At 45.5% G+C, this 144,179-nt stretch overlaps 1 protein-coding gene across 1 annotated transcript; it reads right to left on the bottom strand.

The window, feature by feature from the left end:
• Positions 1-50,313: 50,313 nt before the first annotated feature.
• LOC115635732 (heparan sulfate glucosamine 3-O-sulfotransferase 3A1-like) lies at positions 50,314-136,736 on the bottom strand. The gene is made up of 2 exons (XM_030534877.1): positions 136,225-136,736; positions 50,314-56,364 (listed from the first exon to the last, which is right to left on the bottom strand). The coding sequence occupies exons 1-2, from the start codon at positions 136,734-136,736 to the stop codon at positions 55,746-55,748; spliced, it is 1,131 nt and encodes a 376-aa protein (XP_030390737.1). The 3' UTR covers positions 50,314-55,745.
• Between the last annotated feature and the right edge of the window lie 7,443 nt (positions 136,737-144,179).

The raw sequence follows: 144,179 nt of genomic DNA, 5'->3' as shown, positions 1-144,179 counted from the left end.
TGAATAGCAATGATGTGCTGAGAGACATTCCTGGGACTGAGCTATATAATGGAACATTAACTTAAGTACAATAGCCGAGTCCTGTGACAAAGGCGGCCGAATGGGCTGTTTGATAGTTTCACTCTGATGAAATTCAGTCCAACTGGAGGAGGCATTTCCATAGCTGCAAAACATACATTGCAGCCTGTGCAAAGTGTAGCCTGCTTGAGTCCAGCGTGCCTTGATCCATCTTTCCCATAAGAAATTGGGGTGAGGGAAGCTAGGCACAACCCTACACAGGACCCCAATTCTCCAGCTTATCAGCCCCCATAGCAGGCAGGCAGAGAGGAGGAAGAGCTGCCTGTTTCAGAAGATTTATCTCTGAGCTCCTGCCTTCCCTGCTATCTGAAGAGCAGCAGCCAAGGTCTCCTGCCCACCTCTGGCTGTGGTTGTCTTTGTGCTCAGCCCAGGTGGAGTGCGACTGGAGACCAGATCTGGTTTAGCAATGAAGGGGCGGCTGGGCAGAGCAGTCTTGCACCCAAAGCTGCTAAGGAAGGCGGGACAGCGACTATTGTTTCTCCCCCTCTTGTGGAGCAGATGGCTTGTTCCTTGTGCCTTCCAGGCTCTGTGTGGTAGTGTCACATAACCCTTAAACGCAGGGCCCCAGACGCAGCCTTTACAAGACACAGCTCCCCCCACCAGGCTGGCAGTGTTGTCATAGCAGTGGGAGCCCTAGCACCCAAAGCAGCCTGTGTTTTGGGGGGAAGCAGGCTATGTTTCTTGTCTTGGCACATCTTGCTGTGGGCACTGGGCCATTCATGCCCTCTGCAGTGGCTGATTCTTACATCTGTGGAGTTCAGTCTGCTAGTCTCTCATTACTTATGGCATGAGTTTCAAAAACAACACTGGCTAGCAAGGCCAAACTTCCCGTATTTTGTTGGTGCAAAGCTCTGTGCTTGACAACTCCACTAAGAAAATCCGCCAGCGCAGGATTGCTGTGCAAACCAGAATAAGTGGCTGTCTTGTTAAAACTGCTGATTAACCATTGCCTTTGTAAAACAGGTCAAAAACCAATGGCAGGGCCTGTCCCTCTGTCCCATGGAGAGGAGCTGCTTCTGGAAGGCAACTTGTGGATCCAAATTGTGCTGTCCTTTGTTTGGCTTTGACAACCAGCTCCTCCTAAGTTGGCTTGCAAGCAAACCTTTGCAAAGGGGATCTTGCACAGTAGAAAAGCAGCCCAAGGAAACCCTGACTTCTGAGGGTCAAAAGGGTTCTTAGGGAGGGATTATCACACTCCAAAACAGCTGATGCGAGGAGGATTCTTGTCCCAATTCAGGTGCCCACTACACTGTGGCAGCTTCGGAGCCTGCTACAAGTAGGTTCAAATGGTTCAGTGACTTACAACCCTGTGCAAATCCATTGACTTGAGCAGGGAACCTTCCAGGATGTTACAGGCTGGATTTGCCCTAATTCTAATGGATTGACATGACAGAATGAAGAACGTGGCTCTGTGTATAGAGGGTTGGAAACCACCCTAATCAATGAGTAAAATAGCACATTCAAATTCCTTTAGCAGTGTCCTTGTCTTTGCTCTGGCATGTACTCGTCCAGCCCCAAGAATGTAAAGATTTATTACATAAAAGGTTGGGGGAGAGGGGAAGGTAAAAGTGTGGTCTTTCCTGGGGAGGTAGTATAACCTCGTGTATAGAACAGTGAATGGGGGACCTGGGTTTTAATCCCAACTCTGCCATTGACCTTCTTGATGACCTTGGGCATTTCCCCACTCTGCCTCCCTTTCCACATCTGTAAAATGGGGATAATGATCCGCACCTCCCTTATAGAGCACTTTGAGATCATGATGGAAAGAGCTAGTCATTACATTGTAAGATTACCTCTATAAAGCATCACCCTTTTCTGGAAGCCAGTTTGACAGGAATTGACTTCTATACCCAAACAAAGGTAATTAGACTCCAGAGCCTGGGAATTAACTCTCTTTGCTTGATGATCCTAATGGGATAAGGTCCTCATGCTCAGCCTATGCTCTTAGATCTTTCCTGCCCATGCAACTCAGCTATTCTAGAGGCACAGTTGCCATTGAGGGCCTGAAGAACATCACAGCCACTTCTAGTTCCTGCATCACTGAAGCTGTGAGGTCCCAGCCACTGGTAGTGTTCAAAGCAGGGAACAGCCTGGTGAGCTGTGTCCCTTTACTTGAGTCCTTTTGTCATGAGGAGTCTTCCAGGAGTTTTTAATGGATGACGTTCCTCAAATTTGCACCAGATGGGTGTCCTTCACAGTGGCAGGTCTGCTGGGGAAATCACTGCAGCACTTTATCTAGCTGGGTTCCAGCTAGTCTTGAACCTTGCTGTTTTGGAGAGAAGCATCATGCTATGATTTGTCTTAGACCCATGTCCTTCTTGGCTAGGAGAGACTGATGGTGATTATCAGAGCTGCTCTTTGCAGAGTCCAAGCATGGTATCATCTCTCAAATGAGCAACTGTTGTATTGATGCTCATGAAGCAACTTTGGGTCATGACCTCTGCATCTTAGAGACTGTCTCTGTCTGCACCTGGTGATGGCAGAAGATTGTCAGAAGGGAATCCTCATCCCTTTACTTTTGTGTCTGATGGAGCCTGGCTATTAACTTTCAGGTCATGTGGCAAAATTTGTCTATTTACTTACATGTTTTCTGAGGGAGTCGGTTGAGTGGGGATGGGCCTCCATTTTAGCGAAGTATTGCTGTTAACATTGTGCTGGCTTTGGTTGGTGTAACTTGTCTATATATAGAATTGGAAAAAGTGCAGAGAAAGGCAACACAAATGATTAGGGGTATGAAGCAGTTCTGTATAAATCGAGATTAAAAAGACTAGGACTGGTCAGTTGAGACAAGAGGTGATAAAGGGGGAATATGCTACAGGACTATAAAATCATGAAGGATGAGGAAAAAGTGAATAAGGAAGTGTTGTTATTTACTCCTTCAAATAACACAAGAACCAGAGGTCACCCAATGAAATGAATAAGCAGCAGGTGTAAACCAAACATAAGGAAATACTTCTTCATTCAACACAGTGTTAACCTGTGGAACTTGTTGCCAGGGGATGTTGTGAAGGCCAAAGTATAACTGGGTTAAAAAAAAATAGATCATCAATTACTATTGTCCAGGCGGCCAGGGATTCAGCCACATGTTCTGGGTGTCCCTCACCACTGACTGCCAGAAGCTGGGGCTAGAGGACAGAGGATGGATCACTCAATAATTGTCCTGTTCTGTTCATTCCCTCTGAAGTGACTGATGCCAGATACTGTCAGAAGACAGAATACTGGGCTAGATGGTCTGACCCAGTAGGGTGATTCTTCTGTTCTAATGTGCCTGTAAGCCCTAGCTTCACAAACGCAAGCTCAAGCTCTGCGGTGGCCTGTTAAAGCATGCACAACTAAATGGGATATCAGCAAAGTGCACAGATTCTTCACTAAGAGTAAGAAGGGAGCCTAGAATAGCAGTATGCGAAGTGTGAAGTAGCAGCACTAATATGCAGTACTAATGGTTTAAAGCTATTGCTATAAATAACATGCTGATGGAAACCAGGCCTTCTGTGTATGCTCTACATTTCTACTCCAAAGTAAGCAATTTGTTTGCAGCGAAACACTTGGACACAGTAGAACTCTGATGGGCTACTTTCCCCCTCCAGGCACATGCAGAACCTCTGGATAGCTTTAAAAGAAGTTCTGGGTGTGGAACAGGAACTGGAAGTGCAGAGCTAGAGAAGGATTTCCTAGTGACCACTAACAGCAGATTGGTGGCTTTTATTCTTGCAGAGTGGGAGCTATGTATATGTCGCTGAGGACATGATTTGGCTGTAAATAAATAACCCTTTTATCCACAACTAATGCTTAGAACTCTGGCATCTTTAAACGGCTAGTCAAATGAGTATAGAGGAGGGCACAGATTGCTAATTTTATGACCATGATGCTAAATCTTGGTCTCAATCAAGCCATGGGAAATTGATTGACTTTGTTTCTCCTCTCACTTGTACTAGTGTAAATTGCACTGAAGCCGGTGGAGTTACAATGGCAATGAACTAGTGTGAGGAACAAAAGCCGGATCATTGGCTGCAGTGGGGAAAAAATAGAGGCAAAACCTGGCTCACAGTCTTCAACAGGTTAAAGTGAACAAAACAGGACAAAGTGAGACCCATTTGGAACAAATCTGGCCCCACATCTCATTCTGGCACTCGCTTTATTCATGATTCATTTCCAAGTATTGCACTATAGTCAGCTTTAGCTAATAAAGGCCTTGCATTGTACATTCTAATCTCATTAGGTGGAGGTATGTTTTGATAGCAGTAGTGGGAAGGCAAAGAGGGGAGTTAAATTTGTTTTGCAATTCCAGCTTGAGACATTAGTCAGACTTTAAAAAAAAAAAATCCCCATAGTTTGTTTCCTTCACCCCTTCAGAATAGTGGATGGTGTTGCTGGCACAGAATGGCTGTGCTTCTTCCCAGTAATAGCTGCATTTCAAGCTGAGTGATTGATCCCTAAATATACTGGGCCAAGTTCAGCCCCAAGTGATTTCCATTGGTCTTAGTGGCCTTATATCAGGGATGAATTTGGTTCAAATGCCAATGTGTAAAGCGATTTTGGGATCCTTGGATGAAAGATGTATAAATTTTGGTTAGCCAGGCCCAAATTCTGCCACTCTTCTTAAATCTGTAGTACCTTACTCAAGGCTAATTATATTGAACCTGATCATGTCCTCAGCATTAAGTAGAAACCCACCTTGAAGTCAGTGAGGGACTTGGTAGAACTGAGAACATGATGTAGCCCACTGCCTTCAGTGGGATTACTCAAGAATTTATCATAAAGCTGACAGCTTTCACTCACACTGATTAAAAATCCTGAATTAGAACATTATTAATAAGTGGCCAAACTGTGCTTCAGTGAACAGCACTTACTCTGCAAGCAGGCCTACTGAGTAAGTTGCTACTCACTGTGAGTAAGGGTAGCATAATCTGGTTCACTGTAATGCCCAGAGAAAACGAGGTGCACTAAGTAGGGTGAATTAACTGGTTAAGGCAGTATCATCATGACTTAGTTTCCATATATGGTTCATTATTTCCCTTCCATCTGATAATGTAATGTGAAGGACACCATCATGTGTTGCAGAGACGTTCCTTGCTCTAATCCAGTCACTTATCAGAGGCGATTTCCATCTTGGACTAATAATTCATGTTTTTTATTGCAGCCCTCGCTGCTCTGAAGAACCATTTATTTCCCTTTATCACAGTCCAATTATTTCAGTAAGGAAAATTTCTAATATGTCTTAGACACTGTGACAAAGGCCTTCACAGAGGCCAGAGCAACCCAAGTTCCAGCTGAGGGCAAGCTTCTCGATGTGGGAGATGAAAGTTTCACAGGAATCTGACCTAGTCAATGGAACTCTCTCCCACAAGGGTCAGAATGGCAATTGGCTCTGGTGTGTTCAGAACGAAATGCAAAGCGCCTTTCTTTGACTTAGCTTTCCCTTAGTATGCTCAACACAGACAACTGCATGTGCACATGCCTCGTTTCCCCTCCTCTCCTCCCATGCTGATGTGTGCAACACACGCACCCACCCTCTCATTCATGTAAACCAAATATCCCTCTATAACCTAAGCAAGCTATTTTTCCTGCAGGCTGGGAAAGAACAGAGACATGGGGAAAGAATGTTATTGTAACTTTTATTTTTAAATAGGCAGCGCGTTGTTGTCATAATATGGAGGAGAGATCATAATCATTTCAGTATTAAAAGAACCCACGGTAAATTCCCAGAAAGCAGGGGATACCTCCAGAGGTTTGGCCTGTATTCTCTCCTGATTAAAAAGAGAAGCAAAGGTTTGATCCAATGTCTGTTCAACTCAGTGGAAGACTCCCACTGACTTCAGTGGACTGTGGATTTGGCCCTTAATGCCCAAGGCTGTGAATGAGCCATTAATGAAGGCAGAGTGGCTGCCTATACAGGCTTTGTAAAGCACTTTGGAATGAGCATGGAAGGTGCTCTATAAAGCTAAATTCCATTCTGCTCTATCTTGCAGCCATTCTGCTTTGGAACAGCTGAAAGCAGCAATAAATTGTGCTAGGATTGTAATGGCTGGCAGTACCACTTTAAAAATTCACTTTTAAAGAAAGGTTCTGAAATACCGTTGGTTTATTAAGCATATCATATGTATAAATTGCCCATAAATGTATTGCATGCAGAAGATGTAATGAGTATTATAATAACCTTTTCCCACATTTCATTTTGAAGCCCCATTTACCTGAAATGAGCTGCTTCCAATAAATATTTTGCAACATATTTCCCCTTCACAATTGCGCTCACAACTTATGAAGCAAACAGGAATGTTTTAATTCTGACAAAATGGGATTCTTTCATATACCGGCCTTTATTCAGTGCATGGTCTTGTGGCTAAATGCCTGGCTGATTATCATGTCCCAGGGTGTTACTTTAACTGAAGTGATAAGAAATGTCATTAAAAAGTAATGTTCCTGTGCTTTGACAATCATATTAGTAAACGTTGGCGACTCCGTAGGTTATATGTCAGGCAGGCTGACACTAATGGGTTTATTTAACATATACAGTAGCACTTTGTCAAACCTTCTTGTTAATCTAAATTCGCAGATGACAAAAAGGAACGGTGTGTGGTGGTGGAGTGTGTGGTGGGGGGAGGAAGGGGGTTGGCATTTAAATATGGTTTGAATTGGGTTGTGAACTGACAATACCCAGGGAGTTCAGAGTGAGGGCTGTCATAGGGTCTGATGACTTTGGACAGTCACTTGCAACTGTGCAAAGTGCTCGTATTCTGAGTTGCGAGGTTTTACGCTCACTGGAATCTGGTGGTTGACCTCACAAGGTGCCAGGCAGTGAAGAACCGGGGACATCGCCCTAAGTCCGTGTCTCTTTGAGGGGAAGGAAGAGGGACGTATGTGGACTTAGTGTAAAGCCAGCGATACTTAGCCAGAGCTTCAATGGCTGTAAATTGGCAGGAATCCTCTTTTATTGATATTACAGTTGTGACTAGATTCCGCAGCCTGCCACACATGACAGACAGACAAAGCAAAAATGTGGTAGGAGGAAACAGAGGCACAGAGTGAGAGAATAAGAGAGACTGAGTGAAATCATACAGCAGGGCCTGGGCCTACAACCCAGGGTTCCTGAATCCCAGTCTGCTGGGCTGCTCCTTTGCTCAGGGTCAGTGACAGCAATGGGGCTATGCTGAGTTACATCAGATGAGGCTCTGGCCCTTAGAGCCCACTCCTCTCTCTCTCTCACCTATTTCTGACTATAGTAGAGCTCCTTCAGATTTGCAATGAGAGAAGAATCAGACCCTAGGTGCTGGAGTTCCTGGCACATGATCGTTGGGGCCAGTTCTCATGGTTGGAAGCACGGGGGAAGTTTGGGGTTTAATTCCCTCTATTTCCTGTTTTAATCTGTTATGAATGGTGGTAAGCCACAGATTCTGCTCTCTCTTCCTCCTGCAGCGGCTGCATGGAGGCAACTGACTTTGGCCCACAGAGTGTTATTTACCCAATAGATCCAAATGCTTCCCCTTGGGATATTAACTAAATATATATTTTGAGTTGTGTTCAAATGAGACCATCTGCTTAATAGACTAGAAACTGTTCCAGCATGTATCAGATCAAAATGCGTGGAGGCACATTTGAAGGCATGTCTGTAATGTCCTAGAATAATGGCTCTGAAAGGGCTGCTTTGAACTATCCTGAGGGGACTTTCACAGGAAGCATATTTTATTTATTAAAATTGAATTGCGCTCCCAAGCTTGCTCCCGGGACTGCATCCACGAGCAAGCTTGCAGTTTCACTGCAGCAGCCTGGCCCCAACAAACCATTGTGGGCCGAGCAGAACACGCAAGCTAGGCATGCAACAAATCCAGGGGTGTGCAGCTGTGCCCCCAACCAACCCTGCAATCGTCAGCAAGTGGGGACAGCAGAGTGCTCACAAATAACTCTACAATAACAAGGCCATGTTTGTAAAGACCCTGCAACCAAACAGGGGGCGTCTTGCAGCACTCAGCAACCCCACACTAACAAATGTGGGGTGGAGGGGAGGTGGTGCAACCCACTAGCCACTCAGACATAGCTCTGCAATAATAAACTTCTGGCTGCTGTGCTCACAAGCAACCCTCCCCAAGGAGTACAAGAGAAACCAGGCCTCAAAACCACATGGCTGTATTTGTATTTTTCTGAAAGGAGTTGGGGAACACCAGTCTCTGACTGTTAAAGCCCGCCGGGCTGATCAGCCTCTGCTCACGTCACTCTAATGGAGAGGACCCAGAGCAAAATCCTCCCCCTACAGCAGAAGGCCTTCAGAGCTTGTCACATTGAAATGTTAGCTGGAGTCATAGCCTGAGTGTTGCCTCTCACCGTGACTCCCCTGCAGCTACACCCAGATCTCTGGCTTGAGGTAAACTGTGCTTTAAGTTGGCCCATCGGGGTGCAGTTGAAGCTCAAACGCTGCTGATGCTGTAATGGAGTGGGGGACTCCATGGCTTTATGAGGCGAATACAGTTGCTCTGCATAGTTTCAGTGTTTGTTTTGTGGTGAGACTGCTCTCATGGGAGCTAGGCTAACACCGCAGTAAAGACAAGTGTTGTACACTGTGAGGTTGGGCTTTGTGATTGGGGAGCAGTTGAAACCAGACAGATAGAGGCTCTAAGGAACATCATCCCCCACGTAGGGTGGGGAGAATTTGCAGCTTCAAATAATCTTACTCCTCTCAATGTTATTTTAGGCCAGTTTCCTTACAATAGGCCAGGCTCAGCCTTGTGAGGGTAGGTTGGGATTTTGGCAGGATTGCCAGGTGTCTGGTTTTTGAACCAGTTGAAAAGGGACCGTGATGGCTCTGGCTGCCCGGGCTGTTAAAAATCCAGTTGGCCGTGCCCCCAGGGAAAATGACTGCCGTTCTATGGTTTAGGGCGGCTAGAAGGGATACTATTAGGACACAGGAACTTCGAGGAGCAGTGGAGGCCCCAAAAAGGTCCATGCAGAGTGTGGGTGGAAAGCAGTAGGTGGCTTAACAGACACACAGGAATGAGGGACAGAGAGCTGTAGGGACAGGAGGAAGAAACAGGGTGCAGAAGGACATGGGGGCCAGAAGAGGCTAAAGGAAAAGGGTGCTGTGAGGGGCTGGAGGGACACTGAGTGGGATGGAGAGGAAAGTGAGGGGGGGTTGGAGAAGGAGGTGATCGGATGGCAGCTCTCCCATGCTGGGCGCAGTGGAGAAGAAGGGGAGCCCTCTGAGCAGCCAAGGGGCAGGACACACATTGCATGTGTATTTATGGCTGGGTTTTGACCCTTAAAACTCACAGACTTTGGGGGCAGGCAGCTTCCCCCTACAGCTTCAAAAACTATGAAGGAAAATGGATTGTTTAAAAAAACTCGTACTTTTCAGTCAATCTCATGATTTGTAGGGGGCTGACTGAGAGGTTTTTGAACACATGGGCTGGCGATGCTGCATTTCCCCATGGAGGTGCAGGAGCCCAGCTTGTTTCAGGGGTAAGCAGGGCAAGCCCTGGCATGACCTGACAAAAGCTCCATGACTTTCCACTCTCAAAGCATGCTGGGTCTTGGCATTTTTCCCTCATGTTCGGGATGGCTCTTTCTCCTCTAAATTTCTCAGTGAACGTTAGTAAACACACTATAAATCCCTGACCCCCCATTGAAAAATAGCAAGGCCTTTCCCTGAAAAGGACAGCCACTCCAGTGGTACCAAAGCAGTGTGTTAATGCACAGCTTCGCTCTCTGTGTTTAAAAAGATAACGGCTAACGAGCTGGGTCTTTTCCTAGAGGAGCCTGCTCTCTTTGCTCAGGCCAGGGAGAGCAAAGCCAGGGATGGGGTTGCAATTTTTATTTTCAGAGCTGAGGCGTGCAAGTACAGGGGGACCAATTCTTGTCCAAATGACTAAGTCTCAAGCAGCCCAAAACCCTTCATCTTAGAAAACAGATGGTCTTTGGCAAAAAGGGTGCAATTCACTCTCGTGAAAGGCCCTTTTGTTCTGGAGCAGTGACTTGAAGGTACAGTGGTTTGTCTTTGTCAGGGCCTTAAGGTACTGTACATTCAGCCGCCTGTCTGGGAATGACACAGCCAGGATTTGCTAAATAAGGGGGTGATTTATATGCACCATCAAATGAATTCTGGCCAGCAGACAGAAGGACGTAGATGATCAGCTGATGTAAATAAGTGTCACTCTGTGGAAGTCAGCTTAGGACCTGTCCCAAAATGTTTTCACGTCCTTCCCTAGAAAGGGGGGCTCAATGTTATAATGGCCTAATTTTGGCAGGTTCTGACCCAGCTTGCAGCTTCACATCTTTATTTCTTTTTCTCGAAATTAAGTATCTGTTTTGTTTCCCCAGTTGGAATGCACGGACTAGACGCAAGGATTGGATCAAATGCTTACCAGGAAATACTCCAACTAGCCAGGGCCGCTGGGGGGGGGGGAAGTGGGGCAATTTCCCCCAGGCCTCGGGCCCCGCAGGGGCCTCGTGAGCCCTGGGCCAGCAGTGGTCTGTGTCTTTGGTGGTGGGAGGCCCTTCAGTGCTGCCGAAGACACGGAACGACTGAAGGGCCCCCTGCCGCCGAAATGCTGCCAAAGACCTGGACTGCCACCGGGTGAATACAAGCGCCACAGCTTGCCCGCTTTGCCCCAGGCCCCCTGAATCCTCTGGGCGGCCCTGCAACTAGCTAATCCAAGTCCCTTCTGATCTCTGTTCTGTTAGTGGAAATCTGCTTCTATGCTCATTATGGTTCTGATCTGAGCCAACATTTGATTCCCACGTTTAGGGTCAAATTCAATCCAGGATTGGTGAGTTCACAGAGATGTAGCCTCCCCTCTGTGTACGTTATCCTGGAACAATGGGACACCCTCTTTTGAAGTACAGTGCTCATTCTTGCTACCTCACTTCGGGCTAGACGGTCTCCTCCCCCAGAAAAGCTGCAGGGCATGTAGTTGGGGAGAGGAGGGACTTTTCAAGGCTCCTTCACAGAGCTTTCCTGGAGTTCTTGCCATCCCTGTGAGAGGTTGGGGGCACAGGTGTATTCTGGATCCTGCGGATCTCCTAGTTCCAGGGGATAGGGACTCTCACTGGGTGCAAGTTTGATGGCCACTATCTCAGTCAACAAATCAGGGATTGAACCAGGGACCTCCAAAGCTAAAACTATAAATTCCTACAGTTTGAGCTAAAGAGTATCTTGCTGGGCCTGCAGCAGGCCCTGTCCTCTGCAGATCGAGTACGGGGGGAGGGGAACCTGTAACGCCCACCGCCCACCTATGTGTTACCAGGGCCGGTGCAACCATTTAGGCGGACTAGGCAGTTGCCTGGGGCGCCAAAAAGCGGCCCCGCAATTTATTTTTAAATGGTTGAGCAGCCGCTGCTGCTGGGACAGAGAGGAAGTCTGAGCTGCCGGCAGCAGCCGGCAGCCCAGGGTGTCCCCTGGGTCAGGGCGCCTCCACGGCAGCCGGCAGCCCAGGGTGTCCCCTGGGTCAGGGCGCCGCCAGAGGGGGCAGCAGGCAGCTCTGGTGGAGCTGCCGCAGTGGTGCCTGCGGGCGGTCCGGTGGTCCGCGGCTCCAGTGGAGCTGCCGCAGTCGTGCCTGCGGACAGTCGTCTGCTCGCGCGGCTCCGGTGGACCACCCGCAGGCACCACTGCGGCAGCTCCACCAGAGCTGCGGGACCAGCGCGTGGGGCGGCAAAATTGCCGTCCGCCTAGGGCGCTCAAAACCCTAGCGCCGGTCCTGTGTGTTACAGAGACAGGAGCTGGCCTGTAGGGATGACTGCAAATCCGTGTCTCTCCCCTCTTTTCTAGGCATCACAGCTCCTGAAGCAATGCTGCCACTGAGAGTCCCTTGTGGCAGCTCAATAGCAGCCAAAAAGGGACCTAATACAGCTCTTAGCTTCGCTGCCTGAATTTGTGCCTAGAAATTCAGGAGCAGGGCAGGGGATGATGTCACACAGAGCAGCCCCTCTCCTGCTCTGCCCTTTCTCACCTACAATCCTCCTTACTCCTGAGCGCTGCAGTGGAGGAACAGCTGCAAAGAGCGAGGAAGGGGGCAAGTTGTGTCATGGAGGCTGCAATCTCCTTTCTCCCTATGGAGAGATCGACGTGCACAGAGCCTCTCCATGTGTAAATCCACCTAGGGCAATCAGGCACCTTCAGAAGGAAGATCTAGCCGAGACTGAAGAGATCCAGAGAACTGCTGTTCCTTCAGCGTCCCCCTTTAGAAGGCTCACTCCAGCCGTTTGGCCACGGTGCAGCCTTTCTCACTCTCCCTCTGACCCTCGATTAGTCAGCTTCCCTAGCCCTTAGACAGACTGACTCCACCGGAGCGTGATACAGATCCAGGGCCAGCTCCAGGCACCAGCTTATCAAGCAGGTGCTTGGGGCGGCAACTCCTGAGCGAGGCGGCACTTTCAGGGATTCGGCACAATTTGGCGGAGGGTCCCTCACTCCCGCTCGGAGCGAAGGTCCTCCCACTGAATTGCTGCAGATTGTGATAGCGGCTTTTTTTTTTTTTTTGGCTGCTTGGGGCTGCAAAACCCCTGGAGCCGGCTCTGTACAGATCTCACGCTCCCTCTCCAGCCTTGTTGTGAGCCCGAGTCCAAAAACGGAGCTGCATTTAATCTTTCTAAGCCTAAGCCCCACTAAGCCCCGATGCAGACTCGCTATGCTGCAGTTATATTTGCAGGGGAGTGTAGCTATGACAGTATGCATCAGAGTATGAATAGAAACTGCAGGACTGGATCCCACCTAGTCTGTCAATCTCATTCTTTCTACTTCACTGGCAGATAATTACAGCACAGAAAGAAAATATATTTGCTGCCTCTGAATGTACAACAGAAAACTTTAAAGGAAGACATAATGGGCGCTTTGTTAGGTGGGTATTAGAACATAGCTATCCAGTCACAGCTGGGAACAGCAGCAGCGTGGTGTTTGTTTTAAAACAGTTGATCAGGAAGACGGACCTTAATGGGATAACATGGGAGGAGCGGAGACAACTTTGTGGATTTTTCACTGTGATGGGGAATAAATGGTTTAGATAGGCCCAGCCCAGCCCATAGCAGCTAATTCAGTGTAGGTGGGGATTGCTTTATGCATTGAAGTTTGACAGTCTGTTGACCCATCCTTTCCAAGATCTGCTTAGACTCTAGCTCTTTTTTTCATACACAGAATGTGGGTGGCAATTTGGGTGCTAACAGAGTTGTTTTCTAGATGAATTAGGCCTGAAAAATTCACACCACAAGAGAGACAGTTAATACAACATTAGCCTCAGTGTAGGGACCACTAGGTCAATTCTGTTGACCTAGCTATCACTTCTTGGAGGGGTGGCTTAACTACACTGATTGAAAAAACTTCTTCCATCACTGTAGCAAATGTCTACACTATAGCAGCATGGCTGTGGCACTGGTACTGTAGACATGGCCTTAGTAACTGCTGTTCCTCTAGGTCAGTGGTTCTCAACCTGTGGATCACTGAGTGTCCTCAGACCATGTCTAAGGGTTGTTGTTACCATAGAATAGTGGTAAATGGGGGTCCACAGGCTGTGTCTCAGATTTCCAAAGGGGTCTGCACCACCATTTGAAATTTTTTAAGAGTCTGCAAATGAAAAAAGGTTCAGAACCACTGCTCTAGGTCACACCGTGGTAAAATTCTTGTCAGGGTGCCTCAAAATGAGATCTTGGCTTCTTTTGTCATCTGATATCAGACACCATTTCCCGCCCCCCCGCCCCAGTTATTTAATTCTTTTGGTGTGTGGAGACCGGAATGGGAGTGAGATTAGTGGACTTTCATCTCTAGGTCTCCAGATCAAGTTGGTAGTGGCTGGAAGCTGAGACAGTTATTTTGGCCTGTATGTGTAAGGTTCTGAGGCCCGTTGCTGTATCACTTGTTGGCCATTTCAGGAGAGAGGTCAGGAACAAAAAGGGCAGTGGAGATGGAATTCCTTTCTTATCCCACAATTGACTCTTTCAGAAGTACTTGTCATGAAGGCTCCCTGAAACTACTTGGTAATTAACTTGGATTTTAATCTTCAGCAGTTATTATAAAAGCAGTATGTACTAATCCTGTCAGCATGTTAGTCAGAACTGTACTGTAAGTTTTATGAAAAAAAATTGAAAATTTGTTTTTAAAATTTCTGATTAAATTAATGAAGTTAATTTGTTTAATTTAAACAATTCAATTAGCTAATTCGATTGATTAAATTTGTTCAATTAAATTAAAGCCCCAATTAACAATGGAAAATGGAATTTTTTTGTTTATTGAGTTTCTGACATTTCCCCCCATTTCTTTCCCTCGTTCCCCTTCTTTCAGTGGTAAAATGAAAAAAGCGGGAAAGGAGAGGGATGAGGGGTTAAAAAACAAACACAGAACTGTTTGGGGTTTTCAAAAACTTTTTTTTCTGATATTTTGATTTTGTTTTTTTTTCTGAACTTGTTTTTTTAAATCTAAAGAGTTTTTGAAAAATGGCCATTTTTCATACATATAAAAAGAGATGGTTGAAAGAAAACTTTCCAAACACCTCTAGTATTACTGCTCAGGACTTTAAAACCTTGGTACCTGGCTTTGTCTGAGCCTTTAGCACTCCAAAGCCATTCCAGCTCCCCCAGCCAATGTGTGTTTCTTGTCTAAAGAAAGCACAATATAATAAAACCTTTCGGGTAACTAGAAGAAAGACAGAGTGTCACTGTGAAACTTGAAGAGAAGGGAACTTCTACACTCTGCTCTGAGCCAGTGTTGGAGGATGAGAGCTTGCAGTGAGGTAACTCCCATAAACTCTCTAAAACAGTTAATAAATTAAAGGATGTGGGTAAAGAGAGATTCTATATTTATAATGTCTTTGGAGAGTGTTTGGAATAGCCCAGGGGGTGATGGTCAGAGATGATTTGATTGGCTTCCACTGGCGTCATGTTTTTAAACTATCTTTCACTCAATCACTTAAAATCTTACCAGCTCTCAAGTATGATGCTACTATTACAAAGGCAAATCATAAGTGATGTACTGTGTATCAAAGGCACAAGCTGTCTCCTTCTGTCACTGGCTCAGTTGCAAACAGAATGGGAAACATATGCAACGTATATAAAACATTTTTAAATTCAAATAGGGGAGTTACATTTGCAAAGGGTATGTAATTAATAATAATAATGTCAGTGGTTATGGAAATATTTACCTTTGCTTACACACAGACATCCTCATTGGACCATTCATGGTGTTCAAAGACCTTCTTTGGTAATGCCCTTCCTCCACTCCCTAAGATTTCAGGAGGCATTTCTAGTTTATGAAACTTCCATGACCTTTGGGTCTTCCGCTTGCAGATGATCTATGATCTTTTGACTAGAGCCAAGTGAATAATTCACAGTGAATAATGTCGTCGTCGTCTTTCTTGCCACTTCCATATTCAGGGTTGGTGACTTTTATAGCCTTCTTCCAAAACTCATGACTGTGCTCCTGGCTGTCCTGCATATGCCATAATGAAAAATGTACTCAACACAATCTGCCTTTAAAAAAATAATATATCCACAAATGGATTGTGAAATTCTGCACCAAATGTATTTGTCAATTCTCTTTGGTCTGTGGATTGTTTGAATGGAACTGTTACAACTGAATATACAACTTGCACTGCAACTTACGCAGCTGACATGCCACTAGAGCTGGTTGGAAAATATTTTTGTCATTGTAAGCAAAGTTTTCCATAGAAAGTTTTGACTTTTTGGCAAAAGATTAAAAACCAAAATATTTAAATTTGGAAATGGAGCCGCTGTTCCTCATGGGAGTTGTGGTTTGAATGCCCTGTGCCCCTATTGTATTCTATAGACTGGGCTGCCTGGCGGTGCTACGTCTCCCATGATGCAAAGCAGTCTTCCTTCTTAGCAAGAGAAGGCTATGCATCATGGCAGTCTGGTACACTGTGGCCTCAACAGGAAATGTAATCCAGCTGGGGAGCTGGAGAATGGGAACATGGGGCACCCAAACCACAACACTCACAAGGCGCAGTGGTAATTCAGAATCAAAATATTTTTGGCTTTTGGCAAAAACAGGTTAGAAATGTCAGTTTTGGGGTGTTCACATTTATGACAAAAAAAAGTTTTCCCACAGAAAGCGCACATTTTTTCATGACAAATCCTGTTTCATTGAAAACCCAGTTTTGCGCTGAAAAACAGTTTTGATTAAAATTTTTCAATCAGTCCTACATGTAACTTCTCCAGCCAACGGATGGATATAACTTCGTTAACTACCTGAGCCAAAGTGCCAATTTCAAACTGTATTTTTTTTGCTGAAGTGTTGGAAATTTGCAGGATGAATTTCATCCTGTGTAGGTTAGTCAAACAAGGCATCCAGTCAAGGAACAGAAACTATACTTCATGTGACTTGATGCATATAAGTAACCAGGATAGTGTAAATTGTGAATCTTACAATTGCTTATATCTTCTTTTTCTATCCTTAGTCCCATATATAGGGGCTTGGCTCTTCAAGTCCTTCAAAAGTATAAAAGACTAATTTCTTAGATTTCTTTGACAAAGTTTTACAATTGGCAAAGAGTCTGACTCCAATCCTCCTTTTTCAACTAGGCATGAGACCAGTTACAGTGTAGTTCTTACAATCACACACACACACACACCTTGAAAATGATTTTTTTGGCAAATATGCAGACACTTGCACATCATAGTTTATTTTTCACCAGTGTTCATGCTGGTAAATTTCAAAGGCGGGACTTTCAGAAGCGCTCAGAGTTGGCCCATCTCTGCTACCACTGAAATCAAAAGGAGTTTGACCCCTGATTTCAAAAGGAGCAGAATTAGGCCAACGCCGAGTGCTTCGCAAGAATCCAAAGGTTCACGGATGTATTGCAAACATGGCTGTATTGAAATTCATCTTCAAATATTCAGAGAAAATAATTTCTGCTCTTTGCTCATTTCAACTGCTGTCTAGCCCAGTAGATTTCTGTATTCCATTGGTTTTGTTTGGCTGCTTCTTCTGTGCAACAGCAGCTAACTCTTTCTTTCTGCTTAGCCTGAGCCCTTTCATTTCTGTCTGCTCCCCACCAAACCCAATCTGTCCCTTGAATTTAGGGAAATTTCCATGGCCTCTCAACCTGCATGGGAATTGTAATTTGGGCCTGCACTGTTCCCAAGTTATTGTTCCTAGGAGTGTTCCACAGGCTTCCATGACTCTACTTGTTCTGCCTGATGAGGCTGTACACATGGCAACGAGCTGATGTGTAGGCCCACAAGTTTGGCACAAAACCCGCCTCCTGACTGAGGCAAGGCTGGAATGCTGGCATAGATGTTTGTTCCATGAGCTCCTTCTCATAGGATCCCGCTAGCTCTGTGGTTTGTGCCTAGTGATCTCTTTGAGTGAGGTGGGAGAGAGAAAGGATAACTCGCTCCAGTCTTCCCCTAGTTGGTGCCACAGAGAAATGGATGATTCATTCATTTATAATTTCACAGAGAATAATATGGGCTCTGTGTGTTCTACCCATATGCCTGGGGTTCAGAAACTGAACCTACAGCCAAAGCCTTGGTCTGTAATTCCTTTAAAGAAAGAAGACATATAGTTGGTTTTGATTACACCATTATTTTAACTTTGATTAAACCATGGCTTGATTATTCATGTGTCTGGGTATTCGTATGGTGTACTAAGTGATTATTCCAATGGCATGGTATGTTCTGCCCAGTATGTACAGTACCAGTGACTTGCTTCTAGATCACTGTCCACTAGCTTCAGGCTAAAATAAATAGGATTTTGTGAAAGAAACAGAGAGCTTCCTACACCAATACTGTAATGGGAATGGAGCTTTCTTTTAAATTTCAGTGAAGGAGTTTAAGGATTTAAACCATCTGCTGCAGGGGTTGAAGCCAAGCGCAACAGCATTGGATTAGTATATGAGAACAAGAAATTGAAACTGACAAAACAAATGTGAAACTCGCCAGCCCAGTTTTCCTGTCTAGTAATAATAACCTGGTTTACATTTCTGTAATGTAAGATCCCAAAGTGATGTGAAATGCAGTCATCCCTGAGGTGGAGGGCAGAAGGTAGCTAAAATGATCAATTGGTGCCTAGAGCTCTTCCCAATAATATGATTAGCAGTAAGTTTGGCCAGGGACAATAGGGAAAGCCCCAGCTGTCAAGAAAAGCACCATAGGATCTTTAGTGTCTTGGCAGAGAAGACTGGGCATCAGATTGAGGGCTTCTCTGAAAAGTTTCTACACAGTAAAGTGACCTTGGTTTATCTCCATGTGAGTGTAAAATGCATTGTAGCAGCATGAATGGGGACATATTTCTTCTAATCATGTGAGTTTTTTATGTTGACAGTATCACCTTGTACCTGGAATAAATATGGAGATTTCAAATTGATTCAGATCAGCCTATTCTTACTGTGTACACAGACTGCTTCAGACACAGGTTCCTGGGGTAATTCTATCACAGAAACACCACAGAGATTTGCAATCTGCTTTGGATAATTGCATCAGATCAAAGAACTCTCTTTGCATATGTTCACAGACAGAACTCATTTGCTAGGCAAATTGTGTGGCTAGAGGCAGTAATAGGAGGAAGGAACAAACATCATGCCTGACTTGTGTGTAGCTCATGTTTGTCATGGACCTCAGTGGTTCCTGGCTTTATGCAAAGCTGGTATGGTGGGTGGCAGCCTGGCTCCTGATGGGCCACAGCTCTGGAGAGGATAGGACTAGGCAGCGAGCAAACAGATGCTGGGCTCACAGGGAGAAAGAGGAAGCAGTGCTTCTAGTCATGTTAAAAATAAAGTCCTCTGTGCTGCCCTCTACTCTGAAGCATAGAGAAAAGCAAAGGAAAGGAAAATGGACGGGAAACGCATCAGAAGGGGAAGCAAAGCCAAAATGTCATTGGAATCCATGGAACTTCCTCAACCATCCCTTGCCAGCTGGGGACTCCGACACCCTGGTGTGGAGGGAGTCCAGGGCAAAGGAAGCACCTTATGTAGCATGTTCCCCATAGATAACACATGAATGCCTTGGCCAAGCCAGCGGGCAATAATGCTGCTAATGTGACAGCTGCCATCTTGGCTGACACCCTAGCAAATGAACAAGGGACCTCCAGAGCTAAAAGCATGAGCTGCTACAGCTTGAGGTAAAGCTCTGTATATGGGGCTGTAACAGACTTGCATCCTTTGAACAGGCACAGACCTGTAACATGCTTGGATTTTCTCAAGGCTTCTCCATAATGACATTTTGAGGGAAGCTGGCTGAATAATGGCAAAAAAATATTCACAGATTATCCAGTGAAATGTTTAAACCAAACTGGTTAAATCATCATTGCGCCCTTCCTTGTGTTTGCTTCCTAGAAATGTTGTAGCTATTGAGTTTCCTCATTAGTGGAAACAGTGAATCATAAGTGAATACTGTAGTATATTTTCAGAAAGAACATTTGGAATTCATAATCCTGAGTGTTCACTAGAGCTGACCAAAAAATGGGAGAGTTTCTATGAAAATTTAAAATCTTTTACGCAAAATTTGAGTACTAAAATATTTTGGCCAAAACCTGAAATATTTAGATTTGGAAATGCTGTTGAAGTATCTCATGCAAGTTGTACTTTGAGTCCCTCATGTTCCCATTTTCCTCTATATGCCAGGTTCCATGGTGGGACTACATTTATCATGATGTGCTAGAGACGTCCCGCCCTTGTGGAGAAGTGGTGCATCATGGGAGTCCTTGGTCATGCTGCATCATGGGAGATGTAGTCTGGTGGGGGAGCACAGCTTATGGAGGAGAGCAGGGGCATGGGGCAACCAAACTACAGCTCCCAGGGGACACTATGGCAATATATTGAAATTGAATATTTTGGGTTTAGCCAAACACCAAAAGCTTTTTGGTTTTCAGAAGTTGTGGGGGTTTTTTCAATGAAAAATCTAAATTTTCTGCAGAAAACAGACATTTTTAAAAAAATAATTCTTCCTTCAAAAACAGTTTTGATGGAAAGTTTTCAACCAGTCCTAGTTAAATCTAATTCTCTGTTACAGGGAAAAAAACTTGCCATGTGACCTATTTATGTAGTTAATTGAGAGTATTTGAAATTCAGACTGTTTTGGTTGATCATATACAATCCACAGATTAAGAATTACTGGCAGAAATTATCTAGAGAGTTTCAAAAACTAAATCTGAGAAAATTGTAATCTGTTCACAGGGATTCTATAAACAGGGAAAGAGACCAAAGTAATCATGTAAGTCACTGGTTATGAATTTTTATTATATACTGTATATATTGTTTTACTGCAGTAGTGCATGGAGGCACCAACCAGAAATGGTGCCCCATTATGTTAGGCTCTGCACAGACATGTAGTGAGAGACAGTTCCTGCCCCAAAGAGTTTACAATCTGAACAGACAAGACAGAAAATGAGTGGGATAAAGCGGACATCTAGAAAATTGGGAACTGAGACATAGGATGATTAAATGATTCTCTCAAGGTCACACAGAGAGAGAGCTGGAAATCCTCAATCTTAGGTACGTATATGGCCTCCATCACTAGTATCTGAGCACCTCACAATTTTTATTGCCTTTACTCTCACAGTAACCCTAGAGAAGCATAGTAGTGCTCTTGTTTCCATTCCACAGGTAGGGAACTGAGGCACAGAGAGAATATAACACTCACCCACTGTTACACAGGAAGTCTATAGCAGAGCAAGGAATTGAATGCCAGTCTCTCACGCACCAGAGTGACCCATTAACCACACGACTATCCATTCTCCTCTGTGCCGGAGGGGGGAACTGAACCCATATCACCTGCATCTCAATCTAAGGTCTTCACCAAAAAATACCCATCTTCTTCCTGTCATGTTTCCCTATACCTGAGTTTCAGGGCAACCTGTTATTTCAGGGTAACTTGATCATAGAATCATAGAATATCAGGGTTGGAAGGGACCTCAGGAGGTCATCTAGTCCAGCCCCCTTCTCAAAGCAGGACTAATTCCCAACTAAATCATCCCAGCCAGGGCTTTGTCAAGCCTGACCTTAAAAACCTCTAAGGAAGGAGATTCCACCACCTCCCTGAGTAACCCATTCCAGTGCTTCACCACCCTCTTAGTGAAAAAGTCTTTCCTACTATCCAACCTAAACCTCCCCCACTGCAACTTGAGACCATTACTCCTTGTTCTGTCATCAGGTACCACTGAGGTACCTGATCAGGTTCTGTCATCAGGTACTAATGATGAAAGACATAAGCCTGGGCTACCCTTAAAAATTAGATCAACCTAACTATGTCATTCAAGGCTGTGAAAAATGTTGCATTCTGAGCGCTGTCCTGAGGTCAATCTGATCCGTAGTGTAGATGCATCTAGGCTGCCAGAAGAATTCTTTCATTGACCTAGCTACTCCTCTCAAATATGGTTTAACTATACTGATGGAATGCGCCCTTCTGCCAATGTAGGAACCGTCTATGCTACAGTGCTACAATGGACAACTTAGAACTGCAGCTGTGCTGTTCTAGCAACTGTAGTGCAGACTCAAAGGGAAAACACTGGTATAACAAAGCAGGCTTTGCCCCTTGATGCATTTACTTTACTCACTGACCAGTTCTCCTTGGGATCTCTTAAGAACCATTTCATAAATGTTTTTCCCCCATGCACTGGCTCAAAGCAAGGGACTGCTCATAAATCGTTGTCCCTCCTTTTGCATTATTTCAAACTCAGCCTTTTCCTCCCCCGGCCCATCATGGCTCCTTTTCCCTGCTTGCATTCAGCTGTTAGGAAACTTTTGACCCCAGATTTAGAACACGAGTGCAGACAGTAAGAGCCTTAATTCCTGGGGACTTTGATGCAGCTTTTTTCTCAAGTCCTTGTCAGTAGAGGAGGCACTCCTGAAGAGGAGGAAGTTAACTCGGCTACTGTACAAATGAACATAATATGAATGGTGCCCAGGGAGGCATTTGGTCCTCATTAACAGGAGCTCAGTAGCTGTTTTGACATTTTTCTTGTTTGTCATAAAAAATAAATACAGTTTAATAGATGATCTAACAGAGCAGGTTTTGGCAACAAAACAGGCCATGTCCCATTATAAGTTTGATATGTATAATTTAAAGCAAGATGGAATATAAAACCATTTCCAGCTCATACAGGAGAGAGTGACAGAGATTTAGATCTTGATTGTGCAGAAATGAAAAACAGCACATTCTTGGGGAGTGTATTAAATCATGCTGTATGTTTTATGGAGTTCAGGCAATAAGCAGCCTATTTCAGAATAATTAATCATGCCTTTTATTTTTTTTTTGCAATTGAAAAGTTTGCATTGTTTAAAAAAAGATGTTTTATGGGGAAAGAGCAGCTTAAGCACCTTAATAGATTGTATGGAGGCCAGGAAGGAATTTGAAGGGCACTTCCTATTCACTTGTAGGTCAAAATTACCATCAGTTAGTAAAGATTTAAGAAATGCCCCCAAATCCCAAGGGACATGCAGTGGCTGATGGGAAAAGCCTGGGCTTCAAACCCATGGCATGTACAGATTTGGAGCAAGGTTGGGAAGGTGAGTTAACGGGGCAGCTGAATTTGATAAGCATCTCCACTTTCACAAAACAGCATTGGGAACTAATTAGCTGGAGCCCAGTGGACTGGTCTGAACATTCATTAGAAGAATTACCACTAACCCAGCCACTTAGATTTCTTCATGGTAGCAGCCCAGTGGAATGCTCATGTTACATCCTGATTGGTCAGTATGCTGATTGCTCTTATTTGAATTCCATCTTTAGCTCTTATTGCAATTTAAAAATACAGCACAGAATTCTGCTCTTGGAGGGATCTACATGATACTACAACAGTAACTGGGGATGCATGTGTGTAATTGAAAACAGAGGGCCAGATCCAGTTTTTGCTGGTGTAAATCACAAAGCTCTATTGAAGACAGGAGAGCCACACTGATTTAATACCACCTGAGGATATGGCCCAGATCTGGCCCAAAGGAAATTTCCCAGATCCACAGCAAGTGTAAACCAATGTAGTTCCATTGACTTCAGTTAAGAAGGGCTGATTTACATCAGCTGAATGTCCAGTCCCGAATGTTAAATTCTAATGTTAGTTGACCAGTGGAGTAACTCAATGGAAGTTAGCTGAGTTACTCCAGAATTGAATGAGTCTAGGTGAGATAGGAAACTGATTCCTAGTGCTCAAAGTAAGCATGTAGCTGTCCACATTATATATAACAATAAGAAGTCATCCCGATTTTGAGGATGACATGGAAAATTCAAGTTCATAGCAAAGGATCTTTGCACAGCTCTATAGACCAATTTCGGAAGAGCAACATTTCCTGCACTGACCACAGACCCATTTGTCTGGTTGTGTTCCCTGTTATATACAGAGCTGGATGAATATTGCAAAAATATATTTATAGTCAGGCTGGTAGCATCACGTATTATTTAAGTTGACCAACTCTTCCCATTTCAATTGCTTATAACTTTGCCAAACTTCTAATTATTGGGCTGAAATTTTCCATGCCAGATGTCTGCCTGCCCATTTAAAACAAATCTGGTAAACTTTTCTTTGAAAAGCTCTAGCATCCCCAAACTTTTGAGTAGGGACCTGAAATTTGACAGGGGGAGGATGGCCTTTGTGTCAGGGATGTGCTTTTTGCTGTCCCTATGAAAATCTATCCAAATTTGGCCATACGTAGCTCTCACACACAGCCCACACATGTTCAGTAGAAACTTGCTAGCTTAGCAGCTAAAGACGCTAAGGGTTCCATCCTCACTGAGCATGCTCTGTCCTCTCACAGCTCCCACAAGTGACCAGACTGCGTATGCACCATACCCACAGAACAACTGAGCAAACTCCAGCCCTGGGCTATGGGGGCCAAGCCAGACTTTCGTGTAACATATTCCCAGTTGCTCTGAGCCAGGCATTGAAACAGAGACTGGCAGCCTGTCTCTCCTATGCTCTCAGTGATCCTCGCTGCTGGCACCAGGGCAGCATGGAGGAGGAAGGAGTCTGATTCAGATGCCGAGGGTGCACACAGTGGACCAAGAAAAGGGGCAGATTGGGAGAAGGAGACTGGGACTGGAGGTGGGGGTGGGTGAGAAGCTGTGAGTGTGTCAGACTGGGCAAAGAGACTGGGGCTGGGAAGAGGGGGTAGTTGGAGTTGGGAGCTGGGTAAGTGAAGGCTGGTATTGGGAGCCTTCAAGTGATGGGGGTGGCTGGCACTGATTGGGCAAGAAGCCAGGGAGATTGGAGACTGGAGCAAGGCACCGAGGAGGGATGGGGGAAACTAATATTGGATCAGGGTATCTGAGAGGAAAAGTAGGACTGGGAGCCAGAGAGGGAGGAAGAAACTGGTACTGGCTGGGAAAAGAGACTGGTACTGGGAGGAGAAGCCTGAGGAATGAAGACTGGGACAGGGTAGGCAAACAGACTGGAACTAGGACAAGGAGAGGTTGGAGAGGACAGAGCAGAAGGAGTCAAGCTTGAGGGGGAACAGATGGGCAGAAGAGTCTATGCTCACAACCGCACTCTCCCCGCCGTAGCCCGGAATGCAGACCAAGATTCATGTGTTTCACCGTTCCTCTGCTGTCAGCAAATATCTGTGAAACCCACTGGCTGACTGTGTCTTCTTCCCCTCTAGGGCTGGTCCACAGAGAGGATGAAAACCTACTAGTGCTATCAGTTACTCTGTTAGCTCAGCTCTCTGCCAGGGATCCAAATGTTTCAACCCTGCCGATGACCTATGTGGGCATCAATATGAAGTCACATAATGGATTTTCTGAGTTTTTTTCCAGTTTGCTTTTTTAAAAAAGACTAGGACATTACACAAAAAAAATTACATTACAAACATTATCAAGGCTGCAAGTTCAAGCACTCAAAAGCCGGGAAATGCCAGAATGAAGACTGCCCGTGCAACCTTAATTCATTCCCTCTGTGTGTATGTGTTATGATACAGCCTTCAATTTTGTGATCACTAGCTCCTTTCTTCCACACGACCCCTGCCTCATTCAGTGCACAGGATGGACTTGCTCAAGGGATGAATCAGGGTTGTATAGAAAAGGAGACTGTTGTCTGTAGGACTCCTGCCTCATTTGCTGCAGAAGTATGAAAGTGTGTAGTGATGAGGCAGGGGAATGCAGGAAGAGAAAGGATGGAGTCATGTTTGAGGCACCTGAATGCTGTCCTGGGGAACTGGATTCTATCCTTGCCTTTGCCACAGAGTTGGGATGCTGGGCAAGTCACTTAAATCAGAGATTTCATAGGTGGTCACTATTTGTGTGTTCCTCATTTTCTGGGACTTGAGACCCTACGATCCGATTTGCAGAAGTGCTGAAGTCAACGGGAGCTGTGCTTTGAACATCTCAAGTTCTCTATAATGCTAAATACTCTGAAACATCAGGTCCTACGTGTCCCAAATTGGGTACCCAAAATTAGCGGGTTCTCTTGACCTTAATGTCTCTGTCTCTCAATTCCCCATCTGTAAAATGGAGATAACAATACTGCCTCATCTCACAGGGATGTTGTGAAGACTGGTGAATGTTGGTGAAGCACTCAGCTGTACAGTGATGAGCTCCATAGAAGAACCCATGAGGAAATCAATAGTTCTGTCTTCAGAGCAGGGTCTGAATAATGGGCAATAAATAAGAAACGGAATGACACATTGAACAAATTAAGTGAGCATCATCTATTCTGTGGACTGAATGAGGCAGGGGTCCTATGGAAAAATTGTGTGAGCTGCAATGAAAGACCATGTCATAATGCATACACACAGGGGGCTCAAAGTAAGGTTGCCCAGGCAACCTGAATTCTGGCATTTCCTAATTTTTAAGGGCTTGACTTTGCAACGTTAATAATGTTCCTTTGACATCATTTTTTGTATGTAATACATAAGTATTCAATGATCACTTGATGATTATGTGTTCTGTTTATTCCCTCTGAAGCACCTGGCATTGGCAACTGTCGGAAGACAGGATACTGGGCTAGCTGGACCTTTGGTCTAACCCACTATGGCCATTCTTATGTTCTTATGAGGTTTTGAAGAAATGCTGGGACCAGAACCAGAAACTAAATCCGTCCATTGCATGGCAGTACAGATTGCTACTAGAGACCATCTCTTTTGTATTTACCTCTGAAACATACTTGGCCTTCTCGGTGACTCTATGGCCGTATTCAGGGCTCCTTAAATCAAGGTCCCCACCATATCATCAATTTCACAAGCTTCTATACTGCAAAATGGAGACATCTTGAATCTAGTATATTTCATGTAGTTCTTATTTAAACTTGACTCCCGCTGATTAGCACGTGTCCCCCATGACCTCATGCAATTGCCTAACTAGCACAGGGAATAGTTTGCTAATTTTTTTAATCAGAGAAAGCAACTGAATGTAATTGACAGCCACGATTTCACACAATAAGCTGCACCTATATTTAACCCCCTACTCCACAGCCATTGTCCTAGCTTGCTAGTCAAATGAATGCTCAGAGTGGACTGATGCTTCCAAAAATCCCTCAATAGCTTCCAAATGGCTCCCTCAATAGCTTCCTATGATTGGCAACTCGGCCACTTAGAAAGCCATGTCTTTCCCAAAGGCCTGAGCAATTAGCTGGGCTGCATGGGATACCTGGAAGGTTAACAAATTCAGGCTCTCTTGGATCAAGGGAGTGAATGAGTTCCAAAGTCAAGGACTCTACGTGGGAAATGGCCTGTCAGCAAGCCTGCCACGTTTATATGGAAGGTGCTCAATTTCAGGCATGTCTCCTGATGACAGCTGTGGCAGTCCGCACAGGAAGAGGGGCAGGTTCTCCTGGAGTCAGCTTCCAAACCGCTTAGGGCTTTCAAGCCAACATCTTGAACTGTACCTGTAAACACACTGGCAGGCAGTGCACTGCTCAGAGTACTGGTGTTGTGTGCTCCCCTGCAGAGGGGCCAGCACAAGGGTTCTGCTCTAGATAAGTCCTCAAAATAGGCCTTAATTAGGACCTCAGTAATGCATAGAGTGCATGCTGGTCCCTCTGTAGAGAGGTGAATTTCACCCAGTGTTTGTCACTATAGTTGCCATTTCCACATGGATATAACTGTGAGATACAGGTCAATATTATGAAATACTATGCTAATTAAAATCCATGTCAGGATGCAATACCTTTTGGGTTGTATTTCCCAATTCTGCTCTGCAGGCTGAGCTCCCTGATCAAGCTAGGTCTCGCCTGAGCGAGGATATTTGAATTGAAATAGCTTGGTTTTCTGTTTATGTATTTCAGCTTTGGTTGTTTGGTTTTGGGGTTTTTTATGATGAAAAATCCATATTTTCTATGGCAAGCACACACTTTCTTGTGAAAAGTTTTGTTCCTTCAAAATCCCAGTTTTCCATTGAAAACCGGTTTTGATGGGAAAATGTTCAGCCAGCCCTATCTTTAAACAGGCCCAATAGTACAGCAACACACATATTCTTCAGTGCCAGCTAGATAAGTCCAAAGGCAATTCACATTACCACAACCCGTACAAAGCTTAGTATGCTGGGCTTCAGATATACTCATGCTATGTGCTTGTGTTTTCAATGGGGCCTTTCTTACCTGGCCATACATGAAATTATGAGGTTAAATTTCTGCGCAGCAAGCTGAAAATACCTCACTAAACTTTCTTTGCATGTTAAAAGGGAAGTGATAGAATCATGCTATTTTATTATTTTTTTTTTGTCACAGGTATGTTAAAAGCAGTTCTTCTTCTCCAGAGTTATTTATACATAGAAATGTACTTTGGTTATCAGGTGACAGATATAGTATCAGATAAGAATGAGACTGTGGATTTTTTTTAGTTAAAACTCTCTCCCTGAGAAAGTTGCTCTCTAATGGGATTGTATGGGAATTCTCACACAGTATATGGCAAGGGCCCGATTCCTTCCTCAGAAGTATCCAGTGGCTACTGACATTCCTGGAAGCTGTGCAGCCATATGCAGGGGCAACCCTGAGACTTCATGTCATAGACCTGTAGTGTGAATGAGAGGTCAGGAGACAGAGGCTGGGGTTATTAGGAGAGCCTAGTTTATGGGGAGCAAGACTGGGACTCAGGAGACCCAGCTTCAGTTCCTGGTTCAGTCACAGACTCACTCTGTGACCCGAAGCAGCTGGCAACTGGTACCCAAAAGACACTTTGGCAGTAAGCAATAGAATCATAGAAACATAGATGATTAGAGTTGGAAGAGACCTCAGGAGGTCATCTAGTCCAACCCCCTGCTAAAAGAAGGACCAACCCCAACTAAATCATCCCAGCTGGGTTTTGTCAAGCCGGGCCTTAAAAACCTCTAAGTAAGGAGATTCCACCACCTCCCTAGGTAATCTGTTCCAATGCTTCACCACCCTCCTAGTGAAATAGTGTTTCCTAATATCCAACCTAGACCTTCCCCACTGCAACTTGAGACCATTGCTCCTTGTTCTGTCATCTAACACCACTGAGAACAGCTGAGCTCCATCCTTTTTGGAACCCCCCTTCAGGTAGTTGAAGGCTGCTATCAAATCCCCCCCCCCTCATTTTTCTCATCTGCAGACTAAATAAGCCCAGTTCCCTCAGCCTCTCATCATAAGTCTTGTGCCCCAGCCTCCTAATAATTTCCGTTGACCTCTGCTGGACTCTCCAATTTGTCCACATCCTTTCTGTAATGGGGGGATCAAAACTAGACACACTACTCCAGATGTGGCCTCACTTCCCTTGATCTGCTGGCAATGCTCCTACTAATGCATCCCAATATGCCGTTGGCCTTCTTGGCAACAAGGGCACATTGTTGACTCATATCCAGCTTCTCGTATGCTGTAATGCCCAGGTCTTTTTCTGAAGAACTGCCGCTTAGCCAGTCGGTCCCCAGCCTGTAGCAGTGCATGGGATTCTTCTGTCCTAAGTGCAGGACTCTGCAGTTGTCCTTGTTGAACCCTTTCTTTTGGCCCAATCCGCCAATTTGTCTAGGTCATTCTGGACCCTATCCCTACCCTCCAGCATATTTACTTCTCCGTCCAGCTTAGCATCATCCACAAACTTGCTGAGAGTGCAATCCATCTTATCATCCAGATCATTAATGAAGATGTTCAACAAACCAGCCCCAGGACCGACCCCTGGTGCACTCTGCTTGATACCGGTTGCCACCTAGACATGGAGCCATAATAGTTTAGATTGCAAAGAACCAAGGCAGGTCTGGGATGCAGAAATGCTGTAGGCGCTAGTATTACTGGCCTCCTGACTCAATTTACATCAGCAACACCCAGTATCCATTTCTTTCCCTCTTCAGTATCCTCCGCTGATGTAAATTGGTGTAGCTGCCTTGAGTGTCATGGCATTACACTGATTTACACCAACGGAGGATCAGGTCCTGCCTTCCTACTAGAATAACTTGTATTCTGCTTGGTGTCTAGTACAACACAAGATTAATCTTTTCTACTCTGTTTCCCATATGTGGCATCTGTGTCCTTCTGGAGCCTGTTAGGCAAAATTGGAACTTTTTGCAAAGCTACAGGGAAAAATCCTCAACTGATGTAAAACAGCATCATTCTTCTGGCTTCAATGGAGCTATGCCAAATTACACCAGCTGAGGATCTGGCCCAGAAACACCCCTGCAGACCTGACTCTATAGTCTGGCCTTCTGCTATTGATTTGTTTGTTCTGCTCCTTTCCCAAGGAGGTTGGGCTGACATGCTTTTGCCCTGTAAATAGTTAATCACCTTAGTGCTTGCTCATGCCTAGCTGACTTGGAAGTGTGCAATCACAGCTCATTATGTATGGAGGTAATTAAATCTGACAGGATGGGGATCTGGACTTCGCTCTACTGGCTGTCTCTTGCCAAATACCAATCAGATGCTGCATTTTTCCAAAGTCATCTCCTTCCGATGGGTCGGAGGGGGATTTGCCTTCATACAAAGATGGGGCATTTCCCCCCCCCCCCGTCTTGTATTTTATTAATGAACCAAAAGGCTATTTCTCCGAAATTGTCATGCTTCTGATGCTATTCCAGCTGGTGGATGGGGCAATCTTCGAGATGGGGAGTGTGCCTTCCAAGCATCCGCTAGGTCCGGTTGCTTTCCTTCCTCAGACTATAAGAGGAAAAACAGAGAGCAATTTTAAAGAGGTACATGCATGATGGATTTCTTTTACCCCATTCCCCTGCTGATTTGATTCAAGCCAACAGATGAGTGATCAATAAGATTGGATACACAAAAAGGGAAACTGAGCCCAACCTTGGGCCTTTGGTTTCTCTAGGGACATGTTTTGGGGATTAAAGGTTAACTTTGCTGCTCAGGGAAACTATCTAAAAAAACTTCCCCTGTCATGTGGCCCATGGCTATTTGACTTGTACCAGGGATAATTATGGCAGGCTAAAAAATGAGACCTTTCTCCTTTGATTCTTCCCTCTATCTTGGTCTGGTTTTTGCTTGAGTAATAAACGGTCACGATGCTCTGTGTATTAGCAGCGGAGTGCCTGCCACTGGTTTTAAAGATCTATCTGCATTATTATCACCATTGCTGCTATTGTCACTAGCTGGGTGAATGCAGCAGAAACTATTAGGGATGATCTTACACCACTGAAATCAATGGAAGCTTTGTCATTTGAGGGATGCAAGAGGAGGCACTTAGCGAACATTGGGTTGATAAGAATGAGACCTATAATTCCCTTTGGCTCTCTCTGTGACTCTTATCTTCTGCTCGGAGAAGAAGGGGGGTCTCTGTGCCCCCCCTTTTGCTGACCATATTTGTGCACCGGGGAGGAAAATTTTGTTCAGAAGAAAATTGGTGAAAAAGGTGCCGTGCTGTGAATATACACAAGGCCTCGTGCAAATTTGTATCCGCACAAGTATTCACCTCCAAAGTACTGGTCTGGTGGTTATGCACATAAGTAGAGTGCACTGTACGTAGCAGTCAGTATTAGTTACACACCAGCTTTATTACATGGCACCCAGGGAAAGGAATGGAGGCTTTCAGCAAAGTTCAGGCTGATGTATATTAAGTCAAATTTACATATTAAAATCTGGCTACGAGGGAATCTAATTTATTTAGACGTCACGGGCCAAATTCTGACTTCACTGACTTCACTAGAACTTTGAGTTTGAATTCCCTCCAGCGCACGAAGCCTCTGCAGCACGAGGGGCCATTCAAATCCTTCTCTGAAGTGGGACTCAAGTGATGCATAAACCTGGAGCTGCTCCCTCTGCACAGAGGTGAATTGCACCCCAAGCTTGGGCAGAATTTGGCCCCAAATCTTTTTATAAATGTGTGCAACATCCAGTGGTCCAGAGCCTCAGTGGACGTGATGTACTGGAGCTCCACTGAAGCTGAGAATCGGATTAATAATACTAAATTATTATTGTTTGTATTCCTGTAGGGCTAATCATAGCCCACGTCCCCATTGTGCTGGGCCCTGTACAGACATTGCGGGGAAGCCCCAAAGCCCTTACAGTCTAAGTAAATATAAATAAGTAGATGTCTCACATTAGCAATCATTTCAATTAAAACTTGAACTCATTGACAAATGCTATATATTTTCTACAAAAGAAAAGTCAATTGAAATGAAATTTCCTGTTTCATTTGAAAATGTTCGTAGATTTTTTTTGTTTTCCAATGAAACAAAGAAAAAAATCTGCTTTTTTGGGGGCAGGGGAAGAGAGTGGGAGGAGAAGGAGGGTTGCCAAAACCCCAGAAAATCCTGACCAAAAATAAAATTTTCAGTGACAATTTCCATTTTGGTCAAATACCCAATTCTTATAACAAAAAGGTTCTGAGAAAAGAATGTGGATGGGCTCTATTTCAGACAAGTAACTGCTGCTTTGCTTTCTCTTAAAGCGTGCTAGGTCTAGGGTGACTTCAGATTTCATAGCAGTGGGAGCTCCCTGCTGCCTTTGAAATGATGACTTTTTGTGTGAAATCCGCAGGGGTTATGCAAAGGTGAGCCCTGAATTAGAGACAGGCCAGCATCTTGTTAAGTAAAAAGAGGGAGCAAAGCAGGCCAGGAAGTCTCCTGGAATAATAGACTCTGCTGGTATAAATAACTGAATCAAAACCATGCCTGGTCTAAGTGGCCCGCCTGACAAGCAGCATATACAGATCTACTTGTGACATGCAAGAACCCAAATGGGCAGTGTATTGTGCCTCCAGGCAACAGAAAGGGGACAGGAAGGGGTGATCCTGAGCGTGGCTGTGGTAGCCAGCTCTGTTTTCCTCTGCTGTCTGGCCTCTCCTTTCATTCACTTAGCATCACCTCAATTCCTTCTCTGTGCCTCAGCGAACAGCGTGGGCTGGAGAGGGGCATACCTATGTCCCAAATGAATAAGCAAAGAAGCCAAGCCTATCTACTCAGGGTGGCCTAATGGAATCTGATGAGAAGTAATGCGATTAAATTGAGCAAAGGCAAATCCAGGCTGAATATCAGGAAAAGTGTCCTAATGGTGTGATCTAGTCAACTTTGGCGGGGTCTCCCAAAGGGGCGTGGCAGAAACCCCATTGGTTTGAGTCAGTTGAGACAAGATTGGATAAAGCACTGAAGCATACACTTTAGGGAACAATGCTGGGGAGGCAGGAATGTGGCCATGTATGGCCAAATAGGTCTGCTCTACTGCTGCCTTCTCTGATTCTAATGAACCATTAGATTAGAAACTATAGGCACTCTGTAGCAAGACTATCCCAAGTAAATGAAAGCTTTCAGCAAATGATAATCACTTCTAGAGAACAGGGTGGAATTCACTCCTGTGCAGTGGGCTAGCACCAGGCCTATGGACTACAAGGCCTATATATCAGTCCCACTAAGGGGTGCTGGTCCTTTGTCCAGAGGGGAATTGCACCTTCAGTGAAACACACAAGCATGTTGACATATGAGATGGAACCAGAGCCAGAAAATTTTAACCTAGATCAGATGTGGGTCCCAATTCTGTTTCCACCACAAAGCTCAGGCAATTTGGATCTGGGATTTTGGTCTGGCCAGATCCATCCTTACTTGGCAATTTCAGTGTAAGCCAGATGCATGGTTGGCATAGGCAGATTCAACTCTTTTGACTTCAGTGGTGAATTTGGCCCCTTGGGTTAAATGTGAGGAAGAAGTTGTATCACAATCTCCAGTGCTAAGTTCGGGTTCAGAAATTAAACAGCCACCGTTTAATAACCACAAATAAAATCAGCCCCACTCTTGGCTAATCTACTAAGAGACCAACTGATAACAAAATGTGTCTGAGGGGACCTAACAGGTTCCTCCCAAGGAGATAAGCTGCAATTAGGCACTCACTTTCCTGCCAGTAACTAACTCATATTGTAAAGTGCCTAAGATAGGCCACATGCAGAACTAAATTCTCTCCTGGCCTGTTAAAAAGGGGGTGCCATCATCTGCTCCCTCCTCCATGCTGTTGATGCAGGCTCATGGCAGGGGATGAATTTCCTCACACAGCTCTTTCATTTTTCTCTGTTTTAGTAACCCTCTCACTTGCCTTTAGTCATGTGGCAGGCCCTCCCGCAGGCTTTCCCTGCTGCCTTAAAGCACTGCTACAAGTAGGGTGACCAGACGGCCCGATAAAATCGGGACTGTCCTGATTTTGAGGAGTTTGTCCCATGTCCTGACCAGAGTACTGTCGGGACACCATTTGTCCCAATATTTTGTTTCCTGGTCTTCGGTGGCAATTCGGCAGAGAGTCCTTCAGTCGTGGATGGTCTTCGGCGGTATTTCGGCGGTGGGCGCTTCTGCCTTTGGCGGCAAGGCCTAAGTCGCAGCAGGTCCCTAAGCTGCATGAAGGAACAAGCTGGCAAAAAGTTGATTCCCCACCTGGTCCAGCTACTGGGTCAACTCACAAGTAGCCAGGTTTGCAGAGACTCTTGGAAAGCTCAAGGCCCCAAATAGTATCATGCTTCAGACCACCATGTGTCAGCCAGGAGCCGTAACACAAAGGGCTCCACGTATGGATCTTCACGGTTGCTTTCAAGAATGAACACATCTGTGTAGCATGGCCGAGCCTGACAAGTCAATCCCATGTACGATGGGTATTTCCAGTGGAGCTGGAGTCCTTAATTCCTGATGAGAAAGCCGAAGGTTGAATTGAGGTTGTAGCGTTCGGAACCTTTCAGGTTCTGGTTTCCTCACGTGGCTCTCTAAGAATCCTAATATGAGACTGTTGCTTCTCACTATACTTCTAGGCACTACACAGAAGATCCACTTTGCTTTTTGAAAGAGAAATGCCCCCTCACCAGAGTTCTGTAAACATCTAACAGTAAAGCAGCCACCTAGTACAGAACTGCAGTATGGATGACAGGCTAGATCCTCAATTGGTGTAAGCTGAAGTTCTGCCCATCAGTGGACTTTGGGGCCTGTGAAGCTCAGGGATTTGCCCTGCCCTCCCTGCCCTGGTCTCTCAATCCTTTTAAATATCTCATCTTTTTGTTATTAAGAAAAATAATAGTGTCCATTTCTAGCCCTTTCCAGTGGTAATGTAGACATCAAAATACTGCCTCATTCCTCAGCTAGATAGTCTGCCATGGCCAAGGTGGGAGTCTAAAACCACAGGTCCCACCAGAATCACCCCACAGGGTTTGCAGCTTGCAAAGCCCATGACTGTGGGTTCCCTGATTTTCTGGAGGGGTTGTGGGAGCCTGAATCAAGTTATGGGTCTGGGGTGGCAAGAAATCATCTCCCTAGCTCTCCCTCAGATCCTAAGGCCAGATCCTCAGCCAATGAAAACTGATGATCCTCCACTGCAATCTGCAGAACTCTGCCTAGTTATATCAGCTGAGGATCTGGCCCTGTGGCTTCAAATCTTCTGGCCTATAGGACAGAGCAATGCTCTTTGAGTGGCACTGTCACCAGATAACTCCACTAATAAGACAAGTGCCTTCATCTCTTTAAAAGCAAGAAATATATATCTATATATGTAATATATGCTTCTGTTGAGATGCAGAGAGAGAGGGGCTGGCTAGCAACACAACTGAGCTGAGTGTATATTCTATTCTGATATACTGTAATATAGAGTGTTGATAGTACAAACAGACACTTAAGCAACCCACTCACTTCCAAAGATAAAACACCCAGGCAGATCTTTTAAAACCAAGAGTCTCAAATGATGACAGCTACATTTCCAGCCCTTGTATACAGTGAAAAGAGGGGACTGTAAAACTGGGACCTGAGGGTTTACAGAGGACGAAGATGGTTTGTTTGTTTGTTGTTTCATTTTCCTCATTAGCAAGTTGTGTTTAGCTACAGACACACGGAGGCAAACAGCTGGCTAGCGCCTGAGTGGAGCCAGTGAAGTAATGACAATCCTTGGTGTATGCGCTCTGAGGAGTCCCTCTGTGCTTTCTGTGCTGCAGGCAGAATGGATGAATAAAAGGCTCCTCATTTATTTATGATGCAGATAGTAATTGTGCATTCAGCTTTAAGACTTGATTATTTATTTAAAGCTGCCCATCTCAGAGGCACTGACTTTTTGTGTACACAAGGCATCGGCCTGGTTTTATTATCCGTAAACGGCCATTTTGCTTCTCTGGTTGTTGCTGTTAATATTTTCAAAAGGAGGAGTGAGGAGGAAAAGCTTCACTGTTACGCTAGCGGGCATAGTGCCCCCAACCCCACTGCCTGTGCTCCCACCAATTGTAATATAGACACCACTGTCCATCCTGCACTACTTACAGCACCACCCCAGACTCCCATGGAGTAAGAGAATGCGAGGCTCTGACAGTAAGCAGCATTCATTGTCTGTACTGCGGTCATGCCTAGGAGCCCCAGCCATGGGCCAAGGCCCTGTCGTGTTAGGTGCTGTACAGACACAGGATGGACAGGCCCTTCCCCGATGAGCTCACAATCTAAATATAAGACAGAGGTGGATACAGAGAGGGACAAGGAAACAATGAGAGAAAATTGTGTACGATATAGTGATAACATGATTTTTTGCCCAGGGAGCCCACTAGTTCTATATCTGCCCTTCAAGGGTGGCTGGATGATGCTGTCAGCTGGACCTGCTGGATTTGCCTCGTTCTTAGCTGGAGGTGAACAGAAATCTTGCTGGTTGGTGGGTTGGATATGAAAAAGCTCTGTGATCTCTATGTGTCCTCATGAAGGTAGAAGGGACCATTGCTGAGGTCATCCTGTCTGACCTCCTGCATAACACAGGCCAGAGGACTTCTCCAAATTAATTCTTCCTTCAAGTCCAGTAGCTGTGGTTGAACTAGAAGAGAACATCCAATCTTGATTTAAAAATGTCTAGTGATGGAGAGTCTATCAGAGCCTTAGGCAGGTCGTTCCCATGGTTAATTACCCTCACTGTTAAAATTTTCTAGTTGGAATTTGTCTAGTTTCAACTGCTAGCCATTGGATCTTGTTAGACCTGTATCTGCTAGATTGAAGAGCCTTCTACTGTCAAATCTCTATTCCCCATATAGGCACTTATCACCCCCTAACTTTCTCTTTGATAAGCTAAATAGATTGAGCTTAAGGCATGCTGACTGATCCTTTAATCATTCTCATGGCTCTTCTTTGACCCTCTCCAATTTATTAACATCCTTCTAGAAGTGTGGACACCAGAACTGGACACAGTGTTACAGTAGTGGTCACACCAATGCCTATTCCTACTCTATATTCCCTGGGTTATACATCCAAGAATCTATTTAGCTTTGTCACTCTAGGACCTCATGTTTGGCTGATTGTCCACCATGAACCTCGATTCTTTTTCAGAGTCACTGCTTCACAGGATAGAGTCCCACATCCTATAAGTATAGCCTGCCTTCTTTGTTCCTAGATGTATGCCCTTACATTTTGCCATATTGAAACTCACATTGTTAGCTTGTGCCCAGCTTAGCAAACAATCCAGATTGCAGTGCACCAATTGGCAAATCTGTAAAGCATCATGTGGACAGTTTAAGAAGCACACAAACCAATTCTCTATTTGTGATCCAATGCTTGAGAAGGTAGTTAAGATGAGGACCAGAGACTGAGTACTGCTAAGAAGTAACAATGCCATGCCATGCTTCGTGTTAACACAGGCTGGAAAATACTTGCCTGAAATAATGGATTATTGAAATCCAAAATCCGTTTGACTAGTGGCAAAGGCTTATTATTATGTAGCTGTATTACAGGATTCCCCTAGATTCCCACTTTTGACAGATGTAATCAGCTGCAAATGAATCTCAGGACCTTCAGTATATTCTCCCTGACAGAAGGAAAAAAGGCTTTTTAATCTGGGAAAGCCAAGAAGGTGTCCTGGAGCCTCTGGGGAGAGGGGAGGTGTTTGGGATGTGAGTGAAGCTATAGGGAGCTCCAGTTCAAAATATTCAGCAGGCTTCATGGCACCAGCTGAAGACAAACAGCAGAGGAGTAAATAGTCTGCCTGCTGAGTGAGTTAACGTGGACCCCCAAGAAACCCAAAGGAGTATAGGAGAGTGGTGGGCCTTGGTAACCAACCGGCAGTGTCCAACCTTAAATGTAATGCAAACTAAAATAAAACAGAAAGGGGGCGTGGCAGGGGTGAGCCACTCACTATGGATAACAGAGAGCAGCACAAAGACTACCATTGTTTAACGCAAGCTGCTTTGATGCACAATCAGGAAACCCCCTTAGCAAAACAAAATGTGGCCTGTGTCAGCCCCTGGGGACATGGGGATACATTCTCCAGGCCCTTTGGTCAATGTGTTTAGACTCATGCCACACTGAATCTCATCTAGGGGGAAGAGCCATTTCGCCAGGCTATGAATAGTGGCTTTCATCGGCTGTCACTTCCCATTATGGCCGGCATGACATGGAAATGCACTCACAGTGGCCTTGCAGCTTGGGAGTTCGGCCGAGCCCTGGGAAGGGGAGTTTCCTCTGCATCCTGAATCCCAGAGATATTGATCCACATTCTTCTTTTGCTCTATTGAGCCTTTCAGATTTAAACCCATTTAGACTCCTCCTGAGTTGGTGGGGCCACTAAAAGAGGTGAGGGGCGACAACTCACCTCTTTAGCTGAAGGCCTGGGGGTGGGGGTGGTTGCAGAAGCAACCCAGGCTTCTGTGGGTTTTATGCCATTTGACATGGGCGGTTCCAGAGGGTCGAATCCCAGCAGGCTCGACACAGCTCTGCAACCTTCTAAGCTGAAAGTCAGGAATCTGAGTGCCAGGGGTTTTCAGAGACCTTCTGAATCAAGGTCCCGGCTGTTCTGCTTTAAGATGAGGTTTGTCCTAGTGTCTTGAGATGAATTTTCCTTCCTGTCACACCTGCGTATTGCTTTCTGTGCACCAGGTGTCCCCTGAGGGCCAATGCCACTCCACACGTGGCTGAGTTTCAGTGATTGGAGGTATGTCGCTTATAAAGAACGGCAGAATCTCTCAGGAGGACACAGGAGTTTCACAAAGGGAAGCGCTAGGTGCAGAGTATTTTGAAATACTCTCAATTGGGTGCCTAAATGGGAGCTAAAGGCCATTGAAATAGGGATAAATGTGCTTGTCTCCCATGCTAAACATTTGGAGGTCTCTGGGTGGAAATCGATGAGTATTGCTGCTATTCTTACAATACTGAATTAGTCCATTTTTTTTAAAGGGAAATTGGTTACTGCTGGCTTTTAAGTTCTTATCCGGAAACTAATGTGGCAGGCATCTGTGCTAGCAAGATGGGTGGTGGTGACGCACTGTCTGATGCTGATGCATACACCCTTCAGAGGATAGGGAGTGAAATAACTCCTTGGGCTTTATAGTGTCTCACCAGTGCAAAGCCACAAACCACCCCACCCATGTCTCGGCCCACATGACACAAACCCACACATCAGAAAGCCACCTGCGTGTGTGTCACTGAGGTAACCAGCAAAGCCACACACAAGAAACACACACACACACAGCAGTAGCAGCTCTTTGCACTGGGGAACTTTTAAAATGAATCGTGCCAAGCTCATCAAATACCATTTCAAATCTGTCGTTACTTTCATTTTCGCCAGACATTAATTTTAATGTGTCCTGTCTTATTTCTTGCTGGAGACGAGAGTTCTGCTGCTGGAAGGAACAGAGGCTGCGGCTATGCTTGTGAAATGAATTTTCCACTGGAGGGGGGGGCAATGGAAACAGATGGATTTTATGATAGCAAATTGGAAGGGAGATAAAAAGGTAGATGGGAGATTCTTGGATTATAATGCTTAGCATTTAAAAAAAAATTCTGGTATTGGGTTATTGGGGCTTATTTTTACTGAAAAGGAACATTGCTACATTTCAGGTACAAAAATGTGTGAGCGATGGAGTGGGTTATCAGCCAGCAGGGTCTGCAGGCTTCTGGAGCCCTGGCCAGGGCAGAGGGGCTAATTCCAGTGGGCAGGTCTCCAAGTAAAGGCAATGTGGGGGAGTTCTGATAATACTGTAGGGCAGCAGACTAGAGTGGAAATGGGAATGTAGGTGGGGCTCCTCTACTGCTGCAGACTGGGACTGAGCCAGAGAGGGGAGCACCTGGGGAGCAGGGTGTGGGTCCCTGTAATGGGGTGTGGAATGGTGCAACATATGTATCAGTCGGGGAAGACGGGACATCAAGGACTCCTGTAATGCTATGACCAGAAGGAGAGAAATATGAAGGGAGTGAGCCTTGCAGAACCAGCCTGGTCAACCTCCATTTGCCTGGTCCCATCTCTCTTTGTTTATTCTCCGTAACCTTCTGTTTCATTCTTTTCAGCTGGGTATTTTTGGCCAATACAGAAAGAAATTTTGCTTTCCCCCTTAGCCAAAGCGCTGGGGCCCAGCGTTGAGAAGGAGGGGAGGGGATTGCTGCAGCTCCTGCTCTGAATGAGCACCGACCATCCCTCTGTCTCAGGATGGAGCAGAGGAACATTCGAGGGGCACCTGGGATGCTTTCCTAGCCCTCTGTGATGGAGCAGAAAGGGCCTGATCCAAAGCCAAGTGACGCTGAAGGGAATCTTTTCATTGCATTCAACGGGCTTCCGATCAGGCTCCCTCTCCTTTCATTCCTTCTCTCACTTACCTGCTCACCTCCAGTGGATGTGCCTGAAAGGTTAAAGCTGAAAGGGGGTGGGACTGGAATATTCAAGCAAGATGGTGAGGGATCTAAGGGAGGGAAATTTGGGCTTCCTTGCTGATAATCAGTTATGTGCCAGAGATGGCCTATTAATTTGTTTAACCATCTGCAGTCCCCAACAGGCTCCCCAACCGGACAGCTTGTCAGAGGACAGGAATCAGCACTTGCGTCCTCCCCGTAATATGCTCTGGGCAGCTGTGCACACTCTCTCACCCGGTTGTCTAGATTATAGGCAGGCAGGAAATAATCATCATCATAAAAAGCAACACATCCTAGGGTGGCTTGTTTGCATCATTTCCCATCAGAGCATCCAGGGGGTTCTTGCTCAGGGATGGTCAGTGACTGTGCTCAATAGGTAGGCCAGTGGGGTGTCCAGTGAGCAGGACTGGTGCTCAGATGGAAGCCAGTGGGCATGCAATGTGAGGTGGAAGACAAGAGCATGTTCAGGGGCTGGTATATTGCAAAATTAAGTTGACCTAACTTAGGTTGGCATACAGCTGCCGCAGTAATTCCATCACTTATGCATATCTACGCTTGGCTCCTAGTGTCGATGGTTACATGTCCTCACCAGGAGCGCTTGCACCAACTGAACTGCCAGGGTGGGGCATTGTGGGATGGCTTCTAAAAGCCAGTAACAGTTGACGTAAGCCACGTAGTGTCTACACTGACACAACGTCACCCTAACTACATCAACATTGATTCTGCGCCTCTGATGGAGGTGGAATTATTAAATCAGTGTAGCAGAGGAGTTACATTGGGGAAGTGAAATTTTAGTGTAGACCCTTCCATAATTAGGTTGCCGTAAGCTGCCTTGCCTTCCCCTAACGCTGTAGTGTAGAACAGGCCTAAGATGCCGAGTTTCTAAAACCCCACTCTTAATTTATCTGGGCAGCAATTTCCCAGTTATAAGATGGGGATACTACTTACTACCTTCTTTGTCAATGTGGAGTGTAAGCATTTGGGGACTCTCTCTTATTATGCCTGTACAGCACCTAGTGCAATGGGGTTTCTATCTGTGTTGTGGCTGCTAGGTGCTACTGTAATATGACTAAATAATAATAAGCCTTTGCCACTAGTCAAATGGAACTTGGATTTCAATGACCCGTGATTTCAGGCAAGTATTTTCCAGCCTGTGCTGACATAAAGTGTGGCATGACATTGCTACTTCTTATCGTACTCAGTCTCCTGGTCTTCATCTCAACTACTTTCTCTAGCACTGGGTCACAAATAGTTGGGAATTAGCAAATAACAGAGCTGCTAAAATGTTAAAAAAAAAAAATCCAGACCCACGTGTATTTCCATGAATACCAATTCTGCAAATACTTTAATTGCAAAAATGTGAACAACTGCCGAGAACATGAGTGAATCCCTAAAGGCGGATGAATTCAAGCATGGACATTTATTCATCTGAAAGTTCACATTGGAGACTACATTATTTGCTACTTACTTTACTTCTTTTTAAAAGGTTTTGGGGACCAGAAGCAATACCATGTGACTTGGCTGCTCATTTGCTACTGATAACACATTGTTGGAATGAATAGTTCCCAAACAACACATGCACTGCAAATTGTTTGGCCAAACTTTTTGGCATATAGCAACAGATGGTGCATGCATTTTTAGGAGTCAGGATTAGTTCAGGAGCAATTTGCAAACAGAAAACAAAGCTAATGTCAGTGCTTGAAACAGGTTGGTCTCCATACCTTTGAAAAATATTGCGCAAGGTGAAATACCAAGTGCATATTCACTGCAGAAATGTAAAGACAGATGTTTTTTCAATGAGGGGGGGGGCCTCTGGAGCGCTCCTAGTGAACTCTAAGGAGCAGAGGAAATGAAGGGATTTGTTTTCCACTGTTGCCAGTTCCTAGGCATCTGTTTTGGTAACTACCATTGGAGCTGGTGCCAGAGATGAACATTGAGTGCACGCTGCCAATCAAAGAAGGAGACTGAAGAGGCGAGGTTCTGCTTGTGACAAACAATGGTGAAGCCAGTCCAGCCCACAGAAGAGTAGAGCAGAGCAGTAGCTTAGCACAGGAGCTCACTGTCTCCTTTTGGGTATGTCTACATTTGCAATCTGAGCTGTGATGGCAGCTGGGGTAGAAATACCTGTGCTGCCTTTACTTGCACCAGGGTGGCTAAAAATCCCAGGGTCTGTGAGGTGCCATGGCCTTCGGCACAAGCTAACAAGGCGAGTAGGTACCCAGAGGCCCTGATGTGCTCGCACTGCCCACACCGCTGCAGCTCTACTGCTGTTTTTAGCCCTACTAGCACAGATACGTCTACCTACGTTGCAATCACACCTCTGACTGGACTGTCACCATATTCTTTATTAGAGCTGGGCAAAGATGTGAGCCAAAAGCAGGACCAATCCCACGGAGCAACTTTGGGGGAGGTGTCATCATCTCTTTTGTAGTGTAACCCGCCCGAGATCAAATAAATACAATTAAAAATAGCAGTCTCAGTCCAGAGTTCTCATTATCAGCTTCCAGTGTCAACAGGTACTGAGAATGTGCTGTCCTAGAGGGGGTTAGGCTGCTGAAGTGTGAAACATCTGCTGTGGGTAGGTATTCACATGCTGCTTCTGGCCTTGTAGCTAAAACGGGACATTGCTTCAGTTAAATAACGATCGTTCCCTTGTTCAGGGGCTTGGAGGAGTGCAATCCATCTCTGACTGCTGTGAGCCTGCCCCGGGGCTTGCACTTGTGCCTTTCTGGCGGCATTGCCGCATTGTGTTCTTATCGCGTGAGTGCTCTGTGGCACTGCATACCAGCCAGGCTAACAAGCCCCACACACTCTTCCTCAAAGGGTGTGTGCGGTGGACGAAAGGTAGGCAGGGCCATAACCTAGGACCCTGGTCAGATAATAAACTGGGTTAGAGACACTTCACGTGGGCAGACCCATCACATTAATGCCATAGCAGCATAGGTAGCTCCTTTAAGTGGCTTTTGCTCCAGAGTGACGCCTCTGAACAGTTACAGGCTCTGCAGGAAATCTTGGACTAGCGCGATCCCACAGGATGTTATCAAGGAATTGCTCATCTGGCTTGTGGCTTTGTCCAGAGGGGCCTATTCTATTACCCCCTCGTGACACCCTCAATGCATGGATTCACTAGGAACCCAGGCCATGCAGTGTCTTTGCTTTCCCAGTGCCTGCCCAGGGTGGGACTTGTGTAAAGGCAAACTGGCTGAAGCTCAATCCAATCAAAGCAGAGTGGGGCTGGCAAACTCTAACAGAAATTGGGGAGCGGGGGGGGGGAGACATGATCCCTCGTGCCCTCCCACATGGCCTCTGGGGGATACTATCTGTCCCTGATGGGGCTCACGCAGCCTTTGTCACTGCAAGTTCAGGGTATTTTCTGGGTGCTCATTTGTTCCTGGAGCTGAGGCCAAAAGCCCCATGTGTAGGAACCTTCAAGACTAGACCCTGGACCATGGGGTTGGGGGCTTGGCCACCAATGCGTCTGCTTAGGCTAGGTTTCTGCTGGAGAATCGGGTGAAGCTAGGCACTGCATGAAGTACCACCCAACAGTGCCTGAGTGGCAGCTCCCTGTAGCCCATTGATTGGCTCATGTTGGCACGTAAACCAGGGAACTATCATAGGGAACTGTCTGAATAATGACACAGGTCACCTGTTTGCTTCCACTCCAGACCTTCCCATGCTGTGGCCCCTGGACTCCAGCTTCTGAGTCATCCCTGACTCTGCTACTTGTCTTCCACTTGCAACTTAGTGCCTGACCTTGAGTTTCTGATCCAGCTCAACGCAGACACTCCTCACCCCTTGTCTCCTGACTGCAGCTTGGTAACTGATCGGTGCACATAGGCACGCCCATAGCCTGGCCCTGACTCCAAGTTTTCATCTACATAGGGTGACCAGACAGCCCGTTTGGCCAGGACAGGCCGTTTTTTAAGCCCTGTCCCAGACGTCTCAACTTTTTTGGCAAAACTGAGCATTTGTTCTGTTTGCTCTTGATCATCAATTGATGAGCCAGCCCCAGCCCTGGGTGGGGTGGGGAGGGGAGGGCAGGCAGACAGGCACTAAGACTGTCAGCCGTGCGTGCACGGGGCACCAGTGTGTGTGTGTGTGTCCCTGCTGGCGGGGGGAAAGGGGGTGGCCTGTTTTCCCTTTGGGAAATATGGTCACCCTACATCTACAGCTTGTGAATGTCTGTGGACCGGGCTACTGTTACTTGTGCCTCTGTGACCTCCGGGTTGTTGACCACTATGGGCTCTGCATGGAAGCCATTCAGGGGCTGTAGCTAGGCCAGGCTGCAGTGCCCACCTACTTGGTAAGGTGCGCCACAGGGAGCATATTACACTTCTCCTGGCATGCCATGACCCCTTTTCTTGTGCTTTCAGGTAAAATTAAATGCATTGATTCTAAGCTGCAAAGCCCACGTGGTTTCAGTGCTGGCTCCTGGAGGGAGCGTCTAGCGTTGTCTCTCCATGGCAGCTAGTATGAGCTGGGCTGCTTGAGAGAACAGTGTCGGATTTCAGCTTCAGGAGGCCAGGGCATTCTCCATGGAGAACCCTCAGTGCTGAAGCCCAGTTCCCCATTGGACAACCAAAGTCAGTGTCTGGGTTACAGCTTTGTCAGACCTTTGCCTGCAGGAGCACTGCATAAACAGATGGAGGAGAGCCATCCACTACTGACATTGGATGACTAACTTGTGGGTTTTTTTTAATAATGTTCAGTGTTCAGAGACTACATAATTGGTGCTTTTATACCTTCAAAATCTGAAGCAGTGAGTGCTGGTCACCTTAGCCCGGAGGATGATGTCTGTGATAATGGCTTGAGGATGAAGAGGGGAAAAAGATAGGTCCTCCCAGGGAAACAAACCTAGCACTAATAATTACATCTGACATTTATAGCGTACCTTTCCTGCCAAAGGATCCCAAAGCAATTTACAAACTATGTATATGAATCACTTTATCAGCCTCAGAAATGCAGCCACCTCTGGGGAGGAAGACAGCAGCTATTTAACATTGCAGAGCAAGGCTGCACAACAGGTCAGGGCAGGAAGTGAAGAAGGATGCCTTAGTCAGTTGAAATTACAGTAGAGTTTATGGAGGTCAGATGTCCTTGTCTTTTTTCTTGCCACTTCCCCGTTCGGGGTCAACAATGTTTATAGCCTTCTTCCAGAACTGCTGATCGTACAGATGTAATTAGCTCAATTAAAATCTGGCCAGGAGACAAAGGAATTACAGACTTGCTCCTGCAGAAGTGCTGCGGGGTCTCCAAGACTCCCCAGTGATTAGGGTGTTGCTGTTCAGTCTCTTCCCAAAGTTGGTACCTCCATAGCACGATGGCACCAGTGTCATGCTGGGGCATCTAGTCATCGCTGACTATAAGGAGAAGAATGGCAATAAACCAGTGTTTTCATTTTAGCTCTCCATTGTTATTGCTAAACAAGCCTTGTCTTGCTTAGCATGTGAAATTGAGCAGAACAGCCCAGGTGATAGGATTACACCTACCAAAACTAATACTACATCTGCATATCCTATGTAGTAGTTCCTATACCAGGGGTAGGCAACCTGTGGCATGGGTGCCGAAGGCAGCATGCGAGCTGATTTTCAGTGGCACTCACACTGCCTGGGTCCTGGCCACCAGTCTGGGGGGCTCTGCATTTTAATTTAATTTTAAATGAAGCTTCTTAAACATTTTAAAAACTTTATTTACTTTACATACAACAATAATTTAGTTATATATGATAGACTTATAGAAAGAGATCGTCTAAAAATGTTAAAATGTATACCTGGCATGCGAAACCTTAAATTCGAGTGAATAAATGAAGACTCAGCACACCACTTCTGAAAGGTTGCCGACCCCTGTCCTATACTATGCATATTAAACATGACCTGTCTTTTTACAGTACCTAACACAATGGCGTCCTGATCCATCACTAGGACTTCTAGGCACTATGGCATTGCAAATAGCTCAGTAAACCCTCCCTATTAGGAGAAAAGCCAGAAGTCAGCTGTACATGTGCAGAATGGTTGATAATTAGATCAGTGACTTATTTTGCACATCCTATTTATGAGACTATATTTTCCCCATTGCCTTCAATTATACTACTAGAGGGGATGGTGAGCAATGAGCACTATGGGAAGTCTGTTGATTTTATTCCATAAGCCCTGAATGAGAGGAGATAATATTTCCCAGCCAGTACCTTTCAGTCATTTCCTTTAGCTGTTGCTTGCATTCCCTAAATCCTAGGCCTTGCTGAGAGAACAAAAGAAATTATCTGGAGAAAATACAGGAAACTGAGCCAGCTCCCCAACTCGTGTAAATCAACATTGTCCCTCTGAACTTACTGGCGCTATGCTGATTTACACCAGCTGGCACTCCGGCCTACTATGTGTCTGTCAAAGGGCTTCTAGATGTCAATTTCCCACCTGTAGACAAGGGCAAATATTGCAACTAATGTTTAAAAAAAAATAATTGTTTCTTCATGCACGTTTCCTTTGCAGGTTGTCTTTATGACAGGGGAGAGCCCCTCAGAAAGAAGTCATGTGGCAGTCCTATGACACACACTGTAATTCTCAGATAATTTATTTCCTTCTTTCAACAAGGCCTATGAGTTGGGGCCCACAACATCCAGGGGAAGCAGTTGAAAGGTTGTGGCTAGGGAATACTTACAAAGATCATTGTTATTCATAGACAGGCATCATTTAAAGAACACTGATGTCCAGTGTTACCAATGCAAGTGTACAAAAATCCTGAGTCAGGCCACTGAAAATCATGAGATTAGCTCGATAATCATGAGTAAAAAGTTAGGTTGACCCACCTATGGCACTCAGGGGTGTGAAAAAATCCACACTTGAGCAACATAGTTAAGTCAACGTCACTCCTGATGCAGACAGTACTATGTTGGCAGAAGAATTGGTCTGTTTGTTGACCTAGATACTGCCTCTCAGGCAGGTGGCTTGCCTATGCTGACCAGAGAACCCCTCTGGAGAACCCACAGACAGTGTCTATATTGAAGCACTACCATGGCACAGCTGAAGCACTATGGCATTTCAAGTATAGCAGCAAGTGGCTTGATATTTTTCAAATGTGCAGAGGACCCAGCAGCTCTTGCTGATTTCACAGGACTTTAGATCAGATCCTTGGAAATTTCAGTGCTCAGCACATCTGAAAATCAGGCTCAAAATAAGTAAGGAACTCCCAAGTCTTGGAACGATGTCCCTTGCACTAATGATGAGATGGCATCACCTCTCATTTGCAATGTCTCACACACATTAAAAGCTGCTATGAAGTCAAACCTGTCTGCATGTAAATATCTTGGCTAATAAAGCGAGGTAGGCTGATTATTACTTCGTGTCTAAGCCAAACTATTTCTTTATATTGTGCTTGCCATGAGGCATCAGAGACGTTTCAACACCACACACTGATTTCTTTATTTAAACTAAACTCCCCACTTACAATCTGGGTAGTCTTTTTTGGGTGGAGTGCAGAACCCACATTGTTCACTCCGGATAACAATAATTAAAAGAAAATAAAATCAAAGCAGCTCAGGAAATAAATGGAACATTTTTCTGTGAAAGCCAAAAGATTCTATTAAACTTCTGTGGTTTAATAAACTATTATGAAGTTTGGGAGCATATTTTTCCTTGGACTTAATCTGTTTATACATCTAAAAAAAGTAAATAGAATATCACTTTACCTGACCACACAGAGATCCTGATACATCATGGCTGTGCTGCAGCATATGTTTCTTGGTTAAAAGTTTCCACCTTGGATTTCACTTAATCGACCTAAAATGGTGTATGTTCAACTTCTTATGCTGTGTGTGAAATCCTGGCTCCCCTGAAGTGGACTTCAACAGTGCCAGCGTTCCACCCTGTGTGTCGTCAGTGGTGCTACTCTGATTGACACCCACTAGGCCCTGACCTTGGGCAGGTCTCTACACCTCTTTGTGCTGCAGTTCCCTCATTTCTAGGACTTCCCTAAATCACAGATGTCTGAGATGGACCAATTAATAGTTGTGAGGCATTCAGGGCCAGATTTTTTCAAGGTATTTAGCTGCCTAAGGAGGCAGGAGACCTATTGCCAGAGCTGGGTGAAATTTTTCATTTGAGTCAACTGAAACAATTTGCGAATTTGGGTTGGTTTTGGTGAATTGTTTTGGCTGTAAAAGAGCTATAGATATAGCAGAGAGGGCTAAACAGTTCATTACAGAACTTCCAAAACAAAGCGTTTTTCACTTTTTGGTTTGGAAAGACATTTTGTTTCAGAATTGCCCTCCATTTTATTTAAAAAAAAACAAAACACCCCTCAATCACAACAAAAGATTTTATTTAAGGACGACCAATGTGTTTTGGTCGCCTCAGCTCATCATTTCATTTTGCTGAAATTTTTTGTTTTGGGATGAGCTGAAACAATCCACACCTCCGCCACCTCCCGTGCAGCCCCCAAGTCTTTTGCTTTTGCCACCAAATTAATCATGGAGCTCTACCTAGTGGGATTGATTTGAGTGGGATTTAGGCATCCCAACACTTTTCAAAACCCCATTAGGTGCCTCTCTCAGTGCCTAAATGTCTTAAAAAAATCTGGCCAACAGATAATGAGTGCCACAGAAATGCCTAATTGGTAAACAGGAGGTACAACAAATTTATGCCAGCGTGAGAGAAGAATTCACCCCTTGTTTCAAACATCTGCACATACATGTGATCATTGCTCCTAAGAGAATTATTTTAAAGTGAAGAAAACACATACAAATGACTAATTTTCCATTTGAGTATCATATACCTTCCCCCGCTCCCCCTTTGCAGCTAAGCCATCACCAGAAAGACAGCACAGCCTCTCAATACCCGTAAACTTTATTAAATGTGTGCTTCTTCAGTCTTAAATTAAATTAATCTGGTCTATACAGAAACAGCACCAAAGGGAGGAAATGAGAAGATCAAAGGAAAACCAGAAAACATTATGTACAAACACGAGATTTTTTTTTCTCCTATGTTTAAAAATATATGGACAAGTCCCTTGCCCTGGATATCTAAATATATGCTAACTTATGCGGGGTGCAAAAAAGGAGGCTGAATATCAGTTATTTAAAATAAATAAAGTAAATTCAGGATATAAATTTCTATATACCGAGCATGTCATTGCTTGAAATATAACTTAAGGTTATTGCCCTCCCCCCCGGAATATCAGTTGCATTAAAATACAGGAGCCTCATTCCTTGGAATCCCATGACATATTGGGGTTTAGGGTCATTTCTAGTGTTTAAAATATCTGGATAACACAATTCCTTGTGAGGTTATTATATACCCAATGGCACAGTATGTTGATACAGCATCTTCTTTCCCCCAGGAAATCACACCAACAAAAATCCTTTTAACACATCAGTGAAAAACTCACAAGCTGCCCTGCAAAGTAAGCCCTGTTAGTCTGATCTTTTCCAATCCAGGCAGCTAGATCTCAGGTCAGTAGTCTACCCTAATTCAGCAAAGCATGCGCTTAAATTTAAGCATGTGCCTAGGGCCCAGCTTCTCAAAGGTATTGCAGTGCCTAATTCTCTTAGAAATCAATGGGAGTTAGGTGCCTAAATGCCTTTGAGAAGCTGGGCCTAAATGCTTTGCCTAACTGAGGCTTCTGAGGCTGATCCAAAACCTACTGACGTCAATGGAAAGATGGCTGTTGACTTTGCATCTGATCAATAGAGCATCTAGAGAAGGAAAATGCACTGGTTGGTTTTGTACCATTACACCAAAAGCCATGGCCTGATTTTGAACTGTGAGAGCACCTGTGAAGGGCTCTCCAAGTGCGTAGAACGTCTGATCACAAGGCTGTCAGTTATTTAAAATGACTGGGGGGGTGGGGTGTCCAATTGTGTACTCATGCTGTGCAATTCCTAGCTGGCCTGATTCCAACATCACACCCATTTTACACCAGCACATCACTATTATTAGTCGTAATACAATAACGCCTTGGCGCCTGGACCCCTTTGTGCTAGCCGGGCACAGCTATAAAGCAATGTCAGCTAAGAGTGATTTACAGTGGTGTAAATGCAATCAGATGGAGGCTAAGTGGGCGATGCCTCTGTGTAACTGAGGGCATGGCTGCAGATGTAGCGCGCTTTGAGTTAAACCAGCTTTTGTAGAGCACAGTAGGGACAGCGCTGTAGTCTGTCCACACTGACAGCTGCCAATGCACTGGCATGGCCACATTAGCAGCTCTTGCAACGGCCACAGAGAGCAGTGCATTGTGGTAGCTATCAGCATGCATGTGGCTGCAACATGCTTTTCAAATGGGGGTAGGTGGGGGTAGGTGAGACAGGGAGTGTGTTGTGTGTATATGGGGAGAGAGAGAGGGTTTTTGGGAGACTGAGAGCATGTCAGCAGCCTGTCTTAAGTTCAGACAGCAGCAGACCTCCCCCTCCCGCTGCCTCTCTCTCTCTCTCTCACACAGCATTGTAATGGTTGCTTTGTCTTGAAGCAGATAAGCAGCCAGCTGTCAAATGGAGCTTTCAAAGAGCCTATACAAGAGTGACCACTTGACTTAAGGGGATTATGGGATGTTTCTGGAGGCTGATCAGAGCGCAGTAATGCAACACGTCATCCACACTGGCGCCATGGCACTCCAGTGGGGGGGCGCAAACATTATTCTACTCGCCAAGGTGGAGTATCAGCAGCGCTGTAGCCGCGGAGTCAGAGCACTCTACGTGCCTTGGGGAGTGAGCTAGTGTGCCTGGGGCTGCTTTAATGTGCTGTAACTCGCAAGTGTAGCCAAGCCCTGAGAGAAGGCTATGACCCTCCATATGATACTGCACTTTAACGAGACACTGTGAAAGTCTAAACGTTGCATATGATAAAATACACAAACCCAATCCTTATCTGGGCTCAAGAACACCTTAGCTATTAAAACAGAAAGATTTTTAAACATCTAATTTGCTGTTCATCACCAATTCTCTCTCTCTCTCCCCCCACCAGCCCCACTTTACTCCATTGGGAAAAAATCAAACTCTAAGTCAATTTCACTTTCCAGTTCTGCTACACTTGCTCAGTAATGTTGAGCTAGGGGTTTCCTTACACAGGGGACTGATTAAATTCATTCCACTCCCTTGTTTAGGATTTTGAAATCAGACTAAGGGCCTTAGGTAATTTGGTCCCAGAGCCTCAAAGGTATGTTAAAGGCTAACTCTCCTTGAATTCACTTAAATACCTTCTAGGATCTGAGGTTTAAATTGTATTAGATTTCAAAGAGATTTGCGTTAACTTTTCTTAGGCTACTAGGGAAATGGCAAGTTTTATTCAGTCAGTGGGATTTTCAAAAGCTCCTAAGTGATTTAGGAGCTTTGAAAGTCAATGGGCAGGAAAGAGTTGGTTAAAAAAACCCCCACCTCCTAACCAACATTTCTACTGGTACAAAACCTGTGTATAGAGCAGGTCTTCATTATACTGAAAAACAATGGGCGTTGGCACCTATGTGTCACTGTGCCTGTGCCACTTGCTCCCTGTTGTGCCCAAGGCACTTAGGTGCTTTTAAAAAATCCCACCTCTTACAAAACAAAAAAGTTTCACAAAAGTAACAAAGCCTAACTTTTGGCCCTAAACTCTGTGACTGTCCCCCTTTTAAACAATGCCAGTCGCTCAGTAACTAAGCAGGTGGTCTAGTTCCCCCAACTGGTGCCATAAAGCCATTTGATTTTGATGCCCGTTAGCTTTCACAAGGGTTAGGAGGAGAACCTTGCACCGAGATTAATGCTACATCCCTGTACCTCTACCTTTGCAAGCCAATTTGTTCCAAAGGCATCCCACAACATGCTTAGTCATACTCAGTCTGACAGCAGCAGACTTAGTGATTAAAGGCAACTAACATTTTATGAGCCGTACTGGTCCTTGATTCTGTTAACAAGTGATTCAAGATGGGCTTGTCGATGTTCTCAAATGCAGATGATGGCTTATAAGAGATCCAAGACATTGAGTCTGGGAAGCGATTGGGGAAAATGGAAGGTCATGACTGATTCCTTCACTGTGCGGGGATGAATTGCAGTGAGGCTGCTTCACTGGAGCTCTTAGGAAGTCACAATGCCTGGGCCAGTGGTGACATGGTACAATCATGTGGGCTAAATGCAGCAGTGGATCTAAGTTTAGAAGGACTTTTGGTATACTTTATACCTCTCTCTGACTCTCCACACTGTCACCATGCAGGCTCTCCGGGTATGTCTACACTGCCATCAGAGAACTGAATGCAGCATGTGTACCGAGACCTGAACTAGCTTTAATCTAGCTAGCATGAGCGCCCAGAGCAGGGAAGCCGCAGCAGCACATGGGCTGTACAAAACCGCTGAGAATCCTGGGTAGTTACTTGGGGAGCTGCTAGCTTGTATGGTCAGAGCTTCATTGCTGGTGGTACCTGAGCTAGCCAGAAGTTAGCTTGTGTATAGCTGCATGTGCTGCAGGAAGACATACCCTCAGAAGTTGCCAAGTGGGGCTGACAAAATGTAAATGAGATTTCAGAACCATCTCAGTGATTTAGAAGCACAAACTCTATTGGCTTTCAAGGCAATTTTTCTTGTGTGTCACTTAAGGGTGTCTGAAAATCCCACCCGGGAAGGCTAAGTTAGCCTACGGAAGCGTAAGTTACACTCCCATACAAATCACCTCTGGCACTAGTTACATGTATAAGCCAGGTTGCAAAATGACACCGAGGTTTCTTATCTGCAGCCCAGGGGATTCTTGCCATAGGAATTACCAATATTGAATACAATGTTCAGCCATTATAAATATTTTAAAATGAGTCTCTATTCCACTGCCAGGAAGTTCAAAGTTCAAGAGACTCCCTGTTGCAGAGTAATGCAGCTTTGGGGGAGGGGAAAGCATTATGTCATATAAATATACGAGTGAGCTTCTCACATGAGTCAGAGCTGTCTGGAAACACGATCTAATAGGCCACATTTCACAGAGAGGGCTTTCATTTCCCTTCAATGTGTCCTGTGTGTGTTGGGAATGCATAAGGACCATAAATACTGTAGCCCTCTCTTAAAAGTAAGGGGAATTGTCACCAGACCTCAAGAGCACCTTTTCAAAGTGCTAGGTATGGGGAGTGGGATTTTCAGCTGCTCGGTTCCAATTCATCTGAATGGATGCGGTATGGCCAAAACCAAAAAGCCGCATCTTGAAAACTTCCACCGATGGTCTGGATGAAACATATTGGGACTTTTTACTTTTTTCATGTAGGGTTCTGAGCTGAGGCTCACTGAAATCAATAGGAACCTTTCCACTGACTGCCCTGGCTTTTGGATCAGGCGTTAAACACTTGGCTGGGGCCAGCTCTTCACCCGCAAGCTGAAAGAAGCTCTGGGTAACAGAACCAAGGCGCTCAGACAGCTTCAGCCTTTGGTGAACTTCAAAATGCATCAGTCCCTCAATCCTCCAAGGACCGAGCCACTACCTTGCTGTTAGGCTTAAACCACTATGACACCTAAGGAGGCAATATTGCCCACAACATCTGGGTTTTGGAACTGGAGGTGTAAAATGGCATTGCTCACATGGGAAGCGGGAATATACGGAGAGGGCCATTCATCGAGCAGTGCCAGTGGGACAGCTGTAACCAAACCAGCGGCCTGAATGAAACAAATCAATTGCTTTCCGGAGATTCCATTTTCAGGTTAAGCAATGATAGCAAAACAAGTAAAGAAGGGCCACTTTGATGGTTCTCCCATCACCCCCACTAGCTGAGCATGAGCTCAGAAACTATAGCGCTGGTCAAAGCATTGCACATTCTGAAATTTCACTGAAGTATTCCAGTAAAATGTCAAATCTCAGGGGAAAGGAAATACACACTGTCATTGATTTTTGCTAAAAACTTTTGCCAACCTGCTCTGATTTTGGCATTTGGGGCTAGAAAATAGAAGTCCAGAGGAGGCTGATAGGGAAATACAACAAGGGGACAAAGTTAACAGCTTTACTGCTGCACCAAAGGAAATCTTCTGGTTTGAGTTTTGGATGAAAGTTGGAGGTGGTGATGAAAATTCTTGCACTGTCCAAATTCATCCGCATGTGCTGTTTTACTCAGCTGAGAAAGTGTGGCTGTTGCAGCAGCCCCTTTAGCTGTTGTGACCACAGCTGGCCAGCATCTTAACAACAGGCGAGCACTGTAGCCACCCATGATTCTGCCCTTAGACCGCCGCGAGGATTAAGACACAAAGGGAAGCACTGTGCACTCCAGCAAGCGCTGTGGCTTTGCTTTGTTCTGGGTTGCATTTGACTGATCTGATCGCTACTTTTGTTCGGTTCAGATGATTATAAAATGTTGACCCAGATGTTTTGTGCCACGAGATGCTGGCCAAAAAAGGGATTAAAGCTGGAGCTGGAACATTCTGAAACAAGAACTGAGACAGAGGATGACAATACTGGCGGGAGGTAGCGGGGTCAATGTGACCTTGCATGCTGGGGGTCGGTCCAATGAACCTTTGCCCCAACATTTTCTCTTCTGAGATTTTTCTGAAGCCAAGAGGTCCTCGTCCAACATATTCCTGAACATGTCTTAGCAGGATACCTCACACACCTCCCCTCCTCCAACTCTGGTTCTTACTTAGTTATTCCCTATTCAAGAATATACAGGACATGGAACCCCCCTACAGCCCCCAATGACTCCCCTCTTAGTGTGAAATCCCATGAAGGCCACAGCCTCAAACTCTACGGATGACATCCAATGGGAGGCATGTTGGCTTGGTGAACTTTCTGACTGAGAATCTTGAAAGAGGTTGGTGAGCTCTGAAATAGCGACCTGGAGAGAGTACAAGTGATAGGGGAAGCTGCTTGAGAGCTGGTGGGCTGGAAAACAGCCTTTTGACTACAGTGAGATTTTCATGTCAAAAGATCAGTTTTTGTCAAAATCTATTTCCTTGCCTCCCCCGCTTTCTATAATCAAAACCCAAATTAGTTCAATTTTGTATACAAAAAACCCTCCAGTTTTACCAGTTGCTGAAAAAAAACTTGGTTTTTGATGACAGAATTTTTTTCCACTTTTTGAACCAACACCACCAACGTGAAAAAAAATGATAAATTTTCACAGGAAGAAGTGTCTTGACCAGCTCTGGGATCTTCAAAAGTGATTTAGGTATTTAGGACCTTAAGCCCTATTTTCAAAAGTGACTAAGAGATACATTTTTAAAGGCATTTGGGCACCTCCCCTGGGGGTTAAACACCTAAATAGATTTAAAAATCCAGCCCTTAGTCACCAAGGCCCAGATTTGTAAAGGTATTTAGGTGTTGCTGAGCTCCCTGTTGCAATATCGAACCAATTTAGGAGCCTAGGTCCCATTTTCAAAAGTGATTTAGGCATTTAGGAGCCTCAATCTTAATGATGAAATTTAGGTGCCTAAATCAGTTAGGCATTGCAAGGCTGAGCACAACAATGCCTAAATACCTTTTAAAATCTGGGCCTTAGAAGCCTAAATCCTACTGACTTTCAATAAGAGTTAGGCTCTTCTAAGTACCTATGTCGCATTTGAAAATGGAATGTAGGCTCCTAAGTCACTTAGGCAAATCTGAAAATGTTGCTCCTGGACTTTTCTACAGACTGTCAAATTCTGAAACCACTGACCTAAAGGGCCAGAGCCCTTTTGACTTCAATAGCACCAAGCATTGGCCCACAGCCACCTTGCCTCGTCCGTGGAAGCAGACACCAACCTGCTGCTAATAGAGGAAAGAAAACAAACCAAGCAGTAACATTGTGTCAAAAAGAACAAACAGAATGGACAGCGTTTTCAGCACACCTCTAACATTTCCTCTCTGATATGTAAAAAAAATATATATTATATTATATTTTTTCTTTTCTTAAATAATTCTTATTTTTCAGCCTCAGTCCCAGCCGAAGTCATGCCCAGTCATCTGGTAGAACTTCATGTTGAAAGGCCTGTAGAACTCCCGCAGTCTCTGCACCACCTCTCTGTCTATACTGGGGTGGGTCCTGCCTTTCGTTTTCCCCAGGCAGTGGGGTTTGCTGCTGCCTTCAGCTTTCTTCAGGCAGGGGAAGCCCTTGGTTTTGTTGAAGTAGAAGTGTTTGTCTGTGATAATCCTCTTAAGGCCCAGAAAGTCCTGGACCCTGCCCAGCTCCCCGGCAGGGTCACTGATCAGCCTCTCCCCACTGATGAAGAGGATCTGCCCAATGGGGAAGTAGAGGAGCCAGTTCTCCAGGTGCTTGGCGTAGATGCCGATCTGGATGGCGCTCCACGAGGTGTCGATCAGGCCTGTAGTCCTGTTTTTGAAGGTCAGGCTTTCAAAGGTGGGGATATCAGGCTTCTTTGAGAGAGTCTGCGTGTAATCCGAGATGGCTCGGGTCACGGGATCCCGCACCACCACGATGAGCTTGGTGCCCTTCGACATGGCGGAGATTCGAGCAGGTGCTTCCTTGGTGACGAAGTAGCTGGGAGTTTTCTCCATGGTGATCTGCCCATCCAGGGTTCTGGGCATCAGCTCCCTAACCGGAACAGAGAGAGAAAACACATTAATGCAGAACATTATTGGAGTGGGGCACGCGATGACCTGGGAGTGAGCATCAGGTTGCAAGGACACTATCTGTGTCCTGGTGACCAAGGGGTTAATTCCATCTCCTCCTGCACAAGTGGTGAAGGGGAAGAGCTATGATGCCCTGATTCAGCAAGGTACTTAAGCACAGGCCAAATTTCAAGCCCATGAGTGGCCCCATTGACTGCACTGGACCTGAACATTTTTTCAAGTGAGGCACGTCCTGAGAACTTTGCTGAACCATGGCCTATGGGTAGCTCTTCGGGAAACAGAAGGGAAAGCAGGGCTCCACACCAAGGCTCATGGGACAGGGCTGAAATCCAAGTAAGGGAGTTTCCCATTTCCTTTCTATTGCTTAGGGTGACTTGATTTGTTGCAGCTACGGTCAGTAAGGTCACAGCATGTTCCTCCACCTGCATGTTCCTCCTTATTCTTTAATTGGCTATGTCCGTTAAGAAACAGTTCCACCCTCGCATGGTACCTCTGAGTTGCATCAGTAACAGAAATGCGGTGGGCACATGGATTGCCCCTGTCCAGGCAGACACACTGGAGCGTCCCAGTGGCTCAGAGAAGGGCAATACCACAGAAAGCATGACGCTACTGAGGGAGCTAGGGCGGAGAGACTGTCAACGTGGAAACATAACAAACAAGAATGCAACATCATTCTAATGAGGTTAATGCAACAGGAAAGGTAGCAACACCCGATGATCCATTTCCACTGGAGTCACCAGAAATACCTCCATGTACTTTGGTGGGAGCTGGATCAGGCTCTTGGGGCTTATCTACATGGGGAAATAGCCTGGAATAGCTATTCCATACTAGCTCCCCATGTGGACACTCTTAGCTTAATCTGTTTTGGAGCTGGATTAAGCTAATCCACACAAATGCTCTCGGTGCAGAAAGCAGACTGAAAACTGATCAATAGCACCGACGTGAAGAGTGGATCAATAAGGATCAGTTATGACACTGCCCATTTATGGTCAATGGGACTAAATTCTAAAGAAACAAGGTCCAGGAGTTACTGGGGTTCTGGCTTCTCTGAGAACACTATAGTGTCCCAGCGCCTCCAGGATTGCTTGCAATAGTTTCTTATAACATTGTACAAACAACACCTATCAAGGCAATTACTGTACAGAGCAGTTTCATATTCTCTAGTTATGTAGAGCGTATGTCTTCACTGCAAAAAAAAGATGTTCTTAACTCGGATTAACATAGCCATATGACACGGCAACTCAGCTTCTAACTCAGGTTAGCAGCTCAAATTAAAGTCTGCAGGGGAGCCTGGGTTGAACTCGAGTTGCTAACCTGAATTAAAAGCTGAGTTGCCTTTTCTTTTAACCTGAGTTAGCTAACCCGAGTGAAGAACACACCGTTCATGTGCAGTGAACACATACCCTTAGGGAGATGTGGCAATGCACTTGACTGGCCTGTCTCAGAATAACTGATTTTCACATGGATATTGGCACGTACAGTAGAGGACAGAGCCGCGTCTCAGTCAAGAGGAGATGGTATGAAAACATAACAGGGAACTTCTGGAAAAAACTCAAACCTTTGCTTGCAACTGCACAGTTAAGAACCAATTTAATCTATAAATTACCAGTGTCCTGTCCCTTTAAATTCCTCCTTGCCCACATTGGGATTTCCTGCCTCCTGGCTTGAATTCCACTGAATAACACTGAGTTCCTGTAAGAAAGGCACTCCCTTCCTGTAGGGTATGAGGAATTTTAAAGAGTCAGGACTGTCAGTGACTCTCTTTTGGGGTTGTCCAGTAGATAGCACAACGGTTCAACCTAAAAGTGTTCAGTACTAGTCCCCTGCCCTCAATGCTTTCCTCCTTCCCCTCTGCCCCAACGAATTCTACACTCCACATTTCCTTCCTGTCCATTCATGAAACTCCCATTGCCTTTGGTGTGAAGTGGTGTGGAAAAGCAAAGGTGGCCTTTGTCTCTAAGAATTCAATGCAATGCACAAAAGGCCAGAGAATTCAAGGTTAAGGTTACCCACCGTTATAGGTGCAATGCACTTTTCTGGGCCTAAACTCTGTGAGATCTAAAAACAAATTACATATGCTGAGCTTCTTATGCAGGTCAAGCGTCCATTGATGCTAGTGTGCATTTTGCCTGAGAAAAGACTGCAAGAGCTGGTCCTATATTCGCTGCAGTGCTTAGTCAAAGAGGAATGAACTCACAGTGCCAGCCTGAACTATGAGCTTCTTTACGTGAATCTGGTTAAGACAGACACATGCAAGTTGAGGCAGAGCCAGGGTGGGGCCTTGGGGGAAGGGGTGGAATGGGGGGAAGGGGCTTTGGGGCCAAGCTGGGGTGAAAGCTGAAAGTCAGTACCTGTGGCATAGGAAGAATAAGTGACTCGCCCAGGGTCACACTGAGCATCTGTGGCCTAGCAGAGAATTGAATCAAAACCATCCTGAGTCCCAGTCTAGTATATTGATCACAAACCCATTCTGCTGTCACCAAAGCTGAGAGGCAGGGCATGAACTGCACCATGTTCGATCCCCTTAGACTCATGCCACCTTACAGGGCACCTCTGAATGAACCCAGTGGCTGCAAAATGCCAGTCATTCAAATGAACCCGTACTAGGCCAAGTGAGAAGCCACCTCAGATCTACTTTTTGTCGATTCTCACTGCAAACAGCTGTTATCTGCTGTAAATGAGCCTGTTCTTCCCAGAGGACCCTGAAAATAAGCAGGATGTCTGCTGCACTGGTAGCAGGTTTCACCTCAGTGCAAAAAAAGAGCTCTCAAAGAAACCGCACCCTTTGCCCCTGAAAAACAGGGGTTGTAATCAAATGAGCAACTGACCCCTAGCCTTTGACCTCCCCTTGGCACTAGAACCCGAGTGCCATGATGAACTGCCCCTAGCCCATATTGCTGTTACTGTCTGACAGTGGCAACATCTGGACTGGAAACCTGTGTAAAACACCAGCAAAATTAAAGCCATCGATCAAAAAGGCTCCAACAAAAACCTAGGCTGAGTTGTTAGGTTACAAATGAGATAGAACCGACTGATTGTTTCTAGAGGAATGTTTTTTATTGCATGCCATGTGTCACAGATGCTTGTGCAAAGAGCGCACCCTTGACAAGGCTGAGGATTAGCTGTCGCTGGCCAGACAAGGCAGGTTTTGCGAATAGCTTTCCTCGCACAGCAGCACCAATTACAACAATGCCCATTTTGCAGGTACTCACTTGTCTCTCTCCAGTTTGGAAGCTTTGTACTGCAAGTCTGGAAGCATTCAACTCCTTTAAAGGGAATAAGAGGTGTTAAGGTAGCTGGAGCGCATGCATGTGATCTTGGGAGAGTATGCATGCTGCCATCCAATGGCACTCTCTCCCTTCTGGGGCTCATGTTGTAGTTAGGGTCTGCAGGTAGAGTTGCTACCTGCCCAGGTTTTCCCAGGATCCTCCTTTGTTTGACATAGCAGTCCTGGGAAATCGGTAAGGACATTCAGGGTGTGACGCCAGCTGTCCAGTTTTATGGGCTCAGTGTCTCCCCTGAGTTTTTGTATCTCAGAGGTGGCAACCCTATCTGCAGGCAGGAACCTAAACGTACAGTGCAACAGAGAACAACGGGAGCTTGCAATGTAGCCGTTACAATGTATTATTAGCCTGTATTATTTGCATTGCCATAACTCCTCGGAGCCTCAGTCATGGAACAAGACCCCCTTGTGCTATGCGCTGCGCAAACACACAGCAAAGAGACAGCCCCTGTCCCAAAGGGCTTAGGACCTAGTACTGTGCTACACGAAAGAAACACAGCCCACTTTAATTTCATACCACGAGCCATTCATTCTGGCCTCATGACGTACCGTCGTTACTGTGCGGTAAGAAAGTGTGTGAGTAGGTGCAGACAACTGAAAAAGCGGCATGACTGGCTGCTGCTAGGAAGATCTTGATCATATTTAGCAGCTTGTAGGCAGCAGAGACGAGAGTGGAGTTTTGAGCGTCGTTTCAATGGAGACATGAAATAAGAGAGACAGAGTGAGTTCCACCATTCCTGCAAGGTGCTTACACTGTTACAAGGCGCTTACAAGGTAACATTACCAGAGTATGTGACACTGCAAGGCAGAGAAGTACTGTCATCCCCTTTGGACAGCTGGGGACTTGGGGCCCAGAGACACTAAGGGTAACATTTTCAAATTGACCTGAATTAGGAGCCTTAATCCCATTTTCAAAAGTGACTCGGGCACTTAGGGCCAGACTGTCAAAAGTATTTAGGCACCCAACAATGCAGTTGGTGCTTGGTGGGATGCGCAAAGGCAATTAAGCAGGCTATGCAACTAACTCCCATTGATTTCAAGCACCTAGTGTCCAAGGATTAGGTGAGGGTCTCATCTTTCTTTCTGCATTTTATTAAAATAGAGGGTGTTTCTTGCCCCCCACTATTATAGAGAGAAGCTTGAAGACTTGATCTGGCTGCCACCTGAATGGGTAAAAAAAACAGAAGGAAAAAAAATCCGACATTTACTACACTTACAAAAAAATCCCATGATTTTTAAGCCAATCTCTTAATTTTCTGGGGCTTGGTCCATGATTTTTGAGCGCTGGGGTTGGCAATACTGCAAGCTGCCTGTCTCCTGCTACCCAGAAAGGAACAAGACTGGCTGACAGGTTACAAACTCTTTGGCATTCCTAGGACTTTGCCTTGGATACTCTACAACACAGGAACAAAGAGTCCTGTGACACCTTATAGACTAACAGATGTATTGGAGTATAAGCTTTCATGGGTTGCATGCATCTGACGAAGTGGGCATTCACCCATGAAAACTCATGCTCCAATACATCCGTTAGTCTATAAGGTGCGACAGGACTCTTTGTTGCTTTTTACAGATCCAGACTAACATGGCTACCCCTCTGATACTACAACACACGAATTGCCAGAGGGGTTCAACGTAGTGGTCCACTCAGTCTAGTACCTTGCCTCTGACAGTGGCCTGTCTGAAGCATTTCAGAGGAAAGTACAATAAACCCTACAGTAGGGGGTTATAGCCAAGCCCACGGGGACAGTGCCTTCCTGACCCTCATCAACTGGCAGCGGCCTGATGCCCTGACGCATGGAGGTTTGCTCTGATGCATGGGGAGCCGAGTTCCATGAGTTTGTCACTCACCTCTAAACGACAAAACTGATTTAAATGAGATTCCCAACTGAATGCTGCAGAGGGTGCTGAAACTTTGTTGCAGAGGCTTTCAGCCTGAAACACAAGTTTTATGACCAAAGCAAGCTATAAACTCCCAGAGGGGGTGAGTGGGATGGAGGAGATGGGGGTTGATAATGGAAATGCTGATTCACCCCGAGCTGTGAGGATGCAGAGGGCCCAGATCTAACAAAAGTAAAGTGAGAGTTCCCACCAAAGCAATTGTGATAATTACCAGCATTTGCTAATACTTTAATTAGCCTGATAGTTACCGTGTTCCCACGGGATTGTACAGGAGCACACATTTACGCCTACATTCATAAGCTTCACGCAAGTGTGGATAACGAATCTGTCTGTGTGCATACACATGACAAAACACCACTGAATGCTGTTCACAGGGCAGGGGTGGGAGTAGGCCCCATACACTGCTCAAGCACCCTTTGCCATGCCCTTAGAGGTACAGACAACTTCTGAAGGCAGCTTAGCTCCCTCTAACATCAGCCTGACTTGCCTCTTGTTACCAACTAGGTCCAGCCCTTCACAGTTGCCCAGCTCCACAGTGAGGCTGGGAGGCCGACAGCCCCTCGCAGGTCAGTGGGGAGAGAGTAGGAGGCGACGAACATTTTAAACCCCAAGCGTAACTCTGCTAAAGTCAATAGCTCCATTGAGGCCAATTGATTCCACTGCGGCAGGACACAGCAGAGCTGGTCAGTAAATCAACGGGACTATCTGTGATCAGCAAAGGAAGGGGCTTTGGAAATGGCGGCCCAGCAAGGCCAATTAAAAGCTTTGCTTACTTCTGTTTGTGTTTTGATAACTCCTGCAATCCCAGCTGTCTTTCCAGTTAGGAGCTTAACCCTTTTTGTGAGCTCCTTCCAGCACAAAGACTTTCTTCAGCGCTCAGAAATGAATATGCTCCTTTTCTGCTGGGGTCAGCAAAAAGAAACGGGCTGGGAACCACTGGGAATGCACCACCACAGCGCTGGGGAGATTAATTAATTACAAAAGGCATCTTTCATAGACATCACCAGTTGCCTGGAGGGCTCTGTGGATGGATGGCATCTGGATTTTATTGCAAAAAGGAGCCACTTGAAAAGACCAGCACCACAAAAATGTTTTGGCAAAGGTGCTCACAAATGGTCTCTGCCAGAATAAATGGATTTTGTTATTTTAATTTTAGTGGGGCTCTGGGTCCTATTTAATTGCTTAAGAGAAGAGGAAGATTTCCCTCAAAGGGAGCCTTTGGGATGTTTGTACTTATTCATATTCAGCCTTTTGCAGTTCATCAGCTCCTTCCGCCCATCTCTGCCTGCTGGGTCCTGTTTCAAGCTTGAGCCTAGGAACTCTTCGGGAACGCAGTGGCTGAAGGAACCCCTCTGTTGTGCTCACACTACTGAGGCCAGGAGAGTGCCCCAAGCCCAAGGCTGGGCATGCTGCCTATAGACAAGGAACATTTCCATTTGGGTAATCGAAGGGGGACACAGCCACTGTGGTAAATCAGTCCCTGCTGCAACTCCATGGACTTCGACAGACTTACTCCAAAGATGAATTTGGCTCAGGCAGCGCGTGGGTTCTCAACCTGGAGCCTAACAGGGCGGTCAGAGGAGATGTGTCACAGCACTCTCCCAAAACTTTTCCTGCTGTACCGGAGAGGGGGCGGTGGTCACAGCATGGAAAAAGCAAGAGCCATAGGCCTAGAGAGTCCAGCTGTCAGACTGGGGACTGCTAACTGGCTACACCTGTTATAGTATCCGGTCGGTACAGAGCTAGCAGTCATTATATGCCCTAATGCTGTGGAAATTAGATGCAACAAAGACATCAGAGCAGAGGTACAGTCCTTGTCTCCCAGATGCATGGTATGAACATATGAAGATAGGCCTCCTTTACCTTGCAGACAGTAGGCAATCAATAATGCAAAGCAGCACCCTTTTCCCATCCTAACATAACTTGAAGGGGCGCCAGTCACCCAAAAAGACAGAAGAGATTTCAGTGCAGCTGTTGACCAATGGAGGCAAAGCCTTTGTTTGACTGCATCTCTCCTCCTCAGCCCGGATTTGCCAAGTGAAGGCAATTATTCGTTCCACTGATGAGCCAGATCAACCACATGGCCAGGCACTTGATGACACAATGGACACCTGGAATGAGCACAGTTCAGAGGAGCAAGACAAGAGAAAGCCTGGGGCACGGCAAAACTTAAAGAAGTGTTACATCCTCTCTCCTCTTTCGTACTAAGACATGCTGCCCTTGTCCTACATGCATCACTGAAGCGTCTGTAGGCCTGCAGCACAGAATCCAACCATTCTTCTTCCAAAACTCACCAACTACAGTACTAGGCTTTTGAAAGGTGCAGAGCTCCCCCACGGTGTAGCGCCAGGCTCAACGGTTACAAAGACAGACTTCTTAGGGAACTCAGGGGTTAATAGCCAGGGATGTGGTGAGCTCAGAGACTGGGGCTGTTAGGACAGATACAGCATGTGCATTTTTGTATTCCAGTGCTTTGTATTTCTTCAGCTGCTTGTCTCTAAGCATCTCAAAGCAAATTTACAAACATGCACTTTCGAGCCCCTCGGGCAAGTGGACAAAGAAAGGTTAAAGCCCAAAAGCATCCACTGATTTTGAGTGTCCAACTTGAGACAAGAGCTTGATTTTCATAAGGACTTAGGGCCACATTTGTAAAGGCTTTGAGGCACCTAAAGATGTAGACAGGCACTTAGCGAGCTTTTTCAGAAGTGCCCACATGCCTGACTTGCATTGAGTCCAACAGGAGTCAGTTGCCTAGGCAATCTCACTAGGTGCCTTTAAAAATCTGTCCCTAAAACCTCCTAGGTCTTCCCATCCAAGCTCAACCCCAGCTCGATCTGATGAGACCACAGATCTTCCTTTTTACCATTATTATTTGTCTAAGTCTCGTGTGAGATCACTTCTGTGGCCACAAACAAAGCTAGAATACTGGGCCAGATTGTCAACACAGCTCAGCACCTAAGTGTTGCCACTGAAAACAACGCGAGCTGCTGGGTGCTGAGGACTTCTGGAAATCTAGGTGTTAATATGGGAGCAGCTGGGTGCAGGCAAGGGGCCGTAGGCAAGAATTCACACGTGTGTGTCTTCAGCCCTTTCTCCTATATTCATTTTAGCATAAGCATATGTACCGATGTATATTTTATACCAGTCATTTACAGCAGAAGGTAAATTTCTGCCCTCCCCAGTAAGCTTCTGCCATCAAATCCCGGCACTGCAACCATCTACGCATTGTCAGGGCTGGAAGGCGGGATGAAAACAGCTGCTATCGCCTCCAGTTTGTTTGTGTCCTTTTACGCTAAGCATGAAAAGCAGGGAGCGATTAGCAATAAAACCAACAGCAGCGGAGCTGTTCTGGAGACCGGCTCCCATACGGCGGTGGCTCATTTCAAACAGCAGCAGCAGTCCTGGTGTCTGCGTATCTCTCATAGATGTGACAGCAGGTACCTGCTGCCTGTCTGGGAAAATGAAGGAGAATTTCCTTCCCCGATCAGCCACTTCTCTCAATTGCAGCAGTCGACTTCCTGCCTCAGGACCTGCTTGGGCTCTTTCACAGCTTGGGAAGGATTTAATGCATCGGTGGATAGGATGCAGTGAGTGGTCCATGGTCCCAATCTAAATCTATCCAGTCCTCCAGGGCCTTGGGAAAGCGGAAGTTGATCTTGTTGCAAACCAGCCCGTGAGACAATGGTGGCTCCACTCCTGCCTCAGCACCTTAAGCATTGTGAATTCAAACACAGGCAGCAGGGACAAATAAAGCTGCTTTAACCACAGCCATTGGAGTCAATGGATACTGACCCCTACTGGGACCCATACTCGTTAGGTGTCTGGGTCTGGCGAATAAAGCCCAGGCTTTTCCTAGAACGCCTAGTGGCACCCATTTGTCCCAGCTGGCCTAGGCCAGGCTCAGTCTTCAGGTGTCTGTACTGGATCTACGCTGGAACGGTCACTTATGACAATGCTGCATTGTTGGGCTGTGCTATGACATGATGGCGCCACATTGTGTTGTTGAGGCGCAGTGGAATGATCCCAGCTGACTCTGTGTCACTGTAGCACCTGTCTCAGTGAACTGCCTCTGTGTGTGGCATTCCTTCGAGAGGATTAGCTAAAGGCCAAGACTATAACATGGTTCAAAAAAGAACTAGATAAATTCATGGAGGATAGGTCCAACAATGGCTATTAGCCAGGATAGGCAGGGATGGTGTCCCTAGCATCTGTTTGCCAGAAGCTGGGAACAAGTGACAGGGAATGGATCATGTGATGATTACCTGCTCTGTTAATTCCCTCTGGGGCACCTGGCACTGGCCACTGTTGGAAGACAGGATACTGGGCTAGATGGACTTTTGGTCTGATCCAGTATGGCCACTCTTATGTTCTTATAGGACTGGACCCCGAAGAACTAACTCACTCTCCTTTATCTGAATGCAGTTCTTAGACTCATTTCTGCTACACCGCTCACTCACTGTGCTTCCTCACCATAGATCCCCTGAACAACTCCCTGTCACATGCTGCCTACTCTCCACCTGAGGAATTATAACTTAAGAACGTATAGGATGGCTCAAGGAACTGGTTTCAGCCGGGATATACAGCTTACATTTCTATAGGTTATTCGAGTCTAGCTCTGGCTGGTAGCAACTGTAAGTCAGCACCTTCCATGATCTATATGCAGTGAAGTGACTGTGACAGAAACTGGCAGTTTCGTTACAGTTCCGAATAGACAAAAAGAAAGAAAATCATAACTGGCACCCTTGCTGGAAGTCGTCTTTATATGGCTGATGTAAATGTAGAGCAAAAACTATAATTTTACATCCAGATGGTTAAGCCAGATAACTGAATCTGGAGTAGCAGAGTGTATTGCTGTGATGCCTTCTTTGTATTTGTGAATCAGGCATTAAGTCATTATATGATCTGTGGTCTGTTCTGGGTGACCACAGGTGCACACTGCAGAGTCTTTAAATTTCCATTTGTGCAGCAAGATGTGTTTTAGGGTTTCCCATGACAGGGCTGACCAGAGGATTCAGGGGGTCTGGGGCAAAGCAATTTCGGGAGCCCCTTCCATAAAAAAAGGTTGCAATATTATAGAATACTATATTCTTGTGGGGGCCCCTGTGGGGCCCCGGGCCTGGGGCAAATTGCCCCACTTGCCCCCCTGCCTTCCGGGCGGCCCTGTCCCATGAGCTTTGTGGGAGATTGAAGCCAGGGATCTCCTGCATCAGGTCTTTCATGAGGTGTTTATTTGTGGCTGTTTGTGAACTCCATTTGAATTTCCAAGCCTCAACAGGGTTGAAGTTGCATTGATGAAGGTTAAATGCATGGGTCCAAAAGGGCTTATGTGACTTCACGTGGTGGTGAGGGACATGGTTGAGGTCCTGGTGGACAGGAAGATGTTTGTTTTCCACAATCCCCTGGAATTTCTGAAAACCCTTTGGGCCTTGCTGGAAGTGAGAGAGATTAACTGGGCTATGAGAACTAAGCTAGCCTCTCAGGCCTACATGTGAACTATGGAGGTACACTGGTGTATGAACTCTTCCTAGCACAATAGGGCCCCAGACACATGTGCCAATAATCCATGGTACTTACATGGCCTCTATTACCATCTAGCTGACTGCTTTACAGTATTTAATGTAATTAGCCTCACAACACTCTAGCACCACAATCCCATTTTACAGACAGGGAATCAAGGCTGATCTGCCCATGGGTCACATAGGAAGTCGGTGGTAGAGGAAGGACCTGAACCCAGATCTCCCAAGTCCCAGGCTAGTGCCCTAACCACCTGGCCATCCAGCCTCACTACCAGAACACTAATAAACTAGAAAGGGATAGAAAGCTATCCAGCTTCGATGTGCAACACAGCTCTTCCAGGACATGGTGGATGGCAGCTGTATCCACAGCTGCAGACAAGAGAGTTACCCTCCGCATTCTAATCCTCTTTTTGCCACATCCCAGTGGGTTGCTGCAAGGGCTGATTGTGCTCTCAGGCGCAGAGGCCTGGGACGCCAAGGGAGGAGGAATCAGCAGCACAAGATGAGCTCCCAAGCAGCGAGGATCCTATTTCCATGCAGAAGCCCTTGGGCGCTGCGAACGAAGGACAACGTATGCCAGAGGATGCAGAACGTATTGGCACCCCGAAGGCTCAGCAGAGCAGTGTCACACACTGAAACTGATGCTTATGCTCATCGTTGGCTTTGTTCCCACTGACCTAGCCATGGCCCCTAAAGGGCACGCAGGCCATTAAGTATCTGCCAAACGATGGGAACGGAACAGAAGCTGACGCCGAAGCTCCATGACAAATTGTTTACACAAAGCTAGGTTTTCTAGAAGTCACAAAGTCATTAAGAGCCGAGGGATTTAAAGGGCCGCGGTCCCAGGACTGTATGGCCTGGAGAATCTTATTGATGTAATGACATGGAGCTGTTAGTGATATATAAGGGCAATGCTCAGCCTCCCTCTCACTTGACTCTATGACACATTCACTGGGCAGCACAGGCCTGGATGGGACTGCACTGACAACCAGTGGGAATGCACCATTCCCATCCAGCCTGCAGACACCACTGCAGCCTATGCAACAGGAATATTCAGCCCAGCAGCAGCTGGGCCAGGCACTAGGGATATGTGCAAGGGGAAAGGAAAGCTCCCTGCCCAGGGAGCAGAGCAGCTGGGAACCGCCACAGGCCACTGCTGCAGGCCTGAGGTTTCAGCACCCTCCCTAGCCCTAAAGCATCCCTCTGCAGAGGAAAACTGGGCAAGGGGATCCATGTAGGAGCTTCTCCTTGGATCCCATCTCTGCATTAGCATGCAGGGGAGCCAGTACAGCTGAGTTCCTGCTGCAGAAGAGGGACACTGACACCTCCAAACCCTGCCAATTGTTGCACAGTGTAGCCACACCATGAGGAATCTGTCTGGCTCCTGGCACAGGATTTGCCCCCGAGAGAAGAGGCAGGTTCTTAGTTACTGAAGCTGACAATAAAATGCTTACAGTAACACTCGGAGAAGATGCAGGAACATATTTGCTACAGCTCAAGGTTTTTCATTACAATGGCAAAAACTGGTCATTCTTCCCCTAACCTCTCATCTTATAAACTATGTCCAACATTGCTGAAATGTGGCCACCTCTGGGATGGAACTTGGCAGCTGTTTAACAACTGCACAGCACGGCTGCACATCATCTTAGGAGAGGAAGTGAAGCAACAAATACCTTACACACTGGAAACAAGTGGAAGTGTTTCAAATCTGCCACTCAGAAATTAGTGGTTAGACTTTCAATCCCTCACTTGGGTAAATAGTCCCAGTGAAGGCAATGGGGCTACTCACTTGAGTAAGACCTATTCACAGGAGTAGAAGTGAGCATGATCAGCCCATTTGCTTGATCAGTGCACATCTCCTGCAGCTCTTCTGGATGAGCTTGTATCTCCTGCATTGCCATGCTACCCACTCACTATTCGGTTCCATTAACTGAGCATAGGGGTGAGGCTGTTGAGTTGGTGTCTGTCCAAAGATGGAATCTATTTGTCACACAAGCAGGAGAAGCCCTACTGTAACCTAAGGATCCTGCAAGATCATAACACTAGAAGGGATGAGCCCTACTTGCAATGTACACACATACAGGGCTTACCTACTCACTCACTAACACGCACATTGAGCCTGTGGTTGCACTGATTTTAGATCATATCGTATGTCTTTACACACATGAGCTGTGCAAGGAGCCAACTGTGACCAAGTGGGATGCTGCCCCTTTAAGATAATAGTTTGAATTTGTTTTGCAACAACCTGGCCATTGAAGGACATAGCCTGAGTCCCTCATCAGTTTTCACTGTTCAGGTGGCTTCCCTTCAAAATGAATAATAATCAGCAGTATACCTAGTACTTTTCAACCATAGATCTCAAAGGAAGTCAGTAGCATTACCCCCATTTTACAGATGGGAAACTGAGGCACGGAACAGTGAAGTGACTTGCCCAAGAGGACTAAGCAGGCATGTAGAAGAGCCAGGACTAGAACTCAGGTTGCTAGAGTTCCAGTCAGTTTTGGCAAAAAGAACAGGAGTACTTGTGGTACCTTAGAGACTAACAAATTTATTTGAGCATAAGCTTTTGTGGGCTACAGCTCACTTCATCGGATGCATAGAATGGAACATACAGTAAGAAGATATATATACATACAGACAACATGAAAAGGTGGACGTTGCCATACCAACTCTAAGAGGCTAATTAATTAAGATGAGCTATTATCAGCAAGAGAAAAAAAACTTTTGAAGTGATAACCAAGATGGCCCATTGCAGACAGTTGACAAGAAGGGTGAGGATACTTATCATGGGGAAAAAGATCCAATTTATGTAATGACCCACAGCCACTCCCAGTCTCTATTCAAGGCCATGTTAATAGTATCTAGTTTGCAAATAAATTCCAGTTCAGCAGTTTCTCATTGGAGTCTGTTTTTGAAGCTTTTCTGTTGCAAAATTGCCACCTTTAAGTCTGTGAGTGACCAGAGAGGTTGAAGTGTTCTCCTACTGGTTTTTTAATGTTATGATTCCTGATGTTAGATGTGTGTCCATTTATTCTTTTGCATACAGACTGTCCGGTTTGGTCAATGTACATGGCAGAGGGGCATTGCTGGTACATGATGGCATATATCACATTGGTAGATGTGCAGGTGAACGAGCCCCTGATGGCGTGACTGATGTGATTAGGTCCTACGATGGTGTCACTTGAATAGATGTGTGTACAGAGTTGGCATCGGGCTTTGTTCCAAGGATAGGTTCCTGGATTAGTGTTTTTGTTGTGTGGTTGCTGGTGAGTATTTGCTTCAGGGTGGGATGCTGTCTGTAAGCAAGGACTAATCTGTCTCCCAAGATCTGTGAGAGTGAGGGATCATCTTTCAAGATAGGTTGTAGATCTCTGATGATGCGCTGGAGAGGTTTTAGTTGGGTGCTGAAGGTGACGGCTAGTGGCGTTCTGTTATTTTCTTTGTTGGGCCTGTCCTGTAGTACGTGACTTCTGGGTACTCTTCTGGCTCCGTCAATCTGTTTTTTCACTTCAACAGGTGGGTATTGTAGTTTTAAGAGTGCTTGAGAGATCTTGTAGGTGTTTGTCGCTGTCTGAGGGATTGGAGCAAATGTGGTTGTAGCGTAGAGCTTGGCTGTAGACAACTGATCGTTTGGTGTGTCCTGGATGGAAGCTAGCGGTCAGTAGGTTGGTACAGGGTGGTGTTTATGTGACCATCGCTTATTAGCACAGTAGTTTTGGGTGATTAAAGGCTTGAGCCCCGGGTGAATTTAGAATGCACCCCGGAAAGAGATATTTCCTATATCTAGATGAAATCAACCAATACAGAGTTGTTCCCATTCTAGGACAAGGCTTCCCACACCTAACTCTTTGTGTATGGAAAACTGGCTGATGCGGTTCTATACTGAGAAAGAATGAATCCCAGGAATAAAGGTGGGAGGGTTTCGGGGAGGAGAAGGAGACTGGCTATCTGTGTTGTGTGATTCATTCCTCTAGGCTTCAGGAAGCTGGACAGTTACTTTTACAGGGTGAGTCTGGCTCCCAAACCCACAGTGGCTTTTTTTTTTCTTATTAAAGAAAAATCCCATCAAGTATGACAATTCCCAATGGGATTCCCAATTCTGATCCCAAAGGGATAACACAAGGCAAGCCTCTGACTGCTGGATGCTAGGACTGGACAACAGGGGATGGATCACTTGATAATTGCCATGTTCTGTTCACTCCGTTTGAAGCAGCTGGCACAGGCCACTGGCAGAAGACAGGATACTGGTCTAGATGGACCATTGGTCTGACCCAGTATGGCCGCTCTTATGTTCTTCAGTGCTTGTACAAAGTGGGATGGGACTGAACGTGCAAAGCAGCTAACCACATGTGCCAATTTGACTTCTCCGTGCTATCAGCAGGGAAATGCATGGTGCATATCTCCTCTGTTGAGAGCACATCTCTGTCAGTGACATCAGTGTTACAAATTATTTAATCAGATGCTACTTCTGTGGGAGCAGCAGCGATGTGTAGTTGCTCTGTTGGGTGACAGCTTGGTTAAAAATGAAGCCTGCTTGTTAATACAGAATTATCAGGGCTCTGCATATGTGGCAGGAGGAGATAAAACAAAACATATTTCCTTTGGTGCCGAGAGTCAACAACATACATAGCTTTAAAAAAAAAAAAAAAAACACCTCAGTCCAATAACCCAACCAGTATTCAAGATGAGGTAATTATATTCTGAGATCCTTTGTCCCCGTTTCACAGTGTCTTCTGAATTGGTTTCTTGTCTGCTGTTTTTCTATCTACATTTCAAATATTACCCAGCTGGGTAAAAATGTTAGTGGTCTATTTATGGGCGGTATCCAGGTGGGAAAATCAGAATCTTTCACCCAGAAGCTTAGCAATGCTGTTGTCTCCAAAAAGCCAGGTGATTTCCCTGTTCCTCATAGGTGGAGGTGAGTAGACAGAGCACTGGGAATAGAGCTGGCCAGAAATTTTGCAACACAATGGTTTTTGGTCAGAAAATGATGATTCATTGAAACCAAAAGTTTTCACATGACAGGATCAGTTTCAACAAAACTTTCTTCTGAAAGGTTCCTCATGTCCAGGATGGAATTAGAGCCCTAACCACTAGATAATGGAGTCAGTCTCTCTCTCTCTCTGGCCCAATGAATATATAATTATTTATACACAATAGAATAGCTCTGACATGAACGACTAAGCAGGACCTACCCCAGAATAGCCCGCTGATTGGAACACTCAGATGAGATTATGGGAGAGTCTTTCCTCTGTCTAATTAGGAGTAGGGACTTGAACCTGTGTCTCCCAGTGTAGTGCTCTAACCTCCCACCAGGCACTGGCTGTCCTGGGGTTTGGGTCTTTCTCTCGTTTAAAAAAAAATATTGAAAGCTCTCAGTTCTTCCCCCCCACCACACTTTTCACAAAAAAATGTCAGAAGGTCTCACTTCTGTCCCAGCACAGAACAGGACATTTTTTGAAATCTCAATTTTTTTCCCCCAGAACGGGACAACCGCTCAGTGGCCAGATCTGATCACAAGGCACTTTAGACAACATTAAGATGGTCCAGCCTTAGAGGTGCTTCTCTGAACAGAACGTCTAAATCTAGAGATCCTAGAGAGATCAGTGTCTATAGAAGAACTTAGGCAGACAGACAGATGTGTTCCCAAAACCATCTTCTCTAATCACTCAATTTGGCCAGAAGATTTAAATCTCCCTGCATCCATCCCCAGGTGCGGCTTGTCTTCAGTGCAAGCTGAGGTGGCAGCACTGTGAAGCAATGTGGAAATATGGAACCTTCCCCAGAAAGAATGGCACATACGGTTCATAGACACTTAGGCTGCTTTCTCAGCATGCCTTTCAGGTCAGGGCTGGTGGGAGGAACTGGCAGGGCATCTGTCCAGAGAGATGACTTGAACTTCCAAGTCATTTCTCCCTATCACAGCACTAAGTTCTCTTTCAGGGAAAAAAACAGTCGATCCTCCTCTTCTTTCAAACTGTTTTTAAGAGATGACCTTTCAGTGCTACTTCCTTAAAAACAAAAACACACTATCACCAGAGATTTGCTTTCCTCCACAGTTCCCAAAAGCAGGACTAAAATTTGCACAAGATCACACAACAAAAGGGAAGCTGCTTTCTTGTGACTGATAACTTATTGTGTCTGTGTGGTTTGTGTATGTACATGAACTAAAACCAAAGTCTGCCCGAAGATATTAACATGTCCCTAACATTAGACGGGTATGGGTAATATTTCCAATCAGCTTCTCTCTCTTGGCCTGAACCATCCAGCCAGGCTATAAATTTTCTTTGATTAACTATCAGGGGACATCTGATTGACTTGAACCTACTTCTTTCCCTTCCCTTGGATGCCAGATGAAATCAATCAACAGAAAGAGGCAGTTCAGCTTCTAGTAAAGAGTCTGTGGGAATCAAAAAGCCAAAATGGTTGTGGGAAACATTCAGAGAAATGTAGAAGGAAAAAAGAATGAGATGTTTTAAAAGGAGTTAAGAACCAGTCCAACTTCCATTAATGTCAACGGGGAGTCTGTCTGTTGGTTTTACTGGAAGTTGGATTGGGCCACAAATGAAGGTCTTGGGTATACATCTGTGTAGAGGGAGAGGAAGAGAATGCAAGTGAGATAGAGAGATAGGCAGAGTGGGCAGCTAGGGGCTTAACCTGAGGTGGTAGAGTCTTTTGATTCTGTGTTTGTACAGAACCTAACACAATGGACTGTGGTCCATGATGGGCTCCTAAGTGAAGGCAAGACATCCGGTTTGATTGGATTTGACAGCTTGGTGTCAATAAAAGAGACAGTTGCTACTGGTGCTAGGATCTTCTGTTCAATTTCAATACAGAAACATCTGCTGGAGCTAGCAGGTACATTTCAGACAATCAGCTACAGAAGTGAAGCAGAACCTTCCATGATGTCAGGACAAAAGTGCAGTACTATTGGTTTATAGGAATAACTGATATTAGGGCTTCCCTCTGCACAGGGGAAAGGGTGTCCTCTAGGACTGACTCAAACATTTTAAGCATCTTATGAAGCAGGAGGTCAAGAAAGTGTGCACAGAATTTGGCAGGAAAGCCATCTGGTCTGGGGGCTCTCCCCACTTCCATATTCTTAATCAGTTCAGTTGACTCATCCTCAGTTAGGAGCACATCATGATTTCTATGTTGGGCTGCACTAATTTGAGGTAATTTAATATTTTTTAAAAACTGATCCAAAGCATCTGTGGTGGGATTCGTGTCCAATTTGTACAGATCTTTATGGAAACTATATAACTCTTTATTAATATCTTTAGTTGATGCACATAACTTACCACATTCATCATGGGTGGCCATGATTCTAAATGCAGAAGTCTTTTGTCTTAGGTGGTCTGCCAGCAATTTGCCACTTTTTTCACCTCATTCCCAGAAGTCCTGCCTGAATCAAAAGAGAGTGAATTCTTCTTGTGCCTAGTGCATCTGATTGAATTCATATCTACAGTTCATCAGGGATTATAGCAAATCTGGAGATGGGACAGTGGCAGAAGACAAATCAAACTCTTCTACCTTTTTCTAAAGGCCTATCATATTTTCTTCATCTTCTCTCTTATTGGAAGACATGAAACTTATAATTCTACCCCTCAACCAGGCCTTGAGTGTCTCCCTCAATTGCTTGCTAGAAGATGCTGAGGGTTTGTTTGTCCTCAGGAACAGGCCAATTTCTTTTTCCAATTTTTTTAAAGTGGGAAATCTAATAAAAGTGAAGAATAAAAAGCTCCTTCTACATGGCTGTTTCTCACCCAGCTCTGCTACTATTTGAAGAGTTACAGGGGCACGATCAGAGACAGCATTTGTATTAATGGAGGAGTGAATTACAAAATTAATCAAGTGACTGGAGATCAGAAAGAAATCTATTCGGGAATAGGACCCAGACACCAGAGAAAAGTATGAATAGATCCTACCCATTGGATGTATTAGCCACCAGACAGTTCCAGATTTTTAATGTAAAACTCCAGACCCATTCTAGTTTTGGTTGCCCTTATGACTCTGAGGCCAAGATTTGCCCACAAAAAGTTCAAGCACCTCATTAAAATCCCCAGCAATCAGAGTTGGGAGATGGGGTTCTCCATATAGTTGAGTGGAAGGTTTCAGTATCATTAAAGTTAGGTCCCCACATACTAGCAATGATTAGTTCAGATTCATTTATGGTGAATTTAAAGATAAAAAATCTGCGCTGAATGTCTGAAATTGACTCACTGACTGTTACTTTATGGAAGAGGATTGCTACCTCTCTCGACTTGGTTGAGAAGCAACAAGACGCCACTTTTCCTATCCAGTCACGATCTAATTTAGCAGCCTCATTCAGGGTCAAGTGTTTCTCCTGAAAAAGGATTACATCTGTCTTTGCTTTCTTTAACAATGACTACTTGGAGTGTTGACCCGTTTTACATTCCAGGAAATACAATTAAGATTCAGGGACATTTGGCTGTGTTAAGAATGATTTTTTGATGTCTAGTCTTATAAATGAAGGCGATGGAATGTTTGTGTCACTTGCGCTAATATACTCCATCCTGCTCCCCATACAGAAATCCGTGGGGGGTAGGGAGTCTATGGATGACATGATTTAGACACTTATTCCACCGATTTTGGATTATCTTGCCACTTGACAGGGAACAGGGAAGAGAGAGCTCCGGAATGGGAGAGGGAAGAGCACAAAAAAACAAGGGCAAGCAAGACCATAAACACACATAACATACATGTAACGCCTAACTTCTTCCGAAGCATAGCAGATCACAATGAAAGGGAAACAATTATCAAACACGTAAACACTACAAACAAAACTGAACCAATCATAAATTGGGGAGGAGGCAGGCTGGAGAGAGATAGCAGCCAGGCTGGGCGCTCCACCGCTATCCATTTAATATGATTAATTTATTAACAGGCGTCCTATTTTTCTCATACTCTACATTGTAAGGAGATAGAAAGGCAGCACACGCTCCACAAATGTAATATTTATTAACTTGGTATATCAAGGATACACCTGTGTATTATCCTCTATTTGGCATCAGTTTGCCAAACCAAACCCCGGAGTATTGGCAATATAGTTTGGTGCACAGAGAGATTTATGTTGTGGTGATTACTTTCCCAGGGCCACCTACCACCTTCCCCTTCTAATTTACAACCAAATATTCAGTTTCCCTTCTCTGTATTAAATAAACATATACCAAACAGGAGAGAAATCTGACTGCTCCCCTAAATCATCGGCTGAAGAACAGAACAAACAATTCAATTGGATGCGTAACATGTCTAAGTTAGTTCATGTTCTGTTCATGTACTCGAGGTTTGAGCTTGTACAGTGTTAGGGTGGGGAAAGGGGGCTGAAGAAGTTGGGAGAGAGGTTCAGGGTGAGGGGAATGGGGCAACAAGGGGAAAGGGATTGGAGAAATAAGTGGGTAAAGGGAAGGGGCATGCAGGATCAGTGTGAGAGGGAGGAAGTAGGTGGTGAAAGGGAGGGCAGAAATCACTGTGCACGTAGCTCAGCATTGATTCTCTACTACTACATTGCTCCGCTCCTGTGCAGCTTTCCATGACATCTTGCAGGGAGGAGAGCCATCTCTCACACTTCCAGTACATGGGCTGTCAAGCTGCTGGGTTTTGAGGACCCCAATATTTAGGAAGTGGAGAAACAGCATGGTCTCCCACTGGCACCAATTTTAAAAAGGGGTGCTGGAGCCCTCAAATTTCTAGAGAGCAGCAGGGTACTACACCACCTGCCGGTGATCTCTTTGGTCTCCATCAGTGCCAAGCTACCACACAGGCCTGGTATATTCACAAACAAATGGTTCATGTTGATTAGGGTTGTTGTCAAATGTTTCATTAATTTCCCAGCACAACTACAGGAGCAGAGGCACTTACTATTGCTAATTCACAGTTTAAACAAATCCTTTCCATGGATTCATGCCCATGAGCTCAATTTGGGATGAGCTGTTCCCTTAAATCCCCTGCAGGGTGCTTCATATTCATCCATTTGATGAGAATTGATAGACACGTTTCAAACTGTAATAGTGTATTGGCTTGGGGCAGAAGAAACACCCCAAACCAGTAAGCTAGTCAGTCATAGTAACTGGAAAAGCTTATAAGTGCAGGTAGAACAGACATAACAATTGGGAAGCAAACTTGATATAAAACAGAACAGCTACTCAATTAATTATGGGCTATTTTTTAAAAAAAAATTCTGCGTCTGGTGGCTTTTGGAACAGATACATTTCCTCACCAACCTTGACGTGAAACTGAGCTGGAAACTTTATAAAATATTTGAGTCCTCACTGCTTGGCAAGTTCCCTCGCTCAACCATCTCTGTTCAACCAAAGCTTTTGCAAAAATCTCAAAAAAGTCCCCCAAGACAGTTCTTTCTTTCCACGAGCTAGCTGCATTATTTCTCCTTTTACAGTAAATCTGACAATCAGTACAGGAGGTTGGCATTTGAGGCTGGCTTAGGAGCCAGACATTTAAGTGCTCATTCAAATCAAATTTAAAATCATCAGGCAGACTAAGCACTTCGGAAAGGAGCCAGGGAACAAATTCCAGGGGGTTGCCTTCCTCTGTTCCTTCAGGTACTCCTGTAATTCTCAAATTATTGCAGCGAGACTTTCCCTTGAAGTCTGCAACTTTAGGTTTAAGGGAAGACAAGTCTACGAGGCTTCTCTGAACCAGGGCACAGAGCTCCTGATCTCCCACTGATGATATTCTCCCTTCTGCTTCATTCACCTGTTGTCAGCTCTTACAGAGAGGAGTTAATAGAGATAACAGTGAGTTGCAAATTTGTGGCCTTGATACATACTCGGTTCGCAGCAACTTTCTCCAGCATGGCTATCATAGACCCAATGCCGTCAGTAGCAGCAGCAGCAGCAGCATGTTCAGGGGATGTGGGCCCTCTGTTCTCATTTTTTGGCTACTCATAGAGATCCTGGTAGACATTTGCCTGCTGACATTCCAGAGATTCTGGGTTACTTTTGTTCCTTTGCTGGAGGAGTTGGTCAGGGGCCTGGACTCCAGATGGAAATGGGTATTTGTAGATGGCACTTGAGCAGTGGTCCCCAACACGGTGCCTTTGGGCACAATGGTGCCCGCCGGGGCATCTATGTGCACCTGCATACTGGCCGGCAGACAAGCATCCGCTGAAATGCTGCCAAAAAGCAGTGTCATCAAGAGGCGTTGCTCCTGAAATGCGACATCACCAAGAGGCGCCACTGCCAAACTGCCGCTGATTTGGTGGCATTTCAGCGGCAATGCCTCTTGACGTTGCTGCTTCTCGGCGGCATTTCGGCGGATGCTTGTCTGCCGGCCACGGTCCTCGGTGGCTCATTGTTCAGCGCTCGCCACCTGGAGACCACTGCTCTAGCGCCCCCTGGAGTCCATCACTGTTTACTTTGCTGCTATATTTTCACTAACATAGTGGTGTGTATTCAAAGCCATCCAACACATGAGCTGTCATCTTACAAAAGAAGGCAGTGCAATCCAATAGGAAGATCAGTGGACTGGGAGTCAGGAGTTCTAGTTTTGACTCTGCTGTTGGTGTGTCCATTGAGTACTTAGCATCCTTTGTGTTGGGGAAAAGACCACCACCCATTCGATTTTGGTTAGATAGGTCGAAGCACCTTTATTGTTGAAACAAGAATGCAAGTATGCATACAGGGAGAGACAGCGAAAATCCCATGCAAGGGATAAGCTGCTCTGCCCTTCACAAATTTTACCAAGCTTATAAAGGCTAAAACTGCAAAACGTCATATTGATTTCACAAGTTATTTGCCTATTTTTGGTAATTAATATTGCAAATCAGCAGGTTATTTACTGTAAATTCAGTTTGGGGTATTTCCAGTTATGGTCTCTTTTGCAATTACATTGACTGTCTTATGACCCCTTGATTGCGAATACATATTGCACAAGCTATTAGAATATTGCATAGATCTTGCATTTTGGCAGTGATTGAGCTGGTTATTTGATAACCCCACCTTGTAGTTACTGTAAGCAAGCAGTAAATATTATGCTATATTTTGCTTAAAGCCAGACTGGCAGTTAAGTGACCCCTTGTCCCTCCCTGCCCAGTTCCTCTTTTGTCAGTGTTCTATACCCTATTTCTTCATATCTGGTTTCCTCCCCACCCAGTGTGAGACATTACTGATAAACAAGTTTGAGAACTAAAACCATGGTTTTTTATTTTACATTTATTTAGCTTTTATTATCATCAGCTAAAGCCTGAGGTCTGGATATATGGGCCTATAAACCAATAAAGCTAAAAGCATTTAATTGTTACAATATTATATGTTAAAATTATAGAGACTTATATCAATGTCAGGGCTCTGCAGCCGGGACTGATTTGTTTACTATTTTAATCAGGGTCCCGCTGCAGTATCCGTGACAGTGACAGCAAATTCTTAAAAGCAGTGGCTAAACAAGGCTCTATAAGAACAGAAAGCTACAAGTATTCAATTATATATCAGGATCATAGATGCCGGTATTACTATTGGGGACCTGCACCAGAGTACTGTTCGTGCACTATTTCGATCAGAACCCTGAGGCAGGATTCACACCAGTGACAGCAAACTTTTAGAAGCAGTGGCTAGACAAGGCCCGACCTGGCCAGCAATAAAGCTACATATAAAGGGTGGGCGGTTATGGTCCCTTACATTTGTGAAGCTCTGAGATGCATGGATGAAAAGCGCAGAGTATATTTATTCAGCTCTCTTCAGGATTTCTATGGCATCTGTCATTTTAGCTGAAGATGAAACTACATACCTACCATATCAATGAGGCTGTTTCAGCTCTATATGCACTGCAAGATCTCCATTTCACTCACTCACTAACTCACAGGGATTGTCTTTGAGCCCACTGCCAAATCAGTACAGCCACATCAATGATGATTTTCCCCACATTTTTTTTTAAATATCGTTGAGAAACTGAGGCAGAAAGCAACTAAGGGTCAGATTTTTAAAGGGATTAAGGCAGCTAAAATGCAGATAGGCATCTAGTGAGATGTTCAAAAGTGCCTAATTACCAAAATCCCACTACGTGTCTATTTGCATCTTTAGGTTCCTAAATTATTTTATAAATTTGATCCTAAGTGATTTATCTAAAGTCACTCTGTGATGGACCAGGGACTGGAATCCTGGTCTCCCAAGTCCCAGACTGTCACTCTAACCACTGGACAATTCTGCCTCTCTGGTTGGTAGAGCCCTGGCTGAGCTTGAGGTGCTGGCAGTTAGAAAAACAATCTTTGACTCTTAGGGCTGGTCTACACTGGGGTGGGGGGGGGAAATCGATCTAAGATACGCAACTTCAGCAACATGAATAGCATAGCTGAAGTCGAAGTATCTTAGATCGAGTTACCTACCGTCCTCACGGCGCGGGATCAATGTCCGCAGTTCCCCATGTCGACTCCACTACTGCTGTTCGCATTGGTGGAGTTCCGGAGTCGACAGGAGCGCATTCGGGGATCGATATATCACGTCTAGATGAGACGCGCTATATCAATCCCCGAGAAATCGATTGCTAGCCGCCGATACGGTGGGTGGTGAAGACGTACCCTTACATGAAACAAAGCAGATCCAGAAATCACTGAGCAGGAATAAGTACGGGATTCTGTGATTTCATTTTTAGAGTCAATTTGCCTGACTCCTCTCATGCGTTAGAAAGCAATATATGCTGTGTAAATCTGTCCTGCTGCTGATTACAATTCACTTTCAGAGTAAGATCCTTCCCTCTTTTCCCCTCTGAAATTAAACTGATCTGCGGGTTGGTGCTGAAATACACAGTTACCGATGTCAGGCGCTCCCAGAGACATCTTTATGGAGGATGATGCCTTCATTTATTCAAGTAAGCCTCGGTATTTATGTATCTCATTACATCGGTAGCCTGTAGCATCTGTTTCCACGCTATACCTGTCAAGCAACATCTTATCAGTGGAGCTCCTTCTATTCACTCCGCTCCCTCCTCTCCTTTCAACTCACTGATAAGTAACTGGATGCTTATTCTAACCTCCTTTTAAATAACAGAAGGGAGACAGGGCTAAGCGGACAGCCTGAAAGAGACAATGGAAGGGCTTGGTGTACTCTGTACATATCAGAGCACCAGCGCTTGACAGATCCTGGGATTGAAGTCAGCCCCAGACCTAGTTAAATTATGATAATAGTAATACAGCTGACTTATATTCACATAGTTCCTTTCATGCATAAGGATCTCAAAGGCCTTTACAAGCTTAGCAGACATACACAGTATATATGATGGATCCGACATACAAGGATATATGTTCCTGCGCTCAGTTATATCAATGAAAATCTGGAGAAACCCCACTGACTTTAGTGGAGCTACTCAAGATCTTACAAAGATTCTCTAGACCAATGAGTTGGCCCTGAGAATCCCTGCGAGGGAGGGTTACCAAGCACATGTCATTGCTAGTCTGCTCTTGATCATTTTCCATGTGAGAAGAAGCATGATCTAATGGTCTTAGTATAAAACAGGGAGCCTGGAACTCCTGAGTTCTGACCCTCGTTCTCACACCTACTTTTTATTCAAGTCACTTCACTTTCTTTGCTTTAGTTTTCTAATCTGTAAACTGCAAATAGTACCTACCGTGCTTCATTGGCACACCGAGAGGACTGAGTAGCCAATGTTCAGACAGTATTTTGAAATTGAAGAGCATTCTGTAAGTGCAACGTATTAGAATTCTCCCAACGCTGAAATGCAGCCACCTCTTATAGATGCAGACTCTAAGGCCCGAAGGGACCATCATGATCATCTAGTCTGACCTCCTGCACATTGCAGGCCACAGAACCTCACCCACCCTCTCCTGTAACTCTCTGGTTGAGAACTGAAGTCCACAAATCATGGTTTAAAGATTTCAAGTTACAGAGAATCCACCATTTACACTAGTTTAAATCAGCAAGTGACCCTTGCTCCATGCTGCAGAGGAAGGCAAAAAACTCCCAGGGTCTCTGTCTGGAACATGGCAGCAACACACCACAGATTAGGAAGCATACCAGGTGGTGCAAATAAAATCCCGCCTAAAGTTTTCAGCTGGAAGACTTTCAATCCCCAAAGTAAAAGCAGCAAAGAATCCTGTGGCACCTTATAGACTAACAGATGTTTTGGAGCATGAGCTTTCGTGGGTGAATACCCACTTCTTCAGATGCATCTGAAGAAGTGGGTATTCACCCACGAAAGCTCATGCTCCAAAACGTCTGTTAGTCTATAAGGTGCCACAGGATTCTTTGCTGCTTTTACAGGTCCAGACTAACACGGCTACCCCTCTGATACTTAATCCCCAAAGTGAAATTCAGCTAGACCTTTGTGGTATAAACACCCCTACTCCTACATACAGTGCCATGGCATCTGCAGTGAGCACAAGTAGTCAGAAACTTGGCTATACATCCAAGCTGAAACCCTTGGCAGTATGCCAACCCCTATCAATTTCCTGGTGCGCTGGTTCAATAATCACTGAGGAAAGAAGGCCACCAATGCCATTCTTTTAGCATCCGCATTTCTATTGAAGTTCTGAGAGAACACAGTAATGACGGGCATGGACAGGTCAACTGCACAAACTGAGTGATAGATCTTCTGCCACTCTACGATCAGTGGTTGTTGGAGGATCCCTGTGATAAGAGTGATACGCTGATTGGCAGGTGATTACCTGGGAACTGATTTCATTTGCAGTGTGGTTATTAGTGAAGTCAAAATCCTGTCACTTCCTTGTTAAGCTGTAGCACTGCAGTGGGAGGTGAATGTTTCCTTTCCACTTAATGAACAGCCATTTTGGGGCTGTTTGTCTGTTTGTTTCCTTTGTATCCCAGGCAATGGCAACTGTTGCAACCCTGCATCTGTGTTTGTGCAGTGGGAGCCAAGACACTTCCAGTGATAAACAGCCCCAAACTATATATATAAACAAACAAAATATAACCCTCATAACTCTTCATTTCTGATTAAAAGGCTCTGTCCTCAGTGCCAGTATAGGAGAGATGAGGGTTCTGAAAGCACAGAGGCAGACAGGACCTGACAATGGATCCAAGCCCCCAGGCTGGAATCTCTTGGATCAGGCTCCAAACCCCCAAACTGATCCAACCCCTCTTAGATGCTGGGAAGATGTGAATCCCAATCCTCACCCAATGGAAGCAGGGACGGACAAAACGTTTAGTTGCCCTGCCCAACTCAGCAGGTTGGGAGAGAACAGTTTGGTCTCTGTGACTCTTCAGTCCTTAGTCTTATTACAGACCCTGCCAGTCATGTCAATTGTGTCACGGACACCCGCCTGTTCGAATCTGCTCTGAGACCAACAACTCATTCACCATACACCACCAAGCTGCTGAGAGATGGAAATGTTACAATGGCTCCTGATCTGGGTTGGCTCTGACACAGTGACCAAGCTCTGCAGCCTGTAACTAATCCTATCAGTGATCAAGGTAACAATTTCCTTAGGCCTTTGAGCTAGAGAAATAACCAGGCTGCTTCCTTCACCACAGTGCTGTTCACCGGATAACCAGAGGCACGTAAGGGCAGACTCGCTTTAAGAATTCCATTGGGGGAGTAGCAGTGTTCTAGATGTTGATTGGCATAATAGGAACCTTATTCCAGGGTAGGAAGAACACTCCTTTTATTCCTAGCTTTGCCCCATGCCATTAAACAATGAAACAGCCTTTCTTCTCTTCCAGACCTCGTCATCAGTGCGCCCCTTAATATGGCTGAGTAAATAGCCACATATTAAAAGAAAACATTCCCCTAGCTGTCTTACTAATGACACGAGCTCAATGCAGCTAAAAGACTTGACTTGGGTACAGACCGATCCAAAGTCTGCTGAAGCCCATTAACTTCAGCAGTCTTTAGCTCAGGCCCTTTGTTTCTCTGGTCTTGTGGCTAAGACACAGTAGTGGGAGTCAGGAGACTGGGGTGGTACTCCTGGGCTTTGCTTTCTGTGTGACCCTGCGCAGGTCGCTCAGGGCTAAATGGTGGCACTTAGCCAGTGCCTGCACTGGATGTCGCTCCAGCATACTAAGAGGACCAGGTGGTGCTGTGCACCAGGGAGGGGCGCACCTCCCAGAGTCCAAGAGGAATAGGACCGCTGTGCCACCTAAAAGAGGGAGTAGAATGTGCTTTCCTCCATGGCTGCCAAAGTCTGGAACTGCAAAGGATACTGGTCCCTGCAAGGGGCAGAGGAGAGGGTAGAAAGGGGGCAGATCCTTTGCATGTCCATGATGAGGACAGGCAAACCCTGGCTCCAACTCTCAGTGTCCCCAGCTGTCAAATCTTACCTCCCTCACAGGGCGTTGTGAAGCTAATTTAGAACGGTGTGAAAGAGTCCAGCCTAATAGCAAGCAACTAGACCAGGACTCAGGACCACTGAGTTCTACTCCTAGCTCTACTGGTGGATGACCCTGGGCATGTCACTTCCCCTCTTTCTGTGCCTCAGTTTCTCCATCAGTAAAATGGAGATAATGGTACTTAACTCCCTTTGCAAAGCGCTTTGATTTCTGCTGATGAAAAGTGCAATATGAGAGCTAAATATTATCATTTTCAGGTTAAAGATACAATGTACCTGCAAAAGAATCAGTATTTGGCCAAGATTTTTAAAAACAGGTGCCTAAAGTTAGGTAGGGATAAGAGCTCAGATGCCTACATCAGTGGCTGGATTTTCGAAGTGCTGAGCACCCATAAGTCCATGTTGCTTTCAGTGGGAGCTGTAGAGATCCCAGAACTTTTGAAAATTCACTTTTGGAATTTTTCCCCCTCAATTTTTTTTTATTTAAATTCAAAATTCAGAAATATTGGACCAGATCTAGACTTGCTCAAAAAACAGGACATGGGAGAGGGATAGAGTGTGTGAGTGTGAAAACAGGACATAGGAGAGAGAGGGATAGAGTGTGTGTGTGTGAAAACAGGATATGGGGGAGAGAGAGAGAGAGAGATATGATTTTGACCAGCTCTACTAATAATGTCAGTCTTGGCTAAGAGATAACCATGGGAGAATGTGGGAGAAGATGACAAACATCTGAAGGATGTAAATCCCATGGAGTGAGAGGAATTATTTAGTGTGGCATATTGGAGTACAACTAGGGGTGATGGGAGGGAACAAAAAAAGGCAGCATTTAGTCTCCCAGAAAAAAAGTTTCCTTACAGTGAGCTCAGTAAGTCCATGGAAGGAATCCCAGTATTGCCAACCACAAGAGTTCAAAATAAACGAGTCAAGCCTCTCAAAATCTTGTGATTGGCTTAAAAATCAAGCGCTTCTTTTACAAAAATATTGCTGGCTTCTGTTTCTTTTCCTTGCTGAATTTTTAAAAGTTTCAAGCTTTTCTCTGCTACCCCAAAGGCTAGAAGCTTCCTAAAAAAGGGCGGGGGAGGAGAAAAGAGGCTAAGATTCTTATGTAATCACGTGACTTCAGGAGCTGAGTCTTTAAGAAAAACACCAACTATCACAAGACTCTCCGACACTGTGAGGCAGGCTGGAAGTCCCATTGACTAAAGCACAAGGAAATCTCCGAGAACGATCAATCCTGTATTGGCCAGGAAACAGTCTGGATGATCTAACAGAGATTTCCCATCTCAGATTCCCATAGTGCTCTGATTAATCAGATCTGTAGTTTTCAGTCGCTTCCACCCCTACACACCCCAGCCAGCTCGATGGATTCTGCAATCTCTCCCAGGCTCATGGTCTCAGATGTTTTGCTAACAACAAGATCCTGTCACTAGCCTAAAGCAGCTTTATCCTGCTCCCCCCTCCCAGTACCCCAACAGGCAGAACATTCAGCTGTAGAACATGTGTTGTCCCCTCCTCCCCAAGAGCAAAACCAAAACCCTCACAGACTCGGGCTTGGGAAAAGTGGTAATTAGTTTGATGGGAAATAAACTGCTGCTTCAGCACTTTGCTCACCACTGGTCCTACAACAGTGACAACACCTCCGCCAAGGAGAAAGGAACTCGGCCTCAATGGACCGAGGCGCCCGCAGGGCTCACCACTGGCATGCAGGGCTCATTAGTTCACACTAGTGTGATAATCCCGAGCCCTGGACAAGCCGTTAACAATGTTTAAAAGCGCTTGTCCAACAGTTCAGCCTCAAAATGCGCTTTGGTCTTAAAACTGCTATAACCCTACGTACCAACAAGAGGGAAAGGGGTGTTAAAGGAAGAAAAAAGTGTCACCCCTTTGTCACAGGGGATTTAGAATGGGAAGTAACGGCGACTACTGTGGAAACGCCCCTCGTCTTGAATATTTGTGTGAATGTAACCCACTGGTGAGTGTGTTACAGGTACCTTCCGTGCCAATCCTTGTCAAATGTTGGAAATGGGCCACATCCACCTTGATTGCATTGGCCTCATTAGCACTATAAAAGTACTTTTTCCCTCTCTTGATATTCACCCCTTCTTGTCAACTGTTGAGAATAGGCCACTTCCACCTTAATTGAATTGGTTTCATTAGCACTGACCCTCCACTTGGTAAGGTAACTCCCATCTTTTCATGTGCTGTAATAATTATTCTGCTTACTGTATTTTTCACTCCATGCATCTGATGAAGTGGGTTTAAGCCCACAAAAGCATATGCCCAAATAAAGCTAGTGGTTTTAAAAAGCTGTGGCTCGGGCTGTAGAAGCTTGTGCTTTTAGCTCTCCAGCCCCAGTTCAATGCCTACTGTGTCAGGATCCAAGATAGTGACCATTACACAATGGAAACCAGAATTCTCATATCTGTGCTCTGTGAGCTGAGGAGCGTGAAAGTTAACTGTGAGGCCAACCCCTTCTGCACCAGCTATCAGACCAGGCACTGTATGCTGCAGGCACTGAAAGAGCATCTCGGCTGACGATCCTTCACAGGTTCCCCTGACGGCATGCATCTCTCCTCTGCAGGCAGAATGCCTCCAGAGCCAGCCAGCCACTGGGATGGGACCTTTCGATATTCCCCACAGCAGCAACAGGCCCCTGGGGTTGTATAACATCATCCTGTTGTGTTTGGACAGCATCTAGCACAATGGGCTCCCAGCCCATAACTAGGCGCCTAGGCTGCTTAGTTATACAATATTCACATACTGTGCGCTTCCACAGCTGCTTTTATGGGAGGATCACAAAGCATTTGACAAACACTGGTTGACTAATTAAGCCTTGGGCATATACAGTCCCCTCCCATATAGGCAACTATTATTACAACTGTTTTACAAAGGGGGGAAACTGAGGCACACAGCGAATAAGTGACTTGCTTAAGATCACAGAGCAGGTCACTGGCAGAGTTGGAAACAGATCCCAGAGTCCCACTGTCTCTCCCAGAGTTATCAGATTCACTTCCTTTAAAAATGTCTTCTCTAAGGAGACATTTTTCTCCATTCAACCCACCCCCCTGCAGCATGGCGGGACTAGTTTTGTTATCACGATAGCATCCCAGCAGCTGGGAGCCAAGCCCAGCAGTCACCTCTGTTTATTGTGCTCACTGTGGCATAAAACACCTGCACAATTAAGAAAATAACCCTGTGAGATTTTGCATCAACCCCAGTTTTCAAGAGGACCCAAAACAGGGATATGAACACAGGTTTCTAGCCAGGAGTATTGTGCCCCAGGTATCAGACAGGAAGGGCCGCATTTTATTTCCTAATGATATGTGAAACGCATCAGCGGCTTGTACAGGCAAATTGACAGAAGAACACAGAATATAAGTGATTATCTACAGAGCTTTTCCTGAATAACTCCATGTGCAGACAAAGCCCTAAAGTCAGCTGCACTCTTCTGTGAATCCAGGGCTCAGAGAGGCAGAAATGATCAGAGGTGAGAAGCAAACACATATAGCATCACAAGATGAGAGGTTTACTCTGATGACTGATAGCTAAGCATTAGGTGTACCACTAATCACAGTGAGGGCTTCTGGGCCAGAACCTTCACTGGTGCAAATCAGTACAGGCAACACAGATCTGCTGATGGGGGAATCTGGCCTTATGTCTGCATGTGACCAGGGGAGTCTTATGTTAAAAACATCCCTCCCCCCATGTTCTGAGGGGTAAAGGCAATGCCTGCATGAATAGTGGGACCGTACGGTACTGTCCCCCTGCTATGGTTTCAATATTACAATTAACTGGATTGTTAAACAGAAATACCCTTTGCCTGGGTTTCTCAAGCTATCTTCCCTCCGTCTATACTTGCCACTATTTTGGTAGCTCCCAGGGACACCAGTATAAAGCACTCACTTTTCTTAATGAATCAATCAGGCCCAATGTCTTACATTCCCAAGGGGCTCCAAGCACTTTAAAAACTTTGGGCCCAATTCCAAGAGGCCACGAGCAGCCTGAAATCCCCTCCACTTCCATGGAAATAGACAGCATTCAATGCCTCGCAGGAAAGGCCCCTTTGTCAATACATGTTTCACCAACACTATTTGCTGCAGCACCTGGCTGTTCCTTAGAACTCTCCTTTCTAGCTACAGACCTAGCTTGACCCAGTGTGGCTTTTGAGGCCTTATGAGAAGCACAGGGCAGGGCAGGACAGTTGTTTCTTACTATTTCTTTATTATCGGACCTGATACGTCAGTGAATCGTTGCTGACTGGTGTGCCAAAGATGGGAACAGAACCCTTGGGGGCTAGGCAGAGGGAAGGAGAAGGGTGGGGAAGGAATACAGCACTGATCACAGCTAATTACAGATTACAATCCCCCTCCCTAATTGCTATGGTTAATTATTGATGGACAAGGTTTTTTCTTTCAGGTTGTCAGGTAACTTGAGAGTTCCATGCTCTGAGAAGACTCACAGCAGCCTTTTGTCTCCTAAGGAAGGCAGCAGTGGCCACAGGAGGAAAAGCCGGGGTCCCACCGTCCTCCAATTGGCCTGGAAAATGGAAACGTACCAAGAAGATCCCAAAAGGAGGTTATTTCGGGAAGTGCATCGGGCATCTCTCAGAGACTGTCAGCTCCTAAGTGCTATTGACAAGCAGAAATCCTTTGATGCCATTAGCTGGGCAGGCCATTGATTTTCCTTTCTTTAACAAGAAAATAATTTGAGTTTATACAATCTGAGCACTCGATGCAGCCCTTTTTGTCTTCCCAGCTGGCTGTTTTTTTGCAGTCATTTTTCAGTGTCCTCACTTGCAAAAGCAAACAATTAAAATCGCCCTGGTATTTTTTATTGTTTGCTGAAGTGGGTGGGTCCTGCCTGGGTACTCTGCAGGCAATTTCCCTGTCCTGTTTGTGAGCTGTCCAACTACCAAGCCTGGACTACTGCAAGCCAGGACCCTCGGAAATCCCACGCACGGGAGGCTTCCCACAGCACTGTCTCTTGCACCACAGTTCCCCCTCGGCTTGGGGTGGCTGATGGTGGCAGTAGGACTCATTCACACAAGTGCCATCCACTGGGCTGATGAGGGACGCACCACTGCTTCTCTTTGGGCAAGCTGGTGTCCTCATCACCAGCTCCACCACCAGCAGTGTGATCAATAGGTTGGAGCATCCCAGTGTGATCCTGGAGCTCAAGGCCTTAGCCACAGGACTTACAAGAACATACTGGGTCAGACCGAACGTCCATCTAGCCCAGTATTCTCTGTCTTCCAACAGTGACTGCTTCAGAGAGAATGAACAGAACAGGTCATCATCGAGTGATCCATCCCCTGTTGCCCAGAGGGTTAATCGGTTGATTACTCCGTCCCTAAGCAATAGCTGGGCTCTGCTCAGGCTGCTCTCCCCCCCACTGGTTTGCTGACCTGTTGATCTACCCTTCCCTTCCCCAAAGAGACATTGGGAATGAGGAAATGGTCTGTCTTTGAAAGAATGCCCCTCCTCCCCAAGACCTGCCATTCCTGACAAAACCACGGTCCATCAAGTATCCTGCCTCTGGCAGTGGCCAACAATTAACAACATTCATAACAGTAACAATTCTTTTCACTTTTTGCCAGCTGACCTTAAAACCCTTTAAAATATGTGGGAAAACGCTGTCCTCCCAGTACTCGAAGGGGGGATTCTGCAACAGAGTGAGCTTAAGGCACATATTTGCACCAGAGGCCATTCAAATTTTGGGGACTCAATGTCAGAAATCTTCCATTCAGGTGCCAGGCATGCACCTTTGAAAACTGTAGCTTGTCTTTACTGACCATGCTGCCAACAGTCACAGGAAAGGGAAGGGACCTTGCCTCCCCACCCTTAAGCCCTGTAACCAGGCTCGGCACTGGAGCAGGGATGAATCATAGCCACTTCTTCCCACATCAGCAGGGGCGGCTCTAGATATTTCATGGCCCCAAGCACGGTGTCATGCCGTGGGGGGTGCTCTACCGGTCGCCGTCCCCAGTGGACCTCCTGCAGGTGTGCCTGCGGAGGGTCCGCTGGTCCCGTGGCTTCGGTGGTGCTGCGGGACCAGCGGACCCTCCGCAGGCATGCCGCCGAAGGCAGCCTGCCTGCCGCCCTCCTGGTGACCGGCAGAGCGCCCCCCGCGGCATGCCGCCCCAAGCACGCGCTTGGCGTGCTGGGGCCTGAAGCTGCCCCTGCACATCAGACCCCAATCCCACAACAGTCCAATGGCCCAGGCAGGCCCTAGGACATCAGCCATTTGCTAAATCTTTAGAGCAACAGCTAATTCCAACAATCAAAGCAAATCAGCCCTGCTACAAACTCCTAATGTCATAGAATCATAGAACATCAGGGTTGGAAGGGACCTCAGGAGGTCATCTAGTCCAATCCCCTGCTCAAAGCAGGACCAATCCTCAACTAAATCATCCCAGCCAGGGCTTTGTCAAGCCTGATCTTAAAAACCTCTAAGGAAGAAGATTCCACCACCTCCCTAGGTAACCCATTCCAGTGCTTCACCAACCTCCTAGTGAAAAAAGTTTTTCCTAACATCCAACCTAAACCTCCCCCACTGCAACTTGAGACCATTACTCCTTGTTCTGTCATCAGGTACCACTGAGAACAGTCTAGATCTATCCTCCTTGGATCCCCCTTTCAGGTAGTTGAAAGCAGCTATTAAATCCCCCTTCATTCTTCTCTTCTGCAGACTAAACAATCCCAGTTCCCTCAGACTCTCCTCACAAGTCACATGCTCCAGGCCCCTAATCATTTTTGTCGCCCTCCGCTGAACTCATGTCACTAATGCAGCTCCCAAATTAGAAGTGATTTCTCATTTCCCCAACAGATCCGCCTGGATACATTCAAGTTGTTGGTTGGTTTTGTTGTTTGTTTCTTAATAAAAACTGACGCTAGTACAGCGTTCTTATACAGACGCTCCCATCATTCCCTGACCTGCTGATCCCTCTTGCGCTTTATGACATGAAAGGAGACGTTCCCCACGGTTTCTCTTATTGCATCCTAGCCTCATGTGGTGTGCAACACGAAAGCATCATGATACTAAATTAGGATGGAAGCGTTTTACACTCATTCTGCACAGGTGTAAATGATGACTCAAGCTACGAGACGCTGGCAGATCAGGCTTTTCTTTTTAAAAGATATCTTTTTTTAAAAAAATTCCTCTGACTGTAGTGCTGGTTAAAGAGACCAGACTGACAGCTCTGGAAATGTGAACACAGAACTCTGGGATCCTCTGCTTAGCCACTGAAAGGTTGCTACATGGGACAGAATATTGCAAGGTTCTGCCAGGGTGGGCTGGTTGGCAAGGGAGGTCACAATCAGATTTCTGGGCCTGAACCAATCCCTTAGGTCTGAACCCTGCCTAAATCTCGTGAGGATGTCTGATTTCCAGTCTGGGACTGGAATTTTGCAACTGGCCCATCTCTTTATTGCAGTAGTCCACAGAGGCACCAGCTAAGATTGAGACTCAGTTGCGGTGTACATAAAAGCGGCAAGATACAGTGGCCACCCCGAAGATCTTGCAATCTAAATAGACGACAGACACAACGTGGGAGGAAGGAATGATTACTATCCCCCCTTGTCAGATGAGAAACTGAGGCACACAGCAATGAAGGCCCAGATTTTTAAAGGTGTGTAGGCATTACTGTGCTCAGCGTGTCAACGCCTAAGTGTTTTAGGCACCTAAATCTTTTTTCCCCTAAACAGATTTAGGCACCTAGGAGACTAACTGGGACTTGGTCTTTATATGCCTAAATACCTTTTGGAAATGAAAATCAGGCTCCTAAATCAGTTAGGTATTGCAATTCTGAGTACAGCAATGTCTACATATCTTTACAAATCTGGGCTTAAGTGAGTTACACAAGGTCACAGTGGGAGTCTGTGGCAGAGCTGACACCAGACCCTAGGTCTCCTGAGTGTCACAGGAATGCCTTAATTTCAAGAATATCCTCTCTCTCAGAAGGGAAAATATTCCAGATCCAAACCCACCCAAACTTTAAGGTATTAGAAATCTCGATCCAAATTTTGTTGCTTGAGTCCATCTCAGTTTGTGGGGACCAGCTCCCAGCACCGCCCTCCACAATAACTCCTTGAGGGGGACCATCCACTGGAGCTGGTCCTGCTAGATACCATGGCAGATCGACTGGAACTTTTATACTAGGGAAACGTCCCTTTTCACCCCCACAAGGGGAAAATGAGGGTATGTCTACATCTACAATTTTGCAGCGCTGGTTGTTACAGCTGTATTAGTACAGCTGTATAGGGCCAGCGCTGCAGAGTGGCCACACTTACAGCAACCAGCGCTGCAAGTGGTGTTAGATGTGGCCACACTGCAGCGCTGTTGGGCAGCTTCAAGGGGGGTTCGGGGAACGCGAGAGCAAACCGCGGGAAAGCAGGTCTCCTTCCCCGGTTTTGCTCTAGTGTTCCCCGAACCCCCGAGCAAGCAGATCTCCTTCCCCGCAGTTTGCTCTCGCGTTCCTCGAACCCCCCTGCAAACGGCGGGGAAGGAGACCTGCTTGCTCGGGGGTGTGGGGAAGGAGACCTGCTTGCACGGGGGTTCGGGGAACACGAGAGCAAATCGGGGAAGGAGACCTGCTTCCCCAGGGTTTGCTCTCGCGTTCCCCGAACCCCCGAGCAAGCAGATCTCCTTCCCCGCGGTTTGCTCTCGCGTTCCCCGAACCCCCGAGCAAGCAGATCTCCTTCCCCGCGGTTTGCTCTCGCGTTCCCCGAACCCCCCTGCAAACGGCGGGGAAGGAGACCTGCTTGCTCGGGGGTGCGGGGAAGGAGACCTACTTGCACGGGGGTTTGGGGAACGCGAGAGCAAACCGGGGAAGGAGACCTGCTTCCCCGCGGTTTGCTCTCGCGTTCCCCGAACCCCCCTGCAAACCGCTGGGAAGGAGACCCGCTTGGGGGGGGGATTCGGAGAACACCGGAGCAAACCGCGGGGAAGGATACCTGCTTGATTACCAGAGAGGCTTCCTCAGGTATGCTGGGATACCTGCTTATTCCACGGAGGTCAAGAAAAACGCTGGTAAGTGTCTACACTTGATTACCAGCGCTGATCCTCTACACCCGAGACAAAACGGGAGTACGGCCAGCGCTGCAAACAGGGAGTTGCAGTGCTGGTGATGCCCTGCAGATGTGTACACCTCCTAAGTTGCAGCGCTGTAACCCCCTCACCAGCGCTGCAACTTTGTGATGTAGACAAGCCCTGAGAAACACAACGAAAATAAAATCCCACTTTGCCTTGATTTGGGAAGTCTAAAAAAAAAACCGGAGGCACGTCCGAGCCCCAACTAAGCAAGTCACCTTTAAAAAGGAAGGTTGAAGAACTATTATTTGATTGTCTCTCTCTAGGCCTCATTTTTTGATAAATTAGCTTCAGCTCCATTACTTCATGATATATCTCCCCTGACATTTAATTATACTTACCCCAAACACATTAAGCCAATCAGTCTGAACAGCTTCTTATTAATATGCAAATTTATCCTTTGAAAACCCATGAATCTGTGAAAAATCTCTTTAGGCTTCAATTAGGTCCACTCAGGAAGTTGTGTACCTCACACAGACACTCATTCCATTCACTCACTCGATGAGTCTGCATTCCCTAATTGTTTGAGCTAACTACTCTGGCGGCAGCTTGTGGCTGAGGGAGGCAGGGTTGGGGGGCAAGGGACAGGGAAGAGGGAAAGGACCAAATGGAACACAGATGCCAAAACACTTAAAAGATGAATGATCATACAGCGGGGCCACTATTTGCAACTGATAGTTGAGAATCACAGGCTTTTCTGAAACCACAACTGGTCATGTGTGTCTGAATGGCCCATGGCGAGCACACCGTAGACTTTGGTTTGATATTTTTGCAAGAAAAAGTTTCAATTTTTCATTTCAAAATGACATTTCGAAACACAATTTACTGTTTTTATGAACAAATTTTAAATGTTTTTAAAGGTTAAAATTCGAACAAAAATGTTTTGATTTTACTGAAACAAAACATTGCAATTAACCCCAAACCATTTTTTCTGAATTTTGTTTTACTGTAAATGTTGATTTGTTTTTTGTTCCATTTTGGAAATTTTCTTTAAAATAACTATTTCCTGCAAAATAAAAAAAAATCTGGCTCCTGCCCAATTCTATTCACGATCCAACAGGTCTAGCCACTAAAGGGGGACAAAGAGCCACATTGTGTTAGTGGGAGCTTCACCTGGACACTCTAATTCAGTGGTACTCAACTTTTTCGGCTGGCGAGCGCCAGTCGAAGGACCACTGCAGCGGAGCACCCACCGAAATGCTGCCGAATTTCGGCGGCATTGCCTCTCGATGAAGTCGCTTGCCATCGACAAGCAACATCATCAAGAGGTGTCCCCACCGAAATTCGGGAGCGACGCCTCTCGATGTCACATGTTGATGGCAAGCGGCGTCAGCGAGAGGCATCCTCGCCGAAATTCGGGGGCGACTCCTCTCGATGACGTTGCTTGTCGACGGAAAGCGCCATCATCGAGAGGCGTGGCTGCCGAAATGCCGCTGCGGCATTTTGGCGGGTGCTCTCCCGGGGGCCAGGACGCGGGCGCATTAAGATGCCCCCATGGGCGCTACGGTGCCCACAGGCACCGTGTTGGGGACCCCTGCTCTAATTGCTGATGAAAGTTAACTGCAGTCATCAGGAACTGAACTGAGATCATCACATTCATTTCACGTAGGTCACTGAACTGATAAGAGAGCAAGAACCAGTCACTAATGAATGCACTGAAATTAGCAATCTAGTTAAAGAAGGTGCAGTATTACATTACCAGTCCCCTCACAACTCGAATTATCTTGGAGATGGTTTTTCCAATGCTTTTATCTAACCCCAGGTTAATTTTACTGGAACCACAGTGGGACCACAAGATCCAGTGTGCAAATAAACATTACCATGCGTAAAGCCACAAACTTGGGCCCACCAGGCCCACTCCCCATCAGAGTTTAGGGCCTCCTGTGCCAGTCCTCCCACTAGATGTGTGTGAGAGAGAAAGACAGACAAAGAGAATACGAAGGCGGGAGAGCTTTGAGGCAAAGATTTCTGTCCCTTCAGTTCTGCTGCAGAGGGAAGGGGACCAGAAAGAGTGAATAATGGGCTGAAGTAGAATGGCCAGACAGCAAATGTAAAAATTGGGATAGGGAGTGGGGAGTCATAGGTGCCTATATAAGACAAAGCCCCAAATATTGGGACTGTACCTATACAATTGGGACATCTGGTCACCCTAGGCTGAGGTGACAGAGCTGGCTCATAAATTGCAAAGCTCAGCTTGACTACAAGGCCCTGAGCAACTGCCTACTTTCTCTCCACTTGGGCCTAAAAAATACTTTCAATTAGGCCTGACCAGTGGCTGAGCGCTGCACAGTTGAAAGAGACAGACATCCTGAGATCTTCATGCTGCCTCTCCAAGGTGGCATGGCCTAAGAGCATTGCAAGGGAGCCCACCTTCTCAGTCCATGGCAGGGCCGGAAGCACCCTCCCTCTTGAATCAGCAGTGACTATGCCAGTTTGTTACAGAGAAACATCAGAGGAGTGACAAGCAAAACTCCAAAGGTGCCATCCAGATAAGTAGCAGACTGGTCAGGAGATCTCATCAGAAGAGGCTTTGCTGCTGGGTTTCAGAGACTTCTAACCAAGCCAAAAAACCCCACAAGAACAGCTCTCCCCGTGGTTTTGGGGATCTATGCTTCTAGTCCCAGTTGCACCCCACCAAGTGCAGAGATGTATGATGTGGGATGAAAGGCATTGGAAGAAGAGCTGCTTGAAAAATGAGTCAAACCTGTAATGAAAATTGTCCTTTTTTTCCATAAAAATTTGAACTTTCCATCAAAATAATAATAATAAATAATACTAATAATTAGAATTCTGGATTTTTCCAACCAGCTTTAATCAAAAGTATGCTTGAACATTTTGGGGGATGCATTGAAAGCTGTGGCTTAATATTTGAAGATAGGATTTTTCTTTTATCTAGCCAATTCATTAGTCCTTCAGTGCATCCCTACCAGCGTTTCTAAATGCCTACTGCACTGCTGTATCTAGGCATTGCGCATACATTGTAGCAACACATTACTCCACCCAAATAATAATTCCCTCAGGACTCACTGTGGGGGGTGATTATTTAACTCTGTATAGGAGTGAAATGGACCTTCCAAAAATACCAAAGTGCTTTCCTCTAGGCTTGCGATGGTGCTCTCAGCAGTGGCTCTCTGTGAGGCAGGCCTGCAAGCAGAGAGAGGCCAGCTGTGCCCGTGTGAGTGAAATCTCTCTGCAAAATGCTGGGATGTTAAGCAAGAAAAGGCAAGAGTTTGTCTGCCGCATTGTCCGGAGGTGACAGCCACACACTTATTCACTCCCAAGGCCATGAGCCAGACAGAAATGCAATCTTTCAAATCTCGCAGTCCACAGAGCACACCTGAGGTGCGTATATTAAACTCCTCTTCTTCCAGACTGTTCAAAGTAACACTTTTGTCTTTAAAGAACTCACCCTGGCATGGAGGCTAGAGGGAAGGAAAGGTAAAGACCTTGATGTCTTATTTCCACAGGGTAAGAACACTAAAGAGATGCCAACACAGTGGCAGCAAATATTATAGGTCTTGTGGCTTTTGACTGCATAGTTCCAGTTAGTAAAGGAGTTTCTGCTTGGGAGCTATTGAAAGGTGCAGTGCAGTCTCACATCAGTTCTTAGCAAAAAAGAACCAGGGACCTGTTTTCCATGCAGATTGGTTGATAGGAATGCACTTAGCATTAGTCAAACAAACTGAATGTGGATTTTGGGCTGTTTGAGCTGGGAAGGATCCAGAGCTCACTTTGTAAGATGCCACTTTCAATTTCTCTCTGTACTTATATTGCACTCATCCCAGGAGTACTTTCTGCTGTTGTTCAGACACCAAGACAGCATAGGGACCCACTGAAATTACTCCATGTAGCATAAGGATTCCAACCTAACTCACTGGAAGGGCATAGCAGAATATATCCCACAGCTCCATAGTCTTTTTGACTCCAGAACACACTTTGTACACTCCATACCTGCCTGAAAGGGGTCTGGAGAGAACTGGTTGAAAAAACTGATGGAATAGTTTTCCATCAAAAAAATTAGTTTAATCAAAATCAAAATGTTTTGTGGGAACATGGGAAAAATTCAGAATGAATTGTTTAGTTCTGATGAGGTAAAAATGTTTCATTTTGACTTTATCATTGTGATTCATTTTGTTAAGGGATAGCTCACTGGTTTGAGCACTGGCCTGCTAAACCCAGGGTTATGAGCTCAATCCTTGAGGAGGTCACTTAGGGATCTGGGGCAAAATCAGTACTTGGTCCTGCTAGTGAAGGCAGGGGGCTGGACTCGACCTTTCGGGGTCCCTTCCAGTTCTATGAGATAGGTATATCTCCATATTTATGATATTAAAATATAAATATTAACATATTTCCATTTGAAACTATGTTATATTTAAGGCTACAATTTTGGCATGAGGTTGCAGAAATCACAGAATCCGTGACTTTCAAAGACCTCTGTGACTTCCGCCCCGGCAGCTGGGAGCTGCAGGGTCCCGCTGCCCCCAAGCTCCCAGCCACCATGGGCAGTGGGGGTACCTGCAGCTCCCAGTTTCTGCAGGGCAGGGGGATCCTGGCAGTTCCCCTGTCGCCACCACAGGACAGGGAGATCCCAGCAGCTCCCCTGCCACCATGGAGTAGGGGACCCAAAGCTCCACTCTGCCGCAGGAGGGGAAGGGGGTCCCCGCATCCCCTGGCCACCACAGGGGGCAGGGAGACCCCCACAGCTCCCCACTGCAGTGGTGGCAGGGGGATTCCCACAGTTCACCATCGCTGGGGAGGGGGCAGGGGGACCCTGCAGTTCTGAGTCCCCATGGGCGCTGGCAGCCCCAGAGCTCCCAGCCATCCCACAGCTGCTCAGTCCCTTCCCATTTTATCATGGATATTTTTAGTAAAAGTCAGGGACAGGTCACAGGCTTCCATGAATTTTCCTGTATTGTCCCTGACTTTTACTAAAAATATCCATGACAAAATCTTAGCCTTACTTATATTTAATATTTTAATATATCAGTCAAATCAAAATGTCAAAAATGAAAACAAAGCATTTTTACCTCATCAAAACTAAACAATTCGACATGATCAAAGCAAAATGTTTGGACAGTTTTTTGCAATTTTCATTTTGCAGAAAATTTTGGCTTTTCAATCTGATTTGTACTGCAAAAAAATATTCAAAATGTCGGAATTTCCCCTGTCTGGAAATTCCAGTTCCCCGGTGCTGGACTGTTTTCCCTCAAGACCAGGTCTTCAGTTTATCCCAAGAGCAAAGGGAAGAGGGGTGTGAGTTATGGGCCACACTTCCCTACCAATGTGCCTCAAACCTAAACTGCGTTTAGGGCTAAGAGAGTACATTCCTCATGAGCTAGTCAGAGCCCGAGACTACCAGCAAGAGTGCCAATTCCTTTTGTGACACAAACGCCTGACCACTAGGAACTAGGCTGAATCCACTGTGCAAAGTGTTTGTCTTCTGACAGTGACAACATTCGAACCACGAGATTCACCTGGGGGCAGAGAGATGAATGAAAACCTCAGTGTACCTATTCCCAGCGAGCCAGCCATTCCCTCTCAAGGCACACACCTTGCTATTTGGTGCCATGGCTATCTCCCCTGCACCACTGTCCCCAGACAGGGAAGGAAAAAGCAGCTCAATATGAGCAGGAGCTGAGGTCTGGAATTTTGTCTCTCTTCCAGCAGGAGCCAAGTCTCAGCACTTCTCGTTGGAATAATAAACCAATTAAGCTCCTACTGTTTCATTTCAATGGGAAGAAATGATGCCAAGGCTGAAATGTTTATATATAAAGTTCAAGGGAGAGGAAAAGAAAACCTGGGAAGAACAAGAGGGATGAAAGATGGAGGGGAGAGCAGTGAACAGGACGGTCTGACTATTACTCACTCACTCAAACTTCACTGCAGTAGATCACTGCTCCCAGTATCCTGCTCCCCAGCACAGGTTAGTGCTCTCTGCCAAGAAAATCCCCCTTGATTTTTTTCCCCTTTCTTTCCACCAGTGTAGGGCCTCAGCTCCCTTCTGCTCTTTCTAGACATGCGTATCTTGCATTGACCCAGGACACATTTTTCACGAAGCATAATGCTGATGGGCATCCTTTTCTAATTCCCATGTGTCAATTTATCCCATCTCTTGGTTTTCTATGACCCATCCCCAGAGGAACAGATCGCCAGCTATTTGAAACTATGTGTACTGCTGTAATGCCTGGGAGGCCCCGTTTTGCCAGGCACGGTACAGACACAGAGTCAGAGACAGTCCCTGTCCCAAAGAGCTTCAAAACTAAATAGAGCTATTAGCACATTTTGCAGCTGGGGAGCTCTCTGAAGCCCAGAGAGACTAAGTGACTTGAGCAAGGTCACAGAAGTCTGCGTCAGTGCCAGGAATTAACCCCAGCTCTCCCAAGTCCTAGGCCAATGTCTTTACCCATAGAGCCACCTTTCCTCTCAGATTGCCTAACAATTTCTCCATCACATCAGTGCGTGACTTGGTTTGTCTTTGAGGCTGACTTGCCAGCAGGTTCTCCTCTGAAAACAATCAAGCAGTCTTTTTCTTTCTAGTAAATTTAGGGTGGGTGAAAAGAGCCAGGTTAACAGATCTGTATGCTAATTCAGCTCCCATCCAGAGAAGAGCAAAATCTTCCCTTGCCCCGTGAAGCTTAATTCTGACCCAGGAGGGGATCCATCTCTAGAGAGGAAAAAGGAAGTCAGTTTCCAACTCTCTGACACCATGATCTGTCCATGAAGAATTGACCCAAGGCCACCAAACCATTTCACACAGGCCTAACTATGGTAAGAACTTTCAAGTACCACTGACCTCAACCAGATTTGAACCAACAATTTGAAGGTCAAGACCAGTAGCTGACACAAACCACTGAGCCTTCCAAGCCCACATTGTGATTTTGACTGTGAAACCGATCCCCCTGGTTGACTCTAGGCTGAGCAAACAGTGTGTCAAAAGAATCCGATATCCCTCCCTGCAATCAGCCAGGGGATGAGGAGGGACTTCTCCCACCCTATATAAATATATGCAAGATCAAATCTGTTAAAATTATATCCATCCCTTTGTTTTCTAAAGGTCCCAGTTTATCCTTGGTCAAAAGAACAAGGATAGCAATGAGGCAGGCTAGGAACACAATCCCTTCCTGTATAAACAATGTAGCCTTCGCTGACTCTAAGTGCATCGTATGGCATATATTTTACGTATGTTTATATATATATATTTTTCAAACCAGCTAGAGAGACAGAGTGATCTTATATCATCTAAAAACAACAATCTTATTTGGACTTCTGGCAGCTTTCCCTGCAATCTTCCCTGTCACAGCTGCCCCCCATCTCCCCTGCGGACTGCCGGTGTATTCTGTGCTCTGCCCCCATTATTTTTCACAAAGGCATATAAATCACCGTGGAAACTCTTATTATCTTATTTTCCCTTTGCTTGCCTCTTGTCTGTTTTGAGAAAAATTAATGCATTTGTCTCCGGAAAAATGTGCAGTCTCTATAATTCAGTTTTAAAACAAGCACAACTAGCAAATGGAAAAGCCCCTGGGTAGGCAACTCATTTTTCATGCGAGTAATTGAACCTTTCCCTTCGATTTTTCCTTTGGGTGTTAAAGACAACTGATGCCTTCCTGGAATTTTCTGAGATCTTGCAAAAGAAAGAGAAAAAGCAAGGCAGATCACACAAAACCAGCTGCACGTTTAGAGTGAACTTTTCAGCATATCTATGGAAAAGAGGCTGAGATTTTTCAGACTAGTGATTTTGGGTGCCCAACTTGCAACATCTTATAGGGGACTGATTTTCCGTAAGCAGATGCTAGGCACTTCTTTAAAACAGACCCCGCTAAGGCACCCAAAAACAGAAGTGCCCAAAATCATTAGCAACCTTGGAAAATCTTGAGCCTCTGTATACATCCAGCATCCCAAACATTTGGTGTGTGGAAACACTTATCAGTGGATGTGATGCGAACCAAGCTATTTAATCTTGATCTCTCTTTCTGCATATACATCGCTCTCCTCCACTGATGCTAATGGGAGTTATGATCTGGGTATCAAACTGGAGCACCAACCCACAAAATGGTGATGTGAATTAATTTAATTCTTTTGACAATGCCTCTCATTGAGTACACCGCGTTCTTCCAAACTTGGAAAAGTACAGACAGTTGTAGACTAATCCACATAAATGTAAACTGCTGGACTCATGTATAGATCACACACATTCATTCCATCTCTAATAACAGCAAAAGTTACGGAAATAGCTAACATGGGGGGGTGAGGCTCATCGGGGTGGGGGTTCATGTGTGGGGAGCTCAGCGGGAGGTGGTATGGGTACAAGGGTGGGGGTCCAGATGCAGGTGGTGGGGCTAGTAAAGAGAGGTTCTGGATGCAGGGTGGTGAGGCTCAACAGGGTGGAGGTTTGGGTGCAGGGGGCTCAGTGGGGTGGTCTGGGTGTGTGTGTGGGGGGGGTCCAGCTGCTCAGGGGGATGGACAGATGTACAGCCCTGTGCCCACACAGTGATTTACCTTTCTGCTAGCTCCTCTGGGTGTCTGAAACGATGTGCCAATGTGCGCTGCTGGGGAGGGGCGCATGGTCACTCTTGTGGCTTCCCTTTGCTTCCCTGTCAGAAAGTCATTTTTCTGCAGGGAAGCAAAGAAATCTGCACAGGACATGACTTCTCCACGTGTGCAGTGGCGCAGAATTCCCCCAGGAGTAGATTGGGAGAAACACATTCCTGTTTCCAGAGGAGGAGAATGCACATCACCAGATTTCAAAGGGTAGGAATCAGAAGTTAGGGAGAGCACATCAGAGGAACAGCCATTAGTCAAAACATAAAGGAGATGAGCTTTTGGCAGAGGAGCCCTTGAGACAGTGTATGACATTGGTAGCGTTTAGAGGCGACAGTAGGCTTTAGAGCCACTCGAGTTCCAATGCTATCTGAGGGTATTTCAAAGACTCCAGTTTCTTTTGTTTAACTTGGGTATACCAGGAGATGGGTGGCAGGGTTCCCACCCCACCTCTGTATGAGAACTCTGCAAAGGAAAACACAAAGTTTGGTGGGAATCTGGCTGAGTGTGGCGGGGTGGGAACCTATTCTAGCTCCCTTAACATATAATCTTAAATTGGAGATAAAAGACTATTAGGACTCTTCTCTAGTGTACTCACCCGCAGTGCTTTTGTTCAGTCTCTTTTCAAATGTCCCAGGCAATGGAGTTTCTTTCCACGTCTTCCCATGGGAGTCAGTGGTATATACCACACCATAAGGTCATTTCCCCAGATATTTGCTCTCTCCCCTCTCTCCTCCCAGGTAGACTTGCTTGGACCACCCTGAGCAACTCCATGTCAATTTTCAGCCTTCAGAAAATACTGTGACATGCCATTTACTGCCAGATATTCTTTATATACACATCTGGGCTCATCAATGGACAGTTTTATGATAGAGCTAGACATCTAAAGGGAATCCCCTTAGAGAATATATACTGTTTCTTATATTATGCTGAAAATTGACTTCTTTATATATTACTACATATTTCATTCTATTGCTCCCAGGCCAAAAAAATCATCTATTTGTATTATAAAAAGAGTTATTACCCTCAGGCTATGATCTAAAGTATATGGAATCACACAAGTTTACCCATGAAGTCATTCTTCATAGTTTCGGTGCCAATTCTTTGTCCTTGTCTTAAAAGGACCTTAAATGGCTAGCAAAGGGCTCCCTGTTTTCGCTGCTCAAGTGGAAAAGCTGAGTGACAAAGAAGGAAAGGCCTCCGAGGCGTGAACCTTAACAGAGTCTCCACAGCCCGATTTGCAAATTCAGGCTAAGGAAAGGGACAGTGTAGCAGAGAATGCGTTGAGCTGTCGCATCCAGGCCTCCACAGGCCCCACTGTCTATTAATGGATTTTAGCCACAGCTCAAAAGGTCACAAATTAAGAGTCGTTCACCGAAGTCTCTCTATTCAGTTATTCCAGCCTCATACCAGGGAATGCATCACTATCTAACCTTGTATCATATAGAGTCATACGTATATAAAGAGAGAGAGAGAGAGTTGTGTGCATGTGTGTACAAAAAGGTAAAGTCATTGTCCACAATTAGAGAAGAGTTCTGTCTATCCATTTATACCGTGTTCATCACCACAGCATTTGAGTACTTGAGTTATAGGCAGCTTCAGGGCTGTTCTGTTGCAGCCAGTGAAACACCAGGATTTCTAAGAATCAAACCAGCCACGTACAAAATAAGCAGCCAAACTCCAAAAAGATGAACAAAAAGGAAACCAGTCAGTGCCCTTCTACGAATCAGCTTGAACCACTTGGGCCCAGAGCAATAGACCCTCATGGCCCTTAGCCAACTGCAGTGTTTAGAGGCTCGGTTCTTGGTCCTTAATAAGTGTCCCCTCATTTTAGACATATTCCTGTATTCTGCTAGCCCCCACTGGATTCTCTCATCTAACAGTTCACTGTGTTGGGTGCTACTTAGAAGAAGTAGAGAATAAAACAAACCTTTCCTAGAGTCCTGATCTCAGCTGGAACCCCCATTCCCACATGGAGGAGAAAAGCCAAATGGAGGGCTTCAATAGGTTGGGGCCGCCTCTGCACATCACCATAGGTATACCACCCTGCTTCCTACCTGGTCTGTAGCATTACATGAATTTGCATTGTCTCATCCCAGACTGGGTTCTGCTCCCCTGCACAGTACAATTACAGGGATTCCCCATTGTTTCATTTACAAGAGCCAGCACTCCTCCCTCCCCACTAGCCGCATCATCTAACAAACCCCAGTTACAGCACCTTACAGGCTATAACATATCAATCCTCATAACTCCCCCGATGGGGAACTGAGAGACAAAGCCCAGATATTTAAAGGTATTTAAGTGCCTAATGCCTATTGATTTAAATGGGAGTTAGGTGCCCAGAGATCTTTAAATATCTGGCTCCAAGTGACTTGCCCAGGGTCACACAGGAAGTCGGTGGCAAGGAACTGATTGCAGATTCCATGAAATCACAAGCCAGTGCAATAAACACAAGATCATCCTTCATCTCCAGATCACTTTCAAGCAGTGTTAGCAGACACAGTGAGTTAAAATGCCAGTGGCCCCCAATGCCTTGCCTGTGATTGCTACTGTCAGTGGGAAAATTTAGGGACGAAAAGCTAAGACAGACATTGTCCAAGTCTGAAATGTTCCACAAGAGTAGGAATTTCAAAGACATGATTTTAGTCACACAGCACGTTTACACTCTTCCTATCAGTGTTTTGCATGACATTTCATGACACGGGGTGAGAAGTGTCTACATTTAGGTCTATCCTGCACCATTAAAGCCAAAAGAAGTTTTGTCATTGACTGCAATGGGGGCAAAATCGGCCCCATACCAAGAAAGGTGGGTGGGATTTTCCAAAGCATGTAAGTGACTTAGGACCACAAATCTCATTAGAAGTCAGCAGGATTTCTGCTCTTAAATCAATGTTAATGAGGAGGACAGGTCACTGATTCAGAGCAGTCTGGATTGCTCAGTAAACTGGGAGCAAGCAAACAATATATGTTAATATAGGTAAATGTAAATGTACACATCTAGGAACAAAGACTAGAGGCCATACTTACAGGATGAGGGGACTCTATCCTGGGAAGCGGAGAACTCTTGAAAAAGATTTGGGGGTTTTGGTGGATAATCAGCTGAACAGGTGTGGCTAAAAGGACTAATGCAAACCTGGGATGCACAAACAGGGAAATCTTGAGTAGGAGGAGAGAGGTTATTTTACCTCTGTATTTAGCACTGATGTGACAGCTACTGGAATACATTGTCCAATTTAGGTGTCCACAATTCCAGAAGGATGTTGATAAATTGGAGACAGTTCAGAGAAGAGCCATGAGAATGATTAAAGGGTTAGAAAACCTGCCTTACAGTGATAAGCTAAATAGATCAAGCTCCTTGAGTCTGACAAAGAGAAGGTTATGGGGTGACTTGACTACAGTCTAGAAGTATCTACATGGGGAACAAATATTTAAGAATTGGCTCTTCTTTTAAGAGTGAGGGTAATTAACCACTGGAGCAATTTATCATGGGTCATGGTGGAGTCTCCATCACTGGCAATTTTTAAATCAAGACTGGGTGTTTTTCTAAAAGCTTTGCTCTAGGGATTATTTTGGGGAAGTTTTCTGTAGAGCTCAGACCAGATGATCACAATAGTCCCTTTTGCCTTGGAATCTATGAATCACATAGATACTTTGGAAAATTCCACCAAGCACCTGCAGCCTTTGGGAGGTGAAGATTTTGGAAGTGTGATCAAAGAGACTTCTGAAGATAATGCTGTGGGTTGGGTTAAATCTCACTGGAGTGGGTGAGTGTAACCAGTGTCCCGTTCCTTCAAGGTAAATGCAATTGAGCTTCTTTGTGGAACCAGATAGCTGAAACAACGTGAGCATGACCCAAAACACAGGCCTAAAGCAAGGCCTGAGTAGAAGCTAAACCATGTGGTCATAGAATCATAGGGTTGGAAGGGACCTCAGGAGGTCATCTAGTCCAACCCCCTGCTCAAAGCAGGACCAATCCCCAGACAGATTTTTACCCCAGTTTCCTAAATAGCCCCCTCAAGGATTGAGCTCAGACCCCTGGGTTTAGCAGGCCAATGTGCAAATCACTGAGCTATCCATCCCCCAAGGGGTTCCTGGAGACTGACATAGAAAATGCAGGGGCCGAGGCATTGATTGGTGAAGCTCTCTGTGTCTCTGTTTGAGAGAGAAGCAGCAAGAAATGCCAGACAGAGAAGGATCAAAAAGCCAAGGAGGCAGCCAAAACAAGCACTGGGAGTGTGCCCTGAGAAAAAGCCTAGAGAGAGAGTTTTGCATCACAGTGCAAGCTGCTTGACTGCTGCCACATTCAAGGAAACAGGATATTATGTAAAAAAAAAAACATGTTTGTAAACAAACAGGAATGCCTCAAAGAAAAACCTGACTCTATCATCAATTTCTCTTCCAAATGGAAGCAACTTGCTAGCCCCTGAATTTTGGATAACCACTCGGAGTAGCAATAGCAATAACGATTAGCACTGTTATGCCATAACATCTCCAATGGTCAAGGTACTGCAAAAGCCCCTTAGTTATTTAAGCTCTAGGCTTTTCAAAAGGAGCCTAAGGGAGTTAGGCATCTCAACTCCACCTAACTATCTATAGATAGCTTTGAAAAAAATCACAGACAGCCGCTCCATCAAGTATTTGCCATGAGCAAGAAACTGAACTGGCCTTAGATGTGCCTTTGTGCTATTCTGGTGGCTCCCTGCGAATATCCTAGTGAGTGAGTTTTCTAGCAGGAGTGTTTGAGGGTACAGTGAATTTAAAGGAATAAATGTGGAACCAAAACCATGTGGTCCATGTATTCAGGGCAAACTGACCACGCGCAGCTCAAATGCTGAGCCCTCCCAATGAGCTCCTATTATTTATGCCCATTTTAAAAATAGGCAAACTGAGGCAGAGAAGGGAAGTGATATGGCCAGTCAGTGTAGGACAGCAAGGATTAGTTCTCAGGAGATTCTAGTTCCTAGATCTCTGCTCAGTCCTCTAGATAAAACTGCCTCTGCAGATCACTAATGGCTTTAGCGACTGTCTATGGACTGGAACTGCTATCGTCCAATGGTATCAGCAATACACCAAGGGGCAACACTTTCTGTAAGGCCTAGTCTACACCTAAACCTTAGGTCAACCTAGCTACGTCGTTCAGGGCTGTGAAAATTTTCACACCCTGGGCACTCTAGTTAGGTCAACTAACCCCCAGCTGGGTCGACCTAGCCTCTTGGAGAGGTGGATTACCTACATCGACAGAAAACTCCCTTCCATCAATGTAGGAAGTGTCTACACTACAGCGCCACAGCAGCACAGCTGCAGAGTCATAGCTGTCTCTGTAACAGCTGTAACGTAGACCTAATCTCAGTCTGGCTTCTTTGAGGTGTCTCAAATTTGGCAACCAAAATCACTAGTCCCTTTTGAAAACCCTGGCCCTGATGTTTCAAAACCACTTCCATAAAGCCTGTCGGTACCATCTAGGTTCTTGTTTTTATTCCCTTGGTTTTTCATCAGCAGAGATTTAGATTTGAAAAGGAGGAACTTTTTTGTTTTCCAGAAGCCTGCATGTTCACGACAATGCAATCATTCCCACGGCCACCAGTTGTGCTGTCGTGGAGGATTTCAACTCTGGAACAGCAATAAGAGGAAACCAGGGAACTGGCAAAAAAAAACAAAGAACCTGTTTTCATGCAAATGATCCTCATGACAATAGTAATAATACAAAAAGAAAAGGGAAGATGAGCAACGCAGGAAACACATCAGCAACGATGACTCTAAGGAGAATGCTTGTCAAGGATTCCCACTGGAATCTCCAGGCTTTATTTTACCCTTCCAATCAAAGCAAACTGGATACAGATCCCCATCAGCTAAGCCACCAGCACAATGGAACCTGGTTTGGCATTGTTGAGAAACACAGCACACATGTGATGCGCTATTGTCTTTCATTTGATTAATGAAGCGATCACATAAACAGGGCAGTCCATGCACAGCACCTTGTTACCAACCCAAGCCAGGAAATTCCCCTTAGAGCATTAATTCCCCCAGCCCTCCCCTTTCCCAACCATGTCAGGTGATTGTTTATGAAAAGATGAATGCACACAATAATACAGGGTGAAGGGCGCTGATGTATGTGGTGTTAATGAATGAAAATAATCAGTTTGGTAATAACCAGCCTGCATATTTGTCAAGAGGGAACTAGCAGGACATTAGCATGCTATATCCACAGAACTTTTATCTCCTGGGCTTACGTTTGACAACCACCCTGAGACAGTCCATGAATAAAATACGCAGTAGTACACAGACATAATTAAACTGCCAGTGTGGATGTACCTAAATGAAACTTGATATCTTAATGACACTAGATAGCATGCGAGCAATGATGGCAGTAGGAAAGGGATGTGCATAATGAACACAGACATCAAGGCTGTCACAGAGGAGTCACCCTTAGGGGAACATTCTCATGAACAGCAGCTCCCGGAGCCCCCTTGTTATCATAGCCGGGCTTGCCTTCTCTTTTTGCATTGGTTTGTATTCTTGAGCATAGAGCTGTGTTTTATCGGAGCCGGGGATGGCTTGTTCTCCTTGCACTCGTGTCTGAGGCTTTCATTTCAGATGGGACTGAGAAAAGGCCATGGCCACTCTGTTTAGGCTAGGTTGGTCTCCTGGCTATCCTAGTTGTATTGACTCGAATGAGAGGCAGCGCACAGGACGTGGCCTGGGAGTTAGGGATCCTAGTCTCTGCTCTACCAGCGATCTGCTATGAATCTTTAGGCAAGTCATTTTACACCACCATCCCGTTTCCCCTCTCCTCCTTCCTTGGTCTTGAGCAGGGATCAGCAAACTTTGGCACATGGCCCGCCAGCGTAAGCGCCTCCCTTGGCCTGCGCCACTTTCCGCAGCCCCCATTGGCCTGGGACGGCAAACTGCAGCCAGTGGGAGCTGTGATCGGCCAAACCTGTGGACAAGGCAGGTAAACAAACCAGCTCGGCCCGCCAGGGTGCTTACCCTGGCGGGCCGTGGGCCAAAGGTGGCCAATCCCTGGTCTTTGACTATTCAGATTGTAGGCTCCTTGGGACAGAGACTATCTCACAGCGTGTGTCTGTAGCACACTGGGGCTCTTGATGGTACCATAATATTAATAACTGAATGCAGCTGAGCACTGCAGCTCTATCTACAGATCTGCTGAATGGACCTGATCGCACCAGTTCCGCTGTTGAGGCCAGAAAATCTACTACACCCCCAGTAGCACAATGAAGGCTGAAGCCACATTCCTTTTCCTATTACCAGGTTTCAGATGACTAATCATTTTCACCTCCACGCTGGCAGTCCGAACATGGCTCATCAGCTTCCAAACCCTCAAGCCCCCATTTGAGCTACAGAAGAATCTTTATTAGCAGTCACTAGTAGTAAGGCTTTTATCTTCAGTAAACCAGCCGCTGGAAAGTGGGGAAGAAAAGGTGTGCATATATACACACAAACCTGCAAATTACTTTCTTGCCACCCGAGGCGATCCCTCAACGATGTAGAGTCAGCACACACTGGCAAAGAAGGGCAAGAGACTCTTTGGCTTTCACTGTGGGTTCTTCATGAAAATAAAAGCCCCGAGTCTCCAGGGCTAGCAACTAATCTATTTTTGAAAGCCCTCAAAATTATTAAACTTTAAGATGATTAATAAATAGACTCCAGGCCAGAAGTGTGCGTATAAAGGCCAAGCGGAGAACTCCATGGAGTACAATCATTCATCCTTGACTCACTGTGCACGTGACCTCTATTAACAGGGACTCTACCTACACCTTTAGTGCACAAGGAGACCAGAAGTGAAGCTGACTAGCTTCTCTATTGATCCACCACACTCGGCTTAGCAAGGGTTAAAAAATAATCTTCCTAGAGCTAAGCCGTATGTGAAAGATTAAATACACAGGATGAGGGACATAGGCCAGTTTCTCTCTTTCCACTTACCTGGAGTCAAACATTTGCCCCACTTCCCTTCCACCGGCAAAGCCTAAAGCAAGAAACTTCCCTAACTCAAAGTTCCTTGCACTGTGGAATTTGCTTTCCCATTTATACTCCAGGCTCTTGTTTCGTCAGCGAGCAGCCACCTGAATTAGAGGCTAACTAACTATCTGGAGGTTCATTTAGCTAAGCCTCATTATAACTTATTTAGGGCATTGAGTCTACAATGAGAGTGGGATTTTCTCTGCCTCAGCAGCGTGCACTATTGCAATAGACCAGCCTAATGAACAATCAGGCGCTCTGTGGTGATAAAGCTCCACTCCCTGATCAAAGCAGGACAGAAGTCTCTGCTCAGTAAGGGGAGGAAGCCACCAAAGAAAACTACTTTGGCTTCATTTTTGCTCTTTGTGGCAGATTGTTTTTAACACAGTGGAAAGTTTTTGAGGGATAAACGAGAAGAGGTGCCTCAGGCATTCTCGGCCCCACGCTGGTTCCTTGCAAATAGACCAGATACACTTGCTGCTTGTGTCAGGATTCCAGAGGCAGTGTGGTCTAGTGGATAGGTCACTATCCACTAATAATCAGTGGCAAAACCAGGATTAGAACCTAGGTCTCTTGACTCCCCACCCAGTACTGTATCCGCACTGCCTCTCTAGGTATAAGTCCAAATTGTTACTTTAGCGTTATAACACATTAGAAATGGGTCCCTAGCTGAACATCTAACTTAGGAGTGCTCCAGATCCAGATCTCTGTCTGCAAACAGAAACACGCCAAGACAATCCCTAAATATACACTGGAGTCTTATATTGCAGCCCGCAGACACCTATTATTAAAAGCCATGCTTCCATAGTCCCTGCTTTGGAGAAGCAATGTAGATATTCACATGGTGCGCTGCTCAGGAGGTAATTGCCAGTTATTGCGCTAATGGTTCCAATTTTAGCAGCAAATGAGCAATGTACAGTAAGTATCAGTCTTATTAAAGAAATAATCATGGGAAATTAAAGTGCACACCACAGAGAAGGAATATTTGCCCAGTTTTGCTAGATATAGTCATGCCAACGCTGACATTTGACAGCAGCAGAGTCCCTGCCTGCTGCTGCTATCACTGCAATATATTTAAGCATATAATGTTCAGAGAATATGTAACTAACCAGCACAATATGGATCAGCTTGCTCTGTAATGAGTGGATTGACCGGGTGACTAAGAAATTGTTACAAAGCCAGCAAGGGAAATCCAGATGGGAACACATCTTATTTCCCTCTAAAAGGAGATAAGGAAAACTGTTTAATGAAAAAAAAGAAAAAAAAAGAAAAAAAAAAGTGCAGCCAGTTTTTTTGGGTGAAAAATAAGAATCAACAGATGCAATGGCCCCCATTGCCTTAGGGGAAGTCAACTTGGAACACGGCTCGTTGGAATTAATGTAGTAAATTGCAAAGCAAAAATGAGCTATTAAGATGGGCTAAAAATAAATAACTACTGTCCAGGCCAGGAAAGGAAAGAGCTGGTTCAGAAGAGCTCTAATCTAAATAAACAGACTCAAAAATGAAGAAGAACAAGGTTGCTTACCAAGTAATTATTTCCACCTTTGCACGAGGATAATGGAAACGTAAAGCAAAACCAAACGCAGACAGCGATGGCAGCACAGAAAGAAAAAAATCAGGGATGTTTGGTTGGCTTTATACATACATGGAGCAACCTAACAGCTGAGATTACGGAGGAAGGGAATCTGTGTCTGGTCAAGAGCAAACTGTGCAATCTCAGGGAAACGGCATTCAAAGCAGATCACCACCACTTCACATTCGCCAAAGTCTTTGAAGATATTAATAACTGGCTCCTAACAACTCCTCTGTGAGGAAGGGAAGTGTTGTTATCCTTCCTGCTGGGACAGCGGGGAAGTGCCTTGCCCAAGGTCACACAGCAAACCAGTTGCAGAACAGGGATTAGAATTCTATCCCAGCCCCCTATTTACCATTAACTTTTGACAACTGACTATTATTTATCCTCTTATTCACAGACTACCAGGGTTGGAGGGGATTCAGAAGGTCATTTAGTCCAACCCCCTGCTCAAAGCAGGGCCAATCCCCAGACAGATTTTTGCCCCAGATCTCTAAGTGGCCCCCTCAAGGATTGAACTCACAACGCTGGGTTTAGCAGGCCAACACTTAAACCGCTGAGCTATCCCTAAAATCATAGAATATTAAGGTTGAAAGGGACCTCAGGAGGTCATCTAGTCCAACCCCCTGCTCAAAGCAGGACCAAAGACTCCAAAGATGTTGTAAGGATGCGAAAAAATTCTAGGCCAGATTCTCAGCTGGTAAAATCCATTGACTTCAATGAACCTAGATGGATTTACAGCATCTGAGATCTGGCCCTCACTTCCAATTATTTAACCACTGCAATTTTCAGTGAAAAACCCATGCCTGTGCAGCACCTTTATGGGACAGTAATGGTGATTCATTAGATTAAATAACTCTGTCAACCCCCAGAGATTAAATGCACTTTAAATATGGAGCCTCAGATTTAGAATTGTCATTTAATACTGATTAGATTACAAGGCAAATCCACTTTTTAAAACACTCTGGTTTTGATTTGCCTTGTGAGAGAAGTTAAGTACTGCGTGTCTGGAAACCTACTTTCCCTGAGTTTTAACTGGCGGGATTCTAATGGAGTCAGAAATACTGGGTTAGTAAAACAATGGAAACACCCACCCTCACATATCAACTCTGTTCCCCTCCATCCACCCTCGAAACCAAACCAAACCAAGCCTCTTGACAAGATGTGTCTCTCCCTCCCTCCCCCATTATGTTTTACTTATTAAATGTCCTGGATCAAGATGAACTTTCTGTGAATTGTCTCATCTGTCTTGCTGGAGGAGCTGGGAGCCCTCTGATGAATGGATTAGTCAGGCTGTCTAGTTTTACTTGAGCAGCGCCTCCATCTCCCACTGCTATATCAGTTTTATGGCTTCTCCAGCAATACTTTTAAGGTGAGTCATGGCAGGCAGAGTGAAAGGCACTTTGGTCCAGCGGACCGGGCACAGGCCTGGGACTCAAGAGACCTGGGGTCTCACTCCATCAGTGACAGGCTTCACTGCTGCAATTCTCTCTTCCACAGTCCTTCCTGCTCTCCATATGTCTCAGAATCCCAGATGCTGGGACCAGCCAGCAACTCCCATCCCATGGCATGGGAACAACTGTACCAACGCTTCCCGTTGCCCACCCAGCTGAGAGGCCAAATCTGCTGTGCTGATTTTCAGTGCTCTCCAGAGACGTACTTTACCTAACCTCTCTGTGCAGCTCTGCTCCTCCAGACTTGACCATGTCTCTCTCCCCTGTGGGCACCCACAGGCTCGGGGGTCACGCTTGGTGCAAACCCCTCCATTAAGAACTCTATGTCCCTCTCTTCCCAGGCCACTGAGTCCCTTTCCTCTTTAAGCTCTTCTTGACTCTCCAGCTCATGGCCACCATTCTTTGCCATAGGTTCTGTGACCCTAAATATTAAAGGCCGGTGCAAATCAGTAGTAACTCCATTGAAGTCAATGAGCGACAGCCGTGTAAAACAGGCAGATGGGAGAGGAGAGTCAGGCCCAGAGGGCACTGAGTTCTGGGACCCGAGGAAACAGGATTTGAACTCAAGAGAAATGCACTGGCAACGTACAAAGAGCTTCATCTAAAGCCCATGAAGTCAATGGAAAGCCTCCCCTTGACTTCCACAGGCTTCAACTCCCGCTGGAAATGTGCTGATCAGACACAAGCAATAGTGGGGAGGAAAAAAGGGTCTATCCTGTAAAATAAAGGACAGGTGGTCAGCCCTAGAGGGGAATTCCTGCATGGTTCCCAGCATCTAAGTGTACAGCACTGTAGGTGCCTCCCAAGAGAAAAACAGAAGCTGGAGCTTTCTCACTGCAAAGGGTTCTTTTCTTATAACAAAGTACTCTAATATGATAAGTCAAGGGTTCAGCCCCTGGACTAAGGTGATCAGATAGGGCTCTTCTTCCCCTCCACCTCTTTGCTGATAATTTCCTTGGAAGCATTTATCCAAGGAGACTAATTGGCTTGAGCAATTCTTAAATGCATTCATCATCTTTTGCAGATCCCACTACAGATCCAGAGAGGCAAGGTAATTTGAGCAGCTGATGGACAGCTGACACTCTACCCCATCCAGGATAGAAAGCAAAAAGCAACAAAAAAATATCTGTGTCTTATTCCACTCCGAACAGTTGCTATCATAGGCAGGGGAGGAGAGAGGAGATGAGCAATCTAGGAGGAGCTATGTATCAAATGGCCAGAAAAATACCGTATTCTGTTTCAAAAGCCATGCTATAGCTCACAGCAGTAACTGGACTTAGACATGAAGATTAGTTCCAGGCAAAAACTAGATCCCATAGTGACTGGATGAGGCGGGTGGGCGGAGGAGCCAGGGACACAAGTACTTGGTCTGCTGCTGATGTGAAATTCACCACCAACTCTACAGGATGGAATTGAAGAGAAAAAAACCTCTATGAATTGTTTTGGGGACCTATAAAGGGGAAAAAGATTAAACTTCCCCAAATGCGGGAGTTAACACATCCAGGGGGACCTTTAGCAAAGCCCGACATGTCGCAGCATCAATCTTGGCCTGACCAAAGAAAACCCAGAAAAAACTTCCCTCTGGAAGGAGGAAAGACATATCAGTGTCTCCATCCTTTTTGAAGCACACAGCGGGGCTCAGATAGGTCTGTCCACTAGGCCAGCTGAGCAGACGTAGTGTATCCTGTCACAAGTGTGACCACTGAGGCAAGTCCGGAGGAAGGGGAGAATGAAACCCAATCCAATTCCTGACATTATAGTCCCTCTATGCCTCCTCTGATCTCCCTTACATCCTGGGATTTAATGGCCCTATAAACATGCCCAGTGTAAAAGATAGATTAAAAATCTGAAGAAACACAATCCTGATGCAAAAACTTTGGGTACTCAAACCTCTCTGTCTTCATCTCCCTCTTCCTGCCTCCTCAGCTCCCCGACAGCCGAACTCTTGGATTTATGGGCTGTAAGCTTTGGTATTCTGCACTGATGGAAAAACACTGGAAAGATTTTCAGTGGGCCAAACCTGAGACAAAGAATCAAATATCAAGGCACAAAACACTAGGCACCAGAGTCTCCACAGTCCACAGATGGGCCCCATAACTAAAAACTCTTATATTTACTGTGACAGTATTTATTTTAGTCTTTAAAAAAAAAAAAGTGAAAGATACTTTCAGTAAACTTGAGTTAACTGAATGGCCTGTATTTATTTATTTATTTATTTTTACAGGGGGATTGTATATCATAAAAGGGTCATGAGCACCGAAAATTAAAGCCAGCCAGCTGTCCGCTAGTTCCGCTAGGGTAAAAAGAGTTACACTCAGCTCTAATGAGCTCTTTGGTCAGATCCTTTGTTGTCCTTTTGGGGCGGGGTATCCCTGCCACATCATTCCACATAGTTCGGACAGTCCCTGGCTGGAGAGGGACTGTTCTGGGACATATTCAGAGGTGATGGTTAATGGGATTTAAGTTCCACTGCTGGGGTAGCTGCCTGTAATAGAGTCTATACTGGCGTAACTTGCACAGAGAGGCATCGGAAAAGAGTAAAGCAGAAAAAGCAGCTGAGCAGAGGGTGTAAGAAGGTGCAGGTTAAAGGAGGCCACTCCTCCATTTTAATGTGCATCTTCTTCTAGAAGATGTAGCACTGCCCTCACAGTACTCCCATCCCGCCAGTGAATCCCGCTGAAGCCTCTCCACCAGCCAAAGCACTGGATCTGCTCTGTCCCTTCAGACACCTGCAGAGTGGGAATATCAGGGTATTCCAAGGTGGGCCAGGAATGCAGGGATGTGGGTTTCCCTACACCTCAGCTAGCACCTGCTGCCAGGATTCCTACAGGGGTTATGACAACAGGAGGCCAATCACAGCTGCAGCCCTCTCTGTCGCTGCAGCAGCCCAAGCACCAGCACGGGGTCAAATGAAGTTGGAAGCATGTAAGCACCAGCCTGTATGTCCGCACGGTAGGACAAAATTTTTATCGGTAAACGTCAATTTCACCATACAGAGAGACGAATATTTCTATAATCAAAATGTACAGAGAAGCAAAATAAGAAAAATGCTGCTTGAGAACTCAGAGTTTGATTTAAGGATATTTACTTTGTCAATATCACATATCAAAACATACAATGTGTGTTATAATGGTTATAAAGCTTCTGAAATTCAAATTCAAAGTTTCTGAATCTCAGCATCTACTGTCATTAAATAATTATTGTCTGAGGCCCCCCCCATAATTTCCCATAACTGAAAATTTTCATTGACAAAAATAGGAAAAAATGCTTACTACTTCTAATTTTGTACAACGGTGAAAATTTAAATCAATACAAATTAACATATATTTTAAAATGATCATCGATACTGTCTGTCAAAATTATAAAAAAAAAATCAAATTCTGCCAAGACTACCTATAAATCACTGCTGAATCTGGCCCACCAAAACAAATCCTGCTTTCAGATGCACTAGTCTAAACCCAGAGTCACTCTTTATTTTATCCCAGATTTACCCAGTGCAGATATGAGCAAAGTCTTCGCCAGTGTGTCTAAATCCCACTGTGTCTAAATTTCTCACCCCCCTCAGTTTATATCTGCTCCCTTTACCACTTACAATTAAAGGCACTGAATGCACACTATAACAAGCACAGGCACAGAAGTCCCAGTTGCTGCAGAATGAGGTGTGGCTGTGTGCTGAAATTGACTTGAGGCACACTCAGAAATGACATGAAAGATCAGAGCTGGGTGGAAGCTGGTCTCCACAGAATAGTCTTTGGTTGGGAAAGGAGGATGGTTGTATAATTTTTTAAAAAAGAAAAAAAAAAAAAGAAAAACCATCAACTACAACATAAGAGGATGGATCTCATGTACTGAAGAACCTCAAGGACAACTTGAAAACCTGCAGCCTTCTGTCTAGCCCTGGAGGGCTGGCGGGTCCCAACTGTTAAATCAAGCAAATGGCTGTGACTTTCAACAGCAGCAGGAAAGCATCTGTTAGTGATCTCTCTGCCTTGCGCAGACAGCCTGGAGTGGGGGAATTTTTACACCTCAGCAGGGTAAGATCCCTCGTTGTTGATGGGGGTGGGTTAGGAGAAGGGTGGGTTTTATTATCCAGAGATTTCCCTCTTGCAGCCTTGATTTTGGAGTGTGTGTTGGGGATGTACATGTGGATGGGTTGGAGAAAGAGGCGGGTTAATTTTTAAACAGTTTGTTTTTTGATGAAGCCAAAGACACTTGAATGTCAGCATTGCACAGATGGGTGAATCAGAAACGGAGACATCCATGCATAAGCCGGGATCTGAAAGTTAGCTGTCACTTCGCCAAATGGCCTCCTAATCATCTGTAATTAGGAAACGATGAACAGATGAAGCCTATAAAACACACGCGCCTACCCCTGAAATCGGCAGATATAGCCTCTGTTTTCGGCTGGAGCTCAGGAATTTCTCCAAGGCCTGCTATGCAATTCCAACCACAGCCATCCAGCTCTGAATGCAGCATCACTAGCCCATGGATTGTAAGGCACCCTGCAAGTGACAAGTGTTCTGTTACCTCAGTGCAGGCAGGGCTGAGTGGAGTAGGCACAAGTGGCCAAAGTGACTTCAATGGAGCTCCATCAGCTAATGGTGAGGCTGAATCTCACTCACGGTGGTTGACACCATCTAATTCAATTAAATGCTTGTGCAGTGTATTTGAGTCAGAGTGTGAAGCACTTCCCCCATCTTGGCCCCTTCAGAGACTGCAGCCAGCTGCTTGCATTTCCTGCTATTCTTTATTCCTGAAAGTATGCAAGTGAATTTATTGCCCCTGAAAGTAAGGGGCCCTCAGCACAGACTGAAATCAGGCACTGCAGAAGCAAACATGGGGCAAGAGCCACCCACTGGCCTTTGCTAATGCGTCTCCCTCCTGACCTAAATCACCTAGAGGTGCCAGGCCTCTCTTGACCACCAGCTGGCCCTCATGCTAAGCTGCATTGTGATTTTAGTACATGCACACGTGGAGATGATGAAATGCATTTTCTACTTGGTGACTTACAATCCAGTGGGCATTTGAACCCACAGAAACTGTTTACCCACCCTTCCCTGATTCCCATTCTACCACTCCTTTCTGTTGAACAAACATAACGGAGGTGTCTAAGCAGCAGAACATTCGTAATGCCCAGGGAATCAAAGCTCCCTGAACAATACCTGCTGAGACTGACATAGAATCTATAACAGGGATATAGAGTCTGTGATAATACCTAGCTCTCATATAGTACTTCTCATCACTAGGTCTCATAGCAATTTAAAAGGGAAGTCAGTATCATTATCCCCATTTTACAGCTGGGAAGACTGAGGCACAAGGTGGTAAAATTAGTTGCCCAAAGTCACCCAGATGGCCAATACGAACCCTGGTCTCTTGAATCCCAAGCCAGGGTGCTATCTATCCATTAGGCCACACTGCTTCTATGGATAGCATGTATCTATATATAATATATACACGGTATATACTGACTCATAAGCCGAATTTTTTTTTAGTAAAAAAGGGAAGCACCAGAGAAGAGGGTCGGCTTATGAATGAGTATAAAGAGGGAGAGGTGGGACACAGCAAAAAGCCCCACAGCAGCAAGTCTCAGAGTCCAGGGGGCAACTGACTCAGGCTTGCAGGGCTCTCACTACTGGGCTAAAAAGAGCAGTGTAGACAAACTCGGGCTGGAGCCCCATGAGGGAAGAGGGTCATGGAACCTGGACCCTATCTCGAGCCTAAACATCTACTCAGCTAATTTTAACCCCACAGCATAAGCCTAAGTCAGTTGATCTGGGCTCTGAGGGTGTGTCTACACTGTAATTAGATACCCATGGCCAGCCTGTGCCAGCTGACTCGGGCTCATGGTGCTGTTTAATTGCAGTGTAGATGTTCAGGCTCAGACTGCAGCCTGAATTCTGGGACCCTCCCACCTTGCAGGGTCCTGAAGCCCAGGCTCCAGCCCAAGCCTGACTGTCTACACTGCAATTAACAGCCTCTTAGCCCAAGCCCTGCGAGCCCAAGTCAGCTGGCATGGGCCAGCTGTCAGTTTTTAATGCGTAGACATACCTTTGAAACTCACTGCTGGAGGCCTTTTTCTGCTGTGTAGACGTACCCTTAGTGTCTGTCGTGATCATTTACCTGGCTGGTACTCTGACTTCCACCTGGCCTCGCTAAGATGAGAGCTACAGGACATTTGTTTCCAATGTTCTCTGACTCTGACCTGATAACTAGAACCAAGTGAGTAATTCACAATGAATAATTTGTTATTTAGGTCATTTCACCTTGCCTCCTGTTCCCCGCCAGATCACAGAATTTGAAGATCTACATTGTTATTCAGTTTGTGAGAATGGGAAACAGCAGTCCTGACTCAGACCTTGTCTATATTAAGAAAGCCTGCCTGGAGGTAATTGAATGGCTTTCCTGACATCAGTGGAAATATGCTGCACTAGGGTAAAATGGAGCTGAAACCGGATTAGTTTAATTAGTTTAACCTCTCCATTAGCAGTTTGATTTAGGGTAACTAAACTGATGTATTTACACCCGTGGACAGGTTCTTAACAGACAAATCCTTAGGCCCAAGCCCAACAAGATTTAGCAGGAATTATGACTGAGTAAGGACTACAAAACACAGCCTCATGAGAGTACTGGAGGAGGAGGAAGCTACTCAGTGTGAGGTTTTCATTAATACTAGGGTGACCCTGGAATGTGGATGCAGTGCACAGTTCTCTCCTTCATCCTAAAACCCTCACATGCCTACTGGAAAATTCATCCCTTCACAGGAAATTGTCTGCAATTTAATAGCGGCGATTGAGGGCCCAATTCTGTTTCCACTGACAATGATCACTTTGAAAGCAATGGGCGCAGTAGCTGGGCCTGGAGAGCTTTGCATTCCCTCTTTAAATCCACGGCAGTGGCTCTCTTTGGCTAATTGCTCCCTTTAGAATCCTGCACGTTTCTCGCTCTCTCAGGCCTTTTCAAAAACACAATCCAGCTTTTTCCCTCCTCTCAATGGCTCCTGTGCAATGGAGACTCCTTGACACCCTGACACTGTTATTACAAGGATTAAAGGAGATAATGGCCAGTTACTTGAGTACACAGAGAGCAAGAGGGAGGCATTTGTCTAATGACAAATACTGGCAGACTCTCTGTTGTTAAGGGGCACAGGAGAGCACTCAGGCTTTCCTTACTGATCCCCTACAGAGCCCCAGATAATGCACTTTCCTCTACCTACATGAGTCAGGCACAGTATTAATTAACTCAGTCGGAACGGGTTGTGGGGAATAGTGCTGAGACTTGGGCTCCCAGCAGAATGGCACAAGCAGATGGTGAACACACGGATCGCCAGGTGGATCAGCGAAAAATGCTGCCCCATGGCGCTGTACTGCACAAACAAACCTGGTGCAGAGTGAAGTGGGAATGAGGCTCAACGTCTGTCTCTAAAACAGCCTGGGCAGGGTGCTGTAGAAAAGAGGACATTGGACTAGCTGGGCCATTGATACCCTGCAACATGAAGTCTCACCTCACTGAGATCTTTTGCAACTACTTCTTAGCTCTGATCCACTGCTCTTCACACTCCAACCATACACTCACTGGTAGCTCTGCTACAGTGCTTAATTTGTAATGAAAGAGGTGCTGGGGCTCAAGCAATGTTTTTACTTTCATAACTGATGTGGCAAGCACTGGGGCTATGAATAACCAAGTATAGAGGTGCTGGGGCGCCTTGTCTCATGGTGGCTTTAACACTGCAAGGTCATGTGATAATGTCACCTGGTACGGAGTACCACTTGGGACACTGCTGGTATTTTTCCACTGAAAACAAAGGATTCCTGCCTTATGTAAATCCTACCAGGCTGGGAAGAGAGTCAATCAGGCTCCATTGTCTCCCCGCCCAAGAAGGAAGACTGCTGAAAGCACCTGAAGAAACAAAGAAACCAAGCTGGGAAAAGGCAAGGGCTGAATCCAGGCTGAGACGGGGTCTAACCTGTGAAGAGAAATAACTGGAACTCTAAGCTGAGGAAACTCTGCAATCTGCCTAAACCAACATTTATTGAGAGAAATTACTATGTGTAACCTGTTCCTTTAGTGAATTAAGCTTAGGTTGTGGTTTTTTGTTTTATTTGCTCAGTAATCTGCTTTCTTCTGTTCGGTATCCTTTATAATCACTTAACACTTACCTTCTGTAGTTAATCAACTTGCTTTTATTTATTTCAGAACCCAGTTTGTGCAATTCATAATAGGGGGGAGAGAGGCAAGAAGCTGTGCATATCTCCCTCCACATTGAGGGAGGGGGTGATTTTTAGGAGCTTGCACGGTACACATCTCTCTATACAGCGCAAGGCAATAGTTTGGGTTTAAAGCTGGAAGGAGGTGTGCATGTGAGTGCTGGGTAAATCCCCAGAGCTGATTTCAGTCTGTGCCTGCAGCTGGGTGTGCCTTACCTGTGTGTGGGCCAGAGAAGGCTTGAGGGCCTGGCAGAGCAAGGATGGGATAAAGAATCCTAGGCTGGTGGAATGGGTGGGCTCAGTGGGACCCCAGCACAGCAGGTGGCACCCTGGACGGAGGGGTCCAACCCGTCACAGCACAGGGCATTTGTGATGAAGAACGTGATGTATGTGGCTAGCATTTTGTTTTCTTTGCTCTGGCCTTTTCCAAGCAGGGGGTCTGGCTGCCACTCTCATCTGGCACAGCCAGGAGGGGATGCCAGAGAGAGGATCTCGCTGGGTGAGGGAAACACTCCTCTCTCTCACACCTGCAGGCTCCGGATTTGTCCTTTCCCTAATCCCCACCACAGTCACCTGCGCTGAAAATTCCCAGACTCCCAGAGCACCTTTCCCAAGCAGCTAGCGACATCAAGGGCACAGAGCCCTCCTGTACCACCCCCTCCAGACCCATATCACTGGGCCCAGTGGCCTCCTCTCCTCATGGGGTGCAGGGGTCAAGAGGAGCTCTCACCGCTCCCTGCCAGCCCTGCCCCTCAACTTGTAAAGTCAAGACTCTGGATTTCCACCCCTCCTTTTCTGTATCACATTGGCTGTTGGCTCCCCTTTACCCTGCCCCCCATCCTCATTGCCCTTCTCCTCCCATTCCCCTCGCCCTCTCTCGCCCCCCTTCCTGTCCCCCACATCCAACCCAAGCAGCCTCCCATCCCCAACCCCACACACACACACTCGGAAATCTGCTAAAGCTCCATTCTGGTGAAAAAAATACCATATCTAAAAGGAGCATGCTCACAAGAAGCCCCACCACTGCACAGAGTGCCAGTCAGCCCCCTCGGGAACGTAACCCTTTACCCACCTTGCAGCTGCTCTTTGTCTCATTACAGCGTGAGCTCTTTAGGGCAGAGCTGCATCTTTCTATATGTTGACACAGCACCTAGCACAATTGGGCCCTGCTCTCACCTGGGGCCTTCTCATGCTAATGCAATATATAAACTCATCAAATCAGCGACATAGAGGCTGCAACTCAACAAAGAGATTCAGATGTCTCCGAGGTGGCCTGCTGAAGCCATAAGTCGTGTTGTCCCCAGCTGTACAAGTGGCACACATAGCCCATGCCCATTCACCGTGTGATCAGAGTTGAAAGACCAACCTGCTTTTGTGGCCCAATACATCAGATGCAGTGAAGACAGCCTTGAGCACTCAGTATGACAACAGCTGGCTTTCGTTCTTCCTTCTGGAGGATGTAAACTGTACTGATTGTTTAACAGTCACCGTCATTCAGATGCTACACTGAGAAACCCCATGGAAATGAGTGTAAATAAATGTTAATATTCACACCGTATGAGAGGCCAGGGTTCGGCTAGAACATTAGCATCATCCCTTGCCACCACATAGAGCTTTTCTTACACAAGGATCCCACGTTGTTTTGCAGACTATAGGCATAGGATCACTTCCCCACCACTGAAATTCAGCCAGTCCTGGGCTGGAATCCAGCAATCAGTTGATGCCAGTAACACACTGCCCATCAGTTTGTGAAAGGGGAAGAAGGGATATCATAGCCAATTGAAACCGCTGGGTCAATTTTTAGGGATGGAGACTAGAATTACCTGAGTTGGCATTCAGCCAAAATGACAGGATTGACACCATGTAAAAAGAGTCAGAAGAACTTTGGCCGACCTCAAGCATAAGGACCACAATTTCATTTGTAGAATGAAAGGTGGTGCCTCCGACAACACACTGGGAGCCCCCTGCTGGAAATTCCCTGCCCCACACCCACCACTTCCTGTACCTGGATTTTCCTTGGTGCTCTCCTAACCCATCACAACAACAAGAGCCTAACAAGTGACAACATGGAACTGGGCATCAAGAGGTCCTGCGTTGCAATCCCAGCTCTGCTACTGACTCACTGGGTGACTGTGGGCAAGTCAAGATACCTTTCTGCCTCAGTTTCCCCATTTGTAAAATGGGGATGATAATCCAGCTACCTGATAGGTGCTGTGAGGAGTCATTAGTCAATGTCCATGTGGTACTTTGAAAATCTAATGGACAAAGTATTATCTGCAATGGGAAAGTCATTATCATTGTTAAAGGGGGGTAGAAACAGATTTCCAGTCTCCTGCACAAAGGTTAACATGTCACTACAGTTACTACTTATTCTTTCTATTGTGGTAGCTCCCAGGAGCCTCAGTTGTGGATCAGGATTTTATTGGGTTAGGTGTTATACAAACACAGAACAAAAAGAACCCCACATAGCATTATCCTCCAGGAAAGCTCCTTTCTAGGCGTTAATGCTGTCCCTTTCCAGCTCTGTGCCACCTGCCCACTGCAGAGGGGTTAGGAACAGATCGGGAAGGCAAGGGAGACAGCAGGGAACAGCACATAGGAGTCAGTCCTCACTCTGCATATCCCTGCATTCTGAAGGTTTTCCACGTGAATCTCAGTTCATCTTGTGATGGCGGGTCACAGGCTCCACGGACCTGAAAACCACCCAACCCAACAACCACTGAAGTCACCAGGATTCTTTCCATTAACTTCACTGGCAGTTGGCATGGGCCCTTTGTGAGTGCAAACTGGCCCTTGTATCCAGTGGGACAGTCTGCAGACTGGGAGAATTTGTCCCCATATAGAAGAAAAACAATGCCCTACCTGAGCCAAGGGTACTGCAGTTCATTAAATCTGAAAGGGCTTTAAAACATCCCATTCACTAGTATATGTGGGGTTTGTTGATATTTAACATTTCGCACTGACTGGACAGCGAAGCCAAACTGGTTGGCATTGCCCTTTATCGCCCTCAGTTTCATGTCCTGGTCTTCCTTTGCTACCATGGTATTATAGCTCATCGGAAACTGGAATTTCTGTCCTGCAGGAACAACAGTCCAACAGTTCAAAATTCATATTTGTTCCAAACTGGACCAAAAAGTCAAAATTTCTCACGAAACAGAAACACCAAAAAACTGTAATCTTGGCCCAGTCAAAACAGTTCAGTTTGGTAATGTTGAAACATTATGGCATGAAATAGTATATCATATCATATTCAGTATAATTGAAATTAAGATAATACACTTGATCTGAGCTATCAAAGTTGAAATGAAACAAAATGGAATGATACAGCTGAAACAAAATGCTTTTTACATTATCAAAACACAAATGTCAAAGTGATTTGTTTCAACACTTTCCCGTTGATAATTTCATTGAAAATCAACACGTTCCCACAAAAACGTTCAATGTCAATGAAGCAGCCTTCTCTAACGAAGAACTGCTCTGCTGAAAATGTTTCCACCAGCTCTCCCCAGTGATGTGGGGTTTGAATGTCCCACATCGCAGACGAATATGTTTAAACATTACAAACAAAATCCTTTTTATTGAAATTACGGAAAAATCAAACCGTATCAAAGCCAAACTGCAATCCTGGCATAAGCAAAACTCTCACTGAAATCAAACCCTCCGGTTCACCAGACCTTTTCTCACATACTTGCCCCAACAAAACCTTTGATGAATGGTGTGTGCATGGAGGAACTCCCCTGGGCTTGAAATCAATGGATATTTTGATCTACTGGAAAGACTTGACAATTTGGTCCAGGTACTTTTCTGTTCGTTATTAGATTCGTGTAACAAACATTAAAAAACCTCAAACCAGCTAACGTCGGAATCTAAACCACATGAGAGTGCCTCTTTACAACGGACAGACTTTCATAGTAGTAGAAGTTTTAGCTACCCTTGGTGTTTACTCATCAATAATACTTCTCCTGGGGGAATGAACCACTGAAAACTGTTGTCATTCCCTTTAAGTCTAAAATGGATTAAGTAGCATTATGAGTTAGGATGCACATTGGTAGCCAGTGAGACTGTAGAAACGTGGCAGAACAGAGAACCCGGCCCACAGAGACTATGCAGCGAAAGAAGCATTAACATGTCACCCGCCCCATTTTCCTATTCACAGCTCTTGTCACTTCAGGGGAGCATGCTTACTCGGATCCTGGCCCCTGCATCTGAGGCCCTAGCTCAGAATGAAGCTCTGTGGCTCTTGTTACGGAGGACCTGAGACAGAGCCTCTCTGAAGCTCTTCAGCCAGAATTCCAGCTGGACATTTTCCACTGTGCAGTTTCCTACCTGGTTTTGTGTGGTGCACCCAGCCAGCGTGAAGATGGCCTTTCAGATCTGGGTTCTATCCAAGCAAAGCCCCATTCTGCTTCACTAGGTAAACAGCATGTGAGTCAAGCCAGAACGCATGCCACTTCCTTAAACCAGACAGAACCTCTCCTGCTTCCTAGAGACCATTATAGGAAGTTAAAGATTCAGGAAGAAAATAAACCAAGAATACTGAAGCAATGAAAACTACAAACTTTTGCTACAATCAGAAGAAGAGGAACTTGGATTTTAAGCATCTGAATTTTAACATTGCAAATAGGCTTTATAAAATGTTTTCCCCCAACCGATTAGGAAGATCAAAATATAGAAGAAAGCAAGAAACCCATGAATCCTAACCAGTGAAAATCTCATTTAGATATGCCTGCAGCAGTGAACTGGTTTATATATAAAGAGACTGGGGCAGAGGTTAGAAAGAAAAGACATTGTGTTTGAAGAAACATTGGAAAACTGTGTTTGTATTAATGATGAAATTAGAAAAACCCTTTAAAAACTGAAATCCTTTATTACCAGGTGTTATACTTAACTGAAATTGCTGCTGTAGGCAAGTATTTAAAAAGCATATGCCGTGGAGGAAATTAAAACAAACAGTTCTTCAGCATGCTTTTTTAGGGTTTTAAAGAGCAGATTAGACAAACACCTGCCAGGGATGGTCTAGATCATTCTTAGTCCTGCCTCAGTACAGGGGACTGGACTAGATGACCTATCAAGGTCCTTTCCAGTCCTACAATTCTATGATTTCTATGATTCTGTGAAATTTCCATCAAAATCAATGGGAAGATTCCCTCCAGACTTCTGTGGGAGTTAGATCAGGTCTGTCAAACTGAAAATTCAGCCTGGTCATTCAGATCCTGATTTACAGTCTAGAACTGGGCGCATAAAGATGTAGATAACAGGTCACAAAAGATCTGCAGAGTTCTACAATGCTGCCACTAGTTTCCCCTTTCCCTACTTTCACGTGGAGGTGCGGACCTTCACATCTCAGATTGTCGTGGCAGGCCAATGGAACCCAGATGCTGCATTGCATGCTGGGCACCATAGCCACCATAGGCTGCATCTGTGTTAAATATAGGGCATCTGCAGTCAGCAGCAATTTGTGCAAATAAGGTGTCGAGTTACCAGCACGGTCAGCCTTAAAAGAGCAATATTCTGGCACCTCTGCAGTACAGCATCAAAAACATCTAAATAACAAATCAATGCCAAATGAATGCAGCCTCTCTCTGGCTTCCAAAGCATCCCACAGGGCGAAGAGTGGAATTTCCTTCTTGCAGTGTCCTAGGCTGTATTACTAAACCAGTAACAAGATTTGTAGAATGCGGGAGATTGGGGGAACTTTAGATGGTATCACTGCAACAGATGGTGCTGCAAAAGGAACATTATTTTATGAACTTCTCCGCAAAGAAAAGAAAGCAATGACCTCAGCAGGAACAAAAATATGCATCTTTCTTCCTGCAGAATCACATTGTCGATGAAATAGAAAGACTAAGAATAATTAGAACCCCCTCCCCAAAGTATTCATTTAATCTCTATTCATAGGCCTGATCCTGCAGAGTTTACTCACATGAGGAGACCTCACTGAAGCCAATAGACTTACTCATATGAGTAAGGACTCCTCAAAAGAGTCAGGCCTGCAGGATCAGGTCTCTCAGTTTACAAACTGTATGAAATCTCTGCATAACTACTGAATTTCCCTGAAGGCAGATTAGCGCCAAGAGGGCTGGAAACAACGGATATCTGGGGTAAGGAAGCTAGAGAGCATAGCAGTAAACTGCAAGAGCCCAATCCTGCAGCCCTTACCCACATGAATAGTCTCACTGATTTACTTTGGGCTCCTTATGTGAGAAAGTGCTATAGGGTTGGCCCCAGGAATGTAACTACAGCTGCAACCTAATCCACTTCCCTTCCATAATAAAGGTACTTAATGAGAATTTGCTAAGATTTATGACCATAACAATCACCTCTTCTCCCCTTACCCTCTTTCAGCATGCAAGCAGTTTGGGTTACTCCTATATTCTCAAGGGAAAGAAAAGTGTAATTAGTAGCTAAGAAGTGTTAATGTGTATATGAGAGGGAGATTCGAGAACATTTTTATTCTCAGGTTTTCTCATCACTTGTTCCCTCTTCTGAGCTTTTTGGAAAGAAACTAATTACGCCCATATGCCTAATTTCCTATTATGCTTCAAAAGATATGGGGATGAATCCTGGCTCCAGTGAAGTGACTAGGAGTTTTGTCATTGTCTCAATGGAGCCAGGTTTCTACCCAGGGACCAAAGACTCAATACAATTACTCACAAAAGTCCTCCTGAGGGCAGCAGCACTACTGGCCTATGTATGGGATATTTGTGTAAGAGTTTGCAAGATCAAAGATGGCACCAGCTACTTATTAAAAATGTAGGTAAGTGTATCACTGTTACGCTGGCTTCATGCATGCTTTTAAAACGTGCCACTCCGGATATGTCTACACATATGGGAACTGATCGATGTTGACACAACCTCCAGAGTATACACTGCTATCTCCATAGTGTAGACATACCCTCAGGCTAGCTGTCTGAATATGATCCTGCCCAGCCCCCAAGGTACATTCTCGGGTGGTTAGCTCAAGCCGCCACGCATGCCATTGGGGCTTGAGCACTAGCTTGAGCAGAGCTAGCTCATGCACATCTACCCAAGCGTGAAATTATACAGCCCTGCTGCTGTATAGATGTACCCTCAGTCTTAATTGCAGGAAAATGGGCTTAATCCCCTCTCATAACAGCCAAATGGCATTTCAAAGCTGAATTCCATGGGATTGGGCCTTGGGACTTTTGCCTACAAAGTCCTTGATGTACAGAGCCCGATTCTCAATACTACTCAGAACCCACAAACAGGATGGAGTCTTCAAGAGAGCTCCACTTCCATTTAGGCAGCCAGACATGAGGCCACACTTCTGAAAGAGCTCCCAGCTCAGCACTGAAAGCCTGTTTGTAAGGGTCACAGTGGGAGATATTGGCTGCAGAGCACTTAAAAAACATCCAACTGCTTATTCTGGTGCCTAAATGGGAACTGGGTTCTTTTGAAAACCTGGCCCTGTCACAGACCTCCTCCTGTTCAAAACGACGAGTTATCCTAAATGACAAGAAATGAAAGGAACTCCGTATCTTTTCAGCCTCCCCACAGGCAAGAAATCAAAGATGATACTTATTTGAAAATAGCTGAACAAAACAAAACCCCTTTGGTTTATCCCCCAAAAATTAACCACCCAAAATAAGTTTGGGTCCCACTGGGTGCTGGGTATGTGGAATCAATGTTGCTTTTTTAATTGTCCTCCATGTGTATACACTAGATGGCGCTCTACATCGCGTAGTGAAGAGGTGAAAAAAGCTAGTTCCCAAGTAATGTCAGATTGTGCAGAGGTAAGGAACAGGCTATTGAGGGGATTTTGATAGAAGGGACTTGTCTCTTTCAGCTTTCTCTGAGGACTTGTCTATTCACTCTCCTAACTAGTCAGCCTTTGCCCTAATCAAGAAATTCCACGCAGACAGTATTGCGAACTGGGGGCCAAGTTCACTGGCATACTCCGGCAGTGCAAAGCAGCCATAAATCTGGTTTTACTGGACAGTCAGAGCAGGTTTATGGGTGCTTTGTATCTTAAGAGTGGCTCAAGGCAGCTGGAACATACAGGTGAATCTGACCCTTTAAAGGACATGGAGCCCTGCATCATGTGCAAGGTAATCCCCTTTGCACAGCTCTCCTGCCCCAACCCCATGCCCACAGGTTCACTGTCAGAGGACGCTCCACAGCTACAGAAGCATGTGTAGGGTTTTCCTCACAGTGAAGGTGTTTTGCCCACAGATAAATATCTCACTAACCTGATGGTCAGTCTGTAACAGGAAATCCAATGACAAGATTCCCTATTTTAGGTATGTCTGTGACTCTGCCCCCATTACTACAGTATCTGAGCACCTCATAATCTTTATGTATTTATCCTCACAATACCCCTGTGAGACAGGACAGCTCTATTATCCCCACGGTACACGTGGGAAACTGAGGCACGGAGCAGCTAACCGACTTGCCCAAGGTCAAACAGGAAGTCTATGGCAGAGCAGGGAACTGAACCTGAGACCCGGCAAGCACCTGAACCACTGGACAATACTTCCCCTCTCTGACTCCATTCATTATCTTATGCTGCATTCGATGACGCCAGCTTCTATCACCCACGTGTCAAATTTTCAAACAAGCTCCTTTGTGCTGCCCCCCAGCTGTCCCTCAGGCTGAGGAACTCCCTTTAAATGGCCAGAGTGACTTATACTAACCTCCTTCAGACATCTCCTCAAAACTCTCCTTTGCCATGAGGCCTACACAAATCTCCACAAGTTAGGCAGCTAGTGTGCTTCGACCACTGCCCATCACACTGGCCAACACTGTCTCACTGCACTCACCCATCTGTCTGACTGGTTGTCTCTTGTCTCGTATTGTAAGCTCTTTGGGGCAGGGACCAGTTTTTTTGTTGTTTATACAGCACCGTGCACAATGGGTCTATGACTGGGCTTTGCAGGCCCTACTACAACACAAATACATAATTCAGGATTCCCATTCTCTCCCACTGTCTTCCCTACACAGCCTAAGCTCACTATAAGCAGGTTGCAAAGTCACTTCTACAATCTGCAGGCAACACTGTCATCAAGTCAAGTGTGTTTGGGAGAAGCAGAGTTCATAGAATGAGGCACCTCTCCCAAAAATATTTAAAGTTGTGGCTTTATGTAAATGAGCTTTCCTGAACTCCAGCCTCCCCAACAAAAACCATCTCTTGGAACAGAAAAAACGGCCAAAAAATAATGACTCTGTCCTTGAACACAAGGATTGGAAAGCTTAAATCCACTTTAACGGGCAAGCTTCTGACAACAAGCACACACTGGGGGCAGGGGGGTATAAACCAGGAATTAACACACCAAAAGCATCAAGATGAAGCGAATGCCCGAATATAATTATCTAGCCGCAGAGAATACAAACAACATAAAGGCTCACAGTTCCAGTATCGTGGGGGACACATCAACATCTAGAAACCGAAGACTCTGTCAGCCAAGCTGCGTGACGAAGGGGAAAAATCTCACTTACCCTGAGGAAATTTGTACGGTACATAAAGTCTCCCCTACCAGGCATAGTGATATGACTGAGGATGGTTGTGGCTCACAACTGCTAGCGCACCTCCCCTTAGAGAGAAGAGGGCTTTTGGTGTTTACATCAAGTAGTTTGCTCTGCAGTACTTTACTCATGATGGTTGGGCCATCTGGGCTGCTCACAGTTCTCATTCATTGCGCTAGTTCTTTTTCAAACATTCCCCTCCGTACTAGTTCTTTTTAAAACATTCCCACCCTACCCAAAATGCATACTCTCCTCTGGTCACTCGCCGAGTGGCAAATGACTCCCACTCCGCTCCTCTGAACTTTGCTGTCCAGATGAGCTCTGGCCATACGACCTCGCAATAGCGGCTGACCTCCAGAGTCCCGGAGGCTCCGATTTCATTTCAGACTCTTTGTGTGAATCCAGGCTTGAGGCACAGGGGCTGGGAAACTCACTGGACAAGAAGGTCCTTTACAGCTGCTCCCAGCTGCTATGAACTTGCTTTTTCCTGCCATTCTTTCCAGGAACTGAACAACTCCCGGCTCACTTTGACCCTCAAGCATTACTGGTTGCCTTGAAAAATAAAAAAAAAAAAACCAAGAGGATATTGATACAAGGACACGGAACTTCCTAGGTCTAGAGGCATCAGGTGGAAACTCCCAACCTGACAGAGAAACCTTGAGTAATCTTTCATCTCTTGCAGAACGCTGTAGCCTAATGAGATTAGCTCAACTTTTCTCTAGTGCAAGTGGCAGCAGCATTACAAAGGCAGGGAGATTAAAACATACGAAATAAACGTTCCCTGTGTGACTGACAGCATAATGACATTCCAACGGGCGACTGAATCGGTCAACAGCTAACAAAGGATCAGAGAGAAACAGCGAGGCTCACACTACCATCAACAAACACGTATTTTTTCTTTCAGACATTTCTTACTCGACTGCATTAACACCAAAGACTTGAAGTTTTCCCCAGGCTGTATACAGTCATGTGCTGGGTAGAGGGGATGGTGGCTCAGCTCTATTAATACACAGGCTCACCTGCTATTGAACTCTGTCAACTCAATAGACTTGTTCAGGACCAGAGCAGAGATTTCTGTGTTTTAAAGTCAATGAGACCATTGTGGGCTGTTTCCCCTCCTTCCTTCCCTTATGAACTAAGTACTCACAAAACTGAAATGGAGAAAGCTGTTGTAGGCATTGAACTTCCCTTGATATTCAAACCACATGCAAATACACATGTAGGTGTCACGCCTCCCAAATACAATCACAGAGATTGTTTTTAAATAAATCTCACTGTAGGCGAGCTGCCTTTTAAACAGACGCAATGCAGTCTAAGAGGAGAGGTGATTATTCCACTTGATTTAACATACAGCATTTTAGATCGGTTTCATTTATTGTCTGGAACCACAGTAGGTGTTCAGACTTTCACTTATTAGCACAGAGCTTTGCTACAAGTTCTTTGCCTTAAGAGTCTGCTATCCTACCGGCATTACAATTTAATTAATCGGTTACAAAATAACCTGATATTGCTTTACTTCTGGTATCAGCCTCTCCAAACACTTACGTCCCTATTAAAAGGATCTCACGATAACATACAACAGCTACTAAAGCTGGTCTTTTATTCCAAATAGATGTTCTTCCCTTTATCTCCTCTGTGGTCAACACTGCTTCTCTCTTCTCAGCCTGTGAGGGGCACTGTTGTGACAATATACAGTCTAATTTGACCGATCGCTCAAGAATCCAGACACAAACTTCATGAAACATGTAAAATCCACTGATCCCCTCTCTTCCCTTAAGCCTGCTATTTAGCTGCTGCTGTCAATAAACATCTATGAATATTAGCATCTAAAGTCTTTTTCATTTCAGTGTAAAGATCCTGGCCCTTTTTGTTACATTTTAGATAAAGCATTCAGTGCCCATGGAGATTCCCTAAGGCCACCGAAAGTGAACTAAAATGTTTATATCCTGTAATGATGCTGTTTAGTCTGCCTGCTTGAAAATAAAAATAAATCTGAAACCTAAGATGGTGATTCCAAAGACAACCAATCAAGAGATACTAGCAAACATATGGCGATATTCCCAGTATTCAATTCTACTCAAAGATCATGACAAATGCATGCAAAGATTTTTTTAAATAATGTTTTTAAACAGAACCATTTAACTGATTACCGACTTTCTGATCCTGCAGCTCTGACATCTCTGGAACTACACGTTAGTACGGATAACTCACATGAGTAACAGTTGCAGGATTGGGCCCCTAGTAATGAATAGCCCCATACAATGATCTCACTGTACTTCAGTCTCCACAGAGCTAATAGCAAAACAGTGAAACTAAACACATCAAACAGCAAACAAAGTGAAGCAATTAATGTAAACACTCCAGTATCAGATGGTATAACACTGTGATTACATGAAAAGCCTGAAGGGGAACTACTCACATGGGCAACAGCTACCAAATCAAGCCCAAACTCTTTGAAAATTAAACCCCAGACACTAAGAAATATATTGTGCAACAATGTAGGTCACTGACATATGCTCTGATTCTGTATTCCTTACTCAGGCAAGATTTCCAGGATTGGGCTAATCCACAGTGCCATCTCCTCTGCAATGAATCAAGGAATCCATTGTCAAAGAAACAGACTTCCTGAATTACCTACCATAAATAATGGCAGACCCTCTCCCAAAGCCATGTGTTTATTTTTCAAAGTCAAGAGTTGATTAAAGTTCTTGAGGTTTTCAGATTTGTTTTTAATATTTCCTTTCTGATATAGGGTCAGTGCATGGAAAATTGGATAAAGGCACACTGAAAATATCATTTTGTAGACAGCTTCAGCCCTCCCAAGAGGAAATCTTTACTCTCAGAAAAAAATGCATTCTGCAATCTGAGAAAATAAGGTGCATTCTATCCAGTGCGATAAATGGAAGTACAGTGGTCTCTTCCCTTTGCAAAAATGTATTGCACAAATGCTCAGGCTACACTCTGACTTTCTGTATGATGATACTGCTAATTTCAGTATAGTCAGTCATCACAATCTTAACCAAATACCACCGTCCACTAAAACATTAGTAAGAGTTAAATGACAATTAGATACAAGTTCTGAAGTGACTTCAAGTCCCTTCTTTTTTGCTTGTTTGCTGGATGCAAAAACCCAATATTTCTATTGTGTAAAAGGAGGACAACCTATTCTTAGATTCAACAAGTCGTTTTCATATGAACTTGCCAGAGGACACAACTTTATTAACTTTAAATTACTATGACACAACAGAAAAAAAAATCTAACTAATAACACTGGAAGTATTGCCCTATGGCTTTAATTTCTGTTTTCTCATTGTCAAGAGCTCTCACTTACTTTCTTTTCCTGCAAATGAAAAATTAATTACTTTAACAAAACCATAAAACAAAGACACTTTAACAACATTTGCTTTCTTTCCTGACTTTGTTCATGGTTATTTATGGATAATTACTACCACTGACTTTCTAATTATTATCAGATTGCCCAAAATTATATGAGTGAAACATATAACTTTCCATATACTTAAATAGAGGAAATAAATTTTAAAGACTAGATTCTTAGGGGTTGTTTGTTTGCTTGATTTTGTAATACCTGACAGCATATTTGTTTCCACGCTGTCAGTTGTTTACTTTAAAATACAATCTTATCTCATTTTCACAGGGATATACTACCTAATTTTACAAATACAACAGCAAATTTAAGGGAATTCTGAGGCTTTCTTCTGCATGATATTTTTCCGTCTTAAAAAGAAAGATGAGCCAGGCAGTCTACAAAAAACAAAAATCGAACAAAGGAAGGGCTCTGAAGTGTATTGCTATGTTTTCATCTACTTTCATCCATAAACCGTTCAGTTTTCCCATGAGACTTTTTAAAAACAAAAAGTTCAGTTTTCTTGCAACAAATCTTGTTCTTTAAGATCATCTAAAGAAATGTTCGTATCAGGATGATGTCTAAAATTATCAGCCAAATTTCCACTGAAAATAGTGATTTAGGCCCTGATCCTGTAAACATGCTCAATTTTACACTCTTGAGCAATCCCAGCGTGTGTGTAAAGTTAAGTACATGGAAGTTGCAAACACGCACAAAAAATCAAGTGAAATGCTGAGTTAAATCTTTTAGATCATCACAACTGATAGTACCTTGAGCCCGATTTTCAAAATATAGTTTGTCATCAACTTACGCCTGGTCTACACTACAGAGCTAGGTTGACATAAGGCAGCTTACATCAACCTAACCCTGTAAATATCTACACAAAAATGTAGCTCTCTCTGATGTAACTCATCCGCTATACCGACATAATAACTCCACCTCTGTGAAGGGGTAGCATTTATGCTGATGTAATTAGGTCAACACAATGTCAGCGTAGACTGCTGCTGCCTTTCAGAAACTGTCCCACAATGCCCCACTCTGGCAGTTAAATCGGGGCAAGAGCTCCTGGTGAGGACACACAGGGACGACACAGGGAGCGTAAGTGGACATGTAAAACTGATTCAATTACTGCAGTGGCTATACCTGGACGTAACTTAGGTCAACTTAGTTTTGTAGTGTAGACTTGCTCTTAGCCTTCAAAATATACCTTAAAAACACCCAACAATTCCTAAACATCCTGACATGGTACTTCCCTTCCTTAATAAGGAGGAGGAGGGGGTATGAATGCCTGTTGCTTTCTTGTTTGTTTTAATCACTAAAGAACCCTTACAAAGAAAACGAGCCAGTCACTAAATGAATCACATGCTATAAGTGGTTGAAAACTTTGGAGGCCATTTCAAGAGCTGATTGTCCCTCCTTATAAAATGACTTTTGCTGTGGCCTCCCCACATGCTGGGCTCCCCCTGCACTGATGGGGTTAGGATAAATGCTGTTCCCCTCTTCTCTCCCTCACCCTGTTTCCCCTTCACTGATGCAACTGTGGACACGAGACATTGCTCATCATGTTCCATAACCTAATTCTGGCAGGGAGTTGGGAAGGGATGTGCAGAAGGCTATGGAGGTTGGAGAGCAAAGGAAACTTTGAGGATCAGGACTGGGAAGGGCTTTGGGAATCAGGGCTGGAGGGAGCACTATGGGGCTGAGGAGTGTCTTTGTGGATCAGGGCTGGAGTCGGGATTATAGGGTATCTTCGAGGATCAGGGCTCTTGGGCTATAGGTGTCTGGGAATCAGAACTGGGGGGCTGGAGGGGCTACAGGAATTGGTGTGAGGGGGTGTCTGGGGATCAGAGCTATAAGGGGTATGAGGATCAGGGCTATGGGAATCAAACCCTAGGAGGGATTATGGGGATCAGGACTGGGGGCTATGGTGTCCTTTGAGAGTCAGGGATCAGGTCTATGGGATGTCTTGAGGAATCAGGGCTGGGGTGTTTTGGGGGCTAGGGGCAACTTTGGCGATCAGGGTTGGGGGCTCTGAGTGGTCTTTGGGGATCGGGGCTCTGAGGGGTCTTTGGGGATCGGGGCTGGGGGCTCTGAGGGGACTTTGGGGATCAGGGCGGGAGCAGGACCCCTCCGTAACTCCCCCTCCCAGCAGCCACTCCCGTCCCGTACCTGTACCAGGCGAAGCCCCGCTCGTAGCCGCGGTCGAAGAAGTGCGGCTCGGCCCCCGCGGCCCGCACGTCGGGGTGCACCCGCAGGAACTCCAGCAGCGCCCGCGTGCCGCCCTTCTTCACGCCCACGATGATGGCCTGCGGCAGCCGCTTGCTGCCCTCGCCCAGCAGCAGGGCCAGCGTGCCCGGGGGCTCCCTGCCGCCGCCCGACCCCGCACCTCGGCCAGGTGCGTCGGGCCGCCGCAGCTGCTGCTTCGGCCGCTTCCTCCGGGCCGCCGGCGGCCAGCTGGGCAGCGAGGGGGACCCCGGCTCCAGCCACCCGCCGCCGCCCGCCGCCTGCTCTGGGGCGGCCGCCAGCAGGGGCGCGGGCAGGCTGGGGCAGCGCTCGGCCAGGCAGTAGAAGACGTAGAGGGACATGAGCAGGGACATGAGCATCAGCAGGAACTTCCTCAAGACGCTGCGGGGCAGAGGCTCGGGGCAGGCGGCGGGGGCAGGCGGCCCGTTCCCTGCCATGCTAGCCTGGCCCCCCGGCCATGCTAGGCGGCCCCCCGGCCCCGGAGTCAGCAGCGAGCGGGGGGGCGCAGGGCTGCCCCGGGCCGCATCGTTACTGCCCTGGAGCTGGGAGGGGGCTCGGGCTGTGCCCCCCCCGCCCCCGGGTCTCTTAAGGGTGATGCTTCAGGGGGGCATCGTCCGCAGGCAGGGTAGCCCGACGAGAACAGATCCCGTCTCCCAGCGGAGGGCGAGTCGCTCACGGAGTCCCTGAGCTCAGGTCCCAGTCCTGCCTATCGCCGCCCCCCGCCCGGCCAGTCCCCTGGCAGTGGGATGGGGGGAAGGGGGTCACAATCTGCACGACTGAAGCGGCTGCTGCTCGCCACAGCCCCCGCGCACCCCCGGCAGGGGAGAATCACTGCGAACCAACGGGACCGAGCCACTCCCGGCTCCGGCTTCGCCTCCCTCCTCTGGCTCCGCTCTCTTGCCACCTGGGCCGACGAGACCTGCCGGGGGTGGAGGGGCTGGGGAGCGCTCTGGGGCTGCTGTCACCGCCCCTCTCGCCTCCAGCTGCTGCCACACGTGGAGCTGGAGCAAAACTTCTCCAAACGCAGCGAGCAAGACGCGCCCCTGAGCTAGGGGAATGCGGAGCGCAGAGCCGGGGCTGGACTCGGCAGGCGGGGCGGTCGGGCAGCCCTTGCTGATGACCCAATGGAGTGAGAGGGGCGTGGTCAGCGCTGAATACCCCACCCCACTTCCCCTACTAGCAGGAGCCGCGGGTACATTGCACGCCGTGTTTATATCAGCCTCCAACGAGAGGTGGATTTGGTAGTCAAAGGTTCATCACATTCTCTATTGTCACAAGCTCAGTCAAATTTAGGGGAAAAACAGTTTGCAATTCACCCTAAGCGTTTGCTAGCTACTTCTTCACCAAACATGTTTTAAACACAGCAAGCACAGAAGTCGCTTCTTTTTATGGAGGAAGCCCTATTAGGATTATAACTAAGGATGAAACGAAGTAGGGTTCTAGAGAAATGTAATAGGGGTCTGCTGAGATTATTCTAAGACCCTATGGGATTTAATAATGAATGATCTACTTTCTATTGAATGTTTAAGGACTCCTATAGGATGTATTAATAGAGAATTGTGTCCTCACTCCAGCATTATATAGGATGGTTTAAACATTTTATAGAAAGGATCTCATCCTATTAGATTCTATAGGGTTTGGGGTGATTTCTATAGACCCCTATTTTAAATCATCTTCTAGAATTTCTAGAGAATTATAAAATTCTATAGCTTAAAAAAATCTCAATTCTCTATTAAATTCTATAAGACTTCCATAAGGGCTTTCTATCGAGACAAACCTATCCAGTACTGTATCTGACTGTGTAATCATCCATCCACCTAGGTGTTCATACTATATCCATCACCATGGTATTGGAGCACAAATTTCTGATTTAGGCCCTGATCCTGCAAACACTCATGCACATGAGTAATTTTACACATAGGAGTAATCCCACTGAAGTCAATGAGACTACTCAAATGTATAAAATTAGGCATATCCATAAATCTTTGCAGGGTTCTGGTCATAGACTGGTAGGAAGCAATTTATAAAGTACCACAAAGTCCTGAAACTAGATCCCGCCCCAACAATTTCAATGGAACTCACTTATGCTTTCAGGATCGAGTTGCATGACTGGGCCCACAGTTTGTCCTAAATATATGCATATTGCTTTCAGAATTTATTATTCTCTTTTGAGAGTAAATCAAATGTTGAAATAGCTATCATCTTCATGCCTGGAATGCCTGATACTAAGGGCTTCATTATTTCATTGCTTGTGGGAATGTCCTTTTAATATGAAATGTTTGTCATAGATTATAGAGTTTTTAAACACACTTGCACGTGAAACACTTGACTTGGATTTTTTGTTCTGTTTATTTGGTATGGATGTAGCTAAGCAATTAGACTTCAGCAGCTACTTGGAAGTAGAGCTTGTATATTTTCAAATTATTCAAAGAAGATAAAAAAATTGCAATGAATACTATTTAGATGTCTGCAGCGTGGGTTAAGTTATACAAATGTGTTTGTAAATAGAAAACAGACTATAATTGGTAACAAATATTTACAATGAATTATTCTACTAGATCTGCTTAGAAATTTGATAACACTTTTTTTTTCTCTTTTAGCAAATAAACATCCTTAATTTGTGATTTTCAAGATCTATACCCACTCCTGATACATGGTAACCAGAGAAAATTGCTTATCTAAAATTTGTGAAACTGACTTACTTTATGGGCCTAGGGCAAGATTTACCAAGGTATTTAGGTACTTAAAGATGCATATAAGTGCACCTAGTGGTATTTACCTAAAGGGCCAGAACAAGTTAGACATTTAACTCCAGCTAGATATCTATCTGCATCGTAAGTCCCTTAACTATTTTTGTAAATGTGGCCCCCAATACAAAGCCTATAAAAGTGAGTGAACAAACTTAGCTGACTTCAGTGATATTGGAAGCAGGTCTTATATAACGACTCTGATCAATTTAATGCAGTTTATGCTGGTTGTTATGTTTTTTCCAGACATATAGAGCAACCTGTATTTTCAATTTGAATAACTGTTATTTTAGATTTCAGAGTAGTAGACTAAGGAGAACAAAATCAAGAAGGAACAAAAGTGAAGTCTCCATAACAGAGAACATTGGCACAGGGTGTGTGTGTCTCTACAGTTGCCAACTCTTGTGATATTTGATTTTTTTCTTAAAGTTCTTGGAGGCATGTGGCTAGATTAGACTCCCAGCTTTCATTTGGGAAAAAAAGAGTAAAGTTTAGGTTCTCTGGTTGCAGAGAAACCCTTGAAAATCATGACTGGCTCTGTGGTCACAATGCCACTGATATTTGACTCGTCTTCCCCTCCATACAGACGGAGGGTTGGCTGGGCCAAATCAGTGAATAGCATTGTGATCTGGCACACAGGGAGTCTGCTCCTGTACAGTGGGGCACAGAGGACTCCCCTGAGAACTCGACTCCTGGCAGCACCAGCTCATGCACTATGGGTTAAAGAGAGGAGAGATTCCCTGGCTGAGGGAGAGCCAGTGTCCCTCTGGGAGGAAGGGATAAAATAGGACAGGAATGGGGTCCTGGCTGAGAGGAGACTGAAATTTGACCTCCCCAAGAAACATCTGAATTGGCACCACTGCAGGTGTGCATGCACAAATCCCGTTCACTTCACTTAGGGTAAAAGGCGTGGATCTGGAGGCAGAGTTTGGCACTAATTGGGTTCAAGATTAAGTCCTGCTAATATTCCTATTCTAGATTTATGCATTTTGGTATAAACACTGTTTGCTGAATATTGTACTTCTAATGTTAGAAATATTAGAAGAGTACAATCTATTTATCTATAGTTGTGAATGTTCGCACCTCAGCTGGTTCAGCTTTAATACAAAATAACCATTTTTCAGTGTAATAGTCATGGTTTTTCAGGAAGTTTGCACTTCAGAACAAAGGAAGTTTCACAGTGTAGTTCCACCGAACACAGCAATTTTGATACACATTTTGCCATCATGACAGATTCAGTTATATTTTAGTTCTGTCCTTTTCTCCTTTCTTTTATAGTTTTAGCTAATCTATCCAGCTATCATAAGGTTTTGTATTGCCAGCCACCACCAGCTGAGTACCTTCCACAACAGCAAATCCTTAATTTCCTAGCAAACTTCATGGAATCTCTGGCTATTCTCTTTGGAAGCCCTGTCTAGGGCTTTAAAGGAAGCACAAATGGTGTTCGATGCTGTGAATCTTATTTCTGTTACGGTGGGAAAGCTTTCTCAGGTTTGGCAGGATTTCTGAACATTTGGACAGGCCCAGCAAAGAAAGTAACAGAATGCCATTAGCCGTCAGCTACACTCAACTAAAACCTCTCCAGCGTATCATCATGGATCTACAATCTATCCTGAAGGACGATCCCTCACTCTCACAGACCTTGGGAGATAGGCCAGTCCTTGCTTATAGAGAGCCCCTCAGCCTGAAGCAAATACTCACCAGCAGCTACACACCACACAGCAAAAACACTAATCCAGGCACCAGTCCCTGCAACAAACCCCTTGCCAACTCCGTCTGCATATCTATTCAAGGGACACCATCATAGGACCTAACCACATCAGCCACACCATCAGGGGCTCGTTCACCTGCACATCTACCAATGTGATATATGCCATCATGTGCCAGCAATGCCCCTCTGCCATGTACATTGGCTAAACTGAACAATCTCTCATAAACAATAAATGGACCCAAATCAGACATCAATAATTGTAACATTCAGGACTTTGGAGAGGAGCCAGGAGCTGTAGCGCGGAGCAGCTCTGGAGCAGTGGAGCTGCAGGTTTTTGCCCGGAGCTGGAGCGGAGCCAGATCACAGCTCCAAAGCCCTGGTAACATTCAAAAACCAGTAGGAGGGCACTTCAATCTCCCTGGACACTCAATAACAGACTTAAAAGTGGCCATTCTTCAACAACAAAAAAACGTCAAAACTAGACTTCAGCAAGAAACTGCAAACCTGAAATTAATTTGCAAACTTGACACCATCAAATTAGGCCTGAATAAAGACTGGGCATGGCTGGGTCACTACAAAAAGTAAATTTCCCTCTGTTGATACTCACCCCTTCTTGTCAACTATTGGGAATGGGTCCCATCCACCCTCGTTAGCACTGCAAAGAGTACTTTTCCCTCTGTTGATATTCACCCCTTCTTGTCAGCTGTTGGAAATAGGCTACATCCATTTTGTCTGAATTGGCCTTGTTAGCACTGACCCCCTTACTTCGTAAGGTAACTCCCATCTTTTCATGTGTTGTAATATATATACCTGCCTACTGTATTTTTCACTCCATGTGTCTGATGAAGTGGGTTTTAGCCCACAAAAGCTTATGCCCAAATAAATTTGTTAGTCTCTAAGGTTCCACAAGGACCCCTCGTTGTTTTGGAAAGATTGTAAAGACTCTGGATTCATCTAATCTTCCCTGGATGTTCATTCTATAGCCAGATCCCCTTCATTGATTGCTAGTGTATTCTTTGTGTCACTTTCTTCTTCTTCTCCTCATTTAAATTGCTCATAAATTTTCGAAGATGTGATAAATAAAAAAAAAAGAAATATAAAATCCTGCAGGTACTTGTGGGATGGTTCCTGAACTGATCACAGTATTTCCTCAAAGAGATTCCTTGTTTTCAGCTGAATCTCAGAAAACAATTTTTTTTCTCAAATCTCACAGGCAACCTTTTTTGGAGGGAAAAGGAGAGAAATGTAGGAAGTTTATTGTAAACATGATTTTAGCCTTTAGGATTTACAAGGCTTGAGCTACAGTGCAGTGAAATCAATGGGATTTAAGCACATGCTTAAAGTTATCTTGGTGTAAGAGTTTTGCTGAATCAGGGCTATGTTGCGTTTCATCAGTAAATCTCAGAGCTCTTTTCAAGGGTGGTTGAGCACCATTATCCTCCTTTTCACAGATGGGAATTGCGGCACTGGGAGGTTAAATCCGTCCTCCAAGCTAGTCCGGCAAGTCAGAAACACAGCTGGGAATAGATTCCAATACTAGTTATTCTCAGGCCTTTATCCTTCGCACTGGATCATGCTGCTTTGCCTGAACAGCAGATACTAGTGCTAACGTTACTTACAGACTCTCATCAGACTGCCCTGTTTGCACTCACCCACTAGTTTCTTCAACTTCTCCTTTTTGGGAGATTGAACCATCCCATACCTGGCCCCAGCCCAACTATATGATACGACTGTAAATGGGTTTTTTGGTTATATTTCTGGCAGGGAGCACAGTTCTCCGTTTGAAGTGAATGGCAAGACACTTGCTGACTTCAATGGCAGGAGGATCTGGCCTATTCTCTGAAAATACAGCCTGCATCTTCAAAAGAGGCTAGTGATTTGGGGGGGGAGCTTAATTTTGGGGGGAGGGATGTCACAAACTGAGGCACCTTAAAGGGGCCTGATTTGCAAGAAGTGCTGAGCAGACACCTTCTGAGAATTGTGTCCCGGTGGAGGGGCATTGGTCACCCTGAAGGAGGAGTCCCTTTTGCACAGGCTGGTCTGTGCCATTCTCTGGGTTAGGAAGGTTTTTTCCATACTATTTAGGAGTCTGTGGGAATGTAAGTTACAGCACATGACAACTTGGATGCATCATTAATGGGTGGCCAGTTACAGCCTCTATTAGAATTTCATTGATTGATTTCTTTTTTTTTTTTTACTAGCAACTCCCATAATGTAGATAGGACCGGGAGTTAAACTGGGAATTTGGGGGCGTGGGTGTCTGGGGCTTGCACATCCTGACATCTCATTACAAGGCTGGAAGCCAAAGGGAGCCACTTGGTGTCAGGAAGCTGCTCCAGAAGAAAACATCCCATTGTACCAGGGGAGGTGGGGTAATGAACAGAGGAGAGAGAGCCAGATTGATAACCAAGGGGCAGGCTGACCCCGAACGGGTTCCTGTGACAAAAGCCCCTTCATTTAGAATGAATAGGAACAATAGCTAATGGGGCTGGTCCAGCAGCAGCCTGAGGATTTAAAAGCCGGGAAGAGAGGAGTCAATGGAGGGTCCTGTTTTACCCAAATCTTCTATTGATCTCAGTAATCTCCTGGGCTTTCCCCTCCTTGAAATTGCACTGAAAGTTCAAGGACTTTTTGACTCTGAATTGTGGGGACATAGGTATTGTCCGCTAGGAATTCCACTGAGACCACCTAACTCATAGCATGTGTGATCCAGCCTGAGACAGATTTAAAGCTGGCTTTTGCAAGGCAAATGCTGTTGCATGGCTTACCGGGCTGCAGAGCTCTCTCTTGAACTCTGGTTTTGTCCTAGTGGACTTTTCATCTGTGGTTGGAGGCTCCGGGGCTCCATGCTCTGCAGATGCCTCCCTTTGCCTTCAACTCAGGGGGGAAAAACACTTATAGGAGTATTGTAGCACTAATGAGCACTGCTGCAGCACGGGAGAGGGGGTAAAAAGGGGGAGCACGCATAAGAATGACACTGCTACACCTTGTCCTAGGCTGCAAGATGTGCTCCCTCCAGTCCTCCCAGACCAGCTGGCATGGAAGGGGGTGTGGCCACAGCCTAACTCCTGCCCCTCACCTGCAGGATGTCTCATTCTATCACTCCTGTGTTGTGTTCAGGCACTAACATCCTGTCTGATGGGAAAGGATCCTTCATCTCCCCCCTGCGTCCCTGAGCAGCTGCCAGAGGTTGCTGGAATCTCCCCAGCCCCCCACCCCAAACCCCTGTGGGAACTGCACAGAGCTGAATGAGGAAACAGGCCAGGATTGTTCATGGTTATTATTTTTTTTCATTATTTCTACCATTAAATGGGGCCGGGCACATCCATACCGAGGATACTTTGACAGAATAGGGCCAGGTCCTCACCTGGTAGAGATGAGAGTAGTTCTGTTATATTGACTCCAGTATAGCTGCGCTGGCT

The sequence above is a fragment of the Gopherus evgoodei genome, chromosome 15, assembly GCF_007399415.2.
Source record: "Gopherus evgoodei ecotype Sinaloan lineage chromosome 15, rGopEvg1_v1.p, whole genome shotgun sequence".
Taxonomy (NCBI): Eukaryota; Metazoa; Chordata; order Testudines; family Testudinidae; genus Gopherus; species Gopherus evgoodei.
This window is presented reverse-complemented; position numbering and strand designations above follow the sequence as displayed.

Coding starts and splice junctions, on each gene's coding strand:
- LOC115635732 (XM_030534877.1), bottom strand. CDS start 136,736: ATGGCAGGGAACGGGCCGCCTGCCCCCGCCGCCTGCCCCGAGCCTCTG. Junction 56,365..136,224: donor CGGGGCTTCGCCTGGTACAG/GTACGGGACGGG, acceptor TGTTCCGGTTAG/GGAGCTGATGCCCAGAACCC.